We start from the raw sequence: 144,179 nt of genomic DNA, 5'->3' as shown, positions 1-144,179 counted from the left end.
AAAAGACATCTGCACTCGAATGTTTATAGGAGCACAATTCACAATCACAAAGTTGTAGAAACAACAGAAGTGCCCATCAATACATGAGTGGATTTATAAAATGTGGTATATGTATACCATGGAGTACTAATTCAGCTATAAGAAACAATGGTGATATAGCACCTCTTTTATTTTCCTGGATAGAGCTGGAACCCATACTACTAAGTGAAGTATCCTGAGAATGGAAAAACAAGCATCACATATACTTACCAGCAAATTGGTATTAAGTGATCAACACCTAAGTGGACATATAAGAATATCATTTATTGGGTATTGGGCAGGTGGCAGGGGGGAGGAGGGGATGGGTATATACCTACATAATGAGTGTGATGTGCACTGTCTGGGGGATGGTCACGATTCAAGCTCTGACTTAAGGGGGGGGGCAACGGCAATATACGTAAGCTGAACATTTATACCCCCATAATATGCTGAAATAAAAACAAGTTAAAAAAGTTAAAGTTAAATAACGTGTACACATGAACATTGAGTGTGCAGTGATGGACAATGGAGACTTAAAAGGGCAGGTGAGTTGGATGGGGTAGATGATAAGAAATTACTTAATGGGTAAAATGTACATTATTTGGGTAATGGGTATCCTAAAAGACCTGACTTCTTCACTACACAATCTGTGTATATAACAAAGTTACACTTGTGCTCTATAAATTTAAGCAAATAAAAATCCTTTTACTTAGTATTTATCCCTTACCAAACACTTCGTACATGCATTAATTCAACACCTAAATGTTGATCAGTTAGTATCAATTTGATGGAGAGTACATGTGGTGCTTGTTTTTTCATTCTTATGAGACTTCACTTTGAAGGATGGGCTCCAGCTCTATCCAGGATAATATAAGAGGTTCTAGACCACCATTGTTTTTGTAGTTGAGTAGTATTCCATGGTATACTTATACCACATTTTATTAATCCACTCATGTATTGATGGGCACTTGCATTGTTTCCACATCTTTGCAATTGTGAATTGTGCTGCCATAAACATTCAAATGCAGAGGTCTTTATTAAAGAATGCATTTTTTTTTCCTTTGGGTACATGCCTAGTAGTGGATCCATATTGCTGGATCAAGTGGTGTTTCTATTTTTAGTTCTTTGAGATATCGCCAAATTACTTTCCACAAAGGTTGTATTTGCAGTCCCACCAGCAGTGTACGAGTGTTCCTATATCTCCATATCCACACCTATCTCCACAACTGTTTGCAGGGAAAATGCTTCCACAGCCAGCAGGGTGCAGAATTTTCTTTCCAAGAGTTTGTTCAATCATGAGGCAGGGATTTTTGTGGCACAGGAATGAATAAACAAACTTATTTCTAATTGGCAAAAATGTGTTGATTGTAATGGTTTCTATTTTGACTAATAAAGATATGCTTGAACCTACTTATAATGATTTAAATTCATGGTCTGAAACTGCAATTACTTTTGTGCCAACTTAAATAATTATTTAATGTAAAATATACACTTTGGCTATTTCACCTATACCAGTCAACTGGTCAATGAAAGTCGTTGAATTCACTCTGCAATACCAAATATGGAATTAAACTCTGGGAAGAGACACAAAAAAAGCCAAGGACACTTGAGTGCTTATAAGGATAACTTGAGGAGCTTACTTAAAATAAAAACCCCTGGGTCCTACTCCCGGATATCGTTTTCTCCTTTCTTTTTGATTTTCATTTCAGAATATTATGGAGATACGAACGTTTAGGTTACATATATTGCCTTTGCACTACCTAAGTCAAAGCTACAAGTGTGCCCATCCCCCATACAATGTGTACCAGACCCATTTGGTGTGAATATACCCATACCCTCCTCCCCACTCCCAGATGCCTGACACACGATGAATGTTATTTCCATATGTGCACATAAGTGCTGACCAAGTAGTACTAATTTGAGGGTGAGTACATGTGGTGCTTGTTTTTACATTCTTGTGATACTTCTCTTAGTAGACAGGGCTCTAGCTCGATTCAGGATAATACAAGAGGTATTAGTTCAGCATTGTTTTTTGTGGCTGAGTAGAACTCCACGGTGTACATGTACCACATTTTAATTCACTCATGTATTGATGGGCACTTGGATTGTTTCCACATATTTTCAATTGTGAATTGTGCTGCTATAAACATTCAAGTACAGATGTCTCTTTTTAATAGAATGTCATTTTTCCTTTGGGTAGATGCCCAGTAGTGGGATTGCTTGATAAAATACTACTTCTACTTTTAGTTCTTTGAGTTATCTTCATATCACTTTCCACAGAGGTTGTACTAGTTTACAGTGCCACCAGCAGTGTAGGAGTGTTCCTATCTCTCTGCATCCATGGCAGCATTTATTGTTTGGGGACTTTTTGATAAAAGCCATTCTCACTGGAGTTAAGTAATATCTCATCATGGTTTTGATTTACATTTCCTTGATGATTAGAGATGTTGAGCATTTTTTCATGTTTCTTAGCATTAGTCTATCTTCTTTTGAAAAGTTTCTGTTCATGTCTTTGTCCACTTTTTAATAGGGTTGTTTTGTTTTTTTCTTACTGATTTTCCTGAGTTCTATATGGATTCTAGTCATCAGCCCTTTATCAGATGTGTAGCATGCAAATATTTTTTCCCATTCTGTAGGTTATTTATTCACTCTAGTGATAGTTCCTAAATTTATTAGATTCTGGATAAAGCCTGGCAATCTGCATTTCCAATCATCTTCCCAAGAGTATTCTGATGCAGGTGATCCTTGGATCAACTACTTTTAACTTTAGAGATAGACACTTTTATGCATAGTGGTTTTCACACTTTCAGTGCATTGGAATGCTCTGGGGAAATTGAAAAACTACAAATGCTCAGCTACCACTTCTATACTGGCAATGCCAACTTATATGAAAGAAGCTCTACCTAAGATGTGCTAAGACTGCTCTTATCTCCCCATCCAATCTCTTGTTTACCACTTATTGAATTCATTCCCACTGCTAGATTAGATAAGATCTCTGCATGAGAATTTAAACTCAATTCCATTTCATGGAAAGCACACACACTTATGCTCTTTACCAGTTTTTCCTGAAGTGTTAACCATGGTCCAACTGTATCAGTATTGCTTGGGAAGCTTCTTAAAAATGCACATCCATATGCTTCATCCCCAGAGACTTTGATTCAATAGGTTTGGGGTAGAACTCGATCTGCTTTGGTAAGAGGTACCCTTAAGTGATTATGATCCAAGTGAATTATTATCTATACTAAGAAATGCAGATTTTCAACAGCCCAGAAACTACCTCTGTTACATCTACTTTAACATTTCCAGTACCCATAAACTCATAATCCCTCAGGTAACCGATTCCTCTTTTGTTAAGTTCTGGTTTTAAAATTCTTAGAATCTTCCTCATAGAGACCTTCAACCTATTCAGCTCTTTCTTTCTTTCAGAGCCATTTTTTCCAGTGCCTGCCCTCACCCCTCCTTTCAAGAAGTTTTCCCTTCTGAAAACTAAACATCTCTTGTCTTCATATGAGGTGAACTTGAGGTTTATATTACTTTTCAATGTGTGTTTCACCCACCATCTGCATCACAGTCGTATAGGGGGACTTATTAAAATGCAGACTCCAGGGCCCTTCTCTAAACCTATTAAATTAGAATATCTGGTGGAGAAGCCTAGGATTTTACTATTTTTAATACATTCCATAAGTTATTCTGATGACAGTGGGTCATGGACTATGCATTAAGAAATCATGGTAGAGAGTTTAAGTTCATGATATTCAGAATGAGTTAGAATTAGGATCAAATCCCAGCTCTGTATCTTATTATCTGTACTCAGATTCTAACAAAAATCTCATGTGTCAGAGCCTTCCAGTCTGTCTCCCCCTCCATTATGCCTGTTGAAAATACTCTCTTCTGTGCACATTCAATTGGGGCATTCTCCTCTGACCTTGGGCAGGGAAAGCCTGCTCAGTAGGTGATACTATTCCCTTTATGCTCTTAATGCACATGTCCATTTGTCCAGTTGTTTTATCTACTCTTTTTTCTAGTCTCCTGTCTTGAAATAGTTGCCAATTCTCCTACTGAGTCATGTTTGCTATACTGTTCAGATTCATTTTATTAACCAGCCTGAGACCCAGGTATTGATGGCTTTGTTTTAGGGTCACCCAGCTTGCAGTGCTTTTAGAACAACCATGATTGCAATGCTTAGAACTTACTGACAAAATATCCTTGCAAACATTGTATCCCTCCATGCCTGTATCCATTGCTCCTATGTATTCCAGAATTTCTCACTCTAGAAGACATCACAGCTCTCATGAATAGAGGACATGAGATTAGGGAAGGGTTTATAGAGAAGGTTATATTTGATCTGTGCCTTAAAGGATGATCAAGATCCACTGTCATTGATGGACCAAAGACAAGCAACAATATAAACAAAGTCGTTAATGCTCTAAATCAGTGGTTCTTAGAATGTGGTCTTCAAACCAGTAGCATCAACATCACCTGTAAACGTATTAGAAATTCAGAATCTCAGGCTCACCCCAGACTTAACTAATCACAAACCCTGGGGATGGGTCCAAGGGATCTGTATTTAGTAAGTCTTCCAAGTGATTCTGGTATATACTGAAGTTTGAGAACCACTACTGTAAGTGGAAAGAGTATCTGGGACTGGATATAGCTGGCTTTGAATCACAGCTGCCATCACTTGTTAGATCTTGTTATGACAACTACTTCTGTTGCTTGTCATAACCAGCTCCATCTTTTTACCTCTTTCGCACATCTCCTTCCCTTACTATCCATGGATAATGGTCTAGAGGGCAGCCAATTATTGTTTTTTTTTTTTTTTTCTATCAGCCTTCTGTCTTTAAATGATTGACAACCTACCTTCACAAACATAGTTTCTTTGTGATTGGAATTCACTGCTTTGACTAATCACAGGGCAGGTGCTGGTTTTATTTTTATAGATCTACTTATAATCGTTGAATGCATGTATTCAAATTTCTATTTTGAGCTAGAAGTTTGGCTTTTCTTTTTTTGTTGTTTTTTTGTTTTGTTTCGTTTTTGTTTTTTGCTATGACTTACCACTCTTTTATGCCTATGTAGCTAGACAATGTGATAAACTCTGGAGATATATATATTTGAACACAACATACAGGGACCAAGCCTTCATGGAGAACAGTCCAACATGTTTCTTTAAGTCAAAAATAGTTACATAAATAACTAAGTACAAATATGCATGCTATAAAACTATATATTAAAATATTTGTCATAGTCAAGAAAGTCAAGGAAATATTTTCATGAAAATTATTTTTGAAGTTGAGAATTGATATATGACTAAGGTAAGGATTTACATGTTTTTAAGGGCTCTGAGGCAAGAAAGAATGCTATTGCAGTAGTTCTCAAACGTGGTCCCCAGACCAGTGGTATCAACATCACCGAGGTACTTGTTAGAGATGCAGATTTTCAAGCCTCCAGACCTCCAGACCTCCAGACCTACTGAATCTGAAACTCAGGGGGTGGGACCTAGTTATCTGTGTTTTAAAAAGTCCTTTAGAGAACTATGAAACAGAGAGAAAAGAAATTGTAGAAGTTGTAAACACATGGAAAACCCCACCATGCTCATAGATTGGCAGAATCAATATTGTTAAAATATCCATACTATCTAAAGTGATCTATGGAATTAATACAATCCCTTTTAAAATACCATCATAATTCTTTACAGATCTAGAAAAAATAATTCTACACTTTGTATAAAACCAGAGAAGACCCTGTATAGCCAAAGCAATCTTAAGCAAAAAGAACACATTGGGGGGCATCAGTCTACCAGACTTCAAGCTTTACTACAAGGGTATAGTAACCCAAACAGCATGGCATTGGCACAAGAACAGAGATCCGGACCTATGGAACAGGACTGAGAACCCAGATATAAAACCATTCTTATATAGCCATCTGATCTTTGACAAAGCAGACAAAAACATACACAGGTTAATAAAATCCTTATTCAATAAATGATGCTGGGAAAACTGGATAACTACATACTGAAGATTGAAACTAGATCCCCATCTCTCACGTCTCACAAAAATCAACTCAAGCTGAATAACAGACATAAACCTAAAGCATGAAACCTTAAGAATTCTAGAAGAAAATGTTGGGAAAACTTGTATGGACATCAGCTTACACAAAGAATTTATGAAGAAGACCCCCAGAGCAATCACAGCAGCAACAAAAATAAACGGAACCTGAACAAATTTAAAAGTTTCTGTACAGCTAAGGACACTATCAATAAGGTGAATAGACAACCTACAGAATGGGAGAAAATATTTGCATGCTACACATCTGATAAAGGGCTGATAACAAGAATCTCTATAGAACTTAAGAAAATTAGAAAGAAAAAAATCAAACAAGCCCATCAAAAAGTGAGCAAAGAACATGAACCAAAACATTTCAAAAGAAGACAGACTAATGGCCAGCAAACATAAAAAAAAGTGCTCAACATCTCTAATTATTAGGGAAATGCAAACCAAAACCACAATGAGATATCACCTAACTCCATTGAGAATGGCCTTTATGAAAAAGTCCCCAAACAACAAATGCTGGCATGGATGTGGAGAGGTATAGTGATGGTGGGACTACAAATTAGTACAACCTCTGTGGAAAGTAATTTGGAGATATCTCAAGAAACTAAAAATAGAAATACCATTTGATCTAGCAATCCCACTAAAAGGCATCTACCCAAAGGAAAAAAAAACATTCTATAATAAAGACAACTGCAATTGAATGTTTATGGCAGCACAATTCACAGTTGCAAAGATGTGGAAACAGTGCACGTGTCCATCAATGCATGAGTGGATTAATAAAATCTGGTATATGTACATCATGGAATACTACTGAACTGCTAAAAACAATGGTGATATAGCACCTCTTGTATTATCCTGGATAGAGCTGGAGCCCATCCTTCGAAATGAAGTATCACAAGAATGGAAAAACAAGCACCACATGTACTCACCATCAAATTGGTACTCAACTTAGCAACACTAAGTTGCTCACATGAAAGTAATAATATTCATTGGGTGTCAGTCAGGTGGGAGGAGGTGGTGGGGATGGATAAATCACAACCAATGGGTGCAGAGTGCACTGTATGGGGTAAGGCATGCTTGTAGTTCTGGCTTCGGTGAGGCAAAGGCATTATATGTAACCAAAATATTTGTACCCCCATAATATTCTGAAAATTTTTTAAAAAGCCCTTCAGAGGATACTGATCCAAATTAAAGTGTTAGAACCACTGGCTTACTGTGAGAGCCTAAAAGATGTCTAGGATGGTAGAGTATGGTGAGCAAAGGAGGAAATGGCAAAAGAAGAATATAGAAAGGTAAGAATAGAAATGACATTTTTCATGGCTTTGTAAGCCATATTTAAAAATTTTGAATTTTTTAACAATAATAAGTAATACTAACTAAATTTGCATTGTGTACAATCTTCACAGTAGCCTTATGAAACTTTTAATGTATTCTTTTATAGGTGAGTAAACCTATAGATGAATCTCAGAGAGGTTATTTTTCCAAGGTACTACATCTAGTAAGCAGTATAGCTAGGATTCAAATCCAGCCAACTTTTCTCCAGATCCTTCTTTGTTAGCCATTCTACTGTACTGATTATTTTGTCAATGAGATGATATTGGAGTATCTTACATAGGGAAGAGAGATTATCAGAGACAATTTTTGAAAATATCACCCTGGATGTTATGTGGAGAATGATTTGGAGGGGGAAAGGCAAGCAGTGGAAAGACCTCTTAAGAATCTATTAATATGGAAAGCCTATGAGAGATGATGGCTCAGACTGGCTTGCAAATGGAAAGAAGTGGGTAAATTCAAAATATATTTTAGAAGTAGAATTGGTAGGTATAGAAATATCTTTCCTCTTTATCCTTTTATTTATTTTAAGATTACTCTGGCTATTGTGTGAAGAATGGAATGAAGGTAGGTAAGAATGGAAACAAGGAGATAATTTACAATACAGGAATGGGGAATTGGTGGTGGAGATTAAAAGTAGTGGTATGAGGCCAGAGAGGTAGTCTGGGGCCAAATTTCTAGGACCTTGAAGGCCATGATATAAGATGTTGTTTGTATCCTGAATTCAAATAGAAGCTTTTGAATGTTTTAAGCAGGTAATGGATACAATCTGATTAAGCTTTTAATAAAGATTAATTTGAAAGCTGTGAGGAGAATGGGGTATATAGAGAATAAAAGTGGGAAAGACAAGTTAAGAGGTTAATGTGGTAGTCCAGACAAGATATGAATGGTAATAATGTGAATGGAGGGATTGGAGTATATATGAGATGATGATAGGTCATAGAGTTGATAGGACTTTGTGATGGAGGTTTCTAGAATGAGCTACAAATGCTATTGACTGAAATAAGGATGGTGAGGACAATGGAAAGCAAAGCCAGTTTGGGTGGCAAACTGTGTGTGTGTGTGTGTGGGGGGATCATGTGATAAACTGAATTCTTATAATTCTCACAACAACCCAATGATATACCGGCCCTATTTTAGAAGTGAGGCTCTGAGGATCTTAGAAATGAATGAAGTAACTTGATCAGTCTCCCATATCTATTAAGTAGTAGAGATGGATTCAAACCCAGGTCTGTTTGATTGCACAGGTCATATTTTTTTAAATTTATGCCACCTAGCATAAAGGGGTATTTTCATGGTAGTGAGTCTTTAGTAGAGTGTACAAGTCAAGAACTGATACAGTATGGCAGAGAGAACGTGAAGATATCTCTTTAATTGGGCTTCTTCTGGCCTGAGTATGTATAAGTGCCAGGAAAGAACTTGTGTCTAGAGAAGGGAAATAGCAGTGAAGAACTGAGTAAGATGAGATATGGTAAGTAATAGAGTGTAGGCATTTTATGTAGAGCCTAAAGTTCGGTCACAATCAAGAGTATTGGCTTTAACATGCTATAGGGATGATATACTATAGGTTTGAGAACAAGGGAGTTGCATAATCTGAATATAACATAGGAAACATTTTCTCATTTTAATGTCTTCAATATACATACTGTATAGAGTCTTGGGGGTTTAAAATCATAAATTATATCATAATATAGATACAGATATAGATGTAGGCTTCTTTTTCTGTTTGCAAAATTTTCTGAAAATTATTTTTCATCAGGATATATGAATCTACCTTATTCTTTTAATATTAGCTTAGTTTTTCATTATATAGATGTACCACAATTTCCTGGGGCTCTTACTTTGCCACAGTTCCCCCCAATTAGATATCCCTTTTCTGCTAAGGGGAAAAGCAGTGGACAGCCTATTGAGAAAGCAGTGGGCTGTGGGATGACGGGGAAAATAATGAGAACTCTTTAGCTGAGGCTTACATCCAGAACATCTGCACCTGAAACCTTCTCTCTAAACCATCATCCACTGCCAAAAGCATTTTCCTTTCTTATTTCTAAAAAAGCCCTTTAGGCAGAAAGTTTTTGTCTGCTCTGCCCCTCAATAATACTTTTTGATGTTCACCAGAAGGTGATTTCATTTGGATAAATGTATCAGAGGGGGGAGAAAGGAAGGGATACATCCAGTGAGACTTTCACCAGAACCTGCCCACTCCCCTTTTCTATCTATACTTTGATGAAACACAGTCAGTTGCTTTTAGATGTAATTTAAATGCTAATAAGGCTTTTAGAAATGTAAAGTAAGGAAAGAAACTTCAGAAATTCACAAAATAGGTGGAATACAGTTAACAGGAAGCAGAGAGTGGAGGCACCTGGCTGTGCAAGCCTACAGTAAAATAACATGTTTGAAGGGCTCCAGGCTCACAGGGATTTATCTGAATTGTTAAGTATATTGTTTTTTATTCCTGTCTTTGCAAGTTTTATTGGTATGTGTTTAAAGAAAACAGGCAGTCTAAATTGCTGTTTTAAAAAGTATCTGAACATCATCTTTTACTTTACAGTTTTTATAAAAGATGGAATCATCTTCATCCCTCCAGAGGATCAAAAAGCAGAATTGAATATTAGGGATTTTTGTTTGTTTTAAACCCCCAAAATAATGTGGAGTAGGGCAGATCGTTGGAGAGGCAGATTGTTCAGGGTGCACTGAAAAGGCTGGAGTTAATAGCCAAAGACAAGAACATAAAGACCTGGGTTAAGGCCATTGCTGAGAGAGCCAAGGACAAGGAAAAAGGGAGGCAGACTGAGGAGGGCAGGAGCCAGAGCAGAAAATAGGGAAGAAACTGAGAGAGGGCCAATCAAGCTGGTCAGGGACAGGAAAAATGAAGCCTAAGGACCATTGAAATAGACTTTCAGTGGACCAGGTTGAGTGCCCAGGGAACAGAATTGGCAAAAAAGTGCCACTGTTGAGAAGTTACATTACTGAAATGAGTTGCACCAAAATTGCCTGATCTTGGGTCTAAAGAACTCTGTGGATCCTACCAGTGATAAGGTGGGAAGAGCTTGGTTTTAGCTGGCAGATTAAAGGATACTGGGGGAAGCATAATGTAAACTAAAAATGAAATCCTAAGACCCCTCACCAACTGAATGGATCCTCTCTTGGCCACCTAAACACTGAGTTCTTGGCCAAAAAAGGTAAGGGAGGTCAGACATTCCTCCTTATACCATTTCTCTTTTGCAGTTTACGCACACCAGCATTAATGTTAAAATAGAGATCATAAGACCAACAAAACAGAGTGTTTGTGGCAATAAGATACTTAGTTGCAAACAGGACCTAAGGGCATATAAAGCAAAGGTTATGTCAGGCCATACAAACCACAAAATCTTGTTATTTATTTATTTTTTATTAACCACTGTAATGTGGCTTACTTTCCAAATGGACTCTGGTATAGCATCATATGACAGATAAAGAGACCCCCTTATCTTAACTCAAGCCTACCTTTCTACTGACTCCAAGTCTTTAAACAAAGTTTTATTTCTTTAACCAATTACAAATCAAAGAATCTCAAACCTACCTATGAATTTTGTAAGCTCCCGCTTCAAAATATTCCACTTTTTTTGGGCAAAACCAGCGTGTACCTTCCATGTGTTAATTTATAATTTTACTTAGAATTCTTGTCTTACAAAAGCGTATAAAACCAAACTGTAACCTGACTGCCTTGGGCACATTTTCTTAGGCCCTCTCAAGACTATGTTCCCTGGGCCATGGTCATTCACACTGGTTCAGAATAAACTGCTTTAAATTATTTTACAGAATTTGTTTTTGTTTCTGTTAACAATAGCAATGGGTGGTAAATTCTCAGATACAAAGCACTTTGGCCAGTATTCTTCCCAGTCTACTAGGCATTTAGCCACCCTTGTGTATAATTTAAATTCCAGGGCAATCTGTACTTTATATTATTTGATCTATTTACTGCTTCAAAGGGGAGTAGGTATAGACATGGTCAGAAGAAAACAGTCAATTTAAGTTGCAAAGGGCAGGGAGAGGATTGTCATGATTCCTGAATATGAACAATACCTACAAAAAGGGTGCTTAAATGAGTCTTATGAGTCTTAACAATGATACAGAGCTCTATGAACAGGACCTTTGGTTTATTGAAGAGATGGATTGATATATAAATGTAGGTGCACACCCTTTCCAGTTATGTCTTTTGAACAGGCTCTTCATTGGGATTCTACATGTTTGCTTATTCTTTGTAATTTTCTTTGTCCCACTATAATGTGTGGGTAGCTCAGAATGTACTTAGAACAGTGATTTATAAATTTTATTTATTTATTTTTTTTTGGAGACAGAGTCTCGCTTTGTTGCCCAGGCTAGTGTGAGTGCCGTGGCGTCAGCCTAGCTCACAGCAACCTCAAACTCCTGGGCTCGAGCGATCCTTCTGTCTCAGCCTCCCGAGTAGCTGGGACTACAGGATTGTGCCACCATGCCCAGCTAATTTTTTATATATATATCAGTTGGCCAATTAGTTTCTTTCTATTTATAGTAGAGACGGGGTCTTGCTCTTGCTCAGGCTGGTTTTGAACTCCTGACCTTGAGCAATCCGCCCGCCTCGGCCTCCCAGAGAGCTAGGATTACAGGCGTGAGCCACCGCGCCCGGCCAATATAAATTTTATTTTTAATAGTAGTGTTTTGCAGTTTTTAAATTTGTTTTTGAGACAGGGTCTCACTCTATAACCCAGGCTGGAGTGCTGTGGCAGCCTTATAGCTCACCACAGCCTTGAATTCCTGGGCTCGAGTGATCTTCCCACCTCAACCTCCCAAGTAGCTGGGACTATAGGTACATACCACATGCATGGCTAATTTTTTAATTTTTATGTGTGGAAATGGGGTCTTGCTTTGTTGCCCAGACTGTTCTCAAATTCAAGTTTTTTTAATCAAATAGAATCTCACAGAGAGCTGCAATATGTAAACATGTTAGAATATTTTCAGTTCAAATTTGTACTATCTACTGAGGGTATAATCAGTACATGAATGAAGTTTTGATGAATACAAACTTGAAATAGGAGGTTCTGGATGACAGTTGTATTCTTATATTCACCTTCAGTATCTAATTTATTCTTCTATAATATTTTTGCTGTGCAGTATAGAGATGTTCCTAATTCACAGTTAAATTGCAAATAGAAACAGTGTTTTGGATATATCAACTTGCAATCTCAGAGACTCTTGAATTAAATAGAGATGGTTATTTAGAGATGGTTAGATGGTTAACCAGAGATGGTTATTATATATATATATAATATATCTCATATATATTATATATATGTGATATATATGTATATATATACATATATATATGTATATATATACATATATATATATAATAATACATTTGCTGCTCACAGTTTTGCAGGTTAAGAAGTCCAAGATCAAGGCACCAGCAGATTCAGTATCTGGTGAGGGTTTGCTCTCTGCTTTAAAGATGGCACCTTCTAACTGTGTCCTCATATGGAAGAAGGAGAAAATGAGTTTCCCTGGGCCATTTTTATAAGGGAACTCATCTCATTTGTGAGGGCAGAGCCCTTATGACCTAATAACTTTCCATGAAGCACCTCCTTTTAATGCTATTGCGTTGGGGATTATATTTTAATATATGAAATTTGGGGGGGGGGTCATTCATATTATAGCACTGGTTCTCCCTATTTTGGGAATGGTCACTATGGGTCCACTGAGAAGGCAAGAGGCTGTCCCAGAGTCACATATCAAAGGTGTGGCAGAGGCAGGAACAGGACCTGTGTTTTGTCGGTCATAACGCACCTACCCTCCCAGGGTAGATAAGGGGCATGGAGAATTTCTAAATGTGCTTGAGAATGTCACATTACTCTGAAAAAAATATCTTCAGTGAAATCTCTTCCTTTTCTTTGATGGAACCCCCACCCCAATTTTTTCTCAGCAAAAATTGTTTGTGAAACCACAGCTGTACTTTTCATGTAATTTTGTGGTGACTTCCATCCTCTTCTCCAGGCTGATTTTCCTTTGTCTGCTTCTATCTCTTCTTCCCTACTCTGTTTTGTGCTAAAATTTCTAACACTTAACTAAGTGCTTTGAGGTGCTCCTCCTTTCCCCAGACATAGGGATAAGAATCATTAGGTTGTGGGCTATGCATTTAGAATATAATATTGCTATATGAACATGGTTCCTGCTCAGGACCCTTAGAGATGGTGGAATTATGTCTTCTAAGGCAGCCTGCAGAAGCTCAGTGTCAGCACTACTACAGTTAGTAGTAACCAAATATTGATACAGGCTGGAAGCTATGACTGAGAATATAATATACAAACAAACAATACAATATACAAACAAAAAGCAAACAATATACAAAAGTCTAGGACAGCAACTGAATGGGTAAATGATAATTTTTGTGTGTGTGGTAGTTTTATCCAAACCACCCTAGTAGGTGGAATTTAAAGTATAATTGCTTTCTTCCTGAGTTGTCTGATATTATGTTCCTGAAATCTATTAAGAACCACTATTATTAACTGGAGTGTGACATGTGCCTTCTGTACAAGAGGAAAAATAATAATTAGCATCAACTGAATAAACCTTAACACTATACACCTGATACAGTATGTGCCAGGGATTTAATTTTAATGTATATTAATTCATATAATCCACCTGTAGACTGAAAGTAGATGTTATCTTCTTCATTTTTCATTTAGGGAAACTGAGGCACAAAGATAGTAGCTTTCCCAAAGTCAAATAGATTCCACGTAGTAGAGGTGGAGCTTGAATTAAGGCAGTTTGACTCCAGAGCCCACCTTTTTCCTTTTTTTTTCTATTATATTTTTTTTTATTTCAGCATATGATGGGAGTACAGATTTTAAGGTTTCAATAAATGCACTTTCCCCCTTCCCCAACAAGTCTGAGTCTCCAGCATGACCATCCCCCAGACAGTACACATCTCACTCATTATGTATGTGTATGCCCACCCCCCGCTCCCCTGCCCAATACCCTATTACTGTAGTACCTATGTGTCCACTTAGGTGCTACTCAGTTAATACCAGTTTTCTGGTGAGTATATGTGGTTCTTGTTTTTCCATTCTGGGGATACTTCACTTAGTAGTATGGGTTCCAGCTCTAACCAGGAAAATATAAGATGTGCTATATCACTGTTGTTTCTTAGAGCTGAATAGTACTCCATGGTATACATATACCACATTTTATTAATCCATTCTTGGATTGATGGGCACTTGGGCTGCTTCCACAGTCTTGCAATTATGAATTGTGCTGCTATAAACATTCGAGTGCAGGTGTCTTTTTTGTAGAGTGTCATTGGATCATTTGGGTAGATGCCCAGTAATGGGATTGCTGGATAACATGGTAGATTTACTTGTATCGCTTTAAGGTATCTCCAAATTGTTTTCCACAGAGGTTGAACTAGTTTGCAGTCCCACCAGCAGTGTAGGAGTGTTCCTCTCTCTCCACATCCATGCCAGCATTTGTTGTTCAGGGTCTTTTTGATAAAGGCCATTCTCACTGGAGTTAAGTGATACTTCATTGTGGTATTGATGTGCATTTCTCTGATGATTAGAGATGTTGAGCATTTTTTCATATGTTTGTTGGCCATTCTTCTGTCTTCTTTAGAAAAGTTTCTGTTCAAGTCCTTTGCCCATTTTTAATAAGGTTATTTGATTTTTCCTTGCTGATTTTTGTGAGTTCTAAGTATATTATAGTTATCAACCCCTTATCGGATGCGTAGGATGAAAAAATTTTCTCCCACTCTGTAGGTTGTCTGTTTACTCTCATGACTGTTTCTTTGGCTGTGCAGAAGCTTTTTAGTTTGATTATGTCTCATTTATTAATTTTTGTTGCTGCTGTGATTGCCTTTGGGGACTCCTTCATAAACTCTTTGCCTATGCCGATGTCTAGGAGAGTGTTTCCAACATTTTCCTCTAGAATTCTAATAGTTTCATACCTTAGGTTTAAGTCTGTTATCCAGCGTGAGTTGATTTTTGTGAGAGGTGAAAGTTGTGGGTCCTGCTTTAGCCTTCCTCAAGTGGCTATACAGTTTTCCCAGCACCATTTATTGAAAAGGGATTCTTTTCCCCAGCATATGTTTTTGTCTGCTTTGTCAAATATTAGATGGCTATATGACGATGGTTTTATATCAGGATTCTCATATCTGTTCCACTGGTCAATATTCCTATTTTTATGCCAATACCAGATTGTTTTAATTACTACAGCTTTGTAGTATAGTTTGATATCTGGCATATTAATGCCTCCCATTTTGTTTTTGTTGCCTAGAATTGCTTTTGATATTAGGGGTCTTCTTTGGTTCCATACGAAGCGTGAAATTATATTTTCTATATTTGTGAAGAATGCTAATGGGATTTTAATAGGTATTGCATTTAATCTGTAGATCAGTTTGGGTAGTATAGACATTTTAATGATTTTGAGTCTGCCAATCCACAAGCATGGAATGGATTTCCATCTGTTTACATCCTCTGCTATTTACTTCCTTAGTATTTCATAGTTCTCCCTGTAGAGGTCTTTTACCTCCTTGGTTAAGTATATTCCTAGGTACTTTAATTCCTTTGTTGCTATTGTGAAGGGAATTGAGTCTTTGATTTGGTTCTCAATTAGATTGTTGTTGGCGTATATGAATGCCTCTGATTTCTGTGTGTTGATTTTGTATCCTGAGACTTTACTAAATTCATTTATCAGTTCCAGGAGTTTCTCAGTTGAATCTTTAGGATTTTCTAAATATAATATCATATCATCAGCAAAGAGTGAGAGTTTGATCTCTTCTGCCCCTATTTGGATACCTTTAATTCCACTTTCCTGTCTGATTGCTGTAGCCAGGACTTCCAGCACTATGTTGAATAGAAGTGGGGATAGTGGACAGCCTTGTCTGGTTCCAGTTCTAAGTTGGAATGCTTTCAGTTTTTCCCCATTCAGTATGATGTTGGCTATGGGTCTGTCATATAGGGCTTGTATCAGTTTTAAGTATGTTCCTTCTATGCCTATTTTATTAAGTGTTCGTATCGTGATATGGTGTTGAATTTTGTCAAAAGCTTTTTCTGCATCTATTGAAAGAATCATGTGGTCTTTGTTTTTGTTTCTGTTTATGTGGTGAATTGCATTTATAGATTTACGTATGTTGAACCATCCCTGCATCCCTGGGATGAAGCCCACTTGGTCGTGATGGATTAATTTTTTGATAAGCATCTGCATTCGTCTAGCTATGATTTTGTAGAAAATTTTTGCATCTATATTCATTAGGGATATTGGTCTGTAGTTTTCTTTTTTTGTTGCATCCTTTCCTGGTTTTGGTATCAGAGTAATATTCGCTTCATAAAAGGTGTCAGGGAGGTTTCCGTTCTCCTCGATGTTGTGGAATACTTTCTGCAAGATAGGTACTAGTTGTTCTTTGTAAGTGTGGTAAAATTCGGGTGTGAAACCATCTGGACCGGGACTTTTCTTTTTAGGGAGATTTTTAATTGCTTTTTCTATTTCAGCTGTTGAGATTGGTCTGTTCAGGGAATCTATTTCTTCCTGGTTGAGCCTAGGGAGGCTGTGTGTTTCTAGAAATTTGTCGATTTCCTCCACATTTTCCAGTTTGTGTGCATAAAGATTTTTGTAGTACTCTTAAATTATATCTTGTATGTCTTTGGTATCAGTTGTGATATCTCCTTTTTTGTTCCTGGTGGAGCTTATTAGAGATTTCTCTTTTCTGCTTTTCGTTAGCTTAGCCAATGGCGTGTTTATTTTTTTATTTTTTCAAAGAACCAACCTTTTGTTTTATTAATCTCCTGAATAGCTTCACTGTTTTCAATATCATTTAGTTCTGATTTGATCTTATTGATTTCCCTTCTTCTGCCTGGTTTGGGGCTGGTCTGTTCTTCTTTTTCCAGCTCTTTGAGTCGTTTCATTAGATTGTCTATTTGTGATCTTCTTGTCTTTTGGTTATAGGCATTTATGGAGATAAACTTTCCTCTCAGAACTGCTTTAGCTGTGTCCCAGAGGATTTGATAACTTGTCTCTCCATTGTCATTTTCTTCATAGAATTTTTTTATTTCCATCTTGATTTCTTCATTTATGAAGTAATCATTTAGTAGGAGGTTGTTTAATTTCCACGTTTTTGTGTAGAAATGTGGGTTTCTGTTAGGGTTGATTTCTACTTTTATTCCACTGGGATCTGAGACTTTGTGTCCTACGTTATGGTCAATCTTAGAGAATGTCCCGTGAGCTGATGAGAAGAACGTATGTATATTCAGTGGATTTTGGGTAGAATGTTCTGTAAATGTCAGTCAGTCCCAATTGTTCTAGAGTTTTGTTTAAGTCTATTATTTCTTTGTTAATTTTCTGATAGGAGGATCTGTCTCGTGCCCTCAGTGGGGTGTTGAAATCTCAGGTGATTATGGTATTGCTATCAATCAATTTGTTTAGCTCCAGTAAGGTTTGCTTTATGAATCTAGGTGCACCTAAGTTGGGTGCATATATATTTAAAATTGTTATCTTTTCTTGTTGAACTGTGCCCTTCACCATTATATAATGACCCTCTTTGTTTTTCACTACTTTTGTTGGTTTAAAATCTAAATCATCTGAAATTAGAACTGCCACGCCAGCCTTCTTTTGGCTTCCACTTGCTTGGAATACTGATCTCCACCCTTTTACTTTTAGTCTATACACATCCTTGCATGTTAGATGTGTTTCCTGAAGACAGCATATACTTGGCCTGTATTTTCTTATCCAGTCAGCCAGTCTATGTCTCTTGCATGGAGATTTTAAGCCATTCACGTTTATTGAGAGAACTGATAGGTAAGGTAGATTGCTGTTCATTTTGTTGGGTTGGATGTTTTTGCCTTGATTTCTCTCTTGAGCCATAGTAATATCTGGCCTTTAATCTTTGGATTTTGGTTGTTTTTATATTCGTGAGATTTTATTATGGTGTTCCGTGTGTAACACTGTTTTGAGTACTCGTTGTAGGGCTGGTCTTGTCTTGGTAAATTCTCTGAGACTTTGCTTGTCTTGTAATGTCTTTATTTCTCCTTCATATACGAAGCTTAGTTTTGCAGGGAATAAGATTCTAGGCTGGGCATTGTTTTTTTCAGAAGAATGAGAATGGGGCCCCAGTCTCTCCTTGCTTGTAAAGTCTCATTATAGAAATCTGGTGTTATTCTAATTGGCTTTCCCTTGTATGTTACTTGCTTCTTTCATCTTACAGCTCTTAGAAGGGCCTCTTTAGTTGATATTTTGGTCAGTCTGATGACTGCATGTTGTGACGTCTTTCTGTTTGCATTGAATCTCCCAGGGGTCCTCGGAGCTTCTTGAACTTGTATATAGAGATTTTGAGCAAGGCCTTGGAAATTTTCCTCTATTATATCTTCAAAAAGCTTGTCCAACCCTTGAGTTATGTCTTCTTCTGCTTCTGGTAACCCTATGACCCTCACGTTAGGTTTTTTTCACATAATCCCACGTCTCTTGTAGGCTTTGCTCTTTTCTGTTGTTTCTCTGCTCTTTCTCTGTGACTGATTTATTTAATTGGAAGGCGTTATCTTCTATCTCTGAGATTCTTTCTTCTGTTTGATCTACCCTGTTCTTGAGACTTTTCACTGTATTTTGTAGTTCCCTGAGTTGATTCTTCATCTCAAGGAATTCGGTTAAAGTTTTCTTCACTGTGTCGATCTCTTTAGTGATCTTTTTTTCCATAACCTGGAGGCTTTTTGTGGTTTCTTTGTGTTGGTTATTGGGTTGTTCTTGCAGGTGGGTGAGTGTTCTTATGATCCACATATGAAATTCCTCTTCTGTCATTTTGGTTGCCAGGTTTTGCTTGTTGTCTGTTTCTAAGGGCTGGTTCTCCTCTTTAGGGGTGTGTTTTTCATTTGTTTCTTCATATTTCCGGAGTTCCTTCACTGATTTCTTTTCATGTCACTCAGTTGTTGTTTCTTTCCTTTAGGTTTTCGTTTGGGTATTCACACGTCTTGTTTAGTTTCTGAGCTGGTAGGTGGTGTTGCTCACTGGTGGCGGCCATCGCTGGGCTGGTGTCTGCAGGTCTCTCTACCTGCTGGGGAGCCCACCAGCAATCCAAGATGCAGTGGAGGGGAAATGGCCAATTCACCTACCCTTCCCGATGGTCTCCCGGCTGCTCCGGCGGCCTCCTGTCTTCTGCCTCCTTACTTACACAGGTGGAGATATATGGCAGGAAGGGGGACTGTTCCTATCTCAGCTCCCCCCCAAGGCGGGGCTAGAAACTTTGGAGCCAAAGGCCCAGCCCCAAGTTACCATAGTGTGTGGGTCATAAAACCTCTCTGCCTTATATCCACCAAAGTCAGCCTCCTTGTAGGCTAGGCCCTGCCCAGGAAAACTCCAGGGCTTGGACACCAATCGCAGGAGACATGTGCAGGGAGAGACTGTCCTGAAGCCGGCAGGCCGGTAGCCAGACCCACCCATCTCCGTCTTCTTTCTCTTTAATTACACAGGTGGAAATAAGCGGTAGGAATGGGAACAGTTCCTATCTCAGTTCCTATCTCAGCTCCGCCCCCAAGGCAGGGACAGAGATTTTGGAGCCAAATGCTCAGCCAGAAGACACCGGAGCATGGTGGATGTAAAGTCTCTCTGCCTTATAACCACCAAGGGCAGCCTCCTATGAATCTCGGCCCTGCCCCGGCGGGCTCCAGAGCCTGGACACAGAGCGCAGGAGACCTGTGCAGGGATAGACTGTCCTGAAGCCTGCAGGAAGGTAGCCAGACCCACCTATCTCGTCTTCTGTCTAATTACACAGGTGGAAATAAGCAGCAGGAATGGGAACTGTTCTTATCTCAGCTCCACCCCCAAGGCGGGGACAGAGACTTTGGAGCCAAAGGCTCAGTCACAAGACACGGGAGCGTGGTGGACATAAAGTCTCTCTGCCTTATAACCATCAAGGGCAGCCTCCTGCGAGGCTAGGCCCTGCCCCGGCGGGCTCCAGAGCCTCGACACAAAGCGCAGGAGATCTGTGCAGGGAGAGGCTTTCCTGAAGCCGGCAGGCCAGTAGCCAGGCCCACCGATCCTCGTCTTCAGTCTCTTTAATTTCACAGGTGGAGATAAACGGCAGGAACGGGAACAGTTTCTATCTCGGCTCTACCCCAAAGGCGGGGATACAAACTTTGGGGCCAAAGGCCTAGCCCCAAATCCCCGGATGTAGGGGTTGTAGAATATCTCTGCCTTATAACCACTAAAGGCAAAGGGAGCTAGGCAAAATCTCTCTTTTCCTATAACTGCTGTTGTCAAGTACACCCTCATGAATTTCTGAGTGTATATAGCGTAGGACATAAGGTAAACTCTGACTCCATAATTTTGCTGAAGATAATGAAAAGGATGAGTGGTTCCTTTCTGTTTCTAGTAGCAACAGTTGCATGATGGGAATGGAAGCTCTGCTGCCTGTAAAATATAGGACAGGGAAAAAGAGGTCAAATAATATAATCTTTTATCAATGAGTAGTTGACTTTCCTATACTGAGGAGCTCTTTCTGGATTTTAAGATGTGATTATTTAATCCTTTCACAGTTTCACAGTGTTTATAATTTACCCCAGATAAGAAGAACATTTTCTTGGTTATACTTAAAATGCAAAGATATTCAACCCTGAACAAATTAAAGGCAACGTATAGTAAATAACCTTTATTCATGGTAATGCTCTCAGCTCTAGCTGAATAAAGAACATCTTGTTTTACCTAAATTTTAAATGACAGAGTACCCTGGATCAAAATCATAATGACATTTATCCTGCTATCTGATGCTTCTAAGAGGTTGAAGGGATTCATAAATATAGTTGTCTCCATGTTTCAGACACATTTTTCACTTTTTCAACAGTTATTAAATATATTAATTTTCTGATGATAACTTCAGTGTAACAACCATATGAAAAATGTAAGTCTTGTTTTCCCATCAAAGAAGATTAAACTGGGAAGTATCTTGAGAGCCATAAATCAGAGTATTAAAGACTCTTCAGATGCCATTCAGGGAGTGAGGTGGAATTCTGTGTGTCAAAATTAAATTGGATAAGAACTATAATATGGTTTTAGTTAAAGGGACTTTTCTATTCAGTATTTACCTAACCCAGTTAGGGAGAGATGGTAACCTTATCAGAATAATTAGCAAGCAACAAATACATAGATATAAGATAAGGTCTTAAAATCTTGGATGATTCTGACACAATAAACCCATAAATAATGTAGGTGAAAAGGCTTATTGAAGAAGTTTGAAAATCCAATAACTTGAGAGTAAATGTTGGCTCTCTTTGTAGAATGTTTTGTGAAGGCCCTGAATTTATTAGTATTTCTCTGAAGTGAGGCCAATTGGCTTAGCTCTGTTCCATGGTACTATACTCCCTTCACCTTAGCTAGGTTTCTTGCAAATGTATGTAGTTGGCCCCATGGGAACTGGACCAAAGATTGGAAAATGGCCTAAATCCACACATACTATGGAAAACAATGCAAAGTGTATTCCTACTTCATACATGAAGGGTAGCGTATTATTAGTAATGAAAATACCACTTTTCTTCAGAAGAATGTATTTTAGGATATGTGTGGTTTTTCACATCATTGTTAAAACTCCCAAATGAGCCCCAGAGAATACTGGGAATCATGCACAACAATGCATATGTTGAGCTTGATTGGTAGTAGTATCCCTATCTGTTGTTCTGAGGTAAAACAGGCTGATTTTTTTTCATTATAAGATTTTTCTTACAGACACACTCAGATTGTTACATTCACATCCTGGTCCTTTGGCAATTCATTTTATTTTACTTCATTACTTTTCTTTTTTAAATTAGTGTTACCAAAGTAATATATAGTTACATATTTAAAAATATAATTTATGTTGAAAAACAGTCCCTTTATTCATATCTATCCACTCTCTAGTCCCATTTGAAACTTTGTTATTTCTTATATTTACCTTCATATTTCTAAATGATGTGCTTATGTTGCAATTTTTTATTTTTAACATTAGACATTGTCTATTAACTTCTTACAATGGAATATAAGGAACTAAAATCTCTAAATTCTCTCACACACACATTCACTTTTCCTATTATATAAAATACCATGCCTATGTAAGTAATTTTCACTGTTGAACTAAGTGGTCTACCATAATTCTATTTCATTTCTTTTACAGTTTTTCATCATTAATTTCTCTTTTATATTTTTCATTTTTCTTGTTTTTTATTTAAACTTAACTTTAAATAACTTAAACTTATTAAAACTTAACTTTCCCCTGAAATGTCTTTCTAGAGTTGTCAATGCTGATCATCATTTTTAAGAAGTGCTCAAGTTCTTAGAAAAAAGTTACGAAGAGTCTACCAGTTCCATTTTCTCCTATAAGCTTCTTTCCCATAGCCCTGTATTTTCCTGTCTAAACCTAAAATGGTTGCTGTCAGTTCTATAGGGCTGGGGTCCTATTGTCCTATAATTTCCTTTCATCATTCTGTGTTGGATTACTTACTTCATTGATACTATTATCTTTCTAAGTTTACTCTCTCACTTTGATAAAGCATATGCTATTCAAGAAAAGATACATGGAAAATAAAGTTTTGAGTTCTTATGATCAGTCCTTAGCAAATCCTCTTTAAAAAGGAATTTCTCTCAATTTGGAGAATTGCTTGGAAATCCTTGGCTGTATAAGAGTGATACATTATAAAGTTGATTAAAAGTTTAATGTGTATGTAAATTAGAGGTTAAAGGTTGCTGATTGGTGGGTGTGCTTGAATGGTGATCAGGTAGGAGCTGCCCTCTTCATAAGGACACAACAAGTATCAGAGGTATTTTTCTTTAGTGACCTTGGTTTTTACAAGCAGAGTGGTAGTGATATATACCTAGCAGTGTCTAGGAATAGGGCAGGGGAAAGGAGTGAGTGTCCCACTGTTCAATAAGATATTTTTACTTAATCTCCTTCTTGTCATCCCTGTGCTTTATCCTTGTTCTACACTACAATCCTGGGGTCTGGAACCTCCCCAGCTCAATTTTTCTAGAGAATAAATTTCTCTTCTTTTATGGAGGAAGGAGGTATAGTCACCACCCACATAGATCAGAAGAGTGGACCTGATTAATCCAGCCACTCTGTATGTCATCTTTCAACCTGAAAACATCCTTTTATCATCTTGTTTTCAGTTTCATGCTACTTCCTTACCTTTTATAATACCTGGTGCCTGCAAGCATTGAGCCTCAGATTCTACAGGTATACTGGGGTAAATTCTCATTGTTCTTTTTTCTCTGTAGGCATGTAAGTTGTAAATTTCTTTACTCTGATAAATAAGTTTATGCCTTTCTTTCCACTTCTCATTTTCTAAAATTCTGTTGAAACCTTTTGTCTGCTATTATGTCCTCTTCTATTGTCTTAGTCCCTGCCAGTTAATAACATTTATTATTCTTATCCTTGGTGTTTTAATAAAGGGTTGTGAAGGAAACAAGATAAACTCATGGTCAATTTGCCATATTTAACGAGAAGTGTGTTTATCCATTACTTTTCTATATGAATGATGGTTTGTACCTTCTTCTCTGCTTATCTGTGATTACAGTTGATTTAGTGTGCCTTTTACAGAAAGGACAAGAAAGCTAAACTAAAGTAGCCTGTATATGAGGATTAGCTCTTGACTCCAACCCAGGAATAATCCCTAGGGTCCTGTAGTGATTTGTTTCCTTTTTCTCTACTCTAAGGGACATTATCAATACCATCTTGGGCCTATTACTAATTAGCAAAAATAATATTAGTCTACCCTTAACAGATTGTCTTTCAAACACTTTGTGTCCTAAACATTCTGGTGAGAGAATTATAAGGACATATTAGGTTGAAATTCAACAAAGTCAAATTCAAGCATTTGTGTGAGAATTTTTTTCAGCTAACTAGCCTTTATTATATCAATATAAACATAATATAATCACGTATAGCTTTAAGTTCTACTGAAAAGTTTCCTGCAATTCTGTGTGTACTAATTCCTCATTTATTTATTTGGAACTATCCCTGCCAGTGAGAAGTGATGTAGTTTGTATTGTTTCCTATTTTTAAAATTTCTAATTATTATGGGTAAATAATAATATATCTTTATAGGGTACATGTGAAGTATTAATATAGGCATACAATGTGAATTAATCAAGTCAGGATAATTGGGATATCCATCACCTCAGGCATTTATCATTTTTTTGTATTATGACCATTCCAATTCCACTCTTTTGGTTATTTTAAAGTATAACCTTATTGTTGATTATAGTTAGTTTGTTGTGCTATTAAATATTGTTCATTCTATCTAACTATACTTTTGTACCCATTAACCATTCCAATTTTATCCCCCCAACTCCCTGCAAGACTTCCCAGACTCTGGTAACCATCATTCTACTCTATGTCTCCACAAGATCAATCGTTTTTAAAATTTAGCTCTCACATATAAACAAGAACATGCAATATTTGTTTCCTATGCTTGGATAATTTCACTTAACATGTTCTCCAGTTCCATTCATGTTGTTGCAAATGGCAGGATTTCATTCTTTTTTTTGATTATATAAAGTTCCCTTGTGTACCACAATTTCCTTATACATTCATCCACTAATAGGCACTTAAGTTGATTCTAAATCTTGGCTATTGTCAACAATGTAGCAATAAATATGGGAATGTAGATATCTTCTCAATATATAGAATTTCCCTCCTTTGGATATATACCCATCAGTGGGATTTCTGGGTCATATTATAGTTCTATTTTTATGTTTTTGAGCAACATTCATACTGTGGTCCATAGTGATTGCACTAATTTACATTCCCACCAACAATGTACAGGAGTTCCTCTTTCTCAATTTCCAGCATTTTTTATTGCCTGTCATTTTGATAAAAATCATTTTAACTGGGGTGAGATGTTAACTCACTATAGTTTATATTTGCATTTCTCTAATGACTAAAGATATTGAGCATTTCTTCATATACTTGTTGGCCATTTGTATATATTCTTTTGAGAAATGTCTGTTCTGATCCTTTGCTAATTTTTTCATCAGATTATTTGATTTTTTTTCATATTGAGCTGTTGTAGGTCCTTATATATTGCAGTTATTAATTTTTTGTCAGATGTGTAGTTTCCAAATATTTTCTCATATTCTGTGGGTAGTCTCTCTCTTTGTTGATGGTTTCCTTTGCTGTGCAAAAGCTTTTTAGCTTGATGTTATTCCACTCATACAATTTTGCTTTGGTTGGCTATGCTTTGGAAGTATTTCTCACGAAATCCTTTTCCAGACCAATGTCTTGAAGCACTTCCCCAATATTTTCTTTTTTAGTAATTTCACAGTTTCAAGTTTTAGATTGAAGTCTTTAATCCATTTTTATTTGATTTTTGTATATGGCAAGAGAAAAGGGTCTAGTTTCATGCTTCCACATGTGGCTATCCAGTTTTCCCAGAACCATTTATTGAAGAGACTGTCCTTTCCCCACTGTATGTTCTTGGGACCTTTGTTGAATATACATTCACTATAGATGTGTGGATTTATTTCTGTGTTCTCTATTCTGTTCCATTGGTCTAAGTTTCTGTTCTTATGGCAGTATTATGCTGCTTTGATTACTACATCTCTGTACTGTCATTTGTTATGTACTTTGATTCCTCCAGTTTTGTTCTTTTTGCTGAGGATGATTTTGGCTATTCTGGCTCTTTTGTGGTTCCACATAGGTTTTGGCATTATGTTTCTATTTTTATGAAGAATGTCATTGATATTTTGATGGGGATTGCATTGAATCTCCAGATTGCTCTGGGTAGGTAGTATGGACATTTAAGCAATATTGATTTTTCCAATTCACGAGAATAGAATACCTTTCCATTTTTCTGTGTCCTTTCCAATTTCTTTTATCAATGTTTTATGATTTTCATTATAGAGATATTTGACTTTTTTGGTTAAGTTTATTCCTAGGTATTATATTTTATTTGCAGCTATTGTTAATAGAATTACTTTCTTGGTTTCTTTTTCATATTGTTTGCTATTGGCATGTAGAAATGCTACTGATTTTGTATGTTGATTTTGTGTCCTACCAAATTACTGAGTTTATATATCAGTTCAAATAGATTTTTTGTGTGTGGAATCTTTAGGTTTCTCTAGATATATGATCATATTATAAGCAAACAAGGATAATTTGACTTTTTCCTTTCCAATTTGGATACCATTTATTTTTTTATCTTATATGATTACGCTAGCTAGACCTTCCAGTACTATGTTGAATAACAGTGGTGAAAGTGGGCATCCTTGTCTTGTTCCAGATTTTAGGGACAAGGTTTTCAGTTTTTTCCCACTCAAGATGACACCAACTGTGGGTTTGTCATATATGGCTTTTATCATGTTGAGGTAAGGTCATTTTAATTCAGATTTTTGAGAGTGTTTATCATGAAGGATATTGAATTTTATGAAATGCTTTTTCATCATCAGTTGAAATGATCAATTTCCTAGGATTTCATTGATGATTTTTGCATTTATAGTTATAAGGGATATTGGCCTATAGTTTTCTTTTGTTTTCGAAGCCTTTCCTGGTTTTGGTATCAGGGTGATATTTGCTTCATAAAACATGTTGGGGAGGATTCCTTCCTTCTCAAATGTTGTGGAAGAATTTCTGCAGGATAGGCACCAGTTATTTGTATGACTGGTAGAATTTGGGTGTGAAACCATCTAGTCCAGAATTTTTTTTATAGAAAGATTTTTTATTGCTGCTTCAATTAGGTACTTGATATTGGTCTGTTCAGGAATTCTATTTCTTCCTGATATAGAATAGGGAAGCTGTGTGCTTTTAAGAATTTGTCCAATTTCTCCACGTTTTCAAATTTATGTGCATAGAGATTGTTATAGTATTCAGAGATGATATTTTATATTTCTGTGGTATCAGTTGTAATTTCTCCTTTTTCATTCCTAATTGAGTTTTTATTTTTTCATTTTTTTTTATTTATTTATTTATTTTTGTTTCAGCATATTACAGGAGTACAAGTGTTTATTAGAGTCCCTTTTTCTGCTTCTGGTTAATTAAGGAATAGGTGTGTTAATTTGTTTACCTTTTCAAAGAATCAACTTTTTGTTCCATTAATATCTTATACAGTTCTTATTGATTTAATTTAGTTCTGCTTTTATCTCGGTTATTTCTTTTCTTCTGCTGGATTTGGAACTGATTTGCTCTTCTTTTACTAGCTCTTTGAGTCAATTCATTAGCTTGTTGAATTATTATCTTTCTATTTTTTGAATGTAGGCATTTAAGGCTATGAATTTTCTTCTCAGGGCCGCTATAGCTGTGTCCCACAGATTTTGCAACTTGTGTCCCCTTTATCATTTTGTTCAAAGGATTTTTGTTGCCATCTTAATTTCTTCTTTGATGGCTAATTGTTCAGCAGTAGGTTGTTTACTTTCCATGACTTTGTGTAGAGATGAGTGTTTCTGTTGGAATTATCTCTAATTTTATTCCACTATAGTCTTAGAAGATGCATGATATAATTTATATTTTATTAAAATTTGTTGAGACATGTTTTGTGGCCTAGGATGTGGTCAATATTAGAGAATGTCCTATGGGCTGATGAAAAGAATGTATATTCAGTGGTTTGGGGGTAGAAAGTTCTGTAAATGTCTGTTAGGCACATATGATATAGAGTTCTATTTAAGGCCATTGTTTCTTTGTTTATTTTCTGTTTGTAAGATCAGTCCAGTTCTGTCAGTGGGGTGTTGACATTCCCACCTATTACACTGCTATTGTTTATCAGTTTGTTTAGATAGAATAAGATTTGCCTTATGAATTTGGGTGTACCTGTGTTGGGTGCATAAATACTTAGAATTGTTATGTCTTCCTCTTGAATTTTTTCCTTTACCATCATATAATGAACATCTTTGTCTTTCATTACTTTTATTGATTTGAAGGCTGTTATCTGAAACCAGAACTACTATACCAGCTTTCCTTTGGTTTTTGTTTGCATGGAATATTGTTTTCCCTCCCTTTACCTTGAGTCTGAATGCATCCTTGTGAGTGAGGTGTGTTTCCTGAAGACAGAAGATACTTGACTTGTATATATTTATCCATTCTGCCAGCCTATGTCTCTTTAGTGGGAAGTTTAAGCCATTCACATTTATTGAAATAATTGATAAGTGGGGTGGATTTCTGTTCAACCTGTTGAGTAGAACTTTGTTGCTTTGTTTTATGTCTTGAGCCATTGTGGTGTCTGGCCTTTGACTTTAGCCTCTGACCTTTAGCTTTTGGGTGATTTTACATTGGTGAATGTCTATTATGACAATCAATGTGCAACATAGTTCATAATGTTTCTTGCAGGGCTGGTCTTGATTTGACCAACCCTCAGTATTTGCTTGACTGAGAATGTTTTTATTTCTACTTGATATAAGAAACTTTGTTTTGCAGGATACAAAAATCTAGGTTGTGTATTATTCTGTTTGAGAAGACTGAGAAGGGGGCATCAGTCCCTTCTAGCTTCTAAGGTCCCAGTTGAGAGTCTGCAGTTAGTCTGACATGTTTTCCTTTTAAGGGACCTGCTAATTTCACATTACAGCTCATAATAGTGCCTCTTTCTTATTTATATGGGCCAGTGTGATAACTATGTGTTCTGGTATTTTCTTCTTTGCAATGAATCTCCCAGGAGTCCTTTGTGCTTCTTGTACCTGGATATCTAGATCTGTATCAAGGCCAGGGAAATTTTCCTGTACTATTCCTTCAAGTAGTTTATCCAATCCTAAGTATTCTCTTCTTTACCCTCAGGAATGTCTATGATTATTATGTTAGGCCTCTTTATATAATCCCATATTTCTTGTAGTCTTTGCTTTTTTCTATTCTTTCTCTGAAAAAAATCCTCAATAAAATACTAGCAAATTGAATTCACATGCTCATCAAAAAAAAAAAAAAAAATCCATCAAGACCAAGTGGGCTTCATCCCAGAGATGCAAGGATGGTTCAACATTTGCAAATCTAGAAATGTAATTGACTATATAAATAGAAGCAAAACAAAAACCATATAATGTTCTCAATTGACACAGAGAAAGAATTGAAGAAAATTGAGTACCCTTTTATGATAAGAACTCTTAAAAAAATAGACATAGGTGTTAAAGTTGGAAAAGCCATATATGACAAACCCAAAGCCAATATCATACTGAACGGTAGAAAATTGAAAGCATTCCCTCTTAGAAGTGGATACAGACAAGGTTGTCCCCTATCACCATTTCTATTCAACATGGTGCCAGAAGTTCTTTCCACAGCAATCAGACAAGAGAAGAAAATTAAGGGCATCCAAATGGCGTAGAAGAGATCAAACTATTGCTGATTGCTGATGATATAATCTATTTTTTTGAGACAGAATATCACTTTGTTGCCTGGCTAGAGTGCCGTGGTATCAGCCTAGCTCACAGCAACCTCAAACTCCTGGGCTCAAGTGATCCTCCTGCCTCAGCCTCCTGAGTAGCTGGGACTACAGGCATGTGCCACCATGGTTGGAATATATATATATATATATATATATATATACATATATATATATATATATATATATATATATATATATATATATATATTTTAGTTGTCCAGCTAATTTCTTTCTATTTTTTAGTAGAGCCAGGGTCTCACTATTGCTCAGGTTGGTCTCAAACTCCTGAGCTCAAACGATCTTCCTGCCTCAGCCTCCCAGATTGCTAGGATTGCAGGCATGAGCCACCATGCCCAGCCTTGCTGATGATATAATCTTAAATCTAGAAAGCCCAAAAGATTCTGCATAGAGACTCCTGGAATTAATAAATACATACAGCAAAGTCTCAGGATACAAAATCAATGTATGCAAATCTGTGGCATTTCTATACGCCAAAAACAGTGAAACTGAGAACCAAATCAAAGATTCAATACCTTTCACACAAAAGAAAATAAAATACCTAGGGATATATTTAACTAAGGAGGTGAAAGTCTTCTACAGGGAGAACTGTGAAACACAAAGGTAAGAAATAGCAGAGCATGTAAACAGATGGAAAATCATACCATTCTTATGGATTGGCTGAACCAACATTGTTAAAATGTCTATACTACCTAAAGTGATCTACAGATTCAATGGAATCCCATTAAAGTACCAAAATCATTTATTGCATATCTAGAAAAAATAATTCTACAATTCGTATGAAACCAGAGAAGACCCCATATAGCAAAAGCAAGCTTACACAAAGAGAACAAATTGGGAGGCATCAATTTTCTAGACTTCAAGCTATACTATAAGGCTATGGCAATGAAAATAGCATTAGATAACAGACTTAAACCTAAGGCATGAAACTATAAGAATTCCAGACGAAAACTTTGGAAAAACTCTTATAGACATTGCCCTAGGGAAAGTATTTATGAAGATCTCAAAAGCATTCACAGCATCAACAAAAATAAATAAATGGGACCTGATCAAATTTAAAAGCTTCTACACAGTCAAGGAAACTATCATGAGAGTGATAGAATGGGAGAAAATATTTGCCTGCTATCTATCTGATAAAGGGCTGAAAATCAGAATCTATACAGAACTCAGGGAAATCAGCAAGGAAAAAATCGAACAACCCCATTAAAATGTGGACAAAGGATATGAACAAAAACTTTTAAAAATAAGACAGAATAATGGCCAAGAAACATGAGAAAATGTTCTACATCTCTAATCATCAGGGAAATGCAAATCAAAACCATAGTGAGATATCAGTTAACTCCAGTGAGAATGGCTTTTATCAAAAAATCCCAAAACAATGAATGTCAGTGTTTGCTAGATAGGAACACTCATACACTGGTGGTGGGACTGCAAACTAGTACAACCTCTATGAAAGTAATATGGAGATATTGCAAAGAACTAAAAGTAGAACTACCATTTGATCCAGAAATCCCACTACTGGGCATCTATCATAAAGTAAAAGCACATTATACTAAAAGTACATTATATAAAAAAGACATCTACACTGGTATGTTTCTAGCAGCACAATTCAAAGATTTGTAAACAATTGCAAAGATTTGGAAACAACCCAAGTGCTCATCAATACCTGAGTGGATTAATAAAATATGGTGTGTGTATATATATATATATATATATATATATATATATATATACACACACACCATGGATTACTACTCAGGCAAAAGAAACAATAGTGAACTAGCACATCTTGTATGATCCTGGATAGAGCTGGAGCCCATTCTCCAAAGTGAAGTATCATAAGAATGGAAAAACAAGCACCGCATATACTCACCATCAAGTTGGTACTAATTGATTAATACTTATGTGCACATGTGTAAGTACAGACATCGGGTGTCAGGCAGGTGGGAGCAGGTAGGAGGGGCTATGCATATTCACACCTAATGCGTGAGGTGCACACTGTCTGGGGGATGTGCACAGATGTAGCTGTGACTTGAGTGTTGCACAGGCAATATATGTAACAAGTCTTCTAGATGACTAGGCTTGTATACCCATGTAATATTCATATATTAAAAAGAGAAAAAGAAAGCAAAAAATAAAATCAACAAAAAAGCTTTATTTGGATTTCAAATTTTCTAATCAGAAATTCCCAATAAGGACAGTATTTGATCAAAATATATATGTTCCATCAATCAGAGCTTTTGATTTATGATTCTGAGGTGATGCCCTAAAATCTTTGCTTATTTTATAATCACACTAGCACCATGCATTTGTGTTTGTTTCAGTACACTCTTATCGACATTGTATATTCCAATGTTTAGAAATAATTGTTTTTCTTTTATTTTTTTTAAGGATTCTAAATCCTGTAGTCTAAATTTATTTTATTTATTTATTTTTTTAAACGGTGATATAGCCCATCTTGTATTTTCCTGGATAAAGCTGGAACCCATACTACTAAGTGTTTTTCTTTTCTTTAAAAAAACAATTGAAATGATCATATGGTTTTGTCCTTCATTCAGTTGATATGTTGTATTAGATATGTTGAACCATCCTTGCCTTGAATCTCTGGGATGAATCCCACTTGATCATAGTGAATAATCTTTGGAATGTATTGTTAAATTTGGTCAGCTAGTATTGTGTTGAGGATTCTTGCATCTTTGTTCATCAGAGATATAGTTTTCTTTTTTCATTTTATCTTTGCCTGGTTTTGGCATCAGGGTGGTACAGGCCTCATAGAATGAGTTTGAGTGTATTATCCCCTTCCTAAGTTTTTGGAATAGTGTAAGTAGAATTGATATTACTTCTTTGAATGCTTCGTGGAATTCAGCAGTGAAGCCATTGGGTTGTGGGATTTTTTTTTTTTTTTGATGGGAGATGTTTGATTACTGCTTCTATCTCATTATTTGTTATTGGTTTATTCAACTTTGGGATTTTTTCCTGCTTCAGTCTTAGTAGGTTGTATGTATCTAGGAATTTATCCATTTCTTCTAGATTTTCCAATTTACTGGCATATACGTTCATAGTAATCTTTGATGATCCTTTAGATTTCTACAGTATTAGTCATAATGTCTCCTTTTTCATCTCTGAATTTACTTTTTTGGGTCTGTATTTTTCTCTTAGTCTGGCTTAAGATGTGTCTATTTTGTTTATCTTTTTAACAAATCAGCTTTTTGTTTCATTGATTTTTTTATATTGTTTCTTGAGTTTCTATTTCATTTATTTTGCTGTAATCTTATTTATTTTTTTCTACTAATTTAAGGTTTGGCTTGCTCTTATTTTTTTAGTTTTTTGAGATGCATCTTTAGGTTGTTTATTTGAAGCTTTTCTACATTTTTTGATGTAGGCACTTATTCCTAAAATGTTATTGTTATTACTGCTTTTGCTTTATCTCTTAAGTTTTAATATGCTGTATTTTCATTTTTATTTTTTCTAGAATTTTTAGAAGTTCCTTGTTAATCTCTTCATTGGCCTAATGGCCATTAAGGTACGTGTTCTTTAATTTCCATGTTTCCATGCTCCTCTTGTTATTGATTTCTAGTTTTATTCCATTGTGATCAGAAAAAAATACTTGTTATGATTTCAATTCTTGAATTTTTTTGAGACTTAATTTCTGTTGTAACATATGGTCTAACCATGAGAATGATCCATGAGCTGAGGAGAACATGTATTCTGTAGCTGTTGGATTAAACTTCTGTAAATCTCTATTAGGTCCCTTTGATTTATAGTCTAGATTAAGTTTAATGTTTCATTGTTGATTTATTGTCTTAATGATCTGTCCATTGCTGAAAATTGAGTGTTTAGGTTTCTAACAGTTATGGTATTGGTCTATCTCTCTCTTTAGCTCTGATAACATTTGTTTTATATATCTAGGTGCTCCAGTGTTGGAGGCATGTATCTTTAGAATTCTTTATACCCTCTTGCTGAATTGATACCTTTATCATTATATAATGACTATCTTTGTCTCTCTCTATAGTTTTTGTCTTGAAATATATTTTGTCTGGTAGATGTATAGCCACTCCTGCTCTTTTTCTATCCTTTTATTTTCAGTCTATAGGTGAAGTGGGTTTCTTACAGACAACATATAGTTGGCTCTTGACATCCATTGAGCTACTCTGTGTCATTTGATTGGAGAGTTTCATCCATTCACATTCAATGTAGTTATTGATAGGTAAGGACTTCTGCCATGTTATTTAATTTCTGGTTGTTTTGTGGTTCTTCCTTCCTTCCTGTCTTCCTTTTTAAAGGTGATTTTCTCTGGTAGTGTGTTTTAATTTTGTTGTCTTCAGTCACTAAATTTGTGCTCACTTGTTACAGTAGCCATGGGAAACTAATATGGAAATGATATGCTGAAACTTCACTTCATCCATTCAGTATATTTATTTAACACTATTACAAGTCACTATGAAGATAACATGGGATTTACAAGATGAAACCTATGAGATCCATGACCTTTAAGAACTTACAGTCTGGTAGATGAGATTTTACTTCACTGAAACCTTTCTATTACAAAGACATCAGTATTGCATCTCTAATGGATCTCCTGCTTTCTGGGTGACTGTGGGAAATGCTCATTTATACAACAAAGAAATTCTGTACACCATGACAAGTGCTTTGAGAACACTACAGTGAAATAAGCCTGAGTCTCTGCCCTTAGAGTCTTTTGGAGACTATGATAATGTTCCATAGTGAGTGCAGTTTACTTTTGGAGCCTCACTTTCCTCATCTCTGAAAAATGGAGCTTTAAATGACTTTCCTACATGGGATTGTGGTGAAACTTAAATTACTGAATGTGAAAGAACAGCTAAAAAGTATGAAGAGTGATACGTGTTCAGTTGTATAATCATGTGAATCTGGATATTATCCTTCCCTCTTATTTTTATTTATGCATGGCTTCAAGAAGTCTCCCAGGTCAGAATGAACTATGGTAAGTGCCTATTCTGCCATCTGCTGCAATGATGAGTCAAATGAATCTCCTGACCCTAACACATTGGCCTGACTCTTTGACTCTTGGCTATAGGCACTATTTCTAGAGTAAATGTATTTCTACCCTATTGACCCATTGGGAAAATGGATTCTTAGCTGGGAGTATTCAGGCATCTGAATGCCCCGTCTGAGCTCTTTTTGCTGGGGGCCTCTCTGAGTAGTCTGTGTTTCAACAGACAGCAGCTGTTCTCCAAAGTGAAGCTTGTTAGACTCTTTAACTAATGTCTTTTCTTCCAAGTGCAATATTGCAGCAGCAAACTGAAAGCTTTCAGAAATCTATATAGGGACAACTTTTACTGAAAATATTGCTATTAATGCAAATGTATTCACCTAAAAATAGTGGAACAAAGGCCATTTTACAGCTTACTGCTTTTAGAAGAATGAAGAGTGGGCTTTTGAAATTGATTGCTTGGGTGAACACAATTGGTACTAAGTTTGCCTCTCAATTGGACCTGTGACAGCTTTCAGCTATGTTTGAAACACCAGAGAAATTTCTCTTTTGTCTCTTGAAGGGGAGGTGGCTAAATTGATTTGGGTTATTTGTGTGGAAAACTGTCTTACTATCTGGAAAACTGTCTCTTTGGATGCATAAAACAGCCTTTTTATAAGGATAGGGCCAGGGCCATGGCTACCTTCTATAATTATGACATGCACAATATTTATCAGCAATAAAACTGTATAGTTGCTCTTGGCAGTGTTGTGGCTGAATGGTGGCTATTTATCATTATTTCTAAATAAAAAGCTCTGAATGGGTTTTCACAACTGTCAGACAGGTGTTACATGAATAAACAAACAAACAAAACATTGGAAGAATTCCGATTGAATTTTTCATCGAGGTTTCAGCTGAGATAGCTAGAATAAGAATCTCAGGCTCTGGTCTTCTCCAATAGCCTGCACTGGGGAAGTTGAGTAACAGCTCTCTAGAGGAGGGAATAGACCTATTTAAGTATCCCTGCTCCATTATTACATGGGAGGTAATAAAAAAACAAAAAAAACACAAAGGTTAGATGCACCCCTCCCATCCATTGTTTGCCTGTTTCCATCTGATAAATAATGAGTTAATTGGAGGATACTTGCTATATTTTTTATGTGACTAGAGAGTAATAAATCATGAGAAATGATACCTAATCCAAATTTAGGGAGAGCTTTTATGCTTGTCTTGGGTGCTTTGATTTCTTAACTGGATTCTGGATTTCTCATAAAGCTATTTTGGTCTGAATATCATTGTTATATCTGTGTTTTTTGTGGAGGAACAAGGACTAGAAATTCTGCCATCTTGCTCCTCCGTTTGTTCTTCATGTGGGTTAAGTTAAACAAGAAGTGTGTGCAAGGAGTTAGTAAAATGCCTACCTGGTACAGAGTAGCGCTATTATAAAGATATTATTCAAAAAGTAATTGAATACACAGAGGAAATTGGAGGCTCTAATTGAGTGTGTCCCTTTGGGAGGAAACACACACAGGGTATGCTACTGAATGAGCCTCTGAGTGTTTTAAATGGAAATAAGTGAAGAGTCTATGAGGGGAAGAAAGTTCTATACAAGACTTACACAGACGGCCAAATGAGTCATGAGCACTGGTTCTGTCAGGGAAGTACTACAAAGATTCTTCTTTAGAGGATGATTCCTCCACCAACTAAATCCCTCAAATTTCTTTAGTATTTAAGTACATATAGTGTTCTCTCCTCTGATTATTTTACTATTTTAAAAAATTTTAAACTTACGATAAACATAAATTTACCTTAAAGGTGAATAATACAGGTAAAAATGAGGAATTTTAATATTCAAGTTTGCCAGATTATTTCATTTTTACCATTCTGCTAATCCCAGTAAAGCTCTAAATCATGTATAAGAAATTATCCATTGTATTTCAGCATAGATTGGCATGCTATTAGAGTGCCATTTTCAGTATGAGGTACCAATTTTTATTAATAGTAATAATAGTTAAAATTTATTGAATGCTTATTATATGCTAGGCACTTAGAGAAGCACCTTTACATACCTTAACCTCATTTAATATTTATTACCCTTTAGGGTGTAGGTATTATGCCCATTTTAAAGATTAAGAAACTGAGGTCAATAAGGTTAAATAATTTTTATAAGATTATATGACCAGAATAATGTGAACATATATCAGAAGAATATTCAGAATTATTAAATATTTTAAAGTAGCATATTAGAGGAAATGAAACATTCAAATGGAATTACTTTTCTAGGTGAAGTCTCAGGAGTAAATTACTAATCATCTTCAGGTTTATGAAGAAAGATTGTAAGAGAGCGACAGACTTGTTGGTCCTAGATTTCCTTAAGGATACTAGCAAGAATAAATGGGCTAATGTTGGCAGAAAAGATATAAAGAAGATACCATATCCTGTGGTTAAATTTCTGGAATAAATGACACATGGTCAATGGGCAACTGTACAGTCATCCATAGGACTTGGTTGATTTGCTTAAATGCTTGCTCAGTTACAAGAATCAAATGACCTAACCTTTGAAATACAAGGTGGAGGCTCAAGATACAGTAACATGTTTCTGGTTCCAGATTTATTTTTCTTTCCATTCACTGTTTTACAGAGATACATTTCATTATATTATTTTCATGTTTTGAATGCATTAACTTATATTTTGATAATGTGAAAAACATTCTTTTTGACTTTTCAATAAGGTATTCTAATCTAAACTCTTTTTTTATACCTCATATTATGGGGGTACAAATATTGTTAGGGTTACATATCTTGCCCCTGTCCCCCTCCCCCACCCCGCTATGCCAGAGCTTCTAGCATGTCCAGCCTCCATGTGTTGTGCACTGCACCCACCATGTAAGTACATATCCTTCCCCTCCTCCCCCCTTCCACCTGCCCACTTCCCAATTACAGATTTCTTTTTCAGACATTTTGGTTACAATGTATATCTTTGCCTCTCCCTAAAAAGGGATAGAGGTAATCCCTTCCCTCCACAATGCTCACCACTTCCTTAAGATGTGGGTCTCCCCCCGCCAAATCCCTGTTGAACACTACCGTTTTTTAGCACCATAGTTTTAGTCAGTCAGTACCAATTTGATGGCAAGTAGATGTGTAGCCCATTTTCCAGATCTTGTGTCATCTCGCTTTGTATTACAGGCTTAAACTTAATCTAGGATAGCATAAACGGTGCTAGCTCACTCTTATTTCTTAGGATTGAGTAATATTCCATTATGAGCATATACCACATTTTAGTTACCCACTCATGAATTTACAGGCACTTCGGTAGTTTCCATGACCATGCAATAGTGAATTGTGCTGCCATAAACATTCAGGTGCAGATGTCTTTATAATAGAGAGACTTATGTTCTTTGGGGTAGATGCCCAACAATGCTATTGCTGGGTCGAATGGTATTTCTATTTCTAGCTGTTTGAGATATCTCCAAATTCTTTTCCACAAAGGCTGCGCTAATTTGCAGTCCCACCAGCAGTGTAAGAGTGTTCCTGTCTCTCCACATCCTCGCCAGCATTTGTTGTTTTGGGATTTCTTGATACAGGCCATTCTCACTGGGGTTAGGCGGTATCTCATTGTGGTTTTGATTTGCATTTCTCTAATGATTAGAGATGTTGAACATTTTTTTTATATGTTTGCAGGCCATTATTCTGTCTTCTTTGGAGAAGTTTCTGTTCATTTCCATTGCCCATTTCTTGATGGGGTTGTTTGATTTTTTTCTTGTTTATTCTCTTAAGTTCTAGATAGATTCTTGTTATTAGACCTTTATCAGAAGTGTAAAGAGCGAATATTTTCTCCCACTCTGTATTGACTCTGAAATAACATTTAATATCATTCCTGAGAAGAATTTTTAAATTTCAATGTTAGGGGTATGAGATATATATTCTTTGGGTATTAGCCTAAGATGATCTTTAGCCTTTGGTAAAAATGAAGCAGAAAATTGCTAAAAATATGGCTAGAAAAGATAAAGGAGTTTGATTTGTAATCTCAGAATAGGTTATGTGTATATAGCAGGATATATATTAAGTATCTATATCTAAAATCCTCTTAAGATATATGAGTTGAGAATTGCATAGTGAAGTAAAATGCATAGCACCTTCCTCAGGTACAGTGATGCTACATATCAAACAAGCTCCAGAAATGAAATGTTTTCTTTAGTTCAAATATCATAAGCATAATTTACAAGGTTATTAATCAATCTTTTATGAATTTCTCTAGTGCTTACCACTGTAGTACCTAGGTACTTAATGAGTCAATTAAACAATGAAATCAATCTACCATCCTCCTTCCTATTAGCAACCAGAGATTACTTGCAAGGCCATGTGTAAATTAGTTCTTTGGAGTATGTAGAACAATGTGGGAATTTAATGAATAATTAATATCAATATAGATAAGTATGTATTAAAGAAGACTATATTATAACTTTGGATCAGTTTTTTGAAATGCTTTCAATTAAACAGATCTGAAATTGATCTAAGGGAATAGCTATGAACTGCAAACGTGAATAATACATTTTTCTTTCAAGAGAAATATGAAAAAATGTATATTTAATCATTACTATTACCTTTCTATGCTTATGGTATCTAGGCCTGTCCAGTTTTTTATCTAGATACTTTCCTGAAGTCCCTGCATTTGGACTTGTAGCAGGTGAAGTCATAGCAGTTTTTCTACCCAGAGAGAGGGCAAGCTTAAATACTAAAACTCAAGTCTTTCCTACCTAAACTGGTTGTTGACTCCTGTCTTTTGACTCCTTAGGGTAAGCATTGGAGTTCCTGGTACATGAATGTGACCTGAACAGATTTTGTTTGACCACTGATTACTTTGAATAGGGTACTATAGACCAGGATTTCTTATCTTATTAGGGTCATAGATTCCTTAAACAATCTTATAAAATCTATGAGCTACTGAACCAGAAATTTTTTTTATAACAATTTTATCTTATTTACAGATCCCTAGAACCTCATCTATGACCCCCAGGTTAAGAGTTATTGCTTTAAATTGTCATAGGAGCTTGATGATACTTTGGAGATAGAAACAAAGATTACAGGAAAGTAGTATATTTCAAGTTTTATTGGAAAAGGTAATTTCCACTAAAGGCAAATTTGTGTAATTTATCACCTTGTTTGATATTGTCCAGAGACTCAAATAGCATTTCAAATGGCATGACATAAAAATTTAATATAAAACTACCAGCGGAAAATAACATAACAGTTTTATTTATGTTACCAGGATTAAGGTCTGAGTATTTTCTTTTGGAATAGTTGTTCTTCTGGATTGGCAAGAATATGAAAGTTCATCTTGTCCAACAACTCATCTGATGTTTGAATCCTCTCTATGTTTATCAGTTTTCTTGGTTGCTTCAGAGTTAGCCATCACATTTTTAACATGTGAGGAGGGAGTGATTATTTTTTAGTCTGAGAATTTAAACATGCTTTTTTCTTTACATAAGGAAAATCTAGCCTATTTTGACCTCCGGTGTTTTTCTCAAAATTGTGAAGAATAAAGCAAATGGATTCCTGCTATAAAAGAATATAACACACTTTCTTTATTTATTTACTTTTACCTTTTTCACTCTAGAGTCTAAGGTCTAGCTTCTACAGTTATTGACATGGCATTATTACTTTTTATGATGAGAGATACTATCAGTTTTTGAATCAGAAATAGATCATTGTTGAAGCAGATATAGAAAAATTGAGTCACTTATGTACAAAATGCTTTTCTCTCTGACAACCAGCATTCACTACCTAAATTAATTTCATATTTTATAAATCAGCCTTTTCGTATTGTGGGTATTCTAATTTAACAGATCGGATAGAAATGTAGTAAAGAGAACGGTTATTTCTGAAAATCAATTCCAAGAATTCTTGTTACACTTTCCATTTGTTTTCATCAAACCCTGTATTCCAAATATCTTTATCCTTTCACAAGTTCTTCCTTCCTCTTTTACTTCCACATTGAAGTGGTTAGAAACACTTTATGCATGAGAAAGTATTAAAATACTAAGACCAGTTTCATAAACAATGTATATGCTAACAAACATTGATATTCAAAGTTAGTTGACTTAGGAGCCCAGACAATTATTCCAGTGTTGTCCTTGCTAAAAATAACACAAAAATGTGTTTCAGAACTAGTTTATGAGCCACATATGCTGTTCTACTGGTAAATGGAGCTAGATATATGGTTCTCAACCTCATTTCACATTAGGATCACTTAGGGAGCTTTAAAATTTTAACATCCAGGCCCACTCCTTGAGATTTTGATTAGCAGATTTGGGGTATGGTCTAGGCACAGGGCTTTAAAAATTTCCCCAGTTGGTCCTAATGTGTGCCAAGATTGAGAACCATTGGATTAAAGGTTTAACAAGATTCTGAAGACACATAATAGCTTACCTGCCATCTAAGAATGCTTTAATATCAAATTGTACAGCTTAAAGATATTCAAAGTAAAGAAATAGAATAGCCTGTCAGGCAATTTGCCATGGCTCTATAATTCACCATGATTTCTCCAGTATAATGGCTAATTCAGCACTGTGCCCTATAAACACATTACCCAGAAAGCTATTGAACTGTCTTTAATAAAAGAAATCTGAAAAGAAAGCATATTCACCAGCAGGGCAGTCTTATTAATTTGACTTTGAATTGACTAGGTTTAGGTTTGTATTATATACAGTGTGTTGAAGAAGATTGTTTTGTTTGCATTGTTTTGAATAAGCGGGTACTGAATTAATGTGTTTTTACCATATAACAGCAATGAATGATTTTTTTGTTTGCTTTTTTGACAGAGAGCAGCAGCTAAAAATAATATTTTTACCCCATGGTCTTAGCTTACATGGATTTGATGTTTTATTCCAGCTTCATGGTATATGCTCTTCCTAGAAATGATTTCTACATAATGCCAATTTACTATCTAACATTCCCAAAGTTCCAAATGACTTTACAGAAATGCTTGATATGGCAGGAACATTTTTAGCTCTGCCATAAATTAATAGGCTTTACTTCTATTACATGGATCAACATATTTATTTGATCAATATATTTGATAAAATTAGATTGAGCAGCAGAACTCATTTACTCAGTGATGACAAAATGAAAAACATAAATAATTTACAGATAAGGTGGCTGCTAAAATTATAATTATAGAAAGAATTAGGGGAAAGTTGGCATTATGGCCTATGCATTTTCCATGGGAAGATAAACTTTTAAGTAAAAAAGAAACAAAACTTATAAGTGTGGAAAACCTTCACACTTGTTAATAGTGAACCAGAAATATTCCTCAGGTTCACTCTAGAGACTGGTGCATTTATGCCCTTGAGGGTACTGCTGATCTTGTCCTCTATTAATGCAAATTAGAGTATTACAGGGAGTGTTAATAAATTTCATTATAGCTATTAAAGACTACTTATGGGCTCACTTCTTAATGAGGTTGTTTAGTGATTTCTTGCTGATTTGCTTAAGTTCTTTGTAGATTCTGGCTATTGGCCTTTTATTGGATGTATAGCCTGCAAATATTTTCTCCCATTCTATTGGTTGTCTATTCAGTCTATTGATTGTTTCCTTGACTATACAGAAGCTTTTAATTTAATCAGGTACCATTTATATATTTTTACTGTTGTTGTGATTGCCTTTGTGGTATTCTTCATAAATAACTTGCCTAGGTCGATATCTATATGAGTATTTCCAACCTCTTCTTATAGAATTCTTATAGTTTCATGCCTTAGGATCCATGCCTTAGGTTTAAGTCTGTTATCCATTGTGAGCTGATTTTTGTGAGAGGTGTGGATCCTGTTTAAGTCTTCTATATGTGGCTATCCAAGTTTCCCCGCACCATTTATTGACTAGTCATTTATTGACTAACCACAGTGTCTGTTTTCATCTACTTTGCCAAAGATCAGTTGGTAATATGAGGATGGTTTTATATCTGGTTTCTCTGTTCTGATCTATTGGTCTGTGTCTCCGTTCTTGTGCTGATGCGATGATGTTTTGGTTACTATAGCCTTGTAGTGTAGCTTGAAGTCTGCTAAAGTGATGCCTCACAATTTATTCTTTTTATTTAAGGTTTTTTTGGCTATTCAGGGTCTTTTCAGGTGCCATGCAAAAGGTAGAATTAATTTTTCTAATCTGTGAAAAATGATACTGGTATTTTTATGGGGATTGCATTGAATCTGTAAATCACTTTGGGTATTATAGACATTTTAACAATGTTGATTCTGCCAATCCATGATCACGATATGTTTTTCCATTTGTTTACATCCTCTGTGATTTCCTCTTTCCGTGTTTCATAGTTCTCCCTATATAGGTCTTTCATCTCCTTGGTTAAATATATCCCTAGATATTTTGTTTTCTTTGTAGCTATTGTGAAAGATATTGAGTCTTTATTCTCAGCTTGACTGTTGCTGGTGTTTAGGAATGCTACTGATTTGTGTCCATTGATTTTGTAACATGATGCTTTGCTGAATTTATTTATCAATTCGATGAGTCTCTTGGAAGAATCTTTGGGGTTTTCTAGATATAAGATCATATCATCAGCAAAGAGTGATAATTTGATCTCTTCTTTCTCCAATTGGATATTGATTTCCTTCTATCACTTGATTGATTGATTTCCTTCTATCACTTGATATTTATGGTTAGGACTTCTAGTACTATGTTGAACAGAAGTGGTGACAGTGGGCAACCTTGTCTGGTTCCAGTTCTAAATGGGAATGCTTTCAATTTTTCCCCATTCAGTATGATGTTGGCTGTGGGTTTGTCATATAAGGCTTTTACAACTTTGAGATATGCTCCATTTATGCCTATTTTGTTAAGAGTTCTTATCATGAATGAGTGCTCAATTTTGTCAAATGCTTTTTCTGTGTCTATTGAGAGGACCATATGGTCTTTATTTTTGCTTCTATTTATGTGGTGAATTATATTTCTAGATTTACACATGTCGAACCATCCTTACATCTCTGGGATGAAGCCCACGTGATTGTGGTGGGTTATTGTTATTTTTTTTATGTGCAGCTGAATTCAGTTTGCTACACATGAACATAAGCTTATCAAAGGAAGATAGACTAATGGCCAATAAACATATGAAAAAATGTTCAACATCTCTAATCATAAAGGAAATGCAAATCAAAATCACAATGTGATATCTCCTAACTCCAGTGAGAATGACTTATATCCAAAAGTCCCAAAACAACAGTTGCTGGCATGGATGCAGAGGGAAATGAACACTTATATACAGTTTCTAGGACTGCAAAGTAGTACAACTTCTCTGGAAAGTAGTATGGAGATACCTCAAAGAACTAAATGTAGACCTACCATTTGATCCAGCAATCCACTATTGGGTATTTACCCAAAGGGAAAAAAGACATTTTATAAAAGAGACACTTGCACTCAAATGTTTATAGCAGTACACTTCCCAATCACAAAGATATGGAAACAACCCCAGTGCCCATCAATACACGAGTGGATTAATAAAAATGGGGTATATGTATACCATGGAGTACTATTCAGCCATCAAAAAAATGGTCAGCTAATACCTTTTGTAATAACCTGGATGGAACTGGAAACCATCTTTCTAAGTGAGGTATCACAAGATTGGAAAAGCAAACACCATATATGCTCACTTTTAAATTGGAACTAATTGATCAATACCCACATGCAAATTTGGTAGTAAAATTCAACGGATATCAAGCAGGTGGGGGGTAGGAGGAGAAGGGTAAATTCACACCTAACAGGTATAATGCACATTGTCTGGGTGAAGAGCATATTTATAACTTTGACTCAAACTGAAAAAAAATCAATTCACATAACCAAAACATTTGTACACCCATAATATTCTGAAATAAAGAAAAAAACTACCTATGAGAGACTGTATAATCCCACTTGATAAGAAGGTTGGGGAAATCCCCCCAAAACTTCAGAAATATAGTCATCTCTCAATTCCCAGAAAACATTATCATTCAAATATTTCATACAATTCTATGCACATACCAAATTTTGGAAATAACTCTCGTAGGAGATGAAGAACATGTCTTATATTCTAGGGTGGTAAGGAACTCTTTACATATTAGGTGTGTTTCATGCGTGTGATTCTCAGACCAATAATCTTTTATACTTCCTGTCATTCTTTTGAAATATCATAATAACCACTCTTTATTGAGCTTATGCTAGATGCCAGACATTGTACTCTACATGTTAGATTGAAAATATGAATTTGCCATATTTGACCATTGTTAATTTATATAAACAGTATATGGTTTAATTTAACACATTATCTAAATTTATCTTTAGAACTACACTATGAAGTAGTTACTATTATCCTCATTTTACAAATGATGAAGCTGAAGCTCAAAAAATTACTTTATCTTCAGTCTAGAACAAGATAATGGCAGAAGGATGATTTTTTACCTCTTCCATTCTTTTTTTTATTTCAGAATATTATGGGGGTACAAACATTTTGGTTACATATCATGCTTTTGCCTCACCCAAGCCAGGGCTACAAACATGCCCTTCCCCCATACAGTGTGCTTCACATCCATTAGTAGTGAGTTCACCACCCCCAACCACCTGCCACCTGACCAGCACCCAATGAATATCACTACCATATGAGCACCTTAGTATTGATCAGTTAGTACCAATTTGATGACAAGTACATATGGTGCTTGTTTTTCCATTCTTGTGATACCTCACTTTGTAGTATGGGCTCAAGCTCTATCCAGGATAATATAAGAGGTGCTATATTACCATTGTTTTTTGTAGTTGAATAGTATTCCATGGCATACATATACCACATTTTATTAATCCACTCACATTTTGATGGGCCCTTGGGTTATTTCCACATGTTTGCAATTGTGAATTATGCTGCCATAAACATTCAAGTGTGAATGTCCTTATTAAAGAATGTCTTTTTTTCCTTTGGGTAGATGCCTAGTAGTAGGATTGCTACATCAAACAGTATTTCTATTTTTAGCTCTTTGAGATATCTCCAAATTACTTTCCACAGAGGTTGCACTAATTTGCAGTCCTACAAGCAGTGTAATAGTGTTCCAATCTCTCACATCCATACCAGCATTTGTTGTTTGGGGACTTTTTGATAGAGGCCAATCTTACTGGAGTTAGGTGATATATCATTGTAGTTTCAATTTGCATTTCCCTAATGATTAGAGATGTTGAACACTTTTTTATATATTTGCTGGCCATTCTGTTGTCTTTTGAAAAGTTTATGTTAATATCCTTTTCCCAATTATTGATGAGGTGGTTTGATTTTTTCTTGTTAGTTTTGTTAAGTTCTATATAGATTCTTGTTATCAGCCCTTTATCGGATATGTAGCATGCAAATATTTTCTCCATTATGTGGGTTGTCTATTCACTCTAATGATAGTTTCTTTGGCTGTGCAGAAGCTTTTTAATTTGATCAGGTCCCATTTATTTATTTTTGTCACTGCTGTGATTGCTTTGGGGGTCTTCTTCATAAATTCTTTGCTTAGGCTAATGTATATAAGAGTGTTCCCAACATTTTTTTTTCTAGAATTCTTAAGGTTTCACACCTTAGGTTTAAGTCTGTTATCTGTTGTGAGCTGATTTTTGTGAGAGATGAGAGGTGAGGATCCAGTTTCAATCTTCAGCGACTATGATTAATAATAGTAATGTATTTTGAAATAGATTAGACTTTAATTCCTGTAAACAATTTGTTACCCCTGACAGTTACCTGAAAAGCTAAGGAAACTGCTTGAAATATCATCTAGAGGCCTGAAAAGGAGATTTAACAGAGTAGATTTGATGGCAGCAGTTAGAGAAAAATAAGATTACTTCCTGGGTATAATATACTGAAGTCAAGTCACGCAATAAACTAGTCTCTTCCATTTGTAAAATAAAGGTATGTTAATAGATGTTTTCTTGTTTCTTGTAGATCAACTCTTCTCAGTATGGTGGAAATAGTCACCATTCTGGGCTGTCAGAGACAGAAGAAAATCCAAATACACTAGGATAGTTAGAGAAGGAAGGCTCTGTGGAGATCATAGGATCTAAATAAGGGAAGGAATTTAGATTAGTAGGGGAGGAAGAAATAGTAAAGTAGAAATAATTATGATAAATACTGGGACTATGGTGAGAAAAAAAATCATTGTTACCCATGTTTTTCATGTGTGAAGTTTTTAATATAATTTACATATATGCTCTAGGATTTCAATGGTATGAAATAGACAATAGTTAAGATTGCTTAGCTTTTTCTCCACCCCAAATCAGGATATAACTCCACTACAGTGGAGGGGGAGTAGGATAAATGCCTCTTAAGGCTTGAAGTCTTAAGGACTTTGAATACCTCTGAACCTCAATCTTATAACCAAAAGCATAACTTCTTGAAAAGAAGCCTGTTAACTTAGCTTTTCTAGCAGATGTCCATGCTATTAGAAGATTTATCTACTATCTAGATCAACAGTTTCGATTGATTTCTGGAATAGAAATTCCTGATTCCTAGAACAACTGCATTAGTTGGTCAAGATGTATTACAGAGAAATGAAGGAGGAAGGGAGATGTAGGCCAAGCTTCAGATCTTCAAAAATAATTCAAAAGGCATTAAGCCAGGAAACGTGTACCCCTTGATTGCCAGTGACCCCACAAAGAGGATATCATCTCACAAGCTTTGTGAGAACTTGGGGAATATACTATGGACTAAGCTGTAATGACCCACATTAGCTGAAGGATTACTTTGTAAGTTCAGGATCTGTTATGGACTGAATTATGTTCCCTCAAAACTCACATGTTGAAGTCCTAGCCCCTGTTACCTCTGAATGTGACTGTATTTGAAGATAGAATCTTTAAAGAGGTAAGTAGGGTTATATATGATTATTAGGGTGGACCCTAATCCAAAATGAGTGATGTCCTCATAAGAAGAAATCAAGACACAGACAAACACAGAAAAAAGATCACGTGAAGAAACAAGGAAAAGACAGTCCTTTATAAGCCAAGGAGGAGAGAGGCCTTAAAAGAAATTAAACCTGCCAGCATTTTTTTTTTTATTTTGGCATATTATGGGGGTACAGATTTTAAGGTTTCAATAAATGCCCATTTCCCCCCCTCCCCCCAAAAGTCTGAGTCTCCATCATGACCATCCCCCAGATGGTGCACATCTCACTCATTATGTATGTATATACCCGCCCCCCTCCCCCCTCCCACCTCCCCAATACCCTATTACTGTAGCACCTGTGTGTCCACTTAGATGCTACTCAGTTAATACCAGTTTGCTGGAGAATATATCTGGTGCTTGTTTTTCCATTCTTGGGATACTTCACTTAGTAGTATGGGTTCCAGCTCTAACCATGAAAATATAAGATGTGATATATCACCGTTGTTTCTTAGAGCTGAATAGTACTCCATGGTATACATATACCACATTTTATTAATCCATTCTTGGATTGATGGGCACTTGGGCTGTTTCCATAGCCTTGCGATTATGAATTGTGCTGCTATAAACATTCGAGTGCAGGTGTCTTTTTTGAAGAGTGTCACTGGATCACTTGGGTAGATGCCCAGCAATGAGATTGCTGGATCAAATGGTAGATTCACTTGTATCGCTTTAAGGTATCTCCATATTGCTTTCCACAGAGGTTGAACTAGTTTGCAGTTCCACCAGCAGTGTAGGAGTGTTCCTCTCTCTCCACAACCACGCCAGCATTTGTTATTTGGAGACTTTTTGATAAAGGCCATTCTCACTGGAGTTAAGTGATATCTCATTGTAGTTTTGATTTGCATTTCCCTGATGATTAGGGATGGTGAGCATTTTTTCATATGTTTGTTGGCCATTCTTCTGTCTTCTTTAGAAAAGTTTCTGTTCATGTCCTTTGCCCACTTTTTAATAGGGTTATTTGATTTTTTCTTGCTGATTTTCGTGAGTTCTAAGTATATTCTAGTTATCAGTCCTTTATCGGATACATAGGATGCAAAAATTTTCTCCTTACGCTTTGTATGGAACCAAAGAAGACCCCGAATATCAAGAGCAATTCTAGGCAACAAAAACAAATTGGGAGGCATTAATATGCCAGATATCAAACTATACTACAAAGCTGTAGTAATTAAAACAATCTGGTATTGGCACAAAAATAGGATTATTGACCAGTGGAACAGATGTGAGAATCCTGATATAAAACCATCCTCATATAGCCATCTCATCTTTGACAAAGCAGACAAAAACATACGCTGGGGAAAAGAATCCCTCTTCAATAAATGGTGCTGGGAAAACTGGATAGCCACTTGTAGAAGGTTAAAACAGGACCCACACCTTTCACCTCTCACAAAAATCAACTCACGCTGGATAACAGACTTAAATCTCAGGTATGAAACCATTAGAATTCTAGAGGAAAATGTTGGAAACACTCTCCTAGACATCGGCCTAGGCAAAGAGTTTATGAAGAAATCCCCAAAGGCAATCAAAGCAGCAACAAAAATAAATAAATGGGACATGATGAAACTACAAAGCTTCTGCACAGCCAAAGAAACAGTCATGAAAGTAAACAGACAACCTGCCAGCATTTTGATCTCAAGCTTCTGGCCTCCAGAATTGTGAGAAAATAAATTTCTATTGTTTAAGCCACCCCATATGTGATAGTTTGTTATGTCCACCTTAGAAAATTAATATGGGTCCACAAAACAAATGTATTTTGATTATCAATGCTTATATCAAATGATAGAACCATTTTTTGTTTTGAATGTTTCTTTTCCAGTCATAACACTTTTGTCACTTACTTATTCATGTCATAAACCTTTACCTAGCATGTATTTTATACACACTGAGGTAGGTCCCTGGGAATATGAAGACCAGATACATGTCTTATACTCAGGCAGCTCACAGTCTATTGGAGAAGACATAAAATTATGGAACCATAATATAGTGTGAAAAATGTTGTAATATGTATCCATAGAGTATTGTGGGAACATAAAGGAGATACACTCAACTTAGCCTCAGTGACTGGGTGAACCAAGCTTCTAAGAGGAAATAATATTTTTCCCTCAGAAATTTTCTTAAAGGAATAAGGAGCAATTAGGGGAAGAAAGGGCTGAAGGACATTGCAGGCAGAGGAAATAACGTGGAGAGAAAAGCAAAGAGAATACATTCAAAGAACTAGAAATGGTAGAAAAATGAGGCTTGAATTGTCACCGAAGGCCAAACCACTGAGTTTCTATATCATCCTGAGAAACTTTGGATTTTATTATAGAGTCAATGGAAGAGACAATGAAGAGATTTCATCAGAGGAGTAAAAAGATCAAGTATGCATACTATAACATAAAGATGGGAGGATGGCATGGTCATGCCCTGAGTCAGGGAACACTGAAGGAAAGATCAATTTGAGAAGAAGATGCAGAGTTTACTTTTGGATATGGTGGATTTATCTTACTTCTTGTCTTAGTGCATTTGGCTGCTATTGCTATGCTATAACTAAATACCTTACACTGGGTAATTTATAAACAACAGAAATTTATTGCCCACAGTTGTAGAGACTGGGAAGTCCAAGATCAAGGCACCAGCAGATTCATTGTTTGGTGAGGGCCCGCCTGTTCTTTATAGACAGCACCTTATAGCTGTGTCCTCATGTGGCAAAAGGGACAAACAATACCCCCTTGGGCTTTTTTTGTAAAAGCAATAATGTCATTAATGAGAATGAGATCCTCATGACCTAATCAGCTCCCACAAGGTCCTGTGGGAGCTTAATACCATTGCATTGGGGATTAGTTTTCAACATATGAATTTTGGAGGGACACAAAAATTTAGACCATAGCACTGCTTGTGAGACATTTAAGATAGATATGTCCTATTGGACTTTTGGGACTAGAGCTCAGGAGGGATAAATTGGCTAGAGATCCATACTTTAAAGTATTTTCATTATAAATAAATATTTTTTTCATTCTTTATTATGTGTGAGGTTTGGGTACAGATTAGGAGCCATTTGCGGAAGACAGATAGAATGCATATTTTGAGAAGCAATGTCAAGAGGGGAGGATTTGAAGAGAAAATGCTGAGAACCTAGTTAGGACATTCCAAGGTCACAATGTGTAAAGAAAGCTGAGATTGAAAGTTGAGGTACATAGTAAATGAGTCATAGGAATATGAATTGAGTTTCAGAGAAGTTCTGCAAGTCTTCCAAATCCCTTCTTCCTCAGTGATGTGGTTTCTGTTTGACTGCCTGAAAATGCATATATAGTAGCCTTTACCACTTAAAGACACTGCTTTTCCTCAGACATCAACTATAGCAGCTGACATGAAAGGTACTTGGGGATTGGGATTTTTTTTTTTTAATAATGACAGACTAACCTTCAGAAAAAAAAAAGCAGTAATGAGGGATGCTGAAGTGGTCATTGAGAGGAGAGGAATATATTGTCATTGCTAATTACAACTAAACCTTTAATGCTTTCTTCTATATAATAGAATCAGAAGCAAGAATAGAGGAGAACAAAAATCAATAAGCCATTTTTTTTCTTTTTTACTTCTAATTCTGTGGCTACATTCAAGTATCTGTTTGGGCCATTCTTTATAAAAAGTTTATTGTTTCCTAACTCCATTAAACAGTGCGCAGTGAGCTATAGATTGAACAATCAAGCTAGAGAAGTCACCACAGTAGAAAGGCCATAAATGGTAAGCATGGAGAGAATGCCCAATATTTGCTTTAATTTGTGTTCAACATTAAGGTGATGGTAGAGAATTTTTGTCATGTCACTTATCATGGACAGACACTAAAGAACTAGAAGTATATTAACCAAACTGTTCATTTCCCTCAAAGTGTTTTATTTTGTTGTCTATGGTATTGCTTTGGAGCATTTGTTTAGAGAGTTCTTTCTCCATCAAGTCTTCTAAAAAGTGATAAAGACATATGTATAGATTTAGACATAATTAAGAAGTTCTAACTTTTCTTTTGGATATAATCTTAACTACTATCCCTGGAAATGCATCAAATGCATGAGGTAAATTAATCCCAGGCAGTAAATGTTATCTCTAATTCACAGAACAGGGACAAAAATAATGCAAGACAAGGCGATACTTTGTAGAAGATTTAATTTTCAGGGACAGTGTCAGAATAGCCTTAGCCATGTATGAGCTTTAATAAGGGCACAGAGCAGAGAGCTAAGTAAGTACCTTGTCTCTGTCAATATTCTGAGAAAAACCAGGCCAAGGATTTTACACTCTGGCAGGACAAAACTATGTGGTGTCTGTCCTGTAGTAGGCAAGGCTTTTCTTAGGTCTTCCTTGGGAGGAAATGGAAATGTTGATGCAAAGAGGTGGGAAAGACACTAAGAAAAACCCAGAGGCAAAAGCAGCTCATTGAGTTGTTAAAGAAGAGACACTTAAGTGAAAAGATTTTATTTCCCTTGATTAACTATTATAAGTATCATACGGAGAATAAAAACAAATAGTTGATTGTATTTGAAAATAGTGTGTCCTTTTAACTTCCATCCCCACTATTACAATTATATTTTACCTGTTATTCATATCTTACAGGAACAACTTGTCAATTCCTTTTACTTACATATTTGGTCATGCAAAACCAATTACCTTGAAGTATTTATGTGCTTCAATAGTCACCATGATTATGTGTTTTTTAATGATTGATTGTCTTTCCAAGATAATGAATAAAAATGAAAATTATTTTGGGTACATATAAATGGGTTTACCTAAAACAACATTCTGGTATTCAGATTATAATTAGCTCTATATGCTTACAACGTTATATGTACCTATTCATAAACAATCATTTATTAGGTCCCTTCTATTTTCTAGGTTCTCTTTGGGTACCAAGACCTCAACACAATACAAATCCTGCCAGCCAAGTGCTAGCCATCTGTCCAGAATAATTTTCCTTGATTCCATAATTACCCCTAAACCAATCTCAGCCTCTCATATTTTTCCTTTTTTCATTGAAGTTGACTTTCTTTTTTAAAAATGAAAGTGCACAATGTGAGGCCCTTCAAGAGAGTTCATCTTGAAATTGCAAGTGATAAATATCAAATAAACTCTAAAAACTAATAGAAGACAATATCAATGTTCAAGGATTGGTTTTGGGTTCTGACTTACTCTATCCTATTTTAAAATAATAGTGAGATTACATCATATAAAAAAACTTTCTTGGATGTGGAAACCCTCAGAGTCATATACTCTACCTAACCCAATTATCAAGGTAGTTCAACTGTTACAAAATTAGGCATGAAAGCCACAAAATATTTACAAGAAGATTTCTTTATGAAAAAATATCCTAATTATAGTCTGAACTACAGACTATAGTCACCAGAGTTATTCTGAGGTTAATTCAAATTTATAAAATATTGCATCAATCATCATTGAGAGGCTGGAGTCCTTTGACTAGGAATTGTGTTAAGGGAAGCTCAGTGTTTGTGACTGTTTGCTGCACCTGAGTATTGCAGTGGTTTGTGCCCAAGCCACTTTTATCAGCGGTCTCCTATTGTAACCCCAAATGTAGGCATCTGATTAGAGAAACCTGAGGTCATATAAGCTGTTTTTGGATGGATGGTAGTAGACAGAAGAGGTATGTCTTTTCCTGCCCCTTCATGTTGATATAATAATTGTAACTACCCCCTCCGTCAGCATGTTCTCTTCACTACAAAACACTAACTTTTTGTGTTTTTACTTGTGTTATTTTTTTTTTTCCTTTTTCTAGAAGATCCTGAACTTCATCACCCATAAATTTGTTTGGGAACAGACATCATTAGCTGTCATTTTGATTCTAAGCCAGGATATGGGTACACAGTGGGAAGAGTCTAGGATCAGAAAATGTTCTCTCTGTAGAAATCCATTTATATTTTTGTTGAGTTGTTCCCTGTTGCAGACTAACTACACATTGATATTTCATTGAGGTTGTTTGAGTTAAGTCCTCCATCTCACTTTCACCTTATCCCCTGAGGCTATTTCGATGCTGCATTAAGGAACTCAATAAATCAATCTATCAATATACTACTCATGCAAAGAACTGGAGCCAGGACTCTGAAACAAAATCAGTATTTTTTTCCTTTCTGTGAAAATAAGAGGTACAAAAAACTCTTCATTGGCTAAAGGGTTTTCATACCATGGTCCTTGCCAAAGGATGTAAGCCAGCAGGATTTTACAAATCTCATCCATGTCATGCCTTCTCTAGTTATGTTGCTTAACATGAAGGAGGCTTACTGGACAGCTTAATATTTAGTGATATACATTGGTTTCATTTTACTTTCTCAGCTTGAGAGACAAGTTGCCCATTTCAATTAGCAAACATCTTTCCCTCAATAAACCTTGCAGTGACCTTAGCATGACTCATCTCTATTTGGAAGTAATGATACCCTGGTCCCATTAATCTTTCCAGTGATGTGGTCTGGCCTCATGTAACAGTTATCAACCCTTGAGTTGCTCTAAGGAAATGAAGCATTATGCAAATCTGCACCCATTCCACTGAGGTCAACCATTTCAGAACTTCCCCAGAAAGAATAATGCTGCATTCATGCTTACCCCTGCTTTATGAATGGAGCCTCTCAGGAGCTCTGTTGCCCTTACTCATTTTGCTCTGTAACCTTTCTGACCTTCCCTAAGAGAAGGGCTCCTTTGCAGTGTAATTATAATGACAAACCCAGTGTTGTAAGTTAATGTCTCACATCAGCCATAGGCATTTAGGGTACTGACAGAATTAAGGCAAAAAAAAAAAAATTAGAAGTACCTTTTATTCCCTGAAATATTTAGGGTATTTATCAGGCTTCTAGCTCTCTGAAAGGCAATCCCTCCATCAGCCACATTAGGCTAAGCCCTTTAAAAGAGAGAAGCACTTTTCCTCATACTTCTTACTTTCAGAATGGTTAAATGCTTGTAAACTGCTAAAGGATAAGTGGAAGCTTCATTTCTGAGAGGCTTTTATGTAGTTCTGTTATGCCGGGATGAGCAAAATTAACCTGTTCTAGAATATTGTTTTTCAACCCATTATAATTAGTCAAAAAGTATTATAAAGCAATGCTCAGCTTTAAGAACAACAGATATTTGACAATAGGTCATTATTTGCATTTCAAAAGTCTTCTTCACTTGGCTAAGGAATTATAGAAAGTTTTTTGAACCCCATAGAGCATCTCTGCATTTATTTATAGATTATTAAATGTTTGACAGAAAGTGTGATGGGCAGAAAAAATGAAAGCATGTTAGGAACTACTATTAACTGAAGAATAGAAAAATATAACAAATAGAGAGTTATAATGAAGTCAGTGGAAGATTATACTCAATTTAAAAATACAAATTAGCAAGAATAAAACAACCCCATCAAAAAGTGGACAGAAGACAGGAACAGAAGATTTTCAAAACAAGACTAATAGCCAACAGACATATGAAAAATGCTCAACATTGCTAATCATCAGGGAAATGAAAATTAAAACCACAGTGAGATGCCACTTTACTCCTGTCAGAATGGCCATTATTAAGAAGTCCAAAAACAATAGATAGTATACAGATGTGGAGGGAAAGGAACACTTATATGTTGTTGGACTGCAAGTTAGTACAACCTCTATGGAGAACAATATGACAGTTCCTCAAAGAAATGACTGTTATACTTACCATTTGATCCAGCAATCCCACTACTGGACCCAAAGGAAAATAAGTCATTTTATCAAAAAGACACCTGCACTTGAATGTTTATTGCAGCACAACTCAAAATATCAAAAATGTGGAATGAACCCAAATGCCCATCAATTCACAAATGGATAAAGAAAATGTGTACACACACACACACACACACACACACACCATGTAGTTCTACTCAGCCATAAAAAGGAATGAAATAATGTCTTTTGCAGCAACTTTGATGAAACCAGGGGCCATTATCCTAAGCGAAGTGTATCAGAAATGGAAAAATAAATACCACATGTACTATCTAATAACTGGGAGCTAAGTGATAGGCACACATGGGCACAAAGAGATGTACCAGACATTGGAAACCAAGAAGGGGGGAAGATGGGAGGAGCTGAGGGATAAAAACTTACCTATTGGGCACAATGAGCACTGTTCTGTTGGTGGACACACTAAAAGGCCTAACTTAAGTATTATACAAGCTATCTGTGTAACAAAAACATTTTACCCCCCTAAATATTTTTAAATAAAAAATAAAAATACTGATTTATATACAGTTCCTGAGAAACTCAACTCCTATGTTGAGACCCCATCACCAGGTTAACTGCTTTGGCACTGTCAAACCCTGATAACAGATACCAATTTGGGATTAGGATTAAAAATTTTTAGTAATTTCATAGAACAACCACACGGTACATATTATATTGGTTAGAAGATGGACTTTAGAGGCATACTTGGTTTGGAGCTCTGATTTCCACTTGTTATCTGAACTTGGACAAATTACTTCACCTCTAAGTTTCCTCATCTGTAATGTAGGACAGTAATAATAATAATATTTCTTATTATTGCTGATGTGATGATTAAATGACCTAATCCATTTAAATTGGTTAAAATGGTGCCTGGACTATAGTAACTATTTAATGAGGATTTGATATTATTATTATCACCATCATCACTTTTAAGTATACTGTTTTATCTTCACAGTATAGTACTTTCTAAGGTGATCTTCAAACTTAAGACTGATTAAGTTTGGCACTTCTTGCTGTCCTTCCCCCACCCCAGGCTTCTGATTCAGAAAGTCTGAGGTGAGGCTTAAGAACTTGCTTTTTTATAAGTTCCTAGGTGTAGCTGCTGTTGCTGGTCCAGAGACCAAACTTTGAGAATTAATGTTGTTAGATACTCAGAGCAAGTTTTTTTTTTATTTCAGCATATTACAGGGGTACAAATGTTTAGGTTACATGTGTTGCCTTTCCCCGCTTCCTCCCCCCTCCCTGGAGTCAGAGCTTCAAGCCTGTCCATCCCTCAGATGGTGCGCATCACACTCATTATGTATGTATATACCCATCCCCTCCTTCTCCCTCCAATCTGCCCAATGCCTGATAAATGTTATTCCTATAAGTGCACTTAAGTGTTGATCAGTGAGACCAATTTGCTGGTGAGTACATGTGGTGCTTATTTTTCCATTCTTGGGCATGGGTTCCAGCTGTATCCAGGAAAATATAAGAGGTACTATATCACCGTTGTTTTTTATAGCTGAATATTACTCCATGGTAACATATACCACATTGTATTAATCCACTCATGTATTGATGGGCTCTTGGGTTGTTTCCACATCTTTGCAATTGCGAATTGTTCAGAGCAAGTTTTAATGCATCTCTTTTATGAATGGAAAAAAATCAGTAACTAGTGCATTGAACAATTGGAACTGATGACATATAATCTGAAATTATCTTTATTATTTTACCTTCTACTTTTGCTTCCATATTTATTCAATGGTAGAAGATCTCCTTTTCAGAGATGAAATCCTGTGCAAGCAGATGTAGACTTTCAAAACACTCTCACTGGGGCAGTTTGTCAAATATTAAGGCTTCAGAGCTGATGCTTTGACATTGCTAAGAGAATTGCCTATACAGGAAAATTTTAAGTGTGCCCAGTCATCCATTCCAGGTAAAAAGACAAAAAATGAAAGCTTTGACGGTTCTATGGGGGGAAAAAAAGAATATAGCGGCTGAGGAAACTTTCAGTTTTGAGGTGCTGTAGACTTGGTGACTCTCTTTCTCTTCCTTCTGCCTTATTATAGAAAGAAGGGAAACATTTTGCTAATTGACTCAGGAATTTATGGATTGATTCCACATCTTTGAAATTGTGCTGCAATAAACATTTAAGTGTAGGTGTCTTTTTGATAAAATGACTTCTTTTCCTTTGGGTAGATATCTAGTACTGGGATTGCTGAATTGAATGGTAGGTCTTAGTTCTTTGAGGAATCTCCATAATATTTTCCATAGGGATTGTACTAATTTGTAGTACCACCAGCAGTATATAAGTGTTCCTTTCTCTAATGTGGTATGTGTATACCATGGAGTACTACTAAGCCATAAAAAGGAAGAATTAATACCTTTTGGAGTAATTTGGAATGAACCAGAGACTATTATCATAAGTGAAGTATCTCAAGAATGGAAAAAGAAGCTGGGTGTGGTGGCTCACGCCTGTATTCCTAGCACTCTGGGAGGCCAAGGCGGGTGGATCGTTTGAGCTCAGGAGTTCGAGATCAGCCTGAGCAAGAGCAAAACCCCATCTCTACCAAAAATAGAAAAAATTAGCCGGGCATGGTGGTGCATGTCTGTAGTCCTAGCTACTCAGGAGGCTGAGGCAGTAGGATTGCTTGAGCCCAGGAATTTGAGGTTGCTGTGAGCTAGGCTGACGCCACGGCACTCTAGCCAGGGAAACAGAGTGAGACTCTGTCTCAAAAAAAAAAAAAAAAAAAGGAAAAACAAACACCTCATGTACTCTCTAATAAAGTGGAACTAACCAACAGGCACAAAAATACAGAGGAGAGTAAAAGTCATTGGAAATCAAGTGGGGAGGAGGAGAAGGGCAAAATCTTATCTAATAGGTACAATGAACACTATTCGAGTGATGGTCAGAATTATAGCCCTGACTCAAGCCATGCATCAAAAAAAAAAAAAAAATCCGTACCCCCCCTTAATATTTTGAAATAAAAATAAATAAATAAAAGAATAAAAAGAAAGAAGGGAAACATATCTTTGAGAGAACTGAAATCTGTGAAGGATGGCTTCATAACCACTCTATCAACAAAGGCAGTTATACAAATGATTTCTGAAGCTGAAGTACTTATACGTGATAGCTGAGAGAAACTTGAAGGCCTTTTGCAGTCAAACTAGTATGAAATGTTAGAGTGATATATTCACTCTAGTCAGTGTTTCACCATATGATAATAATCTAAGGCAATTAGAAAAGAAATTTCTACCCAAAGGCTGGAGATGAAGCTAGCATTAGATAAAGCTGTGACTGATAATGCTTAAAAGGGATAACAAAAAGAACCTGATATGACCTATTTGGTTAAAATTCCTCTGGAGTCCAAGCCGAAAAATAAACAAAACAAATAAACAAAAAAACAGGTCTCTGTCTTCCAAAGAATTCCTCAAATTTTAGGGAATAAAATAATTACCAAATAAGAAAAATGATAATTCAGGCACTGGAAATCTAAATGCATGAAGGTAAAACAAAATAATTTATACATAAAAATCTCTAGATATTTCCATGTGCAATGGTAAAAAAAAAAAAAAAGCAGGAGAAAGAACTAGGGAATATTATTTCATTCTCCATGCTCAACAAACAAACACATTTTGGATTAACTTTGTTTCCCTGTGGGTCTATATTTTGTATCAGATTACACTTACACTGCTGCAACAGATGTTAAGCCCTTACTATATATCAGGTAATATGCTAGGTGCTTTACCTTTAATATCCTATTAAATAATAGAAACAAATATGTATTAATCAGGGTAGGTAATATCAGTTACTGTAATAATCCCACAATATTTTTAGCATAATACAATATTTTTTCACTCATTTCTCAGTCTATAAGATATTGGCCAGTGCCTTTTCACAGAGTTCTTCTCAATGCAGTGACTCAGGAACAGTGGCTCTATTTATTTAGTGATCCCTCATTATATAGGGCTTTCTCAGAATTCTGTGCTAGATCCTCTGCCTTCCACTAGCCAACAAGGCAAGAAAGGGAGCATAGAATATCACATGGATTATTTTATGACCAGGTTTCAATGTGGTATACATCATTTCTACCCACATTGCCTTGGCCAGAACCCAGTCAAATGCCACAACTAAATTTCAAGGGATACTGGGAAATATAGTCTTCCTCTATAATCATGTAGAAGATAAGGGATTGGTTAGCATCAAGCGAGCATCTGCTACAAATGAGAAAGATGTTTTACAGATAAGGAAACTGAGGCTTAATGAATTTCAGGGAGCTGGAAGTAGATATTGGATCTAAGATTTGAATTCAAATGTATATGCCTCAAAAAAGTACATATTTTCCAATACTGCCTTAATGTCAATAACTGAAAAATGTTCTTGCAATGTTCTAGGTGTTCCTGAAAGTATATAAAGGAAGTGGGATGAGATATGACATACAATGATGAGAATAGGAAATAACTATTGATTTGAGTTTTATTGAAGTTTCTGCTACCTTCAATTGTGTAAAGAAAAGTCTAAGTTGGTGAAGGGATAGGAAGGTTAGATTCATGGGAGCCTGTCCTTAATATTTATTGCTGCCTTAATCCACCCAGAAAACTGGTTACTGTCTGGAATAACAATTAGGGGAATGTGTCTCTGGCGAGTTGTACTTGCTATCTTCCTTCCAACAGTTGTTTGACAGTATCTTTTTATTGCTTTTCATTCTTTCTCTTTGTTATTGCTCTGCCACTGGATGAATCTACAGCAATACTTTAGCAAATGCCAAGTCATATCTGTTGGATGCAAATCAAAATTGCCAAAGGCAAGCCAAAGTACCATAGGCAGATATACAGCTTAATTTCTACTACTCAGTACCATGCCATATGTTTTTCCAGAAGCCAGGTATTTGTCGTCAGCTCTCTTTTACTGGGCTAGTATCTCAGAGATGGAGAATTTAGTAATTGCCATGCTATGAGAGCCAGATGATCAAAGCAGGAAGGAGGCATCAATTGTTTTTTTCCTTTCTGTGCCCTTTCCTTAATTCTTTCCCAGCCCTCTCTTGTTCAACCAAAATAGTCACTTTAGTTTCTACTGCAATCTGTTATTCCTGCCAAAATGTCCTCTAATTAGTCACCAATACCTCAGTATAAATTCATTTAGTGTTTCTATACCTCTTAGAAGCATTTCTGCTTTAAAAGTTGGTCAATCTTGTTTCATATAGGTCTATAGGTTAGCAATTCTGAAACTACTTTATGTATAAACTAGGTGTGAATAAATAAATATATTGTAGATAATAAAAGCTAGAAGTTACAAATAAGGAAAGAGGAAATGCTAGAACGAGTCCTGTTATTCTGGACTGGAGTCAGAGGATTCAGTATGAATTCATCTTTAAATATATATGTATGTATAGATAGATATAGATATATAGATCTATGTTATACATTGGTTAGTAAACATATAATATACATATGCAAACACTACTGTGCATAAATATACACTGTATGAATATAAAAATTATTAAACAAACAAGGGGAGGAGGGACAAATCTCCCTTATAGAACAACTCCAAGTAATAAGTATGGTAAGAAATGAGGGAAGTAGAAAATAACCATTATAATATTCTAGTAATAATTGTTTCAGTCAAAATCTACTGTTTGGAGATTTTTTGATAAAGGCCATTCTCACTGGGGTTAAGTGATATCTCATTGTGGTTTTGATTTGCATTTCCCCGATGATTAGAGATGTTGAGCATTTTTTCATATGTTTGTTGGCCATTCTTCTGTCTTCTTTAGAAAAGTTTCTGTTCAAGTCCTTTGCCCACTTTTTAATGGGGTTATTTGATTTTTTCTTCCTGATTTTCGTGAGTTCTAAGTATATTCTAGTTATCAGTCCCTTATCGGAGGCATAGGATGCAAAAATTTTCTCCCATTCTGTAGGTTGTCTATTTACTTTCATGACTGTTTCTTTGGCTGTGCAGAAGCTTTGTAGTTTGATCATGTCCCATTTATTTATTTTTGTTGCTGCTGTGATTGCCTTTGGGTACTTCTTCATAAACTTTTTGCCCAGACCGATGTCTAGGAGAGTGTTTCCAACTTTTTCCTCTAGAGTTCTAATAGTTTCATACCTTAGGTTTAAGTCTGTTATCCAGCGTGAGTAGGTTTTTGTGAGAGGTGAAAGGTATGGGTCCTGTTCTAGCCTTCTACAGGTGGCTATCCAGTTTTCCCAGCACCATTTATTGAAAAGGGATTCTTTTACCCAGCATATGTTTTTGTCTGCTTTGTCAAAGATGAGATGGCTATATGAGGATGGTTTTATATCAGGATTCTCACATCTGTTCCACTGGTCCATATTCCTATTTTTGTGCCAATACCATATTGATTTAATTACTACAGCTTTGTAGTATAGTTTGATATCTGGCATTTTAATGCCTCACATTTTGCTTTTGTTGCCTAGAATTGCTCTTGATATTCGGGGTCTTCTTTGGTTCCATACGAAGCGTAAAATTATTTTTTCTATATCTGTGAGGAATGCTGATGGGATTTTAATAGGTATTGCATTGAATCTGTAGATCAGTTTGGGTAGTATAGACATTTTGATGATATTGAGTCTGCCGATCCACGAGCATGGTATGGATTTCCATCTGTTTACATCCTCTGCTATTTCCTTCTTCAGTGTTTCATACTATCCCTGTAGAGGTCTTTTAGGTCCTTGGTTAAGTATATTCCTAGGTACTTTAATTTCTTTGTTGCTATTGTGAAGGGAATTGAGTCTTTGATTTGGTTCTCAATTAGACTGTTGTTGGCATATATGAATGCCTCTGATTTCTGTGTATTGATTTTGTATCCTGAGACTTACTAAATTCATTTATCAGTTCCAGGAGTTTCTTAGTTGAATCTTTGGGGTTTTCTAGATACAATATCATATCATCAGCAAACAGTGAAAGTTTGATCTCTTCTGCCTCTATTTGGATACCTTTGATTGCATTTTCCTGTCTGATTGCTGTAGCCAAGACTTCCAGCACTATGTTGAACAGAAGTGGAGATAGTGGGCAGCCTTGTCTGGTTCCAGTTCTAAGTGGGAATGATTTCAATTTTTTCCCATTCAGTATGATGTTGGCTATGGGTCTCTCATATATGGCTTGTATCATTTTTAAGTATGTCCCTTCTATGCCTATTTTCTTAAGTGTTCGTATCATGAAAGGGTTTTGAATTTTGTCAAAAGCTTTTTCTGCATGTATTGAAAGAATCATGTGGTCTTTGTTTTTGCTTCTGTTTATGTGGTGAATTGCATTTATAGATTTACGTATGTTGAACCATCCCTGGGATGAAGCCCACTTGGTCGTGGTGGATTATTTTTTTGATAAGTGTCTTGATTCGGTTAGCTAAGATTTTGTTGAAAATTTTTGCATCTATATTCATTAGGGATATTGGTCTGTAGTTTTCCTTTTTTGTTGCATCCTTTCCTGGTTTTGGTATCAGAGTAATATTCGCTTCATAAAAGGTGTCGGGGAGGTTTCCATTCTTCTCGATGTTGTGGAATAGTTTCTGCAAGATAGGTACTAGTTCTTCTTTGTAAGTGTGGTAAAATTCAAGTGTGAAGCCATCTGGACTGGGACTTTTCTTTTTAGGGAGATTTTTAATTGCTGTTTCTATTTCAGCTCTTGAGATTGATCTGTTCAGGGAATCTATTTCTTCCTGGTTGAGTCTAGGGAGGCTGTGTGTTTCTAGAAATTTGTCCATTTCCTCCACATTTTCCAGTTTGTGTGCATAAAGATTTTTGTAGTATTCATAAATTGTATCTTGTATCTCTTTGGGATCAGTTGTGGTATCTCCGTTTTTGTTCCTGATGGAGCTTATTAGAGATTTCTCTTTTCTGCTTTTCGTTAGCTTAGCCAATGGTGTGTCAATTTTGTTTATTTTTTCAAAGAACCAACATTTTGTTTTATTGATCTCCTGAATAGCTACCCTGTTTTCAATTTCATTTAGTTCTGATTTGATCTTGTTGATTTCAATTCTTCTGCTGGGTTTGGGGTTGGTCTGTTCTTCTTTTTCCAGCTCTTTGAGTCGTTTCATTAGATTGTCTATTTGTGATCTTCTTGTCTTTTGGTTATAGGCATTTATGGAGATAAACTTTCCTCTCAGAACTGCTTTAGCTGTGTCCCAGAGGAGTTGATAACTTGTCTCTCCATTGTCGTTTTCTTCATAGAACTTACTTATTTCTGTCTTGATTTCTTCATTTATGAAGTAATCATTTAGTAGGAGGTTGTTTAATTTCCACACTTTTGTGTAGAAATGTGAGTTTCTCTTAGGGTTGATTTCTAGTTTTATTCCACTGTAATCTGAGAAGGTACATGGTATGATTTCTATTTTTTTAAATTTCTTGAGATTTCCTTTGTGTCCTAGGATATGGTCAATCTAAGAGAATGTCCCGTGAGCTGATGAGAAGAACGTATATTCAGTGGATTTGGGGTAGAATGTTCTGTAAATGTCAGTCAGACCCAATTGTTCTAGAGTTTTGTTTAAGTCCATTATTTCTTTATTAATTTTCTGTTTGGAGGATCTGTCTCGTGCCGTCAGTGGGGTGTTGAAATCTCCGGCGATTATGGAGTTGCTATTAATCCATTTGCTTAGCTCCAGTAAGGTTTGCTTTATGAATCTGGGTGCACCTAAGTTGGGTGCATATATATTTAAAATTGTTATCTCTTCTTGTTGGACTGTGCCCTTCACCATTATATAACGACCCTCTTTGTCTTTCACTACTTTTGTTGGTTTAAAAACTAAATCATTTGAAATTAGAACTGCCACACCAGCGTTCTTTTGGCTTCTATTTGCTTGGAATATTGATCTCCACCCTTTGATTTTTAGTCTATATGCATCCTTGCAGGTTAGATGTGTTTCCTGAAGACAGCATATACTTGGCCTGTATTTTCTTATCCATTCAGCCAGCCTATGTCTCTTGAGTGGAGAGTTTAAGCCATTCACATTTATTGAGAGAACTGATAGGTAAGGTAGATTACTGATCATTCTGTTGGGTTGGATGTTGTGGCTATGATTTCTCTCTTGAGCCATTGTAATATCTGGCCTTTAATATCTTTGGGTTTTGGTTGTTTTTATATTCGTGGGTTATTATTATGATGTTCCGTGCATAACGCTGTTTTAAGTACTTCTTGTAGGGCTGGTCTTGGCTTGGTGAATTCTCTGAGCCTTTGCTTGTCTGAGAATGTTTTTATTTCTTCTTCATATATGAAGCTTAGTTTTGTAGGGAATAGTATTCTAAGCTGGGCATTGTTTTGTTTCAAAAGAGTGAGAATGGGGCCCCAGTCTCTCCTTGCTTGTAAAGTCTCATTAGAGAAGTCTGATGTTATTCGAATTGGCTTTCCCTTGTATGTTACTTGCTTCTTTTGTCTTACAGCTCTTAGAAGGGCCTCTTTAGTTGATACTTTGGTCAGTCTGATGACTGCATGTCGTGACGTCTTCCTGTTTGCATTGAATCTCCCAGGGGTCCTCTGAGCTTCTTGAACTTGTATATCAAGATTTTGAGCAAGGCCTGGGAAATTTTCCTCTGTTATATCTTCAAACAGCTTGTCCAACCCTTGAATGTTGTTTTCTTCCCCTTCTGGTAAACCTATGACCCTCACTTTAGGTTTCTTCACATAATCCCACAGCTCTTGTAGGCTTTGCTCTTTTCTCTTCTTTCTCTGCTCTATTTCTGTGACTGATTTATTTAATTGGAGGGTGTTATCTTCAAGCTCTGAGATTCTTTCTTCTGTTTGATCTACCCTGTTCTTGAGACTTTCCACTGTATTTTGTAGTTCCTTGAATTGATTCTTCATTTCCAGGAGTTCGGTTACACTTTTCTTCAATGTGTCTATATCTTTTTCCATATCCTGGAGGCTTTTTGTGGTTTCTTTGTGTTGGTTATTGAGTTGTTGTTGCAGCTGGGTGAGTGTTCCTATGATCCACATATGAAATTCCTCTTCTGTCATATTGGTTGCCTGATTTTGGTTGGTGTCCGTTTTAGGGGGCTGGTGCTCCTCTTTGGGGGTGTGTTTTCCGTTTGGTTCTTCATATTTCCTGAGTTCTTTCACTGATTTCTTCCCATGTCAATCAGTTGTTGTTTCTTTCCTTAAGTTATTGTTTGAGTATTCACACACCTTGTTTAGTTTCTGAGGCGTTAGGTGGTGTCTGTGGGTGAGCTTGGACCACTCCCTGTATATTGAGTCTGTAGGTGCCGTGGAAAGGCTGTGCAAGATGCCGTCCCTGTCAGTAGGTGGCGTTTGCTTGGAGGAATAAGCTATGCTGTTGATTTTGTGTCCTGTTATCAACTCTTGTTCTAGGCGGAGCTGGGTTGGGTAAGCCTGTCCTCAGGCAGTTAGCAGGGGTCAGAGATCCGTTCTTTGCTTCCAGGGAAAGCTGTCAGGGAGGGGCTGGAATGCTCCCGCTCAGCCAGAAGTCTGGGTGTGGGGGTGGGGCTGTCTGAGAGCTGCAGTCTGGAGCGGGCCTCGCTTCTTTCCACCCTCCCCAAGTTCGCAGCTACTCCTGGGCCTCTGCTAGCAGGCCACCAGGCCTCCCTGGACTGTGATGCCGGCGGGGAGGTTCCCTGCACAGGAACGCCACCTGGGTTGGGCACATGGCCTCCTCCTGGGAGGAGGGTTGCTCTCTAGGATGCCGATCCACCCCTGGAGGCACACACACCTCAGTAGGCTGTTCACGTATAACCCTTCTGTGTCCCGGGCAATGTTAGCCCTCGGTGCAGGGGATCTGGTCTGCAGGTCCGACCTCTGGGTCCCAGAGTTCAAACTGTATCCCCACCAGGGAGAAGATTTCCGGTCCCAATTCACCCACAGGGAGCCCAAGCTGGGTCTATGTCTCTCAGCCTCTGAGTCGGCACTGTTCTACTGGGAACACCATGCCAGCAGCACCTGGGAGGGTGGGCGGGTAGGGAGCTCACAGTCTGAGTTCCCCTGAGTCAGCTGTAGGGTCCCAAAAGGGAAGGTCCCGTTCCTTGGAGGTGCCTCTGGCTGGTGGCTGTATTGTCTCTCTGGGCAGCCTCGGGTAGGTTCGGCGGAGGGGAGGAGGAGGCAATAGGGCGCCTGCCGCGCGGCTCGGGTCTGTGCACACGGAGGTGCCCGTAGGAAGTTGGGAACCTGGTGCCACGTCTGCTACAGGCTCACCGCTGGCTGGCGGCGGCGGTGGTCTCTGGGCTGGTGTCCGCAGGTCTCTCTACTCGCTGGGGAGCCCACCAGCAGTCCCAAATGCAGGGGAGGGGAAACAACAAATCCACCTACCCTTGCAGCTGGTCTCCAGGCTGCTCCGGTGGTCTCAGCCTCCAGTTTTCCTCAGCAGCCTCCTCCCGTGGAGTCTCCCGGGGTCTCAGGTACCTCTCCTTCCGGCCCTCGTCTGCTGTATGCTCGTCTTCTTGCTTCTTTCCTCTAATTTCTGCTAGAATCTGTCTTTTCTGCAGAGACACTTTGTCTGGCAGTGTTATTCGTCCGCCATCTTGCTCCACCCCTCCCATAATTGGGATTTAAGCCTAATTTTGCTAGACTTAAAAACCTATGAGCCACTATATCACACTGCTTTGTTGTTGAAAGCATTTCAGACTTACCTCCTTTGTGCTTCTATATTTGAAAGACTCTCACTAATTTTAGACCAGGATCACCCACTTTTAATAGCTCTCTTATTGGAATGCATTCTTGAATAAACTGGGGAAATCCTAAGGGAAAGTTGACTCTCTAGGGAGTTGGACAATAAGGTCTAGTCCTAAACATTGTACTTTCGAGGGAAGAAGTATTTTGTTCATAGGTGTAGATGCCCTTATACTTTTATCATATGGTCTTATGTTGTGCCAGAGTAGATCATCATGTATCATTCTCAGACAAGAATGTCTTCCCAATTATCTTGATTTTCTTAAATGTCTCATTAGCCAAAACCCATTCTCAACCTATGTGCATGTCTATTTTAAGCCTATAGTACTTTTATAAGCCATTATTTCAAAAAGTTTACCCCTATTGTGTAGTAATAGTAATAACTCATTGATCTGGCAACATTGGAGGAAAGTCTGTCCTTGATCTGCTGAAACAAGATTTTTTCTATCTTTACTCATTTTAGCAAGGTTGGGATTTATTTTTGGTTTTTAAACTCCAAATTTTATAAAACTCTAATATCTGATTGCAAAGAAGTCAAGTAGAGGTCCACTGGTATTTTAAAATGCAGACAACCTTTGTATAGGGCCATTATTCTTCATCCTGATCTGACTATAATCAGGCTCTTAATCAAAAGGTTTGGAGTTGTTAAACATCTATGCTCCATCTGCTCATAATATGAGCAGTAAAATAGACTTTTGATGCTTGTTACTCTAGATTGCCCTGTGCTCCAGTAAATATGAGCCTAATGAAATATATAACCAAATTTTTGAATTAAATCCAAACTGTTAATAATTTACCAGGCTAGCATTATGCTCATTAAGTAAATTAAAAGATTCAATCTACACTTTAACTCAGAAATAAACATCAAATAGCCATTCTACAATTTCCTGTTATTTTCTTTTAACCATTCTGCAGTTCGAGTATGGGGCCAGATGGCCTTCTACTTACTAAGGTGAAAGAATAGGTCAAATAATAGATATTTGATGGACAAATCCATTATCATCCCTTATTCCCTACCCTTCAGTGAGAGTTAGGGACCTTATACTCTTGGATTTGTGCATTATTTTCACAGGACAATGAATAAATACAATGTCCTTCCTCTAACTGATAATAATTAGATGTTTCTATAATCTGTTAAAACTTTTCCGAGCATAGACAATAAAGGTAAATGCAGTGATGTGAGCAGAGAAGGGGATGATTCTCTCCTTTTCCTCCCCTCATTGTGCACTGATGCTAAGACAGAACCTGGGCACATATCACTGGGAGGCAAAACTGGTGAAGAATATGGACTGTAGCATTCAATGATGGAATTTGATTCACAGCTCTACCACCTCTTAGCTTTGCTATATGTGGCAATTTAAATTACCACTTTCAAAGCCTTAGTTTCAAAATCTGTAAAATAGAAAAATCATATCTGTATCATAGGATTTGTTTTAAGGAGTAAGAGAACCCATTTAGAATACTGACTACAGTGTTTGACATATAGAATGTGATCAATAAATATTAATTCCTCTTATGAATTTTAAAATTATTATCATTGAAGGAGGAGAAAAAGGGGAAGGGAAATATTAGACCAAGTTCACTATCTCCCTGCCCTTTCAATTCCACATTTTCCCCCACGATAGAGAGGGGCAAAGGTACCCAATCTCGCATAGCAGCACATCAGAAGCATATCCGAAAGTTGGAAGTGGGCATTCTTGACTATGTGTGATCATGTACCAAGGTCCTCCAGGACTATGTGTAAAATAAGAGTATGCAGGCACAGGCACAGACACACTCATCCACTGCTGTTAGAGTCTTCTTTCTAAAGAGTAAATCTGATCCTTATGTAAAATCATATAATGCCTTCCCATTACCCTTAGCATAGAATTCAAACCCTTTCATAAGGCTCATAAGATGATCTGTCTACTGCCTGCCTATTCAGCCTCATCATTCTGGTCTTCCCTCTCTCTGCTCCAGATGCTTTGAAATTATTTTGTTTCTTTGTGCCATATTTTACAACCTTTGCATATGTTGTTGCTGGTTCTTCACTCTTTCCATATTCTTGTCCAAGCTAACTATTAATATTTACACATGCTTAAAGCTAAGTTTAAATGACTTTTCCAGGGAAGGCTTCTTTGAGTCATTAGATTAGTATATCATATTCATAGATATGCTGTGATAGCTTAATGTACATCTCTTTTTTATATTGATAGAATGTATCAAAACTTGTTATGGATTGAATCGGGTCTCCCTAAATTCATATGTTGAAGTTCTAATCATTAATGTAACTATATATTTGCAGATAGGGCTTTTGGAGGTAATTACGGTTAAATAAGGAAATAAGGGTGGGCCCCACTCCAATAGGACTAGTGTTCTTATACAAAAAGGAAGAGATGTCAGAGATCTCTCTCCCTCTGTGAAGACACAGAGGAAAGGCCATTTGAGGATGCAATGAGAAGGCACCTATCTGCAAGATAAGGAGAGGGGCCTCATCAGAAACCAACCCTGCTGACACTTTGATCTTGGACTTCTAGTTTTCAGAAAGTAAAAAAATATTTTTATTGTTTAATCTATCCTGTGATTCTGTGGTTCTGTTATGTCAGCCTAAACAGACTATTACAAACCTATAGTAGTATAATTGTTTAATTATTTAATGTCTGCTCTTCTTGATTGCTTTTAAGTTCCTTATGAGCCAGAGGCAGTGTCTGCCTAATTTATTTTTTATATCTCCAAGGCCTATCAGAATACTTGGCACATAGTATATTTTCAATAAAAATTTATTCAGTGAATGACATGCTAGTTATATTTTTCCTCTAAAAACTATGGGGTCATTGGAGAACATGTCTCTCTTGTTCATTACTGTATGTTAAGCATATCTAACAAAGGACAATCCATTCATTCATTTGCACATTTATCAAATACATAATAAGAACAAAGTGCAAAACTGTGATAACCAGAAAAGAAAAACAGAGGTTCAGTTTTGGCTCAAAACCTTTTGCTATGCTTCTTTTCTGACAAAACCTAAACAAAGGAGAAAAACAAAGACTAACATTTTAATTGTTCCTTTACACGATGATCACACAGGTTCTTAAAGGTTAAATACTGTGGAAATATATTTTGAATAGCCAGCATTAATGTTAGTCTTGAATAGTCTTGCAAAACACATCTTTAACAGGCCAGGATTTAGATTTAAATTTAGATAGTTTAATTTAAATTTAGCAAGAGAATAAGCTATTATTTGATGCCTTCTCAATAATAACAAATTAAATAAATAACAATAACAAATAACAAATAAAAACAAATAATAGAATGTTTTCCTTAGAAATACTGTATGGGTACTTCATAATGATGCCCTTCCTGTCCTACCCCTCTCATACTACCTCTTGTCACCATCAAGAATAAAAATATATATAACCTTATTAAGACTAATAATATCTTCAACATCTTCCTGACTCTGTGTTAGTAATGAGGAGATGGTTCTTGTAGCAGAGAACAAAATGCAACTCATGAATTTGTGACTACCTGCTGCATTTTATATGGTTTAGTGATACATTTAATGACCATTTTTACTATGGTGTTTTCTAGAACTCCCTGCATAATGTTACTTAGGCTTAAAAACAAATCTACTTTTAGATGATTTCAATTTCATCATGTTCAAATATTTCTATACCGTTTATTAGGAAAGATAAGTTGTTTGCAACATCACTTTTGCTAGATGATTTAGTGTCCTTTTTGTCTCTTTTATGTAAGTAAGACTTGGAAGACAAGGAGCATCCAAAAGCCAAGTATCTATTCAAAGTAGCTAGACCTGTATTAATGAAGATGATGCATTTTAGTGATAGATTTTGTTGTCCGAAACTTCATTATCAGGGTAACAATATTTAAGAGATCTCTATGATATGGCCATGTTTACATGGTGGTACTACTTCACATCTATTGGAGCTCACTAATCCACCCCCACAGACCCCTGACTCTCTCCTTCAATAACTTTCCAATCCTTATTAACACATGAACCCTATTATTTTCACTCTGGGGCCCAGATCCATAATCTTCCATGTTTCTGGGTTCAGGTCATGTACTTCATAAAGAGTTTAGTGATTCCTCTTACATTACTATCACCTTCAACTCTTTGTTGGAGAGACTGGGATGTATCCCAGTCCTTCTGATCCTAGGATGAATTTTTCTTACAAAAAATCTGGCCCTTAAAGATTTTTTAATTGAAGTATCATGTTATATATTTATAATCTGTAAACTTACAAGATATTATGAGACATTATTTCTCCATAGAAACATATTCCCTTAGAATGAATGTATTGCTGTTTCATTATTTGCATGGTCTATGATAGGAAGTTCCAGGTTTAAAAATGGCATGAGATTTCAGGTTATTTCATATTCCTGTCAATTTTTTAATCTATATAAAAAGGGGAACACAAAACCAGAAAAATTACAATATTTCTGACACAGGGAAGGACAATTCCTATCAGTCAGTTTGAAAATCAAGCCAATCTGTCTTGGAGTATAATCCCATACTATTACCTCTCTGATAGTTTGTGTATGGTGATAGTAGTGGAAAGGGAGCCATAATCTAAGACCCTTGCATAGCAGGATATTTTTCCATTGAAAAAATAATTGTTGAGTATGTTTTCATCTAGCAGTAAAAGATAGCTAAGTTGGATACTGTTGGCTAACAATGTAGGGAAAGAAATGGGAATATAAGTATGTGGCCTGCAGTTGGACAAAACTGGAATTGGATCCTAACTCTCACTCTTGCTAGTTGTGTGATCTTTACCAAGATACTTAGTTTCTCTGAATCTCACTTTCCTTAAAGTTTACTCATTCCCCCCACTTTCAATATCTTTTTATATTTAGATAGAGCTCCATTATTGTTCCTGGCTTCATGCCTTGGCCCTTAATACTTTTTATGGAAGGCCAGTAAGCTTCCTAATTGGTGTGTGTGTGTGTGTGTGTGTGTGTGTGTGTGTGTGTGTGTGTGTGAGAGAGAGAGAGAGAGAGAGAGAGAGAGAGAGAGAGAGAGAGAGAGACAGACAGACAGACAGACAGACAGACAGACAGACAGACAGAGACAGACAGAGAGAGAGACAGAGACAGAGACAGAGAGAGAAGGAAGGTATTTTATAGCCTAACATCCTCTTTTTTCTCTCTTGGGAGACAGTCTGGCTGCAAGGAACAAGCATTCCGTTCTGCTCCTTCATGTCATAGGGGGCCCAAATGGTGGGGAAAGCCTGCAGTGATTCAGTGCTGTCTGGTACTAGTTGCAATTCTCATCTGTACAGTTCTGAGTGTTGAGTCTGTCCAATTCTGTTGTTCAGTATTATGAAGCCTACATGTCCACAGATATAAGCCACATTTACCAATTTATTTTAATTGTTTTATTAGTAAAGTAAAATTTTGTTCTCCCTATGGTAATCTTGATGTTCTTAGTTCTCAATTACATAAAAACTAAGGGAGAGAAAAAAGATGCTATTTGGGGTACCTTCAATTACCCCAACATATTGTAATAAGAATTAAATCAGACAAAATAAAACGCTATTAAAGTACCCTGTGTGTAGTAGGTGATCAGTACATGCTCTCTAAACCATGTAGGTAATCATAGGTATGCAGGATTCTTTCACTGAACTTAATGTGAATGTTGCAAATTTATTTGGGCTCAAGTACCATTGAAATAGAATGTATCATTCCATTAATCTCAGCTCTGTTTGAATCTATACATGTTTTGAGAAAACCAAAGAACAGGGGCTTGAGGAAAAACTAGAATGTGTTAAGAGGACTTAATCTTTAAATCCGAATGCCTCAAAATCGTAACTTTTTTCATCTACAAAAGGTGGAATCATTTGGTTCAATACCTCACTTTACAGATACAGAAACTGAAGCCAAGCAGATTTAAGGGATTTTCTCATAGTCATACAGTTACTAGGAGATAGGAGTTATAATACAGATCTTTTCATTGCACTATGCAGATAAGAAAGGGACCATAAATCTCCTTCTATTAAAACTTCAGTTACTAGAAAACTTCAGTTTTAAACTTTCTGGTATGGATTGCCTTAGAATAAGTTTGAAAGTATTTATCTAAATAGCATGTATTTCTTCTTTTTTTGGTTTAAGTTTTATTTTTTATTGACACATAATCATTGTACATATTTATGGTGTGCAATGTGATGTTTCAATATATGTATACATTGTATAATGATCAAATCAGGATAATTTGAATATCTATCACCTTAAATTTATCATTTCTTTGTGGTGAGAACATTCAAAGTCCTTTCTGTTAGCTATTTTGAAATACACATTATTGTTAACTACAGTTACCCTACTGTGCATACCAATTAGATACTCTCCTATCTAACTATAACTTTGGATCCCATCATCCAACTTCTTCCCATCCCATCTCCTCCTTTCTCTCCCCTCCCCAGCTTCTAGTAACCACTAGTCTACTCTCTACTTCTATGAGATCAACTTTTTTTAGTAAATTATCACTTATTTATGAGATGAAGTCTACCACTATTCTGAATCAAGGTATCTATGGTGATAAATATCATGTGAACTCATTTTGATGATGGTCAACATCCATTTTTATAGTTTGGGAATCTGAATAACATAAATGTTGATCTATCATCTCTCTTAACACATAAGACATTCATAATTATCAAAAAGTCATAGTGTGATAATTGTACCGTTCAGTTTTCCAGTGGGATCCTGGCCCAACTTTCCTGCTGGCTTAGCTGACCCAAGCCTCATGACCTTTAATTGTGTATGTAAAAAACGCAGAGAATCCTCACTCTGATCAACTAAACTAATTACCAGCCAGGAAAAAAAAAACTCTCTGCCCTCTATGGCTATCAGTGTCACTGAGCAAAATGAACCCAACATCAGTGAGATGATGCTGAAGATTTCATAGGCAAAACAAAATGACAAAGAAAGATGGTAAACTTAACATTTAATAACTCTTTGATATTTCTGAAAACTGCTTTCCTGTCATTTACTTCTCAGCAGATAGAAGCACAGTTATATATATGCGCCTTTAAATATATATTTGAGGAAACATAGCTGGTTACTTATATTTAGTTTGTTTTTATTTGAATTGGAGACCAGAAGTGTTTTTCTTTCCAAATTGATTATTTGTGGTACAAATGGATCTAAATCTGTAGACATTAATACCCATCATTCATTATAAATCACATCGTCTCATCGAACGAGAGAAGACTGTGTTAACACTGTATTCTTTGTTCATTATGGCTTAGTACCAGAAATGGTGAACTGTTGAGCTACAAAACTTAGCAAAATTTGCTGTATGACAGAAACAAAATACCTAAATATTTAAACATTTCTCGATTGATGAAACTTTAGACATGGAGAAAAATTTATTCCCTATGAAGCCAAGTCAAGTCACAAGGTAGGTTAGCTATATTTCTAGAGGAAAGAAGTAAGAAAAAAATCAAAATATTAAATGTCATGCTTATTATTTGTGTGTAATTGTTACATCGTATCTTTTGCAGAGAGAAAGGGATAGGATCATATCTTAATGACTCTCATGCTAACATCCAGTTTCATATTATAAGCCTATTTTTATATCCAGGCAGATAATCCAGATCAATATTGCTTTGCTGAATTAGAAACAAAGAATTCTATTTGAACAAGAAATTCTGTATAAAGGATGCATTCACAAGGCTCTGCTGTTAGGAAGAAATTTATATTTACAGATTCATAGAACCTTGAAACTGAAAGGGGTCTGAGAAAATATCTAGTTTACCCTGCTTGTTTTCCTAGAGTAGTTAATTTAGGCTCAAGTAGGGGAAAGGTTTCGCCCAAGGTCACATGACTAACCAGTGCCAGGACTGGGATTAAAATCCAGGTCTTTTCATTCATAGTACTGCAGTCTTTTTCTCTAAATATATGTTGCCTCTCTTCCCCTCAGAAAGGAAATGTACTATGTTTGTCAGGAACATAGGCTCGAGGGCTAAAGTGCATGAGTTGGACTCCTTATTCTATTCCCTTGCTGATGTGTGATTTAGGGGAAATCACTTAAACTCTGATTCTCATTTTTTCATTGTAAAATGGGGATGATAATAACAGTGCTTATGTCATATGATTGTTGAGAGGATTAAATGCCTCAAATAATGTAAAACACTTAATGCCTGACAATAGTAAGCTGCCAAAAGTGTTTAGTAGTATTTTCTTATCATTATACTATTAAGGTGGTTGGTTTAATGAAAACAGCATCTTTTTTTTTTTAATTTTTTTTTATTTTGGCATATTATGGGGGTATAGATTTTAAGGTTTCAATAAATGCCCATTTCCCTCCCTCCCCCCAAAAGTCTGAGTCTCCATCATGACCATCCCCCAGATGGTGCACATCTCACTCATTATGTATGTATATACCCGCCCCCCTCCCACCTCCACAATACCCTATTACTGTAGCACCTATGTGTCCACTTAGGTGCTACTCAGTTAATACCAGTTTGCTGGAGAATATATCTGGTGCTTGCTTTTCCATTCTTGGGATACTTCACTTAGTAGTATGGGTTCCAGCTCTAACCAGGAAAATATAAGATGTGCTATATCACCATTGTTTCTTAGACTGAATACTACTCCATGGTATACATAAACGACATTTTATTAATCCATTCTTGGATTGATGGGCACTTGGGCTGTTTCCACAGCCTTGCAATTATGAATTGTGCTGCTATAAACATTCGAGTGCAGGTGTCTTTTTTGTAGAGTGTCACTGGATCAATTGGGTAGATGCCCAGCAATGAGATTGCTGGATCAAATGGTAGATTCACTTGTATCGCTTTAAGGTATCTCCATATTGCTTTCCACAGAGGTTGAACTAGTTTGCAGTCCCACCAGCAGTGTAGGAGTATTCCTCTCTCTCCGCAACCACGCCAGCATTTATTGTTTGGAGATTTTTTGATAAAGGCCATTCTCACTGGGGTTAAGTGATATCTCATTGTGCTTTTGATTTGCATTTCCCTGATGATTAGAGATGTTGAGCATTTCTTCTTATGTTTGTTGGCCATTCTTCTGTCTTCTTTAGAAAAATTTCTGTTCAAGTCCTTTGCCCACTTTTTAATGGGGTTATTTGATTTTTTCTTCCTAATTTTCGTGAGTTCTAAGTATATTCTAGTTATCAGTCCCTTATTGGATGCATAGGCTGCAAAAATTTTCTCCCATTCTGTAGGTTGTCTGTTTACTTTCATGACTATTTCTTTGGCTGTGCAGAAGCTTTGTAGTTTGATCATGTCCCATTTATTTATTTTTGTTGCTGCTGTGATTGCCTTTGGGGACTTCTTCATAAACTCTTTGCCAAGGCCGATGTCTAGGAGAGTGTTTCCAACTTTTTCCTCTAGAGTTCTAATAGTTTCATACCTTAGGTTTAAGTCTGTTATCCAGCGTGAGTTGGTTTTTGTGAGAGGTGAAAGGTGTGGGTCCTGTTTTAGCCTTCTACAGGTGGCTATCCAGTTTTCCCAGCACCATTTATTGAAGAGAGATTCTTTTCCCCAGCGTATGATTTTGTCTGCTTTGTCAAAGATGAGATGGCTATATGAGGATGGTTTTATATCAGGATTCTCACATCTGTTCCACTGGTCAATATTCCTGTTTTTGTGCCAATACCATATTGTTTTAATTACTACAGCTTTGTAGTATAGTTTGATATCTGGCATATTAATGCCTCCCATTTTGTTTTTGTTGCCTAGAATTGCTCTTGATATTCGGGGTCTTCTTTCGTTCCATACGAAGCGTAAAATTATCTTTTCTATATCTGTGAAGAATGCTGATGGGATTTTAATAGGTATTGCATTGAATCTGTAGATCAGTTTGGGTAGTATAGACATTTTGATGATATTGAGTCTGCCGATCCACGAGCATGGTATGGATTTCCATCTGTTTACATCCTCTGCTATTTCCTTCCTCAGTGTTTCATAGTTCTCCCTGTAGAGGTCTTTTACCTCTTTGGTTAAATATATTCCTAGGTACTTTAATTTCTTTGTTGCTATTGTGAAGGGAATTGAGTCTTTGATTTGGTTCTCAATTAGATTGTTGTTGGCGTATATGAATGCCTCTGATTTCTATGTATTGATTTTGTATCCTGAGACTTTACTAAATTCATTGATCAGTTCCAGGAGTTTCTTGGTTGAATCCTTGGGATTTTCTAGATACAATATCATATCATCAGCAAACAGTGAAAGTTTGATCTCTTCTGCCCCTATTTGGATACCTTTGATTACATTTTCCTGTCTGATTGCTGTAGCCAAGACTTCCAGCACTATGTTGAACAGAAGTGGAGATAGTGGGCAGCCTTGTCTGGTTCCAGTTCTAAGTGGGAATGATTTCAATCTTTCCCCATTCAGTATGATGTTGGCTATGGGTCTGTCATATATGGCTTGTATCATTTTTAGGTATGTCCCTTCTATGCCTATTTTCTTAAGTGTTCGTATCATGAAAGGGTGTTGAATTTTGTCAAAAGCTTTTTCTGCATCTATTGAAAGAATCATGTGGTCTTTGTTTTTGCTTCTGTTTATGTGGTGAATTGCATTTATAGATTTTCGTATGTCGAACCATCCCTGCATCCCTGGGATGAAGCCCACTTGGTCGTGGTGGATTATTTTTTGGATAAGTGTCTGGATTCGGTTAGCTAAGATTTTGTTGAAAATTTTTGCATCTATATTCATTAGGGATATTGGTCTGCAGTTTTCTTTTTTTGTTGCATCCTTTCCTGGTTTTGGTATCAGAGTAATATTCGCTTCATAAAAGGTGTCGGGGAGGTTTCCGTTCTTCTCGATGTTGTGGAATAGTTTCTGCAAGATAGGTACTAGTTCTTCTTTGTAAGTATGGTAAAATTCAGGTGTGAAGCCATCTGGACCGGGACTTTTCTTTTTAGGGAGATTTTTAATTGCTGTTTCTATTTCAGCTGTTGAGATTGGTCTGTTCAGGGAATCTCTTTCTTCCTGGTTGAGTCTAGGGAGGCTGTGTGTTTCTAGAAATTTGTCCATTTCCTCCACATTTTCCAGTTTGTGTGCATAAAGATTTTTGTAGTATTCATAAATTGTATCTTGTATCTCTTTGGGATCAGTTGTGATATCTCCTTTTTTATTCCTGATGGAGCTTATTAGAGATTTCTCTTTTCTGCTTTTCGTTAGCTTAGCCAATGGTGTGTCAATTTTGTTTATTTTTTCAAAGAACCAACATTTTGTTTTATTAATCTCCTGAATAGCTTTCCTGTTTTCAATTTCGTTTAGTTCTGATTTGATCTTGTTGATTTCACTTCTTCTGCTGGGTTTGGGGTTGGTCTGTTCTTCTTTTTCCAGCTCTTTGAGTCGTTTCATTAGATTGTCTATTTGTGATCTTCTTGTCTTTTGGTTATAGGCATTTATGGAGATAAACTTTCCTCTCAAAACTGCTTTAGCTGTGTCCCAGAGGAGTTGATAACTTGTCTCTCCATTGTCGTTTTCTTCATAGAAGTTTTTTATTTCCGTCTTGATTTCTTCATTTACGAAGTAATCATTTAGTAGGAGGTTGTTTAATTTCCACGTTTTTGTGTAGAAATGTGAGTTTCTGTTAGGGTTGATTTCTAGTTTTATTCCACTGTGATCTGAGAAGGTACATGGTATGATTTCTATTTTTTTCAATTTCTTGAGATTTTCTTTGTGTCCTAAGATATGGTCAATCTTAGAGAATGTCCCGTGAGCTGATGAGAAGAACGTATATTCAGTGGATTTGGGGTAGAATGTTCTGTAGATGTCTGTCAGACCCAATTGTTCTAGAGTTTTGTTTAAGTCCATTATTTCTTTATTAATTTTCTGTTTGGAGGATCTGTCTCGTGCCGTCAGTGGGGTGTTGAAATCTCCGGCGATTATGGAGTTGCTATTAATCCATTTGCTTAGCTCCAGTAAGGTTTGCTTTATGAATCTGGGTGCACCTAAGTTGGGTGCATATATATTTAAAATTGTTATCTCTTCTTTTTGGACTGTGCCCTTCACCATTATATAATAACCCTCTTTGTCTTTCACTACTTTTGTTGGTTTAAAAACTAAATCGTCTGAAATTAGAACTGCCACACCAGCCTTCTTTTGGCTTCTATTTGCTTGGAATATTGATCTCCACCCTTTGATTTTTAGTCTATATGCATCCTTGCAGGTTAGATGTGTTTCCTGAAGACAGCATATACTTGGCCTGTATTTTCTTATCCATTCAGCCAGCCTATGTCTCTTGAGTGGAGAGTTTAAGCCATTCACATTTATTGAGAGAACTGATAGGTAAGGTAGATTACTGATCATTCTGTTGGGTTGGATGTTGTGGCTATGTTTTCTGTCTTGAGCCATTGTAATATCTGGCCTTTAATATCTTTGGGTTTTGGTTGTTTTTATATTCGTAGGTTATTATTATGATGTTCCGTTCATAACGCTGTTTTAAGTACTTCTTGTAGGGCTGGTCTTGTCTTGGTGAATTCTCTGTGCCTTTGCTTGTCTGAGAATGTTTTTATTTCTTCTTCATATACGAAGCTTAGTTTTGCAGGGAATAATATTCTAGGCTGGGCATTGTTTTGTTTCAAAAGAGTGAGAATGGGGCCCCAGTCTCTCCTTGCTTGTAAAGTCTCATTAGAGAAGTCTGATGTTATTCGAATTGGCTTTCCCTTGTATGTTACTTGCTTCTTTTGTCTTACAGCTCTTAGAAGGGCCTCTTTAGTTGATACTTTGGTCAGTCTGATGACTGCATGTCGTGACGTCTTCCTGTTTGCGTTGAATCTCCCAGGGGTCCTCTGAGCTTCTTGAACTTGTATATCAAGATTTTGAGCAAGGCTTGGGAAATTTTCCTCTATTATATCTTCAAACAGCTTGTCCAACCCTTGAGTGTTGTCTTCTTCCCCTTCTTGTAACCCTATGCCCCTCACATTAGGTTTCTTCACATAATCCCACAGCTCTTTTAGGCTTTGCTCTTTTCTCTTGTTTCTCTGCTCTATTTCTGTGACTGATTTATTTAATTGGAGGGTGTTATCTTCAAGCTCTGAGAGTCTTTCTTCTGCTTTATCTACCCTGTTCTTGAGACTTTCCACTGTATTTTGTAGTTCCTTGAATTGATTCTTCATTTCCAGGAGTTCGGTTACACTTTTCTTCAATGTGTCTATTTCTTTTCTCATATCCTGGAGAGTTTTTGTGGTTTCTTGGTGTTGGTTATTGAGTTGTTGTTGCAGCTGGGTGAGTGTTTTTATTTTCCACATACGAAATTCCTCTTCTGTCATATTGGTTGCCTGTTTTTGGTCAGTGTCTGTTTCTAGGGGGCTGGTGCTCCTCTTTGGGGGTGTGTTTTCCGTTTGGTTCTTCATATTTCCTGAGTTCTTTCGCTGATTTCTTCCCATGTCGATCAGTTGTTGTTTCTTTCCTTAAGTTATTGTTTGAGTATTCACACACCTTGTTTAGTTTCTGAGGAGTTAGGTGATGCCCTTGCCGCTGGTCTCCGGGCTGCTCCGGTGGTCTCAGCCTCCAGTTCTCCTCTGCAGCTTCCTCCCGTGGAGTCTCCCGGGGTCTCAGGTACCCCTCCTTCCGGCCCTTGTCCGCTGTATGCTCGTCTTCTTGCTTCTTTCCTCTAGTTTCTGCTAGAATCTGTCTTTTCTGCAGAGACCCTCTGTCTGGCGGTGTTATTCATCCGCCATCTTCGAAAACAGCATCTTTTGACACAGTATTTAAGAACAATCTTTGGTATTTGGGAATAACAGAGAAAGAAACAGTCAATGGAAATGACAACAGAATAGCTAAAAATAACAGCTCCAGTATATTGACAGAACTCCATTATCTAAATGCTCTATGTAGTCTTTCAAGACATACCTGATGTGAAAAAGGGGACATTACTGCTTTTGCACATCTCTCAAACTGATAATGCCTGTTTAATATTTTTCATACACTATTAAATAATGCATTTTTATCACCACAAAGCTATTCACATTTGTGGATGTGTCAATATCAATTGTAAGTAGAAGACGTAGACCAGTGCTACTGGGCTGCAGTTTGTTACCTGTATACAGTGGGATATGGAGCTTAGACCAATGTGTGAATGAACTGTGTCACTAAACACACTGTTTAGCTATATAGATACAGATATAGATATAGACATAGACATAGATACTATATATTAGGTATATATAGGTTAGATATATAATATATAATTATAGATCTATATAAAAGTATATATACTATATATATAAAACACATGAAACATATATATATATATTAATATATGTTTTATATATACATTAGTAACAAGACTTTCTTGATGATAGAAGTAGTGCATTGATTCATATTCTGGCACATACTCCCAATTTCTAAATGGATTTGTAAAAATGTCATTAATTGGCACTGATATGTGGACTAGCATTGGCCCTTAGACCACACTTTCATCAATACTGAGATAGGCTATGACTTTTAGGGTACTGTAGTAACAGACTCCTTTAATTTATTGGCTCTTTTTAAAAGACCTGGCACCCACTTAGGCTTCCAGAATTGAACTCGTGGGTAAAAAGTATATTCTATTATAAAAAGTTAGTGACCTGCCTGACAGATCCATTCCTATCTGATTTGTGGGATACCACCCATATAAATCAGTCTTTCTGGAAAATTCCATTGGTTGGCCTTCTCATCTAATAATGGCAGCATAGCTCTTCCAGCACACAAATCTATAAAATTTTACTTATGGCTATACTAAAATGGCAAGCATTAATCACTAACACCTGCATTTCAATATCTTCCTGATATTAAATGCCATTTTTAGATGAAATAGCAAGGAATGCAAGTGAAGTGGAGAGTATATGACAAGTGAAAAGAAGTGGTTTTGTTTCTAAATTTTCACAGGCTTGTGTGTAACCTAGTTTATCTCTTGTCTTTTTCTCAAGGAAGTGTGGTAGATGCTTCCTGTAATACTGAGTTTCTTAGTCACTACTTCATAAGGATGTTTTCAACACCTGGAAGAATACCTCCAGTTTTACCAGCATCTAATTAATGGAAATTATCAACCTTTCTTCTTCATTTCCTGCTTTCTCTGAGAATAACATACACCTAGTCTTAAAATCCTGATTTCACAGTCTAACTCAAATAGGACCAAGATCCTATGCATCCTACAGCTACTTATGTAGTCTGGTAACAATGGCCTTTCCTTTCTTTGAGAGATTCTCCTTGTTTTATTTCAAATATTTGCCTCCAAATTTCTTTAACGTTGGATGCAACTGACTTTTCCTACTATTAAACTAATAAAATCTACTCCTGGGTTTTATTTTTTTACACTGAAACAGTTTTGAGGGCAGAAATCCATTCTGGCCCAGAAGGTTACCAGGTCCAGTGGAAGGAAACATTATTACCAACCTTCAACACTCAGCCCTGTTCTTCCCAACAACTAATAGTACTCTCTCAAACCATCGATTTATCACTGCCTTATAAATAATTTTCCTTTTGTCAGGAATATTTATTGTTACTATTAAACCCAATGAGAACAAAAGGACCAAGCAGCATTAACCCTTCAGGAGCTAAGACTTTGTAACCTGCAGAAAAATCCCATGTGATAGTTGTTAACGATGTTTGCTAAATATTACAATTATTCAATTATTACCTCCTTCTGGCTCATGGTAGGGTTGTATTTCTGGACCCTTGTTGGGTATGGATATGTCACAAGTTCCAGACAATAGACTGCAATTAGTAGTGGCACGTGTCACTTCTGGCTGAGCACCTAATTAATGTATCAATTAGAACTCTCCTTCCCTCTGCCATGATGACAAATAATGTTATAGTAAGTGACTGTTCCCTCATCCTGGGTCCTAAGAAAAGACAACATGGAGCTGGGGCTCAGCTCACCCCTGATGACTATGCAGCATGAACAAGAATTAATTTCTTAGTTTTTTTTTTTTTTTTTTAAGCCATCGCAATCTGGAGGTGTGCTAGTGAAGTATTACTTATCCTCACTGAAACAGCTTCCTTTATGTAGCCTTTCTAGAGGCATCCCCACTACTTATCTCTGCTCGCATATTTAATTTGAAGGAAACATCTATTTTCTATAAGCAATATAGCATGGCCTAAGGGTAAAAGGTAGCCCAGGGATTTTGATTTTTTTGGAAGTTTAGATTTGATGTAGAAGTTTTGTTATGCTCTGTAGCTTGTTAAATGGCATTCTACATATGTAGGTTTCTCTTAAAATGTTTTTGATAGGTTAGGCTATACATTGTAAGCTCTGGAGGAACTGACACAAAAAAATAATAAAACCATGGTAGACTTAAAGCCAGTCATAGCAATAATTAATTTAAATATAAATGCCAGAATGGATAAAAAACAAAAAAAGAACCATCTAGATGCTATCTACAAGAGATATACTTTAAATTTAAAGATACTGATAAGCTTAAAGTAAAAGGATAGAAAGAGATTCACCACGTAAATGCTAAAGTTTTACAAATGTGTCTGAAAAGGGCTCAGAAATTTACCCTGGCAAATATTCCAATAGGTTAAATGAGAGAGAGAGAAAAAAAATATTCAAATAAAACTTAGGCTTTAATGATTTTCAAATATTATACACTCTCTTATATATTCTTTAAGTGCAGGTGTTTTGCATCTTAAAAGAAGAAAACATTTGGAGACTTTGAGGTAAAATAATAATACAAAAGAGCCTTATAAAATAATAATATTTGGTGCTCAAAAAAGACTTGAAAACCATCTCACCCAGTGTTTCCAAATGAAATAGAAATACCACCTATGGTATATGGAAAGTTTTTGGATGACAAAAATATTTTAGTAGTTATAAATTTAATAAGATTTACCAGAAAAAAGTATAGTATATCACACTCATAATTTCACCAATATTATTTACTACTAAAGACAAAGCTTACACAAAAAGTCATGTTTCAATTTGACAAAAATTATTAACATCAGGTAAATGATAACAGATTGGTATTCAAATGTGGTAAAAATAATAAAAAGAATAAAAAATAAATAAATGACTAAATTTTCTGATTAAATCCAATTCTTTCATGGAAAGAACTGAGGCTGAGAGAGCAGAAATAACTTGCCTAAGGTCACATAGTTAAGTCAATGGCAAACCTGAGTCTAAAAACCAATTCTTTTTTTTTTATTTCAACATATTATGGGGGTACAAATTTTAAGGTTACATATAATGCCCTTGCCTCCGGCCCCCCTCAAGTCTGAGTTTCTACAATGACTATCCTACAGATGGTACATATCTCACTCATTATGTATGTATATACTCGTCCCTTCTTATCCCCTCCCACCTGCCCAATACCCAATAAATGATGAATGTAATTCCTATGTGTCCACTTATGTGCTGATCAGTTAATACTAGTTTGCTGGTGAGTATATGTGGTGGTTGTTTTTCCATTCCTGGGATATTTCACTTAGTAGTACGGGTTCTAGCTCTATCCAGGAAAATACAAGATGTGCCATATCACCATTGTTTGTTAGAGCTGAATAGTACTCCATGGTATACATGTACCACATTTTATTAATCCACTCATGTGTTGATGGGCACTTGGACTGTTTCCACAACATTGCAATTGTGAATTGTGCCACTATAAACATTCCAATTCAGGTGTCTTTATTATAGATTGTCCTTTGTTCTTTTGGGTAGATGCCCAGTAGTGGGATTGCTGGATCAAATGGTACATCTACTTGTATTGCTTTCAGGTATCTCCATATTGCTTCACACAGAAGTTGAACTAGTTTGCAGTCCCACCAACAGTGTAGGAGTGTTCCTATCTCTACGCATCCATGCCAACATTTATTGTTTTGGGACTTTTTGATAAAGACCATTCTTACTGGAAATAAGTGATATCTCATTGTGGTTTTGATTGGCATTTCCCTGATGATTAGAGATGTTGAGCATTTTTTCATATGTTTGTTAGCCATTATTCTGTCTTCTTTAGAAAAGTTTCTCTTCATGTCCTTTGCCCACTTTTTGATAGGGTTGTTTGATTTTTCCTTGATGATTTTCCTCAGTTCTAAATAGATGCTAATTATCAGCCCCTTATCAGATGTGTAGGATGCAAAAATTTTCTCCCATTCTGTAACTTGTCTGCTTGCTCTCATGACTGTTTCTTTGGCTGGGCAAAAGCTTTTTAGTTTGATCAGGTCCCATTTATTTATTTTTGTTGCTGCTGTGATTGCCTTTGAGGTCTTCTTCATAAATTATTTGCCTAGGCCAATGTCTAGAAGAGTATTTCCAACATTTTCCTCTAGAATTCTGATAGTTTCATACCTTAGGTTTAAGTCTGTTACCCAGCATGAGTTGATTTTTGTGAGAGGTGAAAGGTATGGATCCTGCTTCAGCCTTTTACATGTGGCTATCCAGTTTTCACAGCACCATTTATTGAATAAGGATTATTTTCTTTAGTGAATGTTTTTGTCTGCTTTGTTGAAGATTCGATGGCTATATGAGGATGCTTTTATATCAGGGTTCCAATATGCAGTGCTTTTTTTTTTTTTTTTTTTTTTTTTTTTTTTTTTTTTTTTACAACCTTACTATTTAAAAAGAAGCATCAATTACCTGGATAGTTTAGAACATTTTCTATTAAATCACAAAAAATAAGGTGACATTATGGATCAGCTGAACAATGTAGCATGCCAGGGCAGAATGAGCTCAATACAAATTCAGCCCCATTTATTTCACTGTCCCCACCATCTTTCTTACTTATAGGTGGTTGATGTTAATTCTGAAGCTGTAAATCCCGAATCATTAAAGAACAATTCTTTTATTGATAATCAAGGTTTTCCACTTATAAACATTCATATATGTTTATTATTTCCCACTCTCATTAGAATGTAAACTACATGAAGAGGGGACTCTGTCCATTTTTTTCACTGCTGTATTCTCAGAACCTAGAATGGTGCTTTGCCCATAGTGAGTGATCATTTATTATTTATTGGTTAAATGAATTTGAAATATCAAGAGGACACTGTGACCCCAGAGCAGAGGTTATATATCTTGGCATATGCTTATCTGTCATTAATTCAGTAGAAGTATCTATTCATTCACTTATTCATTTAACAAACATTTGGGTAGTATCTACCATGTGGAAGGCACTGTCTTAGCATGATACAAACATAACATCTTTCATAGAACTGATTTTCTATAAGTGCAATGACAAAAGAGACCAGCAAATAAGATCGAGTATGTTAAGTGCTACATTATGTATAAAGGTGCTATGGGAGGCCTATAGGGAGAGAACATTTCACCCAGACTTGAAGGCAAGGGAAATCTAAGCTTGAAGGCAAATAATAAGTGGAAAACACCTTATGATTAATTACCACTGCAGAGCCAGTCCTAGGCAAAAAGACCATATAAAATGCTTTCCTGCCCCCACTTATTCCTATGAGTGTCTCTGACAGATTTATGTCTTGTGTTCTATTTCCAAAGGGCCTTGCTCTCAACTAAGTACCTCTGTAGTAGTACCTGATAAAAGTTCAAGGCATTTTGCCTTTCAGAGATATTCTAAGAAATAATAGAATTATTCAATCTTTGTATCCTTCTCTCAACTATAAAAATGAACTTAACATGCTTTAATAATATCTGGTATTATTGTTTAAAGAAGAAGTTGGCAAACTACAGTCCACTGGACAGCCACCTCTTTTTATGAATTTTTTTTGTTTTTTTCTTCGTTATTTTTATTTATTGATTTATTTTTATTTCTGCATATTATGGGGGTACAAATGTTTAGGTTACATATGTTGCCTTGCCCCCTGTACCCCCCAGTCAGAGCTTCAAGTGTGTCCACCCCCCAGATGGTGTGCATCGCACTCATTATGTATGCATATACACATTCCCTCTTCCCCCCTTCCATCTGCCTGATACCCAATAAATGTTATTCCTATGTGTGCACTTAGGTGTTTATCAGTGAAAGCAATTTGCTGGTGAGTACATATGGTGCCTATTTTTCCATTCTTGGGATACTTCACTTAGTAGAATGGGTTCTAGCTCTACCCAGGAAAACACAAGAGGTGGTATACATATACCACATTTTATTAATCCACTCATATATTGATGGACACTTGGGTTGTTTCCACATCTTTGCAATTGTGAATTGTACTGCTATAAACATTTGAGTGCAGATGCTTTTTTTATAGAATGTTTTTTGTTATTTTTGGAAGATTCCCAGTAATGGGATTGCTGTATCAAATGGTAGATTTACTTGTATCTCTTTGAGGTATCTCCATATTGCTTTACACAGAGGTTGCATTAGTTTGCAGTCCTACCAGCAGTGTATGAGTGTTCCTATCTCTCTGCATCCATGCCAACATTTATTGTTTTGGGACTTTTTGATAAAGGCCATTCTCACTGGAGATAAGTGATATCTCATTGTGGTTTTGATTCTATATATCGGCATATGCAAAGAGTTTATGAAGAAGACCCCAATGGCAATAAGAGCAACAACAAAAATAAATAAATGTGAAGGTGTTATTTATGAAAGCAATGGTGAGTATAAGAATTGACCAAATATGTCAGTAAATTTAATTTTTCATTGTAAAAAGGATTGAGTGTTTTTAAGGGTAAAATCACAATTCTTAAGTAGGCATTTTTTCTATATCTGTGAAAAATGATTATGGTATTTTGATAGGGATTGGGTTGACTCTATAGGTGACTTTGGGTAGTATAGACATTTTAACAATGTTGATCCTGCCGACCCCTGTTTTATAGTTCTCCCTGTAGAGGTCTTTTACCTTCTTAGTTAAATATATTCGAAGATACTTTATTTTCTTTGTTGCTATTTTGAAGAGAATTGAGTCTTTGATTTGGTTCTCACTTGTACTGTTGTTGTCATATATGAATGCCTCTGATTTCTGTGTATTGATTTTGTATCCTAAAATAATTTTATGTTTCGTATGGAACCAGAGAAGACCCCGTATAGAAAAATCAATCCTAGGCAATAAAAACAAAATAGGAGGTATCAATTTACCAGACTTCAAACTGTACTACAAGGCTATAGTCATTAAAACAGCTTTTTACTGGTGCAAGAACAGGGACATTGACCAGTAGAACAGAACAGAGAACCCAGATATAAAGCCATCTGCATATAGCCATCTAATCTTCGACAAAGCAGACAAAAACATACACTGGGGAAAAGAATCCTTATTCAATAAATGGTGCTGGGTAAACTGGATAGCCACATGTAGAAGATGGAAACAAGACCCACCCCTTTCACCTCTCACAAAAATCAACTCATGCTGGGTAACAGACTTGAACCTTAGTTGTGAAACTATTAGAAATCTAGAGGAAAACGTTGGAAATACTCTTCTAGACATTGGCCTAGGCAAATAATTTATGAAGAAGACCCCAAAGGCAATCACAACAGCAACAAAAATAAACAAATGGGACCTAATGAAATTAAATAGCTTCTGCACAGCCAAAGAAATTGTCAAGAGAGCAACAGAATGGTTACCCACAGAATGGGAGAAAATTTTGGCAAGCTAAGCATCTGATAAAGGGCTGATAACTAGAATCTATTTAGAACTCAGGAAAATCAGCAAGAAAAAATCAAACAACCCTATCAAAAAATGGGCAAAGGACATGAACAGAAACTTCTCAAAAGAAGACAGAATAATGGCCAACAAACATATGAAAAAATGTTCAACATCTCTAATCATCAGGGATATGCAAATCAAAACCACAATGAGATATCACTTAAGTCCAGTGAGAATGGCCTTTATCAAAAAGTCCCCAAACAACAAATGCCGGCATGGATGCGTAGAGATGGGAACACTCCTACACTGCTGGTGGGACTGCAAACTAGTTCAACCTCTGTGTAAAGCAATATGGAGATACCTCAAAGAGATACAAGTTGATCTACCATTTGATCCAGCAATTCCACTACTGGGTATCTACCCAAAAGATCAAAAGTCACTTTATGAAAAAGACACCTGCACTCAAATGTTTATAGCAGCACAATTCACAATTGCAAAGCTATGGAAAAAACCCAAGTGCCCATCAACTCATGAGTGGATTATTAAAATGTGGTATATGTATATCATGGAGTACTATTCAGCTCTAAGAAACAATGGTGATATAGCACCTCTTGTATATTCCTGGATACAGCTGGAACTCATTCTACTAAGTGAAGTATCTCAAGAATAGAGAAGCCAGCACCACATGTACTCACCAGCAAATTGGTATTAATGGATCAACACCTAAGTGGACATATAGGAGTAACATTTATCGGGTGTTGGGAGGGTGGGGGGGATGAGCATATATAACCACAATGAGTAAGATGTGCAACGTTTGGGGAATGGACATGCTTGAATCTCTTACTCGAGGGGGGAGGGGAGCATGGGCAATATAAGTAACCTTAACACTTGTACCCCCATAATACGCTAAAATTAAAAAAAAAAAAACTAGGCATTAGCAAACTTTTCATTAAAAGGCCAGATAGAAAATAGACATACCATTTGTTCCAGCAATCCCACTACTATATAATCACCTATAGGAAAAGAAGCTGTTTTATCAAAAAGACACTTGTACTCAAATGTTTATTGCAGCACGATTCACAATTGCAGAGACGTGGAATCAAATCAAGTGCCCATCAATTCATAAGTGGATTATCAAAATGTCGTATATGTATACTATGGAATACTTCTCAGCCACGAAGAAGGATGACTTCATGCCTTTTGCAACAATTTGGATAGAACTGAAGACCACTATCCTAATTTAAATATCTAAAGAATGGGAAAGCAAACACCACATGTACTCACTGTTAAATTGGGAGTAACAGATGAGCACTCATGTGCATAGACAAGTGAAACTCAATGGAAATCCAAAAGGGGTAGCAATCTCTCCCTTGGAGGAGATTGGTAAAAACCTACCTAACAGGTACATTGAACACTATCTGGGTGATGGGCACAGCATGACTCAAGCATTATAAAAGTGATCCACGTAGTGAAAAATATTTGTACCCCCATAATATTTTGAAATAAAAAAATTCTTATAAAAAAAGAAATAACATTTTCCTTCTGTGTTTACTTTTTCTTCTTTTTTAGATGTACCTTTCATGGCTATTGGGGCAAATGTTCTGTAAATGTTGGTTAGGCCCATTCATTCTAGAATTCTGTTTAAGTCCATTGTTTGTTTATTTTCTGTTTGGAGAATCTATTCTGTTCTGTCAGAGGGGTGTCAAAGTTCCCAACTATTGCAGTGATGCTATTAAAGTTATAATTTTGTTTTGTTCAAATAGGATTTGATTTATTAGAGCAAATGACAACCTACAGAATAGGAAAAAATATTTGCGTGCTATACATCCAATAAAGGACTGATAAATAGAATCTATAAAGAACTCAGGAAATTCAGCAAGAGCAAATCAAACAACCTCATTAAAAAGTGGGCCAAAGTCATGAATAAAAACTTTCCAAAAGAAGACAGACTAATGGCCATAAAACATATGAAAAAATGTTCAATATCCCTAATCATCAGGGAAATGCAATCAAAGCCAAAAGGAGATATCAGTTGATTCCAGTGAGAATGGCTTTTATCAAGAAGTCTGAAAACAACAAATGCTGGCATGGATGCGGAGAGATAGAAACACTCATATCCTGCTAGTGTGACTGCAAACTAGTTAAACATCTATGGAAAGTAATATGGAGATACTAAAAGTTCTTTGATCCAGCAATCTCATTACTGGATATTTACTGAAAGAGAGAGAGAAAAAAAGAAGACTTTCTATAAAAAAGAAACCTGTACTAGAATGTTTATAGCAGCACAATTTCTAATTGCAAAGACGTGGAAACAACCCAGTGCCCATTCAATACATGAGTAGATTAATAAAATGTGTTATATTTATACCATGGAGTTCTATTCAGTTATAAAAAATGGTGAACTAGCACCCCTTGTATTATCCTGGATGGAACTGGAGCCCATTCTTCTAAGTGAAGTATCACAGGAATGGAAAACAAGCACCACACGTACTCACCATTAAATTAGTACTAATCTATCAACACTTATGTGCACACATGGAAGAAACATTCATTGGGGATTGGGCAGGTAGGAGGGGCGAGGAGGGGATGGGTAAATTCACAGCTAGTAGGTATGGTGCACAATGTCTGTGGGATGAGCATGCTTCTGGATTTGATGTGGCTGGCGTAAAGGCAATCTATGTAATCAGAGCATTTGTACCATGTAATATTATATATATTAAAAAATGCACTCTTCAATAATTATGTTAGTCAAAATCTGTGATAACCTTTCTTAGTCTTTGCATGTCTGAAAATACCCTTATTTTGGCCTTGCTTAAAAATGATAATTTAGCTAAGTATAAAGTTTAAGGTTCACAATCATCCCCTACCCCTGGTACTTTGGAGGTATCATTTTATTATCTACTGATTCCTCTTTTTTTCAGTTGATAATCAGCTCAGTCTTCTGTATATCATCTGTCTTTTCTTTCTGATATCTCTAAAAATTCTCTCTTTAACCTTTTTGCTCTGCTGTGCTTAGGTATAGATTTATTTTTATTTAGCCTGTTTGGCACTTGGAATGCACTTTCAATCTGAGGAGTTGTTTTTAGTTCTGAAAAATTTTCAGCTATTATATCCTCTAAGAGTTCTTTTATTTTTTAAGTTTTATTTTATTTTTAATTGACAGGTAATAATTTTTATGTTTATGACATACAATGTGATATTTCAAAACATGTATACATTGTGGAATTATCAAATCAGGCTAATTAACTATCACTTCAAATATTTACCATTTTTTGTGATGAGAACACTTAAAATCCTCTTATTTAGCTATTTTGACATATGCATTGCTATTAACTATAGTCAGCATACTGTGCAATAGGTAATTAGAAGTTATTTCTCCTGTCTAACTGAAACTTTGTGTCCTTTGACTCTCTCCCCTTTCTCTGTCCACCCATTCCCCCAGCTTCAGGTAGTCACCATTCTATTCTCCACTTCTATGAGTTTGACCTTTTTATATTTCACATATAAATGAGGCCATACAGTATTTGACTCTCTGTGTCTGGCGTATTTCACTTTGCATAGTATCTTCTAGGTTCCTCCATGTTGTTGCAAATGACATAATTTTCACTTTATGAAAGACTGAATGGTATTACATTGTGTGTGTGTGTGTGTGTGTGTGTGTGTGTGTGTGTGTGTGTGTGTGTGTGTGTATAAGATTTTTCGAATCCATTTATCCCTTGATGGGCACTTCAATTGTTTCCATATCTTGGATATGGCGAATAATGCTGCAATGAATGTGGGAGTGCAGACAACTCTTCAATATACTGATTTCAATTCTTTTAGGTATATACCCAGAAGTGGGATTGCTGGATCATATCATACCTCTATTTTTAGCTTTTTGAGGAAACTCCATACTGTTTTGCACAATGGCTATACTAATTTATGTTCCCACCAACAGTATGCGAGGGTTACCTTTCCTCTACATCCTCACCAACACTTATTATCTTTCATCATTTTTTTATAATAGTAAATCTAACAGGTATGAGGTAACATCTCATTGTGTTTTTCCAAGTTTTATTTTACTTTTAATGGACAAATAATTATATATTTATGGAATACAATGTAGTTTTTTGATATATGCATACATTATGGAATAATCAAATCAGGTTAACTAACATATCCATTACCTCAAATATTTATTATTTCTTTGTGGTAAAAACATTTAAAATTTCAGAGTTCATTTCTGCCATTCCATTTATTTGCTTCTGCTGGAAGTTTTATGAGATAAATATGGGAAATTTTTGGTCTATCATTCATATACCTTAATTTATCCTTCATATATTTTAAAAATTATTGTTATTTAGTGCCATGTCCTAGGTTACATTTCTCAGATATTTCTTCCAATTCATTAATTCTTTATTCAATGCTCTGAAGTCCAGAACATCTTTTATTTCAATGATTGATGAAAGGGGTGAGATCTGTCCAAGCCTCTCAGCTTAAGCCTGGATCAGGCCATACATCTTGTATAAAGAACTTTCGATTTCTTTACCCCACAGAAACTGGACTTTTAGATGCCTCTGCCTGCTTCTAAACAGAGAACCTACAAATGGCTTTGGCCTCACTTACCGTTTTATGCATTTCTTTTGTCTGAATTCTGGTCCTCAGAGATAGCCATATTATTTTTTTAATTGCAGGGATTTTTTTTTGTTTTTCTTTTTTTTTATATTTATACATCATAACTTTTTTTGGAACAGAGAGGTAATTGATGAATGAATTCACCATACCATCTAAACAAGAGGTCTTTTTCTAGAAGCATTTGTATTTAATAGCAATTATTTAATAATAAATGCCTCCAAAGATATACATTAATGAATTCATAACAGTGTATCTTTAGGCAGCATGGCTTGCTGTTAGAGATTTAGGGGAAAGGGCCTTATGGGCTTCCTCAAACTGTATCACATGAACAACTGCATCCTTCAAGGGTGAACACAGTAATGACATATGCAACTCCCTATCAACTGGGTTGTTCTATCTATATAAAATTCACTTGAACTCAATTCCATACCATTTGGAAGTTTAAATACTTACTGAAGATTTCTATGAATTTCAGGGTCTTATATTCCCATGATTCCCTTTAGTTATGGACCCTTACTTTTATGTGCACTGTCTTGTATAATGTTATAATCCAGGACTCTGCCACCCCCCACACACACAAAAAAAAAACCAAAAACCTTTTTGCCTTATTTCTACAAACAGTCAAACAAAACAAAAGCCCTTTGACATAAAACATCTGTGAAACTTGGAAAGAAGATTTACATTGAAGAAATGATACTATTTTCAAATTGAATGTTAGAGACCTCTGTTTTAAAAAGTTTCTCACATGCACACAAATGAATACAAGTAAAACTGGGGAAATCTGAATGAAATCAATGTTGATATATTGGTTGTGATATTATAAACTGTAGTTGTACTTGCAAAATTTACCATTGGGGGAAATGGAGCAAAGTGTACAAGAGATCTCTTCTTATTATTTTTTATAACTGCATGTGAACCTAAAATTATTTAAAAAGGTTAAGAAAAGTCAGTCAATTTTGCCCCTGAGCAATTTTCTATCTGGTCCTTCGACCTACATAGTACCCAATCTTCCACCATTATGGTGTCACCTCACTCCTTCCTTCTCTTCCTCTCCTTTTTGAGATTACAAAAAGAAAAGAAAAACAAAGAAAATGTATTTCTTTGTGTTATATGGAACAAACTGGCTATTATCTTTTATTGTCTTGGATCTAGCCAAAACCTATGCCTTCAGTGTCTTATCCTCCATTCCTAAGGTCTTGCAAATTGTTTTTACTAAGAAGTCTTATCCCCAGGAATTCTGATGCCAGCTGCTGAGATAATATTTGTTTTATTTTACCTCCCCAAATGAAAACATTTACTGCTACCCTAGAAGGACTTGATAAATAACTTAAATTCTGAGTAAGATATTAACTAGGTTGCAATTAATCAATTCTGTGGTTCTGACTTGCTGCTGAGTGGTAGTATTAGGGTTTCTGCCTTCATGGTGCTTGCAGGGATAGGAAGCAGGTGGTAGTATGTGAGAAAGTTCAAATCATTCTTTGGGGTCTTATGATAAAGCTAGAGTTTGCTAGAAAGAATAAAACAAGGGCTGGGAAATAAAGGGGGTGAATTTCTCTTTGGACTCAGAGGCAAGAGTGATATGCAGTTTATGTGATGATAGTAAGTGAAGATTCCTTTGACTGTAGTAGATAGTATAAACAGTATAAGAATGGAGGATGAGAATAGCTAATGCTCTGGGATATTTCTTTGGGATGCATAGAGTCTGGATAATAATACTTAACATTTCCATGATTCTTACTATGTTCCAGACACATAATCTAAGCCTTTTGCATATGTTAACAAATTTAATTCCTATGACAATCCTATGAAGTGAGTACTATCATAATCCTAATATTTGTACTAAGAAACAGAAACATAGAGTTGTTAGGCTACTTTACTAAAGTCACACAGCTAGTAAATCTTAGGTAATCTTCCTCTAAAGTATATATTTATTAACATTCTTATCTTCTTTTACTGGATTTGAGTCCTGGATCTGCTACATAATAGATATGTGACTTCAGGTAAGTTGGTTAACTTCTTTGAATCAAAGTTACCTCAATAACAAAATATATTGTTAGAAGGATTATATAGGATACCACATGTAAAGAACTTAGAGTAATGCCAGAATCAAAACAAGTACTCAATATCTGCTAGCTGATATTATTATTAGTAGTGGTGTTTTGGTTTTTTAATATTATTATTCTTTTTGTTTTTCCCATTGCTGTCCTTTCCATCACTGACGGCTGAAAGGAGAGTATTAGATGTGATCCAATACTCACATCTGAGAGAAAAGTAGCCAGAGGCCCTTTAAAATGAAGCCTGACTGAAGATTGAGAGCAAGAACTCCAACCCCAAACAAGGACATGCCAAGGTGAATCACAAAAATGATCTCATCAGACTAATCAGTGGCTGCATATTAGATTAGGCTTAGAATAAACTTATGAAAATTAAGAAATTTATGTTAGAATACTAAAACATGCTTTACAAGATCCCTTAAAGTCTTTTAAAATATATATTTTCAGAACCAACAGAAATATGAAAAAGATAAATTTCACTCATTAGTACAGAATGCAAAATAAATCAACAACCAGCTACCACTTTTCCCTATCAGACTGAAGCAGATTAAAACACTGACAGTTCCCCAAGGTGAGCACACTCATACACTGTGCAGCCTCTTTGGTGAACAATTTAGTGGTATCTAGCAACGGTTTAAATGCATATCCCCTGTAACCTAGCTATTCCATTCCTAGAAATGTATCTTACAGCAATGCTTACCCAATTGAGTAAAGAGGCACGTACAAGGCTGTTTGCAGCATTGTTTGTATTATATTTGCAAAAACCTGTAAACAGCTTAAATGCCCATCAAGCCCTCAATACTGCTATTAATCTGTGCAGTGCTTTCCTAACATGTATCCCTATAGCTAAATTTCTCTGCTTCAGTAACTAAAAAAAAAATGCTTTCTATTCAATGGACTTATCTATTGCTTTATGAATAAATCGCTGAGAAATTTCAGTGGTTTTATTGTTGTTTTCATAAACCTGAGAAGAGTTACCAGAGGTGTTGTGATACCATATAAATGTCAAGAGGTGATTGAAAGGAACTACTTTTAGTGTTTAATCATTGCTTGGTTTCATTTCTAGGCTATTTTTCCTGCCCTAAGGGTTCTGCAAAATCATGTCTTCTTTTCCAAACATATTTTCTCTCTACAGTTTCTTGTGTTTCTCTCAAACTCTGATTGTCCTTTATCTTATGTCTGAAGGACTTAGTTATTATCAAATTCCTCTAGTATTAAAAAAAAAGGAAAAAAAGGAACCCTTATGGGGGCTTCAGAGTGGTATTACACATCTCTGTGAAAATGGTAACACCTTACCAGGCAATCAACACTTAAGAAGAAGGAGATGATCAATGAAAGATTGGATAATATTTTGAAATAAAAACCCAGCATGATCGTCTAAGGAAAAAATAAAAAGGAATGTTTTATATAGCGCTCTAAATGCTCAATTAAGTTTATTTAGCAACTTTTTCCTAATTATAGCATAACCATTCAAAGTAGACATATCACTGCTTTATCCTGTATACTCACAATTGTGTCTGAAAGCCCATTTGTCCTTGGGAGACTAGTAATCAGCAAAGCAGATGATGAAGCCATAAATCTATGGAATCGCTTTGCCAAATATCAGTGTCTCATCGTTATGGTGGTGAAATGAGTTCTTTTACAGAACACTATTGAATATGTCTCACAATCGCCATTTTTCAGTGGTTTAATCTACACTGTGAGTTGACTTGAAATTTTTTTTCTTGAAACTTTAGCTATAAATATCACATCACAAAAGGACAAAGCTGAAGAATGAAAAAAGGTTAGAACAGATTTTATTTCGAATCTTTCAGTTTATGTATTTCTAAGGCAAGCTCATGTATTTGCGAGCTATTCTAGCCACTATTTGTGCAACTGTGCTCAAGAGAGGGAGAAAAAAAAGACTATGACCACATTTAATGCAGAAAAGCAATAAATTATAGTCACCTCTTCTACCATTATCTCGTTTTCTTTTAGGTATTAGAACATAACTAAATATATCCTATATTACTACCTTGCCTGAGAATAGGATCTCAACAATTTATTGAAGAGCTTCAATGGATAGTTTAACTTTTTGCACCTAAGAACATATTGGAGACATCAGGATCCAAATTTAAAATACTTTTATAGTTAAGTCCTTTCTGTCTAATAAAATAAAGTCATCCTCTTCTCCATCACCAAATTCACACACATTTTAATTTAAACTTTAACATTCTCCATATTTTTTTTTATTAAAACAAACCCATGCTTAGGTAGCTAAATATCCCAACTTGAAACTATACCACCATTCATCGTTTTACTCAAGGAGACGGCTGTCCTGCATCTTTTTGGAAGCCACATAAGTTTGAAGTAGCAAATTTCAAATTGGTAGACAATTTGGAATTTAGTGAGTTATTTGACATTGCACTTCATGTGCTTGCTAAATAGACATGGAGGAAGCAAAGAATTTTGTCTAAACATCAGGTGTTCCATGTGCATTTTATTATGTATATTTTACTATTAGCTTATCCAGAGTGAGACATTGGCACACAATATACTTAATAAGAAGAGGTTGAAGTCCTGAAAATTCGAGTTTGGCTACTTTTCTGGCTGCCATGTAAATCCTATAAAATTATTCCTTTTGAGCTTGGAAAGGGAAATTTCATTTTTTTACTGCTACCAAGTGAAATATTTCTTAATTCTATTAACAATCATTATGCTGAAATTGAATTTCCTCTTTGTCTATCATTACTCATTATAAATTACAGTCTATTAATTTAAAGAAAGGCACTCAATACTTGTAGTCATTGGTCCACACAATTTTTTAACAAGATTGCTGAATAAACAATTGAAGGAAATATAGGGTCATAATGAGGATAAGTAAATGCAATTTTATCTGAATACTGTAATCATTTTTTTAAAACGCTGCTTTGTTTTAATCAGTGGCATATTGGGAAAGATTGTTAAGGTATTCTTTCCTTTATTATCATCTTAGTGAATGTGTAAATCAGTGATTTGCAGTATGTGAATGCCAGTAAGGTTCAGTTTCAAACAGTAATTTTCAAAGACCTAAAAATCACAGATAAAAATGAAATGGTTTCTCTAAGATCAGGAACAAGATAAGGATGCCCACTCTCACGACTTCTATTCAGCATAGTACTGGAAGTTCTAGCCAGAGCAATCAGGCAAGAGAAAAAAATAAAAGGCATTCAAAATGGAAAGGAAAAAAGTAAATTGTGCCTGTTTGTAGATGACATGTTCTTGTATATTAAAAATACCCTAACGTCTCCATCACAAAACTATTAAAATTAATAAATTCAGTACAGTTTCAGGATACAAAATCAACATAAAAAATCAGTAGCTTTTCTATACATTAATAATGAACTATCTTAAAAAGAAACTAAGAACACAATCCTATTACAATAGCTATAAAAATATAAAATAGTTATAAATTTAACCAAGGAAATAAAAGTAAAAGCCCTATACACTGAGAACTATAAAACATTGATAAAAGAAATTAAAGAAGACACTAATAAATAGAAAGGTATATTGTGTTCATGGATTTGAAGAATTAATAGTTGTTAAAATATCCATACTACCCAAAGCAATCTACAAGTACAATGTAATCCCTATCGAAATTCCAATGATATTTTCCACAAAAATTAAAAATGTCATAAGATTCATCTGGAACCACAAAAGACCCTAAATAGCCAAAGCAATCTTGAGCAGAAATAACAAAGCTAGAGGTATCACACCACCAGACTTCAAAATATAATACAATGCTGTAGTAATCAAAACAACATGGTACTGGCATAAAAACAGACACAGACCAATGGAACAGAATAGACAGCCAAGAAATAAATCCATGCATTTATGGTCCACTTATTTTTGACTAAGGTGCCCAAAACATACAATGGGGAAAGGACAGTATCTTCAATAACTGCAGTTAATAAACTGGATATCCACATGCAGAAGAATGAATTAGACCCTATTCTCATACCATATATAAAAATCAACTCAAAATGACTTAAAGACTTTAACATGAGACCTGAAACTACAAGGGGAAAGACTTCATGGCATTAGTTTAGGCAGTGAATTTTTAGATATGACCCCAAAAGTACAGGTAACAAAACCAAAAATAAACAAATTACATTATAACAAGCTAAAAATCTTTTTTATAATAAAGGAAACAATCAACAGAGTAAAGATACAACCTACCAAATGAGAGAAAATATTGTCAAACCATACATCTGATAAGAGGTTAATATCTAAAATATGTAAGGGACACAGACAACTCAATATTAAGAAAATAATCTGATTAAAAAATGGGCAAGGACCTGAATAGACATTCCTCAAAGAAGACATACAGATGGCAAACAGGTATTTGAAAATATGCCCAGCGTAGCTAATAACCACAGAAATGCAAATTAAAATTGCAACCTCACTGGTTGCAATGGCTATTATCAAAAAGACAAAAGCCAAAAAAAAAAAAAAAAAAAAAAAGACAAAAGAAAAGTTTGGGCAAGGATATGGAGAAAGAACCCTTGCCTACTGGTGGTGGAAATGTAAAGGTACAGCCATTATGGAAAACAATATCTAGGTTACTCAAAATATTAAAAATAAAACTACAATATGATCCAGCAATCTCACTATTGGGTATATATCCAAATAAAATCTAATAAGTATGTCAAAGAGATATCTGTATTCCAATGTGTATTGAAGCATTATTCATAACAGCCAAGATATGGAATCAAATCACATGTACATTGATAGATGAATAGATAAAGAAAATGTGATGTATATATACAATATAATGCTATTCCGCCTTCAAAAAGAAGGAAATTCTATCGTTTGCTACAACATGAATGAACCTGGAGAACATTATTAAGTGAAATAAGCTATGCACCCAAGAGGCAAATGCTGAAAGATATAACTTATATGTGGAACCTAAAAATATTCAATTCATAAAAGACAGTAGAATGGTGATTAGCAGGGCATTGGAGGTGGGGGAAGAATTGTAGAGATGTTGATCAAAGGATACAAAATTTCATTTAGATAGGAAGAATAAGTTTAAGGGAACTTTTGTACACATGGTGACTATAGTCAATAACAGTGTATTGTATTCTTGAAAATTACTAGGAGAGTAGATTTTAAGGGTTCTTACAAAAAATAACTATATGAGGTAATACATATATTAATTTGATTTAGACATTCCATAATATATACATATTTCAAAACATCATGTTATACATGATAAATATATATAATTTTTATTTTTCAATTTAAAAAATGAAATAAGTTAGAAAAAAACAAAAACTACAATAATACCCCCCCCCCTGAAAAAAAAGGAAGAAAGAAAGCTTCAAGGAAATATACTCAGCTGGTTCAATAATACAATATTTGTGTTCTGGAAAATGTTATGTGTGTATGTTTCCTTTAACATGTCATTTTTTCAGACCATGTTTGTACAAGTAGTCCTTTCTTACCCTGGTTTCACTTTTCATGGTTTCAGTTCCTGCAGTTAACCATGGTCTGAAAATATTACAGTATTGAGAGAGAGGGAGAGTGAGCACAGTCATGTAACTTTTATTACAGTATATTATTATAATTGTTATATTTTGTTATCTCTTAGTGTTGTTAATCTATTACTGTCCCTGATTTATAAGTTAAACTTCACTATACATATGTATGTATAGGAAAAACATACTATATGTAGGGTTCAGTAAAGATTTCAAGCATTCATTGAGGGTCTTGGAATGTATCCTCTGCAGAGGGGGGAGTTCTGTATATATCAAATAATCAAATAAATCTTGTTTTCATAGCAGTAAAATTGGTTATTTTTTAATCCACCTAAAAACTTGAATGCCTAGTAATATTACTTTTTTAAATATGTCTTTTTCAGTAAGAACTGATAACAGTTTAGGTATGTTTTAGATTAACAGTCTTTGTTTATATTTGTGTGTGCATGGAGACAGGGTGATTTTAAGGACAGGTAGATAGTTTGCAAATACTTTGCCATTAGTACGGCAATATCAGATCAGCATGCAACAGAAGTGTAGATAAGAATTGGGGCAGTAGAACTAAATTAATGAAATAAGGAGATGAATCTAGAATAATGTAAAGATTCAAGACTATTCTAATCAGAGTAACTAAATACTTCATCAATGCTCTATTAAGGAGGGGTTATAAACTCTAGTTACTCCTTACTCATTGATGAGGAAACAAATCAAAACACCCCTCCAGCAAAACACCTCTCCATGCCAACAGAGAACAGAGAGCTAACGTAATTTAATATTGAGTGAATATTTTCATATGCATGTAAGGCAACATGATAGTCTGAACAGGCTTACAATGTCTGTGCAGAATTTCACATAAATTTATACCAAAAAGTACAGGAAAGAACAATTAAAACTTATTTTCTTGAGAGACAAATAGATACACCTTGTGTTTATTTTCTGTATATCTCCTGAGAGAGTTCCTTTTAGAGGTATGTGTTTATAGTGCCAAGGTTCAGAAGAATTATGAAATCAAAAGAGCTGGCTTCTTCTTGTGCTAATTATACTTTCAAGAAACATTCTAAGAAGGGGAGTGTCCTCAAATAAAATTTCATCATTTTAACCCTACAATCTATATTCTTAATTTATAATTTTGGTTATTGTTTGAGTGTGTATATTCATATGTGCTTATGATATATATATAATTTATTAAAATACATGTAATTCTGGTGAGGATTTAGTTTTTCTCAACTAATATTTATTTACTTTTCTCAGAAGATCTGATTCCTGTGTTCCCCTTTCAGGCATTCATTCACAAGCATATATCAAGAGTATGAGACTGGAGACAGGACAACCTATGCAAATGTTTGTTTGGTTTAAAGGAAACAAATGTTTTTACAACATTAACACAATCCACCATGGTTTAGGCTTATGGACTTCAAGCCATATTTGCTCAGTAAAAGAATATAATACAGGTTAATGGAAGCCTATTCATGTTAGATCTCTTAAGACAAATCCCAGAATTTAGCAAATCCCTAGACAAATGCACAGCATTGATTGTGAAAATAACATTCCAGTCATTAGAATGAGTCAGCCCTGTACCCCAAGAGAATAAAAGGCTAAGTTATCAGATTTTCCTGAATGGCAAAGAAATATTCCGAGTAGTTTGTGAATTGGCCCATAACCATAAGTTTGTTTTGTCCTATATAACTTCAAATCTCATCTCCTTTTTCCTTGAAAGAGAGAAAGAGAAAGACAAAGAGAAAAAGAGAGAGATAAAGAGAGGGGGAAGGAAGGAAGGGAGGGGAGGGGGGAGAGAGAGGGAGAGGGAGAGAGAGAGAGAGGGTAAGGAGGAGAGAGAGAGAGAGAGAGAGAGAGAGAGAGAGAGAGAGAGAGAGGAGAAAACCTGTCCAACATGGAAAATTCTGAATCCCTATAAAGGATAGTTATTAAAATTGTTATATCAAGGGATACATAGGCATAATATAATATATTGGGCTTATAAACAAGATATTTGGCAGTGTGCCTCATGGCCTTTTTTGAAAAAAATTATTGTGAGCTAAGTAACAGCATTGTTGGGTGTATCTGTAAATGGTTAGGTCACTATATCCTAAGAGGTTGTATCAGTTGAGTTCAATGTCAAACTGAAGTGACATATTCTACTGAAGGACTCTGATAATTATATTTAACGCTTTTATCGGCAATTTGAAGGAAGATATAGACTGAACACATTAAATTTGCAGGTGACATAAAATTTAAGAGTCTGGATAACAGAATTAGATTCAAAAGGTTCTAGACAGGGCTTAGTAATAGACTAAAATTAATGTTGGGGCTCAGAGACTGACACCCTGAAATGAATGCCTCAGAAACAGCCTCAGAAGCAAAGTTTCTCTCTGACCTTCTCCTGCCCTTCTGTCTCTTGCCCCTTACTCTCCCCTGAGACAAGCAATAGAAATTAGAATTCATTTTCCCCAAGGTGGGTCATAGAAAGCAGAACACCTTTTCCCCAAAGACAGCCATAAAGCCTAAAAATATTACTCTAATTTACCCTTCCCCCACTCCTCCTACTTTTCTGTTTAACAGCTAGCCATAAAGAAATTAAGATCCTTATTCTAGAAGGTTCCTAGCCTATACCCTGAAGTAAGAAATGTTACAACAGAGAGGCCAAGAAGAATCTGAACAGGCAACAGACAAGTTTTGCTAGGTTTCCCCACTCAGTCTATTTCCATTAGCTCATATTCCTTTTGTCCAATTATATTTTTATAGGACTGTCCTTGTTTTATCAAATGTAAGCATAAAATCATATAATTTCTTTGTATCTTTGGGCCTTCGTTCTGAAGGGTCCCATGTCACATAAAAATATAATTAAATAAATTTGTTATCCATTTCTCTTGTTAATATGTATTTTGTTATAGGAGTGTCAGCATGATCCTTACAATGGAGAGGAAATGAATCACCCCCATCCCACCTCTACGCTAACTAAGAAGATGAAATTCAGTAAGGATATATATAATGTCAAATGAAAGCAAATCTGGACTTAGTAAGGAGAGATCTTATTGTAAAGGATTATTTTGTAAGGGGGGGCAGGACTATTATGATAGGGAGAATGCTATGACCATAAGATCTGCAAAGTATCTCAAGAGTTTGGTAAAAAGGGGTTTTATTTTATAGAGAAGAGTGTGCAATACTAGAAAGAACCAGGTATAGGAAGTGAGTTGAAATTGTGGCATGATCGAATAGTAGATTAGAGAATGCTGTACGCTACAGTTAACTTAGTTTCCATGAGGTTCCTTAAGGACGGCTTTTATGCTTGCTTAGGCTGCTTGCTTTGGCTGCTTGTTAACCAAAGTTTGGTTAACACGCATTTTGTTCCAAATGATAAGTGGGGACAAACAGTTCAGTTAAGCATTTCTGAGGCAAAGAATGGAAATTTGAAGGGTCTGTGCCTGGCCTTGTCTTCGGTAAACAAGGGGGCATCGGTGAGTATTATCTAAGTCATATGTGGAAGGGTGGTTTTTTTTTTATAGTAAACGGTATTCCACAACATAAGAATAGGAAGTTCCTTTAACCTCCTCTATTTTCTAGGAGCATGGCTCAGGTAACATTCAATGCTGTCTGTAATGTATTTTATTAAAGGTCAAGAAATTAAGGTATCAAGTATAGGATAGGAGTCTCTTGGTGTAATATCTAGGTTATGTGGAAAACAGGAGATTTTAGTGGGTATGCACTATTAATGTGAAGTGATAAGGGAACAAAGGGCTATTTTATGCTACATTAATAGAAGTCCATCAAGGAGAGGGCTTAATAATCTATTGTGGGTTGTGCTGGTCAGAATATATCTGGAGCAACATGTTCAGTTCTGTATCTGCATATTGCAGTGTTTTACATTGATTTTGAACTTGTAATTATTATATTCTCTCTCTACGAGGTAAGTAGGCCTATCTTTAAATATTTGAAGAAGTGCCAGATGAAAGTGGGGTTACATGTGTATCTTTTGTAGCTTCTGTTGGTAGAAGTAAAGTCAATGAATAGAAGTTATAAAAGGCAGATTCCCTTTCAACCAAAGGAAGAATATTTTACATTCTCCTTCTCCAGAGGAGCTCCAGTCACTGGAAATATTCAAGCAGAAACTGAATACTCACCAGGTAGAGGTTTTGTAGAGGGGGTTCTGCAAAGGATGGGAAGTTTGGTCTAATTTCTTAGGTCCCTTCCCACCTCAGTGATTCCGTGATTTTCCCAATTGACCATTTCGATCTGCTTCAGATTCATCTTTCTTAGAAAGACTTTGTCTCTTCAAATTTGCAGAGGATGCAGAGAGTCATCCTCAGCAGTACCAAGAACTTATGACAGAAAAGTGTTAGCTTTGGAAAAATGAATTTTACTTTAGGTAATAAATGATCAAAGGGCAAAGATATTAGAGACTATACCTCTTAGCCAGCAGTCCCTGTCTTTCTACATGCTGAGTCCTCTGCTCTTTCCCTACTTTTAAAAACTATGCTGTTCCATTGTTTCCCTTGCTTTCCTGTTTCTCAGGCTGACTGAAACATCTGTGTTTATTTCCATAGCTAAAGTCCCTATTGTTGTTCATGAAGAGAATATGCCACCCCAAAATATGCCACTCTGGCATAAGGATTATTTTGAGTTGAAAGTAATTCAAAAGAAGCAGATACAAGAATAGTTCTCTGCCCTCCCCCTATTTTCCCCAAAGCAGGACATAAATTTGTAAAGGTGCCCCTCCCCTCTTTACAAGAAAGGACAGAAATTAATTGCCTGAGACAACTCTAGACCCTTATCAGCCCAGAAAAGAGCACCAGAGGAAGCTACATAACAAACCTTACTATCTAGCCCTTATTTTCCTTTAGTTCTCCCAAATATTTACCTTCCCACAATTTGCTGCCCCCAGAATCTTAAAGCCCTTTTTCTTTGTCTTGTCATTTCTCTACAAAATGTAATATTCTTTTAAGATACTATTAATATATACTCCCAATTTCTAACCATCCTTTTGAATTACTCATCACCGTATGCTCCCATGTATATACACGATACACATGTTGATAAACTTCTGTTTGTTTTTATCCTGTTACTCTATCTTTGTCAGTCTAATTTATAGGGCCCCAGCCAATTAACCTAAGATGAATAAGGAAAAATAAAATTTTTCCTCCTGTACAGTAATAAGCATATGCATATTCCAGTATAGGCGAAAACTGAGCTTTAAATAGTTTTTCCTGATAAAAATGTTTTATCTTCTATGCAGGGTGGAGGATTCTTACCTGAGCCTCATAACCAAAGGCAATAATCTTTGTGGGTGGGGGTCAAAGTTTCTCCTGGGAGTCTTGGAGAAGCATAGACAATTAATCCCTGTAGTACTTCTGTGTATGTAAATACTCATAGCCATCCATAAGTGATTTTTTATACACATGAGGGAATTAGACTCAGTAATAGTTTAAAAATGTCGGAGAAAGGTACTTAGGAAAGTGGTGAAATCACCTTCATTGCTAGATTTAATTACTAGGAGACATTCCAAAAACTAATCTCTACTGCTTAGAATTTTGGGTTTGGGTTAATTGACCCCTGAAGCTGTTCCAGTGCTAATTCTTTGGTATTATATTACATATACCAAGGGAATAAATCACTTTTATATGGATGTTAATGGATCATAAAGCAATAAAAATGCTAATTCTCTAGATACAAATCCAGAGCTTTCTAGTGGTCAGGTCACTTTTGGACCTCAAGTGGGAGTTGCTCACCTGTGGTACCTGAATCAACCTTTTCCAACTGCCAGATGTCTGATTCCACAATGAAGCTGGTTTCTGGAGAATATTTAATTTGCTTATTTTCAGTTATAATCTGTTATATTCTTGGTCAGGAAGGACCACCTAATTAGACTCTTGTAAATTTACCCACAGCCATTTCATACATAGGGAGTTTTCCTGTTTAAAAATGTATCCAAGGAAAATTGCCAATGCTTCTCTCATTATAACTGCAATACTTAGGACATTTTTTTCTCACACTAAGCTCTAATACTTATGCTGAAGTTTAAACTATTTTTATCTTGTTCCTTTCTCAGTAGTAGTTAGAGGATGAATCATGGAATCTAATACCCTTGTTATACAAGTGAAGAAACTGAGGCCAAGAGCGGTTAACTAAGGGCATTACCCCAGGTAACTCAGCTAAAAGTATTGAAAAGGCCCACATTGGAACATTTAGCCATGTGCTTTTTCATCTTGCTTCAAGCTGTCACTGTAGAATCCTGTTAGGCCTTGTGAACTTTGCCTTTCAATTCACCATGTCCACATCAGTGTACAATTCTACACAAATCTGGGACTTTCCTCTAAGATTTTACCTTTAATATATTGAATCAATTATTTTAAATAGATGAAAATACCAATATTTGATGGAGTACTTAAACAGAGTCATTCAAGAGACCTTGGATGTGGGGCACCTGACATTTGATGAAAACCTGGAATGGGAAGAGAAATAGAAAACAAATCTCTCTGAGTTTCATTTAACTTATTTTTTCCTTTGTGTTTTTCAGGGATAATGCAGTTTAATCTCTCACATTTATAAAACAAAAAATCTTATTAATAGATAAAACAAAAACATTTGTCAAAGTGACTTGATTTGACAAACCCATAGAATTCTCCATTGTCAGTTACAGGGCCCAGGATAGCTTTGAAATGAAAGGACTCTGATAATGACTGCATCATATTTTTATGATTTGAATATGAGCAAATTAAATTGTTAGCATTGTTAGAATTATCCTCATTTGAGGGTGATGATTAGAGAAATACTACTATTAATTGAATCGTCCTGAAACGGGCTGCCACTAGGCTGTGACTGTTGAAAGTGGGCTCCATCCCTATAGATGATGCTTATGGAGGAAAACTGTAGATTCCGTAAGAGGAAGACAAGTAATTTCCCTTCATAAAATAATATCTCTGCATCTTTACTCTTTTATTTCAGAGAAAGAAGTTTCTCTCCTCCTGCCCCAAACTTATTACTTCACTTAGATTTTTTTATTTCAGCATATTATGGGGGTACAAATGTTTAGGTTATGTGTGTTACCTTTCCCCCTCACCACCCCCCCACCGGGAGTCGGAGCTTCAAGCATGTCCATCCCCCAGACGGTGCACATCACACTCATTATGTATGTATATACCCATCCCCTCCTCCCCCCTCCCATCTGCCCGTCGCCCGATAAATGTTATTCCTATATGTCCACTTAGGTATTGATCAGTTAATACCAATTTGCTGGTGAGTACATGTGGTGCTTGTTTTTCCATTCTTGGGATACTTCACTTAGTGAAGATTTTTAAAGTCACTACTTCTCTCCAGCTCTGGAACCTTGTTCCATGAATACCTCTGTTCTCTTGCATATTCAATGACCTCTTCTTCCATTGATTTTTATCCTCAACTTACAAACCTTTTCACATTTTTCCATGTAAAAATGGGAAAGAAAATCTCCTTAATCCAGATAGTTTCTAAAAGGGAAGATACACATTCAAAATAAGAGGTTTAATTCTCCCTGTTGAAAATCAAAAAAAAGAAAAAAGACACTCTCCATTGCTTCAGAATTTCTTTCCTTGTTCTTTTCAAATGTATGTGCATCTTTAAAATGACCTAATAAAACTCTCACTAGTCGCACAACTCAGGAATGTTTTCTCAAGGACGGTGAAGCAATCTTTTTGAAATACAAACATCAAGAGAGAGAGTTCCTTCACCTTCTATGGGAGCATAAGAGCCTAACTTCAGTGGGAGCTTCCCTCCACCATTTGTAAAACTATTTCCTGTCCTTAAGATATAGGAAGTTTATTTGCATTTTACATAAATACATTTAACTGTTAACAGAAAAAGTCCCAAACTCTGTAAAATAAAAGAGGTTTATTCTGAGCCCAATGTGTGTGACTGGCCTGGAGCACATAGTCTCAAGAGGTCCTGAGAAAATGTGCCCATGTAAACTGGGTTATGGTTTGGTTTCATACATTCATGGAAACAGAAATTACACGTAAGACCCTAAGTCAATACGTGAAGGGTGTACATTGGTTTGGCCTGAAAAGGCAGGACATCTCAAAGCAAGGACTTATAGGTTATAGGTGGGTTGAAAGTTTCTTTGATTTGTAATTGGTTAAATAAATAGAGCTTAGTCTGGAGGCTTGGAAAATTTTAACTTAATGTAAGGATGTCTGTTAATCACAGACAAGCCACTGGATATTTACCCAAACTCAAATGATCTGTTAATTATATTGAGGGCCTGAAGGTATAGTTTAAGCTTTGTATTATATAGCTTTAGGTCTGTTAATAAGTTACAAAGGATATCTCCAATAAGGAAGAGAAGAATGAATAGGCATATCTGACCTCCTTTTTCCTGGCAAGCAACTTAGTTTTAGGGTATTTCCTGGATCCCTTAACCAAGAGGGATCCATTCAGTCAGCTGGGAACTTAAGATTGTATTTTATTTTTAATTTTTTTTAAAATTTCAGAATATTATGGGGGTACAAATGATTTGGCTACATTAATTGCTTTTGTACAGTTCAAGTCAAAGTTATAAGTGTGCCCATCGACAGATAGTATGCATTGTATCCATTAGATATGATTTTACCCACTCTTTCTTCCCCCCTCCCACCTGCTTGATTTCTGTTGAGTTTTACCTCCATATGTGGACATGAGTGTTGAAAATTTACTTCCACCTTAATAGTGAGTACATGTGGAGTTTGTTTTTCCATTCTTGCAATACTTCCTTGGGAGAATGGTCTCCAGTTCCATCCAGGTTATTACAAAAGGTATTAGTTCACCATTTGTTTTATAGCTCAGTAGTACTCCATGGTGTGTGTGTGTGTGTGTGTGTGTGTGTGTGTGTGTACATGTATATATACATACCACAGTTTATTAATCCATTCATGAATTGATGGGGATTTGGGTTGGGTGGATTCCAAATCTTTGAAATTGTGAATTGTGCAACGATTAAAAATTCGAGGACAAATGTCTTTTTGATAAAATGGCTTTTTTTCCTTTGGATAAATACTCAATAGTGGAAATGATGGATCAAATGGTAGGTCTATTTTTAGTTTCTGAGGTGTCTCCATACTATTTTCTGGAGAAGTTGTACTAGTTTGCAGTCTCACCAACAGTGTGTAAACATGTCTTTGTCTCTGCATCCATGCCAGCATCTTTTGTTTTGGGACTTTTTGATAAAAGCCATTCTCACTGGAGTTAGGTGATATCTCATTGTGGTATTGATTTGCATTCCCCTGATGATAAGAGACTTGAGCATTTTTTCACATGTTCATTGGCCATTAGTCTAACCTCTTATGAAAAGCTTCTGTTCACATTTTATGCCCACTTTTTTTTTTTGAGACAGAGTCTGTCTCTATTGCTCAGGCTAGAGTGCCATAGCGTCAGCCTAGCTCACAGCAACCTCAAACTCCTGGACTCAAGCAATTCTCTGCCTCAGCCTCTTGTGTAGCTGGGACTATAGGCATGTGCCACCAAGTCTGACTAATCTTTTCTCTATATATTTTTTAGTTGTCCAGATAATTTCTTTCTGTTTTTAGTAGAGACAGGTCTCACTCTCGCTCAGGTTGGTCTCGAACTCCTGACCTTGAGTGATCCACCTGCCTCAGCCTGCCAGAGTGCTAGGATTACAGGCGTGGGCCACCATGCCCGGCCCTTATACCTACATTTTTATGGGCTTGTTTGATTTTCTTTTGCTAATTTGCTTGAGTTCTTTGTAGATTTTTGTTGTTAATCCTTTATTGGATGTATAGCATGCAAATATTTTCTCCAATTCTGTATGTTGTCTATTCACTCTATTGATTACTTCCTTGGCTGTGCAGAAACTTTCCAATTTAATCAGGTCCCATTTCTTAATTTTTATTGTTGCTGTGATTGCTTTTGGTATCTTCTTAAAAAATTATTTGCCTAGGCTGATATCTAGAAGAGTTTTTCCCAACATTTACTTCTGGAATTCTTATAGTTTCATGCCTTAGTATTAAGTCTATTATCTATCTTGAATAAATTTTTATGATGTTGATAGGCAAGGATTCTGTCTCAAGCTTCTACATATGGCCATCCAATTTTCCAAGCATCATTTATTAAATAGGGATTCATTTCCCCGGGGTATGTCATTGTCGTCTTTGTCAAAGAACAGATGTCAATATGAGGATGATTTTACATCTGGGTTCTCTGTTATGATCCATTGGTTTATGTCTCTGTTTTTGTGCCAATATCATGCTCTGTTGGTTACTATGGCCTTGTAGTATAGCTTGAAATCTGGTAAAGTGATGCCTCCTGATTTGTTCTTTTTGTTTAAGATTGCTTTAGCTAAATGGGGTCTTTTCTGGTTCCATACAAAGTGTAGAATTATTTTTTCTAGATCTGCAAAAAATGACATTAGTATTTTAATGGGTGTTGCATTGAATCAGTAAGTCACTTTGAGTGGTATAGACATTTTAACAATGTTGATTCTGCCAATCCATGAGCATGATATGTTTTTTTAGTTGTTTACATCCTCTGCAATGTCCTTCCTCAGTGTTTCATAGTTCTCCCCATAGAGGTCTTTGACCTTCTGTTTTAAATATATTTCTAGATATTTTATTTTATTTGTTGCTATTTTGAAAGTAACTGAGTCTTTGATTTGATTCTCAGCTTGACTATTATTGGTGTATAGAAATCCTACTAATTGGGGACATTGATTTTGTAACCTGAGACTTTGCTGAATTTATTTATCAATTCCAGGAGTCTCTTGGCAGAATCTTTGGGGTTTTCTAGATATAAGATCATATCATCAACAAAGAACAATAACTTGACTTCTTCTTTGCTCACTTGGATACCCCTTATTTCCTTCTCATGACTGATTACTCTGGCTAGGACTTCCAGCACTATGTTGAACAGAAGGGGAGACAGTGGGCAACTTTGTCATGTTCCAGTTCTAAGTGGGAATGATTTCTATTTTCCCCATTTGGTATGATGTTGGCTGTTGGATTGTTATATGTGGCCTTTATAATTTTGAGGTATATTTCATCTATGCTTAATTTTCTAAGAGTTCTTATCCTAGAAGGATGCTGAATTTTGTCAAATGCTTTTTCTGTGTCTATTGAGATCGTCATATGGCCTTTGTTTTTGCTTCTGTTTATGTAGTGAATTACATTTATGATTTTATGTATGTTGAACCATCCTTGCATCCTTGACATGAAGCCAACTTGGTCGTGGTGTATTGTTTTTTGAATGTGCAGCTGAATTTGGTTTGCTAGTATTTTATTGAGGATATTTGAATCTATATTCATGAAGGATATTGGTCTGTGGTTTTCTTTTCTTGATGCTTCCTTTCCTGACTTTAGTATCAAGGTGATATTAGCTTTGTAAAATGAGTTGGGGAGGATTCCTTCCTTCTCAATGTTATGACCTAATTTCTTCAGTGTGAGTACCAATTCTTCTTCATAGGTCTGGTAATATTTGGCTCTGAAACCGTCTGGTCTGGGACTTTTCTTGTTGTAAGAATTTTTATTGCTGCTTCAATTTCCTTTCTTTATATTGGTCTGTTCAGGGGTTCTATTCTTTCCTGGTTGAACATAGGCAGGTTGTGTGTTGCTACAAATTTATCCATTTCCTCAAAGTTTTTAAGTTTTTATGCACAGAAGTTTTTATAGTATTTAGGTATGATATTTTGTATTCCTGTGGAATCATTTGTAACATCTCCCTTTTCATTTCTTATTAAGCTGCTTATTACGCTTATTATCCTTTCATTTCTGCTTCTGGTTAATCTAGCAATAAGTTAATCAATTTTCTTTATCTTTTCAAAGAACCAACATTTTGTTTCGTTAATCTTCTGCATAATTGTTTTGGCATCAATTTCGTTTAGTTCTGCTATGACATTAATTATTGTTTTCTTTGGTGAGTTTGAGATTGGTTTGCTCTTTTTTTATATTTTCTTGAGATGATGCATTCGATTTTTGATTTGTGATTTTTCTCTCTTTTTGATGTAGGCATTTAAGACTAGGACTTTTCCTCTTAGAACTGCTTTTGATGAATACCACAGATTTTGATAACTTGTGTGTCCTTTGTCATTTAGTTTGAGGAATGTCTTGATTTCAATGTCAATTTCCTCCTTGACTCAATAATCATTCAGCAATAGATTGTTTACTTTCCATAACTTTATGTAGAGTTGAGTGTTTCTGTTGGAATTGATTTCCAATTATATTCCACTGTGGTCTGAGAATATACATTGTATAATTTCTATTTTTTAAAATTTGTTGAGGCATGTTTTGTGGCCTAAGATATGATGAATCTTAGAGAATGTTCCATATGCTTATGAGAAGAATGTATATTCCATAGTTTTTAGGTAGAATGTTTTATAAATGCCTGTTAGTCCCATTTGTTACAGATTTTCATTTAAGTCCAGTGTTTCCTTATTTATTTTCTGCTTGAAAGATCTGTCCAGTTGTGTTAGTGGGGTGTTGAAGTCCTTGGCTATTATGATGCTTCTGTTTATACTTTGTTTAGATCCAGGGTTTGCTTTATGAATGTGAGTGTAACCTGTGTTAGGTACATAAATATTTAAGATTGTTATGTCTTCTTGTGGAATTGCTCCCTGTACCATTATATAATGACCATATTTGTCTTTCTTTATTTTTATTGTTTTGAAGTCTATGTTATCTGATATGGGGATGGCTACACTAGCTTTCTCCTGATTTCCATTTGCATGAAATATTGTTTATTTTTAATCTCTTCACCTTGAGGCTGAATGAATTATTGTGTGTTAGAAGTGTTTTCTGGAGACAGCAGATAATACTCTTGTATTTTTTTTTTTGGTCCATTCAGCTGGCCTATGTCTATTGAGTAGGGCATTAAAGCCAATCACATTTATTAAAAGAATTGTTAAGTAGGGTGGGTTTCTGGGTTTTGTGTGTGTGTGTGTGTGTGTGTGTGTGTTGAGTAGAACTTTATTGCTCTGTTTTACCTCTTGAGCCATGGTAATATTTGGGATCTAAGCTTTAGCTTTTGGCTATTTTTACATTGCTAGGTGTCTATTGTGCTGACTGATGTATAACGAAAATCTGAGTACTTCCTGCCAGGCAGGTCTGCTTGTGACAAATTCCCTTAGTGTCTGCTTATGTGAGAAAGTATTTATTTCTCCCTAATATAAGAAATTTAATTTTGCAGGGTACAGAATTCTGGACCAGCCATTTTCCTGTTTGAGAATACTAAGAATGGGGCCCCAATCCTTTCTGGCTTACAAGGTCACAGTTGAGAAGTCTACTGTTAGTCTGATGGGTTTTCCTATGTAAGGTACCTGTTATTTTCACCTTATTACTCATAGGAGTTCCTACTTCATGTTAAATTGGCCAGTCTAATGACAGTGTGTTGTGGTGATTGCCTCTTTGGGATGAATCTCCCAGGAGTCATTGAGTTTCTCTTATACCTGGATATCTAAATTTCCTAGGGAAGTTTCCCTCAATTATTCCCTCATATAGGTTTTTCTACTCTTGTGTATTTTCTTCTTTACCCTCAGGGGTGTCTATAATTCTTATGTTAGAATAAGAATCCCATATTTCTTGCAGGCTTTGTTCAATCCTCTTAATTCTCTGTTCTTTGTCTTTGACTGACTTGTTTAATTTGAAGGTGTTGTCTTCAAGCTCTGAGAATCTTTCTTCTGCCTTATGTAGCCTATTTTTAAGGTTTTCCACTGTGTTTTTTATCTCCTTGAGTGAATTTTTCATTTCCAGAAGTTCTGTTTGATTTTTTAAACAATTCAGTTTCTTTCATGAATTTCATTCATTTCCTGTATTGTTTTTGTGGTTTGTTTATGTTGGAGTTCTATTTTCTCTTGTATTTCATTGAGCTTCCTTATGATCCATATTCAAAATTTTTTATCAGTCATTTCAGTTTTTTTAGTTGGTATTCATTGGTAATGAGTTATTTTCTTTCATGGTGTACTTTGGATCTGATTATTCATATTTCTGTACTTCTTTCACTGATTCCTTCTCAACTGGCCTCTCAATTGAGACCTGGGTGTGCCAGGCCTGGTTTGCAGGCCTGTCTCTGTGTTCCTGAAGATCAATCCCTGTCTGTGCCAGGGTGAGGAGTGCTGGTCCTGAGTTGCCTATGGGGTATTCTAGCAGGTTTGATGAATCACTCAGGTTACCTTTGACCTGCTCTCTTTACCTCTTCACAACAGTGTGAAATGAGTTATTTCCCCCAGCTTAATCTCTGAGATGGTGGGTGGTATTTGTGAGTAGGAATCAGCTGCTCCCTCTTTGCTTGAGTTAGAAGGCACTATGCTTAGCTATAGAGTTGTTCCCCCATCACTGATTGGTGTTTGTGTGGAAGAGTTAGCTGCCAGAATCTTCTTTTTTTTTTGCCTGTAGTAAGCTCTGGTCTCTCAGGTGGGGCACACAAATGCCCCAAGCTTTTGGAGGGACTCTGTAGCTCACAGGAGGTTACTTGGTGTCTACTCCCACTGAAGTGGGGGGAGGTACAAGACAGATCATGGCTAGATTGCAAAAGTCTGAAAGGCTTTGCAAAGCCTCGGCAGGGCTCAGAAGTTGCTTTTCTGGCCACTAGTGGGGGTTGCTGGTATGAGGTTTAGGGCAAGCGTTCCAATACAGGAAGGCCCATTCCTGAGGGGAGGGGTCTAATTGCTTTAGTGCTAAGGCCCAGGCTGTGCTCTTTCTATCCTTATCCTCTAGTGAAGTTTCTCTGTGAGGAGGGATAAGCAGCCTCCTTAATTGCTGCTCCCTGGAATCCCACACCACACCTCCATCAGGTCAGTCCACCTGAGTTTCCTTACCACCCAAGACCAGTTCTTGAACTTCCCCCAAGTCCGTGTGCCTGACCCATTAATGTGCATCTCCACAAAATGCTGGCAGGTAGAAGGTTCCCCAATTGTCCACCCATGTTCCACCCAATACCCCATGGGGAAAGTAGAGGCCTCTTTATCCACAGCAGTCTTAGCAAGGGGCACACTCCCACTGGAGAGAAGCAGCCACTCCTGAATTTCTCGGCTCAAGCTGTACTCCCTATTGTAATGAGTGGGGGGGAAGGGCCACTGCTCCTATTCAGCCTGTGTGCCTGAGGCATTCGGTTGCCATAGGAACCAGGGGCTAGGCTATTTCTGAGTGCTGCACCCCTATCCAATATAGCAGATCTTCAGTGGGGGTGAGGGGTGGGGGTGCTCACAGATCCTTTTTCCTCAGCACCCCTTCACACTCTCCCTCCAGATATGTCCACGAGAGCTTCCTTGCTACCCAAGTCCAGGATTATGACCTCTCCCATGCATCTCCCTTCACTGCACTTGTGTCCAGGGGGCACTGGGACCACCCCACATGTCTAAACCAACATCATGTGATCCTGTGAAATGCCAGTGGGCAGGAAGCTCTCCTATTGTGGTGGTCCTGCTCTCTGTTGCAAGTTCAGCTGGGAACACACATGTGCTATAGAGAAGCAGCCATTCATGAGCTTCTGGATTTAGACTTCTCTCACATTTGCAGTGGGTGAGAGAGGGGCCATGGCTGCCAGTCTGCCTGAGCTCAAATTACTTTCTCTGATGCCTTGAGTAGGGGGATGCAGAGGAGGAAGTATCTAGATGTAGAAATCTGACACTCCAGTCTCCTGTGACACTCTGCCTTGGGGTATTCCTTATGGACACCCAAATACCTGGGGTTCTCTGGTTCACCCCATTCTTCTTAATTAGCCACTGTACCTGGGCTTGTGGAGGGTGGAAGCACCTTCAGTATACTGTGTGCTCCACTGTTCACTGAGGGAACCTAGTTAGGGGAGGGGAACCCCCTTAACCTTTTGCTGGGCTCCAAGCCTCTCTGTGCTTGATCTGCTCCACTATCTTCTCCTCTCTATTTTCTTTCTCAGCTTCACAATTTTTATTGGTGGGGGTCTTCAGACATCTGTTGTCTCTCTCTGTGATCCAGCTGAGTTGCAACTCTTCTCCATTCTCCTCAGTCCAAGATTCTACCTTTCAGCCAGGCCATTACAAGTGATATCTCTAGTCAGCCCTCTTGATTCCAGACTCCCAAGATTTTATTTTAGTTCATATAACTAATATAAATGGTCTCCCTAATTTTGATAAAGTTATGATTAATTATATATGACAAAAGGTGTTATGCAGTCTTCTTCCTTGAAGACTAGTTATTTTTTATCTTAAAAACATATATATAATGGGATGTACCTGCTTAGCTATATAAGAGGGTGAAATATTTTCTGTCTTTGTAATCTCTTAACAAAATGCCTGTGATTTTCATCACATTCTGGTTTAATACTTAGTCAATAATAAAAAAATTTAATTTGTTTCTATTACTTTTGTTGAAAGACTTTCTGGGTTGGGAAAAGATTTTGTTTCTTTTAATTATATTTCCTCCACACTCCTAATTTGACTAATTTAATTCTATTTTTTTAGTAGCAAATTGCTTGAAGGCATGTTCTTCACTGCTCTTAGCTTCCTCTAAGTCTGCTTACTCATTATCCCAGTGGTTCTCAAACTTTGCTGCACATTGAGATCACCTGATAATCTTTTAAAAAGCTTGATATCAAACATCCTGATTTAATTGGCATGCAGATTAGGCCTTAAGCATCAAGATTTTTTTTTTTATTTCGGCATATTATGGGGGTACAGATTTTAAGGTTTCAATAAATGTCCATTTCCCCCCTCCCCCCAAAAGTCTGAGTCTCCATCATGACCATCCCCCAGATGGTGCACATCTCACTCATTATGTATGTATATACCCGCCCCCTCCCCCCTCCCACCTGCCCAATACCCTATTACTGTAGCACCTATGTGTCCACTTAGGTGCTACTCAGTTAATACCAGTTTGCTGGAGAATATATCTGGTGCTTGTTTTTCCATTCTTGGGATACTTCACTTAGTAGTATGGGTTCCAGCTCTAACCAGGAAAATATAAGATGTGCTATATCACCATTGTTTCTTAGAGCTGAATAGTACTCCATGGTATATACATATACCACATTTTATTAATCCATTCTTGGATTGATGGGCACTTGGGCTGTTTCCACAGCCTTGCAATTATGAATTGTGCTGCTATAAACATTCGAGTGCAGGTGTCTTTTTTGTAGAGTGTCATTGGATCATTTGGGTAGATGCCCAGCAATGGGATTGCTGGATCAAATGGTAGATTCACTTGTATCGCTTTAAGGTATCTCCATATTGCTTTCCACAGAGGTTGAACTAGTTTGCAGTCCCACCAGCAGTGTAGGAGTGTTCCTCTCTCTCCGCAACCACGCCAGCATTTATTGTTTGGAGATTTTTTGATAAAGGCCATTCTCACTGGGGTTAAGTGATATCTCATTGTGGTTTTGATTTGCATTTCCCTGATAATTAGAGATGTTGAGCATTTTTTCATGTTTGTTGGCCAAGGCATCAAGATTTTTAAAGGACCACCAAGTGTTTTGTATAATGTGCAGCAAAATCTTGGAACCATTGTGTTGACTTCCTTCTAGTATGGCTTCTGCACACAGTGATTGAAACACTTTTTTTTTCTGAGATTAAGAAGCAGATGATTTTGTATCCTGGGACTTTACTAAATTCATTTATCAATTACAGGAGTCTCTTGGTTGAATCATTGAGATTTCCTGAATATAATATCATATCATGAGCAAACAGTGACAGTTTGATCTCTTCTGATCCAATTTGGATACCTTTAATTCCACTTTCATATCTGATTGCTATAGGAGGACTTCCAGCAGTATGTTGAATAGAAGTGGAGATAGTGGGCAACCTTGCCTGGTTCCAGTTCTAAGCGGGAATGCTTTCAATTTTTTTCCCATTCAGTATGATGTTGGCTGTGGGTCTGTTGTATATGGCTTGTATCATTTTTAGGTATGTCCCTTCTATGCCTATTTTATTAAGTGTTCCTATCATGAAAGGGTATTGAATTTTGACAAATGCTTTTGTGCATCTATTGACAGAATCATATGGTCTTTGTTTTTGCTTCTGTTTATGTGGTGAATTACATTTATAGATTTGTGTATGTTGAACAATTCCTGCATTCCTGGGATGAAGCCCACTTGGTCGTGATGGATTATTTTTTTGATAGGCATCTGGATTCGGTTAGCTAGGATTTTGTTGAAAAGTTTTGCAACTATATTGATAAGGGATATTGGTCTGTAGTTTTCTTTTTTTGTTGCATCCTTTCCTGGTTTTGGTATCAGGGTTATGTTCACTTCATAAAAGGTGTTGGGGAGGGTTTTATTATTCTTGATGTTGTGGAATAATTTCTGCAAAATAGGCACCAGTTCTTCCTTGTAAGTGTGGTAAAATTCTGGACTGGGACTTTTCTTTTTAGGAATATTTCTAATTGTTGTTTCCATTTTGGCTCTTGATATTAATTTTAGAGGAAAATGTTGGAAACACTCTCCTAGAGTGTTTGACCTAGGCAAAGAATTTATGAAGAAGACCCCAAAGGCAATCACAGCAGCAATAAAAATAAGTAAATGGAACCTGGTCCAACTAAAAAGCTTCTTCACAGCCAAAGAAACAGTCATGAAAGCAAACAGACAACCTACAGAATGGGAGAAAATTTCTGCATCCTACACATCTGATAAGGGGCTGATAACTAGCATCTATTTAGAACTGAGGAAAATCATGAAGGAAAAATCAAACAACCCTATGAAAAAGTGGACAAAGGACATGAAGAGAAACTTTTCTAAAGAAGACAGAATAATGGCTAACAAATATATGAAAAAATGCTCAACATCTCTAATCATCAGGGAAATGCAAATAAAAACCGCAATGAGATATCACTTATCTCCAGTAAAAATGGTCTTTATCAAAAAGTCCCAAAACAATAGATGTTGGCATGGATGTGGAGAGATAGGAACACTCCTAGACTGCTGCTAGGACTGCAAACTAGTTCAACCTCTATGGAAAGCAATATGGAGATACCTTAAAGCAATACAAGTAGATCTACCATTTGATCCAGTAATCCCACTACTGGGCATCTACCCAAAAGAACAAAGGACAATCTATAATAAAGACACCTGAATTTGAATGTTTATAGTGGCACAATTCACAATTGCAATGTTGTGGAAACAGTCCAAGTGCCCATCAACACATGAGTGGATTAATAAAATGTGGTACATGTATACCATGGAGTACTATTCAGCTCTAACAAACAATGGTGATATGGCACATCTTGTATTTTCCTGGATAGAGCTGGAACCCATACTACTAAATGAAGTATCCCAAGAATGGAAAAACAAGCACCACATGTACTCACCAGAAAATTGGTATTAACTGATCAGCAACCTAAGTGGACACATAGAAATTACATTTATCGGGTATTGGGAAGGTGGAAGGGGAGAGGAAGGTATGGGTATATACATACATAATGAGTGAGATATGTACCATCTGGGGGATAGTCATGCTAGAAGCTCAGAGTTGAGGGGGAACGGGGGCAAGAGCATTATACATAACCTTAAAATGTGTACCCCCATAATATGCTGAAGTAAAAAAAAAGAAGCAGATGAATCTTGGAGCAGCCAAAGTGAGATCAAGCTCCTGCTTTACTATTTCCTTTCAGCAAAGTTAACCACTGAGTTTGACAAAGACTTTCTCCTTAACCAAACTTTAGAGAAAATCCTATTTTTTACTATGCCTCATGTTTGGGCCTTGTCTTAAGCCTGCCTAATTCAGTTGATTCAAGAATCCTGTCACATCAATGTAAGGGAGGAAACATAATTTTCTTTATGGTCTTCGTAATTTTTAGTTGAAACAGACCCCTGTACCAAAAGACAGATTAACAAGAAAAATCAAGTGGAAGTTTAATAACATGTATACCTCATATATACATAGGAGACATTGAGAGAAATGAATAAATCTCAAAAAGTTGACTTTGAATTCAGGCTTAAATACCATTGACTGCCAAAACAAAGAAAGAAAGGTGTTCGGGAGGCCAGTATCAGGGAGCTGAGCAAAAAAAGCACAATAAACAAAGGTAAGATCTGTTATGAAGATTTAATTTGGTGTCTTCTCCACAGATAAGGATATCTAGTGATTGAGACTCAGCCTTCTCATCTTGGTACAAAGAGAGAGAGAGAGAGACACTCTTATAAATATAGATTTCCTTCACAAATGTAAATTTCACTTACAAAAGGGTAACTTCTATTTTGTTTTCAGAGTTTTTCTGCGTCTGCAGTTTCTCAAAATAAATAGCTCAAAATAATCCTTATGCCAAAAGAATCATATTTGGGATGGCATATTCTGGTCTTCCACAGTCATATTTTTGGGTTGCATATTTTAGTCTTCTACATCAGTTTGGAGAAATCCCCACCCAGGGTATTTAATCACCTTTGATATTTAATCACCCTTGATATATAATCAAATTCCTCATCTCCTACACTTGATATTGGATTACCCTGACCTGCCTCAGCAAGAATCCTAAGTCAGTATAGCTAGAATTTCCCTACCACTGATGTTTCTTTTTAGTAATTTTCTATTCACTGATACTACCCCTGCTCCTGACTCTATTTCTGGGCTACAAATCCTCACTTGTCCTGCTGTATTCAGAATCCAATTCTATCCTGAGGTATCTTTTCCCCTATTGTAATAGTTCTTGAATAAAATATGTTTATACCACTTTAACTGCTATCTGGTTCTGATTTTATTTAACAAATCTCAGTTTTCTCAATATTTAAAATGATAAAAATAATGCCCTCTCTTATAAAATTACAGTGAGGGTTAAATTACATCATGCACATGAAGCATTTAGTGTTCAATAGATATTAACTATTATTGTTATATGTTATCTCCAAGATAAACAATCTAGTGCTCTTTTTTTTCCTGTTTCTTCAAATGCTCTAAACCTTATCTTGCTGTTTGAAAATATTGAAATTCTTTCCCTTGTTTGAAATTCTTTCCTCCCTTAGCTTATGTTGCATTGCATTCTCCTGGTTCTTCTGCTACCTCTTTGACTTTTCCTTCTCCCCATTCCCTTCTCCCATATCCTAACTATGAAATAAGCATGTGGTTTTGTTCTTCTTTTCCCCTAATACTCATCATAAATAGTCTCATTCAGTGTCAAGGACTGCCAGTCTACCTTTTTGTGTAAATGTATTCCAAAGAAGATCTTAGCACCTGGCACCTATTTAATAGCCAGTCAGTAGAGTTTTGTTGAAGGTATAAATTCTGTATTTTCACTATCACTTCTTCCTAATACTGCAAAGACCTACAGAGTTTGACATCTCTACCTGGATGCTGTATCCTGTCTCTAATCATTTAGCTTTTTTTCTGTGTTTCCTATTTCTTTTAAAAGCACAAACTCCTCTCAGTCACAGAGATTTAAAAAACTAGAATCATCTTTGACTTCTCCTATGTCCTTGCCTACACATCCAAGCATTTGCCAAGTTGGGTCAATTGTGACTCTTCTTAATTTGTAGGAAATAACCAATTAACTAGTTTTGCAGCTTTTAGTTTCCTGAAAACCAACTATTCAAGCAATTATCCCTCCCACCCCCTCTTTTAAACCAATACTTGTAAGGGTTTTTTAAAATACCAGTAAAATAGTTTTTAATTACCCACAATTGTTAATTTTCACTCGAAGAACAAATGCAGGCAAGAGAAGGGTTTAGCAAACCTAATTTAGATATATGAATTACATTTTCTATTATGAAACACTGGAAGTTTCATAAAGTCTGTACAAGAAATGTTAAAGGGAATAATTTAGTTTACTTAGCAATTGAACAAAAATTTGACCAGCAGATATAGCAATATCTGCCAAAACCAAAAAGATGTACTATTTTTCAGTGAAATATTTTTAAATACACCATGGTAACCCCTCAACATGAAGAGTTTTATTCAATTTAATTTATTTATCAGTTCAGGGAGTTTCTTGGTTGAATCTTTGGGGTTTTCTACGTATAATATCATGTCATCAGCAAAAAGTGAGAGTTGATCTCTTCTGCTCCCATTTGGAGGCCCTTAATTCCGCTCTCTTGTCTGATTGCTGTAGCAAGGACTTGCAGCACTATGTGGAATAGAAGTGGAGTTAGTGGACAACCTTCCCTGATTCCAGTTCTAAATGGGAATGCTTTCAATTTTTCCCCATTCAGTATGATGTTGGCTGTGGGTTTGTCGTATATGGCTTGTATCATTTTTAGGTAAACCCCGTCTATGCCTATTTTGTTGAGTGCTCTTATCATAAAAGGGTGTTGACTTTATCAAATGCTTTTTCTGCATTTTCTTCTGTTTATATGGTGAGTTACATTTATAGATTTGCATATGTTGAACCATCCCTGCATCACTGGGATGAAGCCCACCTGGTTGTGATGGATTATTTTCTTGGCAAGCACCTGGGTTCGATTGGCTAGGATTTTGTTGAGAATTTTTGCATCTATATTCATAATGTCTATTGGTCTGTGGTTTTCTTTTTTTTGTTGCATCCTTTCCTGGTTTTGGCATCAGGGTTATGCTCACTTCATAAAATGTGTTGGGGAGGATTCCATCCTTCTTGATTGTGGAATAATTTCTGCAGGATAGGCACCTGTTCTTCCTTGTATGTGTGGTAAAATTCGGGTGTGAAACCATCTGGCCCAGGACTTTTCTTTTTAGGAAGGTTTTTATTGGTTTTTCAATTTCAGTACTTGATATTGGTCTGTTCAAGAATTCTGTTTCTTCCTGGTTCAACCTAGTGAGGCTGTGTGTTTCTAAGAAATTGTCCATTTCATCTACATTTTCCAGTTTGTGTGCATAGAGGTTTTTGTAGTATTCATGAATTATATCTTGTGTCTTCGCGGCATCCGTTGTAACTTCTTCTTTATTGTTCCGGATGGCGCTTATTAGAGATTTTTCTTTTCTGCTTTTCGTTAGTCTAGCCAAAGGTGTGTCAATTTTGTTTATTTTTTCAAAGAACCAACTTTTTGTTTTATTAATCTTCTGTATGGTTTCCTTGTTGTCAATTCCATTTAGCTCTGATTTGATCTTAATGATTTCACTTCTTTTGCTGGGTTTGGGGTCGGTCTGTTCTTCTTTTCCAGCTCTTTGAGGTTATTCATAAGGTTGTCTATTGTGTTCTTTTTGACTTTTGTATATAGGCATTTATGGAAATATACTTCCTTCTCAGGACTGCTTTAGTTATGTCCCACAGGTTTTGGTAAATTGTGTCGTCTTTGTCATTTAGCTCAAAGAATCTTTTAATTTCCATCTTGATTTCCTCATTTATGAAGTGATCATTCAGCAGAAGGTGGAGAATATGGACATATCTGGAAGTCCCAGGGCCCCACCCACCACCTGAGGCACCAGAGTGCCTCTCCAGAGGAACAAGAACTGGACACAAGACCCCAAAACAACAGTGTAGCCTGTTCCTCTGAGCAAGCACCACCTACTAACAGAGAGGACATTCTGCACACCCTTTTCACTGCACCTGCTGACTCATCACACAGGGTGTGGTCAAATCTCACCCACAAACACCACCTATTGGCTCAGAACTAAACAGGACATGTCATTATCCAAACAAAACCTAAAGGCAAAAAGCAACAACCTATCCAGATGGGAAGAAATCAGTGAAGGAACTCCAGAAATATGAAGAACCAAATGGAAAGCACACCCCGAGAGAGGAGCACCAGCCCCTTAGAAATGGACACCAACCAAAATCAGACCACCAAAATGACAGAAGAGGAATTTTGATAGTAGATCATAAGAAACTTCAATGACTTGCAAGAACAACTGGATAACCAACACAAAGAAAATGCAAAAAGATTCCAGGACCTGGAACAAAAATTCACTAAAGAAATTTAAACAATGAAGAAAAGTCTAACTGAACTCCTGGAAATGAAGAATCAATTCAGGGAACTATAAAACATAGTGGAAATCCTCAAGAACAGGGTAGATCAAACAGAAGAAAGAATCTCTGAGATTGAAGATAACACCTTCCAATTAAATAAATCAATCACGTATAGAGCAGAGAAACAAGAGAAAAGAGCAAAGCCTACAAGAGATGTGGGATTATGTGAAGAAACCTAATGTGAGGGTCATTGGGTTACCAGAAAGGGAAGAAGAAAACACTCAAGGGGTGGGCAAGCTATTTGAAGATATAATAGAGGAAATATCCCAGGCCTTGCTAAAAATCTCCAGATACAAGTTCAAGAAGCTCAAAGGACCCCTGGGAGATCCAACGCAAACAGGAAGAAATCACAACATGCAGTCATCAGACTGACCAAAATATCAACTAAAGAGACCCTTCTAAGAGCTGTAAGGTGAAAGAAGCAAGTAACATACAAACGAAAGCCAATCCAAATAATGCCAGACTTCTCTCCTGAAACTTTCCAAGCAAGGAGAGATGGGGACCCATTCTCACTCTTCTGAAACAGAATAATGCCCAGCCTAGAATCTTATTCCCTGCAAAGCTACGTTTTGTATATGAAGGAGAAATCAAGACATTCTCAGATAAGCAAAGAATGGGGGAATTCACCAAGACAAGACCAGCCCTTCAAGAAGTACTCAAAATAGTGTTACCCACAGATCAGCACAATAAACACTCATGAATGTAAATCTACTCAAAGCTAAAGATTAAAGTCTAGATACCACATGGCTCAATAGAGAAAACAAAGCAACAAAGTTCAACCCAACATAATGAACAGAAATCTGCCCCACTTATCAGTTATCTCAATAAATGTGAATGGCATGAACTCCCCCACTCAAGACACATAGGCTAGCCAAATGGATAAAAAAATACAAGCCAAGTATCTGCTGCCTTCAGGAAACACATCTAACCTGGCAAGGACGCAGTTAGACTAAAGGTAAAACGGTGGAGAACAATATTTCAAGCAAATGGAAGGCAAAAGAAAGCTGGCATTGTGGTGCTGATTACAGATAATTTAGCTTTTAAATCAACAAAAGTAATAAAAGACAAAGAAGGTCACTATACAATGGTTAAGGGTACATTTCAATAAGAAGACATAACAATTCTAAATATATATGCACCAAACCTTGGTGCACTCAGATTCATAAAGCAAACTCTACTTGATCTAAATAAATGGATAAATAACCATAATAGTCGGAGATTTTAACACCCCACTGACAGCACAGGACAGATCCTCCAAACAGAAAATCAACAAAGAAATAATGGACTTAAACAGAACTCTAGAACAAATGGGCCTGACTGACATTTACAGGACATTCTACTGCAAAACCACTGAATATACATTCTTCTCATCAGATTGACCATATTTTAGGACACAAAGTGTGTCTCAACAAATTAAAAAAATATATAAATTATACCATATATCTTTTTAGACCACAATGGAATAAATGTAGAAATCAACCCTAACAGGAGTTCTCATTTCTACACAAAGTCATGTAAACTGAACACTTTTTCATGTGTTTGTTGGCCATTTGTCTGTCTTGTTTTGAAAAGTTCTGTTAATTTCCTTTGCCCACTTTTTCTTTGGTACATCTCTAATGTACCACATCTTTCTCTCCACCAGGGATTTTTCCTACCACCTCTTTCTCTCCCCCAGGGATTTCCAGCCTTTCAGTTTTCAAATCACCTATTCCCACACAGACAATTCCCAACTCCTGTCCAGATTGTGGTGGGCAATGGAGAACTTCTGTGATCCTAGAGCTTGGACATTCTGTGCATTCTTCCTTCCATGGAGAGAGACCAGAAGAAATGGATGGCTGCCTCTCTTCCATTCAGAGTCTTTTTTCCCCCTACTCCTCCCTCACCCACTACAGCCAAGAGTGTCCATTGAACTGAGACTTTCAAAAGTGGATTCCTTCTCTCTTTTGGTGTGCCCTCTAGTCTGAGGTTTCCACAGGCCCACATCTTTCCTCTTGAGGACCTATAGTGGACCCAGGGGTGCTTAATCTGGGTGTTCCCTGCCTGCTAACACTCGCTGGAGATGTCCACCAGTGAGACAAGCACACAAGCCAGATTCCATGCGCCCAGGACTTGATCAGATTGCTTAGAGGCACAGAGGGGAGACTTGAGAGATAATTTAAAAAGGTGGAGGGGCCCATGTGGACAGAACAGATAGAAGAGTGTGCTGTGAGTCTGAGCTGCAGCAAACTGGTGGAGCGATCACCTCTCCACAGGAAAACCACACCTTTGGACTGGAACACGTCCACATGTGGGGTAGTTCCTGGCCTGTGGTGCCATTGCTGGCAACCTCAACAAATTCAGGTGCCCATTTACAACCAGACACTAGAAAGAATCTCTCAGGGAAGGGAAAGAGTTGGGACAGGGATAGTCATTCCCAATAGCCACTCAGTGAATTGTAGACAGACCCTTCCCCATGATCAGACTTTCCAGTTTGGTGGGGCCACTTCAGCCCTGTTCCCAGCATCCTTCCCCAGTGGCATTGGAGCTAACCTTTGATACTTTCCAGGTTCACCTGGTGTAGTCCTGCCCAGCCTCCATCCTCCACCCACCTCTGCTGAGATGTAGAACAAACAATCGTCAGTGAGCTCCAGGCCCCTGCTGACTTCCTGGAGCATTTAAGTGCTTCTTCTGAGGGCTATAGACAATTACATGTGCCAAATAACAACTGTAAAGGTGGATATTTCCTGCAAGCACTGACTTCTGACAGGAAGAACAACTGTACGCCCTATTAGAGCTTCTACTGACTCAATCAGGGCATCACCCACTCTTACATGTACCAGCCACCATCTCAGAGCCTAAGATGGGAGTCCCAATACAATTGAAACAGCTGGGGGGAGGAGAAACAGCAGAACAGAGGCCTGAGGGGGCACCACTTTGTAGAAGAGAAATAAAAGTTCCAGACAGCTCTAGCTGTGAGAGGTTTCCCTTGTCCATTGCAGACCTTGAGGGTGGTAGGGAAGCTTCTCACAGACTGTGCAGTGACACTGTGCCAGAGAGTAGGTGCAGCAGAAATTTGGCGGCTGCAAATCCCTGTTATCTGAAGCTGACATCATCCTGATCATTCTGGTACATGACACCAGCAGTATTCAGGACTCAGCTTTTCAGCAGTAGCATTTACATCACCCCTACCAGGCTGGGGAGGGAGCAGACAGAACAGATGGCTCCCCTGTACTGTGCTCTGAGTCTGGGATGTCAAAAGAGCAGGAGTCTCAAACATGACAGGCAACTCTGGGAAGACTTGGGTGACTGACTTAGTGTCACCAAGGTAAGGGGTGGAGAACCTTAGCCAACCAGCAGCTCTGGCCCACCTTCATGGTCCCTGGGCTACTGAGACAAACCCTTGCCTGCACAGCTGGCCACCAGTAGTCTCAACATTGGTAGAACAGCCCTCCATTGATGCACCTCTTCCCCCATAATCCTCAGATTCAGCTCTGAAGCTCTTGTTCTACCCAAGCCTAAGGCTCTGCAACACCACCCTGAGATTCCAGACTTGAGCCTAGGCAAAAAGACACTATCCATGAGTCTCCACTACTACTGTTGGGTGGGAAGAACTTTCTTGAGGTCAAATGCTTCACCTCAGATCCACCAGCCCTAAACAGACCTTACATCAGCACCTGGTTCATGTAAATGTGAACAGCCTGGTCATCAATGACCACTGCCTAAAAAGACTCACCCAGCTGCCACTGTCACCTCCACTGAGTGAACCCAGCCAGAGAAATCCCTCGAAATGCCAGCCTCTGTGGAGATGGTCACACCCAGCCCCTAACTCAAATTTCTGACAATAAGCTAGGGAACAGCCCACCACCCTGCAGGAAGATCATCCAGTGCTGGCTTGAACTAAGGAATTCAAACAGGAAAAGATCAAAACAGAACAGCTGTTATACATGCTCCCAGTGTGCCCATTCCTCCCCTGTCAGGTCAAAATTCCAGCATAAGACAGAAAAACACCATTTAGGATCCTTCCCTTTGTCTAACTAATCAGGAGTGTGCCCAGAAAAGCAAAAAAGGTGCCATGTGCACCTATTAGCCCAGATCTGAGATAAGAATAGCCAGATCAGAAGAAACTGGCAAAAGAACTGTGTCATCATGAAAAACAAAATAGTTTGACACTCCCAAGAGCTCACAATGAAGCCACAGTAGTGGACTCCATCCCAAAGGAAATTGCTGAAATGACAGAAATAATATTCACAATATGGATGAATGGAATTGAAAAGAAAGTTGAAAAACAACAATAAAAAATCCAAAAATTAATATTTCAGGAAATCAATAAAAAAGTTGCTAAAGAGCCAGATAACATAAGAAAGGATATAACAGAATACTTAAAGAAATAAAAAAAGTCACTTAGAGAATTTCAAAACACAGAAGAAAGCATCTGCAACAGATTCAACCAAAGAAAGGAAAGAATCTCAGAACTTGAGGACAAGGCTCTTGAGCTAACCTAGTCATTAAGAGAGGCATAGAAGATAACAACAAAAAAAAAGATAGACCCATCACTTAGAGAGATATGAGACAGTGCAGAGAGAACTAACATATCAATTATAGGTATCCCTGAGGGAGAAAAATAAAAAGCTAAAAGCATGGAAAGTCTATTTGAGGAAATTATTGAGAAAACTTCCATGATGTCTCCCTGATATAGCCAGAGATCCAGACATCCAGACACAAGATGGTCATCGAACTCCATGAAGATTCATAGCAAATAGAACATCTCCAAGACATACAGTAATCAAGCTGGCCAGAGTCAAAATGAAGGAGAAAATTCTGCAAGCAACTAGATGTAAGCAGCTACATATAGACCTACATCTGACCTACAAAGGAAAACCTATCAGGCTAACAGACCTATCAGCAGAAACCTTATAAGCCAGAAGGAAATGGGGCCCCATCTTCAATCTCCATGAACAGAACAACTACCGGCCAATAACTTTGTATCCTGAAATAGTAAGTTCCACAATTGTTGGAGAAATTAAGCCTTTTCCAGACAAGCAAACATTGAGCGAATTGTCATGACCAGACCTTTCAGGCAGGAAATATTCTGAACTGCATTATACACAAATCAGGACAACAGATAACAACCAGTATAAAATCACCCAAAGAAGCCAAAGCTTACAATCTTATGAAACAATAACACAAGAGGGAAAACAAACCAACAAGGTACTACCCAATGTGATGAATGGCACAGCATTCCACATATCAAGTCTATCTTTTAACATTATCAGATTAAATGTACCACTCAAAAGACATAGGCTGCCTGAATTAATGAAAAAACACAACCCAACTATTTGCTATCTCTAAACAACAAAGACACACACAGACTCAACATGAAAAGATGGAGAAAGATATTCCACACAAATGGAAACCAGAAGAGATCAGGCATAGCCATTCTTATATCAGACAAAATTGACTTTAAATCAAAAATGGTAAAGAAAGATAAAGAGGAGCATAGAATGGTAAAGGAATAATTCAACAAGAAGACATAACAATCCTAAATATATATTCACCTATCACAGGAGCATACAGATACATAAAGCAAATTTTACTAGAGCTAAGGAAAGAAATAAATGCTAGCACTGTAACTGCTGGGGCCTTCAACATCCCACTCTCAGAGCTGGACAAATCATCAATACCAAAGGTCAGAGCAGAAATATATGAAAGGAAAATAAAAAAATACAGTAGATCAATGAAACAAAAGATTGGTTCTTTGAAAAGATAAACAAAATCTGCAGACCTCCTGCTAGACTAATCAGGAATAGGAAAGACCCAAATAAACTCAATCAGAAATGAAAAGGGAGATAGTACAACTGATACTACAGAAATACAAAACATCATTGATGAATACTAAGAACATCTCTATGTACACAAACTAGAAAATGTAGAGGAAATAGGCAAATTCCTGGAAACATACAACCTCCAAAGTCTTAATCAGGAAGAAACAGAAATTCTGAATAGACTAATAATGAACAACGGGATCAAAGCAATAATAAAAAATCTTCCAACAACAACAATAAAAATACTCTGACCATATAGATGCACAGCCACATTCTATGAGACCTACCAAGTATAACTGAGACCCATACTGCAGAAATTATTCCAAAACATAGAGGAGGGAATTATCTCCAACTCAATCTACAAAGCCAGTATCAACTTGATACTAAAAAGAGAAAATGACACAACAAGAAAAGAAAATAAAACCACAGACCAATATCCTTCATGAATATAGATGAAAAAATCTTCAACAAAATACTAGCAAACCGAATTCATCAGCACATCATAAAAATAATCCACCATGATCAAGTTGTCTTCATCCCAGGGACATAAGGATGGTTCAACATAGATAAATCAATTAATCTGATTCACCACATAAACAAAAGCAAAAACAATGACCATATGATTATCTCAATAGATTCAGAAAAAACATTCAACAATCCAGCATATTTTCTTAATAAAAACCCTCAACAAACATGGCATAGAAGGAACATATCTCAAAATTATAAAAGCCGTATGGCAAACCCATAGCCAACAACATGCTGAATGAGGAAAAGTGGAAAATATTTCCCTTAAGAGCTATAACAAGAAAAGGATGCCCAACATCCTCACTTGTATTCAACATAGTTCTGGAAGTCCTAATAAGAGCATGTGGGCAAGAGAAAGAAATTAACGATATCCAAATCAGAAAAGAGGAGGCCAAAGTATCACTTTTCACTGGCAATATTATCTTGTATTTAGAAAACCCCAAAGGCACCCCCAAGAGACTCCTAGAATTTGATATATAAATTCATTCATGTCTCAGGTTACAAAATCAGTGTACATAAATCAGTAGCATTTCTATATACTCATAACAGGCAAGCTGAGAGTAAAATAAAGAACTCAATATCTTTCACAATAGTTACAAAGAAAATAAAATACCTAGGGATATATCTAACAAAAGAGGTGAAAGGTCTCTACACGGAGAACTGCAAAACACTAAGGAAAGAAATCACAGAAGATACAAACAAATGGGCAAACATATTTTGCTCATGGATTGGTAGAATCAACATTGTTAAAAATTCCCATACTAACCAACATGTTTTACAGATTCAATGCAAACTCCATCAAAATATGAACATTACATTTCACGGATCTAGAAAAATTAATTCTATTTCATTTGTAACCAGAAAAGAGCCTCAACAGCCAAAGCAATCTTAAGCAAAAAGAACAAATCTGGAGGCATCATATTACCAGACTTCGAACTATACTACAAGGGTATAGTAACCTAAAAAGCATGGTATTGGTACAAAACTGGACATATAGAGTGATGGAACAGAATAGAGAACCCAGATATAAAAACAACTAACAGGCTAGGCATGGTGGCTCATGCCTGTAATCCTAGTTCTCTGGGAGGCTGAGGTGGGTGGATCATTTGAGCTCAGGAATTCAAAACCAGCCTGAGCAAGAGCGAGACCCCGTCTCTACTATAAATAGAAATAAATTAATTGGCCAACTAATATATAGAGAAAAAATTAGCCGGGCATGGTGGTGCATGCCTGAAGTCCCAGCTACTTGGGAAGCTGAGGCAGGAGGATTGCTTGAGCCCAGGAGTTTGAGGTTTCTGTGAGCTATGCTGATGCCACGGCACTCACTCTAGCCTGGGCAACAAAGTGAGACTCTGTCTCAAAACAAAACAAGCAAACAAAAAAACAAAACAAAACAACAACAAAAAAAACCCAACTAACAATAGGGAAATGATCTTTCAAAGCAGACAACAATGCATGCTGGGAAATGAAGCCCTATTCAATAAATGATTGTGGGAAAACTGGATAGCCACATGCAGAAGAATGAAATATGACCTTTATCTCTCACTCACAAAAATTAATAAGATGGATAAAAGACTTAAATATAAGGCATGAAACCATAAGAATTCTTGAGAAAAAGTGAGAAAAACTCTTCTAGGTCTTAGCCTAGGCAAAACATTTATGACTAAGTCCCTAGTGGCAATCATAGCAACAAGAAAGATAAATAAATGAGATTTCATTAAACTAAAAACTTCTGCATAGCAAAAGAAATAATCAACAGAGCAAATAGACAACCTACAGAGTGGTGAAAAATATTCGCAAAAATACATTCAATAAAGGACTAATTTCAAGAATCTATAAAGAACTCAAGCAAATCGGCAAGAAAAAAAATCCCATTAAAAAGTGGGCAAAAGACATGAACAGAAGCTTTTCAAAAGAAAATAGACAAATGGTCAATAAACATATAAAAATGCTCACTGGCACTAATCATCAGGGAAATGCAAATTAAAACCATGATGTGATATGACCTTACCACTGATAGCATAGCTTTTATTAAAAAATCCAACAACAACAGATATTGGCTTGGATGAAGAGAGATAGGAATGCTTTCTAAACAGTTGTTGAGACTGCAAATTAGTACCACCTCTATGGAAAATAGTATGGAGTTTCCTGAAAGAACTGGAAGCCAACCTACGATTTGATCCAGCAATCCCACTATTGGGTATTTACCCAAAGGAAAGGAAGTAATTTTATCAAAAAGACACCTGCATACCCAAAAGAATATAAGTCATTTTATCAAAAAGACACCTGTACTCAAATATTTATTGCAGCGGCACAATTCACAATTGCAAAGATACAGAATAAACCCAGTTGGCCATCAATTCATGAGTGGATGAACAAATGTAGTATATGTATATGATGGAGTACTATTCAGCCATAAAAAAGAAATAAAATAATGTCATTTGCAGCAATGTAGAGTGAACTAGAGACCATTATGTTAAGTGAAGTATCCCAAGAATTGAAAAACAAACACTACATGTACTTGCTATTAAACTCTAACTAACCAATGAGCACACATGTGCACAGAGGAATAAAAACTGTGGAATTCAAGCAGGGGTAGCAAAAACCTACCTAACAGTTACAATGACAGTATTTGGGTGATCAGCACACTTAATAGCTGTGACTCAAACATTATAATAGTGACCCAGTGTAACCGGAAACATTTGTACCCTTTTAATACTTTAAAATAAAAAAAAAACAAATAAAAATAATTTTACAAATACCATATAATTACAAATTTGGGAAGATTTTTGCATGTGGAAGAATTCTTTATAATACTTTCATGGCTATAATATTGTGTTCTAAACATAAATGAAATACTCAAAACTTTATTATAAAATAGGGTTTGTTTTAGATGACTTTGCCCACCTGTAGGCTAATGTATCTATTCTGAGCATATTTAAGTTTAGGCTAACTAGGCCTAACCTTGTTCAGTAGGTTAGGTATATTAAATGCATTTTCTATTTATGCTATTTTTTTATGCTATTTTTAACTTACAATGTATTTATCAGGACATAACCCCATTGTAAGTCAAGGTGCATTGGTATATGATTCAGCAATTTCACTTTTTGAGTATATGCCCCAAAGAATTGAAATCAGGGACTCAAAGAGATATTTCTACACCTATGGTCATAGCAGCATTGTCCATAATAGCCAATAGGTGGAAATAACCCAAATGTGCATTGATGGATGAATGGATAAAGAAAATGTGGTATATACATAAATGGAATATTATTCAGTCTTAAACAGGAAGGGAATTCTGACACATGCTGCAACATGGATGAACCTTGAGGACATTCTACTAAGTGAAGTAAGTCAGTCACAAAAGGACAAACATTGCATGATTCCATTTATATGAGGTACCTAGAGTAGTAAAATTCATAGAGACAGGAAGTAGAGTAGTAGTTGCCAAGGGCTAAGGGAGGAGAGAATGAGTAGTTATTGTTAAGTGGGTACAGAGTTTCAGTTATGCAAGATGAATAGAGTTCTGGAGATGGATGGTGGTGATGGTTGTACAACAGTGTGAATGTACTTAGAGCCACTGAATTGCACAACTTAAAAATGGCTAAGATGGTAAATTTTATGTTATGTGTATTTTACAACAATTTTTTAAAGTGTAAAAAAAAATCCATCCTTATTCTCATATGCCCTCTATTCTACTAAAATAGGCATACATACTAAAATGTCAAAATAATGTAGTAAAATTATGAATATACAAAAAACATAAATGATAAAATGTTCTTACATATGAGATGGGTTAAGTTAGATAACTTTTTGTTTGTTTCCTTGTTATTTTCTCCATGAGCCATTTCTTACCTTGCAATTGGCTTCATAGAAGTCACTTAAGAATATATTAATAATTGTCTCTATAACAAATGAGTAGTGTTCATATAGCAACTAAATAGCAAAGAAAGAAAGAAAGAAAAATAGGACTTTCTCACTATTATATTTTGTTAAAAGTTGAGTGGAAGTTATTTTATTTTAATCAGGGATCGAACTTGTTATGTAAGGCTCTTTTAGACTACTATAATACAGGCATACCTCAGAGATACTGTGGGTTTGGTTCCAGACCATTATAATAAGGCAAATATTACAAATCCCAACTACTCAGGAGGCTGAGATGTGAGGATTACTTGAGCCCAGGATTTAGAGGCTGCAGTGAGCTACTGGGCAACAGAGTGAGACTCTGTCTTTAAAGAAAAAATAATAAATAAATAAAGCAGATATTTCCCTCCCCCACAAAATAAAGACAGTGCAGTATTGGCAGGGGAAACACACATAAATCAAGTGCATGAAATAGAAAACCCAGTAGTAGGTCTACACAAATATGCCCAATTGTATTTTTACACAGATGCAAAAATAATGTATGGAGGAAAGATAAATTTTTCAGCAGATCATGCTGGAGGAATTAGACATCTATAGGCAAAAATATGAACCTCTACCTAAAGCTCACACCTCACACAAAAAGTAACTCAAAATTGATCTACAATTTAAAAGTACAATTAAAAACATAGAATTTTTAGACCAAAAAAAAAAAAAAAAGAAAAACCACAAAAGAATCTCAGAATTTAGAGCTTGGCAAACAGTTCTTAACCTTGACATGATCCAGAAAAAATCTATCAATTGGATTTCATCAAAAGTAAAAAAGTTTTGCTCTACAAAAGATCCTATTAAGAGGATGAAAAAACAAGCTACATCCTCTGGGAAAATAATTGCAAACCACATACTCAACAAAGGGTTAGTATCTAGAATATGTAAAGAATTTTCAAAACTCAATAGTAAGAAAACTATCCAATTAGAAAATGGGTAAATGACATGAACAGAAATTTCACTGAAGAGAATATACAGCTGGCAAATAGGCACAAGAAAAGATGTTCAACATCACTAGCCATCAAGAAAATGCACATTAAAAATGATGAAATAAAAAAGAGTGACAAGACCAAATGCTGGTGAGTATGCAAATAAATTTTATCACTTATACATTGCTGATGGTAATGTAAAATGGTACAGCTATTCTGGAGCTGTTTGACAATTTCTTTAAAACTTACATGCATCACTACCACAAGCACTGGTAATTGTACTCCTAATCATGTATTCAAGAAAAATAAAAATGTATGTTCCCATAAGGAACTTTTACATTATTGCCTATAGAAGTTTTTTTTTTTTTATAATAACCAGAAAATAAAAACAACTCAAATGTTCTTTAACAGGTGAATGGTTAAAGAAACTGAAATTGTGGTTATACATTTTTATCATGACATATTTTAAAAAGTTTATTTTCTAAGTTTGTTTAGGTTTGAGATGTATAACCATAATCTCAATATTAAATTTACAAATCATAAGTAAACCTACATTAATGAAAAAGAAACTATGGTACATGCATACCATGGAATACTATTTAGCAATAAAAAGTAACACATTATTGATACGTGCAACAATAGGGATGAAACTTCAGAGATTTATGCTAAATAAAGTTAGCCCATCCTAAAAGGTTTCATACTGTATGATTCCATTTATATATTAATAATATTCTCAAAATAATAAAAGTATTGTAATGGAGAGGATATTAGTGGTTTCTCCAAGTTCATGAGGATGCAGGAGAGAAGTGGGTGTCATTATAAATAGTAACATGAGGAATTCTTTCAGCGATGGATATATTCTGTATATTGACTGTATCAATGTCAGTATGTAGTCCTGATACCATACTATAATTTTGTAGGATATTACCATTGAGAAAAAATTGTGTAAAGGGCACATGAGATCTCTGTATTATTTATTACAATTGCAAAATTGTAAAAATTTAATTGGAAGAAGAAAAAAAGAATAAGCTATCAAGCCATGTAAAAACATGGGTGGATCTTAAATCCATATTGCTAATTGAAAGGAGCCAGGTCTGAAGACAATACATACTGGTTGAATTTATGCAATGATTTATATGACATTCTGGACAAAGCAAACCTAAGAGAAGATAACCCAATAAGTAGTTGCTAGGGATTTATGGGGAGAAGAAGAGGGTTGACTAGGTAAAGAACAGGTGATAGTTTATGGCAGTGTAATTATTCTGTATGTCACTGTAATGGTGGATATGTGACACTATACATTTGTCAAAATAAATAGAACATTACAGCACAAATACTGAATGGTAATATGTGCAAATTAAAAAATCATTTAGGGGGTTGGAGCATCTCAGGATGTAATGCAGACTGTGACAAAACAATCTTACTGCATTACAAATGTATTAAAAAACCTCACTGAAAGGAGCAATGTAAAATAAGTGCTGACTTAAGAAATTTTGAGGCTGGGCACAGTGGCTCACACCTGTAATCCTAGCACTGTGGGGGGCCAAGGTAGGAGGATCCTTTGAGCTCAGAAGGTTCGAGACCAGGCTAAGCAAGAGCAAGACCCCGTCTCTACTAAAAATAGAAACAAATTAATTGGCTAACTAAAATATATATTAAAATATTAGCTGGGCATGGTGGTGCATGCCTGTAGGCTCAGCTCTTCAGGAAGCTGAGGCAGAAGGATTGCTTGAGCCCAGGAGTTTGAGGTTGCTGTGAGCTAGGCTGATGCCAGGGCACTGTAGCCCAGCCAACAGAGTGAGACTCTGTCTCAAAAAGAAAAAAAAAGACATTTTGAAATTAATGGAGATGGTAAGTCTAAGGGCATAAGGAAATATACAAAAAACAAAAACTAAAAATTGAGTGATTATGGAAATTGATGGCAAATGGTAGGAATTAGGTTTCACATGGTTGGAGTAGGAGTTTACAGACAAGTAAGCAGTAAGAGGAGGTTATAATAATCCATGTGGTACCAGATTAGAGTTCATACTTATATAATGAAAGGATGTAATTAATAAATAAATGGTGGAAAAGGAACAAACCTCCCATGAAGAAGAATTCCACGTAGTTTATGTTGATATTCTGCCTGCAAAAGTATAGAGCATAACTCTCCACTCCTTAATTGAGGCCTATGCATAGTGACTTCCTAGCAGCATTTAAAGTGGATGAGGAGAGAGTAGCTTTATGGTGGAGAAACCCAACTAACACTATTTTAAGCACAGTGATTAAAATTAACATAAATGGTAATAAGTCACGTTGATAGTATGTACTCTTGATATGGTAGAATGAAAATGGCACTTTATCTCTGTAATCTTCCTCCCCAAAACCCATAACCTCAGTCCAATCATGAGAAAAATATCAGGCAAATCGCAATTAAGAGGTAGTCTGTAAAATATATGACCAGTACTTCTCAAAACTGTCAAGGTCATAAACAAGAAAATCTGAGAAACTGTAACAGACAGCTAAGGAGAAGTGACAACTAAATATAATGTGGTATCCCACATGAGATTCAGAACAGAAAAAGAACATTAGGTAAAAATAAAGGAAATCTAAAGTATGGACTTTAGTTAATAATAATCTATCAGCATTGGTTCATTAATACCTATATGTTTATATAAATATAACAAATTGATATAAGATATTAATAATAAGGGAAACTAAGTGTAGGGTATATCAGAACTCACCATACTATCTTCACAACTTTCCTGTAAAGCTAAAGCTATTCTAAAAGTAAAAGTTCATTTTCTTAAGATGGATGCTGTTTATTTGTATTCATTCTTTTATTGGGCAGCTAATACAGATGGGAGAGAGAAGGAGGGGATGGGTATATTCACACCTAATGGGTGTGGTTGCAAAGGCAATATATGTAACCTAAACATTTGTACCCCCATAATATTTTGAAATAAATAAAAAAGTAACTGAAAACAAACCAACCCCCTCAACAAACAACAGAAAATGTCAGTAAGTTTAAATTCTGAGCCTTGTCATTATCTTTAGAGCCTCATTGCATGTTTTCTTAGAGAATGGACGATTTCTAAATAAGAGTTTTTTTGTTTAGAAATGTACTCACTAATGTTTCAATTAAAAAATAGCAGTTTCTTCCCCAAGTTTGATTGCTCAGAGCCACAGAGACTAAAATGTACAAAGGGAATTGTGCATATTATGATGGCAGGGGAGCCAAAAGACTGCTTTGATACAGTTTAGGCATTTAGAATGCCCAAGAAGCAGTATAGAATGTTCTTTCCCCTGTTTATTTTAGAAAATGTAGAGATAAATTATTCCCTTGAGAGGCACTATGGATATTGTATCAAAAATATAATTCTGGATATTGTTTCAATACATGTAGTCAACAGTTCTTAGGACTCTAAATTATGAGGTAGGAGGCAATATTATGCCTCAGGTGGGAGTATGTTAGGAAGAAATTAACCTGGAACTCAAGAAATAGAAGTAATGGGAATTCATTTTGGATTTTCTTCTTTTTTTATTTCAAAGTCTTACAGAGGTACAAATATTTTTGGTTACATGGATCACTTTTATAATGCTTGAGTCATGGTTGTAAGTGTGCCCATCACTCAGATGGTGTTAATTGTACCCATTAAGTAGGTTATTGCCAATTCCCTCCTGCCCCTTTCACCTGCTTGATTTCCCTTGAAATTTACTTCCTTCTATGCACATGTATGCTTATCAGTTCCAATTTAGTAGTGAGTACATGTGGTGTTTGTTTTTCTATTCTTTAGATATTTCATTTTGGCTTTTCAAGGTGTGTGGCAACTATTTGAAAAAGGTACTGATTCTATTTAGAAAGATATCTCCCTCAAATTTCACGAATGGACATTTCAGGCATGATATACTGCTTTTTGGCAACTGTGATGACTTCTTAAGGAAAGTTTTCCAAGTGCTCTGAGCCACTGGAAGAATGGCCAACAAACATATGAAGAAATGCTCAACATCTCTAATCATCAGGGAAATGCAAATCAAAACCACAATGAGATGTCTCTTAACCCCAGTGAGAATGGCCTTTATCAAAAAATCTCTAAACAATAAATGCTGGCGTGGTTGCAGAGAGAGAGGAACACTCCTACACTGCTGGTGGGACTGCAAACTAGTTCAACCTCTGTGGAAAGCAATATGGAGATACCTTAAAGCGATACAAGTGAATCTACCATTTGATCCAGCAATCCCATTGCTGGGCATCTACCCAAATGATCCAATGACACTCTACAAAAAAGACACCTGCACTCGAATGTTTATAGCAGCACAATTCATAATTGCAAGGCTGTGGAAACAGCCCAAGTGCCCATCAATCCAAGAATGGATTAATAAAATGTGGTATATGTATACCATGGAGTACTATTCAGCTCTAAGAAACAATGGTGATATAGCACATCTTATATTTTCCTGGTTAGAGCTGGAACCCATACTACTAAGTGAAGTATCCCAAGAATGGAAAAACAAGCACCAGATATATTCTCCAGCAAACTGGTATTAACTGAGTAGCACCTAAGTGGACACATAGGTACTACAGTAATAGGGTATTGGGGAGGTGGGAGGGGGGAGGGGGCGGGTATATACATACATAATGAGTGAGATGTGCACCATCTGGGGGATGGTCATGATGGAGACTCAGACTTTTGGGGGGAGGGGGGAAATGGACATTTATTGAAACCCTAAAATCTGTACCCCCATAATATGCTGAAATAAAAAAAAAAGTTAAAAAAAATATATACCAAATGGGTAAAAAAAAAAAAAAGAGCCATTTAAGTGCAACCTCATTCAATAAACAAAGCAGAATGAACTTCTCTCATCGGCTGCTAAAAGGTCCTTTAATGGGACTTCTCTGGCAAGGGCTTAATTTAAGTTTATAGTTAACAATGATTTAGCGAAATTTCAGGGGATGGAAGAGAGATAGGATGGAAGTTTGAGAAAAGAAAATAAAGTGCACCAAGATCTCCTAAACTTGTTCAGTGTTCAAATAGCATAGGAATAACCCCAGTTTGGCATAAAATTCTAGGCAATCTCATTGTAGATTTGCTTTTATGGAATCTACTTTGAGGCTTGGCTGCTTATTCAACATTCACCAGGGATTCCTTAAGCTGAACAGCAATGAAAAGGTGATATTTATTGGCTGCTTTCTTCTCATAGTAGTGGTGATAAGCATGTGTTTAGAGACAAGAGAGACTGTAAAGTGAAGTTTTCTAGAATGTTCATTTCAAGACCTCTTTGTCTTCCTGGATCAATCAAGTCTACTACTAAGAAACTAATATTCGCATCCAAGAGAGTTTTTTTTTTTATTTCATCATATTATAGAGGTACAAATATTGTTAGGGTTACAAATATTGCCCCTGCCCCCCCTTTATATGGTATATTTTATGCTGCTGTTTAATTTTACAGATCTGTAAAGACTCCAAGTTGTTTTAAATTTTCTTTATTTCTGTAAATTCTGTAGATGTGTTTGCAAATTCCTGTTTGTTTATTTCTATTAATAACAGGTGGGAGTAAGGGTGGGGAAAGGGAAGGGCCTTTATCTCTAACTGCTCCCATTAGTGTATACCAAGTAATTTAATTTTTTCCACTGTTCTGCTTGCAGTGTTTTCATTCCTACATTCGTTCTACATAATTAAAAATTATTCCTTCCAAATCTGTCTAATGAGTAATGACTTTACTATCAAATCCCTAGACTCCCACAGAGTTAAATTATAGAGAGTCAGTTAAATTTGCCCGAAAAGCAGTGGAAATAACTTTTGGAATCAGAGAAGCGAGACTGAGAAGTATGGTCTAGCATGATCATTTAGGCCCTTAGGAATTACATGTGTGCATGCACTAGCACACACATACCATGCAAGACAGGGCCTTGGCTATCTGAATTAAGTGACTGAGATATGTTAAGGGATTATTTTATTATTAAGAAATTATTATTTTTACCATGAAAGTCTCATTTCTCCTAATCAGATGATTATATAAGTATTTCATTTTTATGGTACATGTTTCTAAAAGCATTTATATGCACTTTTTAAAAAAGACAATACAGTTTGAAATATACTAAGAGAACTTTGTATACCATATGACTATTTTTCATTTCTGAAAATAATTAGAGAATACTTTATAGTAGAGCCACTTTTACTAAGTATTAATAATAGGTGCTTGAGCAAGGCAAATGCATTTCATGTAACCAAAATGTTTGTACTCCCATAATATCCTGAATTATAAAAAAACAATAGGAACACTCACAATATTTGGAACCTAACACATTTTATGTTAGATTAATAGATACTTTTTTAGTTTCTTAAGAGCAAAATTTATGTGTGTATGTGTATATGGTGTGTGTGTGTATATATATGTGAATAGTTTACATAAAATATAACAAACATAAATAAATGTAAAGTTCAATGAATTTTGAAAAATTTATAGCCACAAACCACATAACTTTTGAGTCAACAGTGGACCATACATATGAAAGCGTTCCTGTAAGATTATAATAGAACTGAAAAATTCCTTTCACTTAGTGACATTGTAGCTGTTGTAACAGCATAGCATAACATAATACTCACATGTTTGTGGTGATGCTGATGTAAATAAAGTTACTGCACTGTCAGTCATATGAAAGTTTATCACATACAATTAGGTATGGTACATAATACTTGATAATAACTATGTTACTGGTTTATGTATTCACTATACTTTTAATAATTATTTTAGTGTATACTTCTTCTACTTATAAAAAACAGTTAACTGTAAGACAGCCTCAGGTAGGTCTTTCAGGAAATATTCTAGAAGAAGGCATTTTTATCATAGGCTACATGTGTGTTATTGCCCTTGAAGACCATCTAGTGGGATAAGATGCAGAAATGGAAGACAGTGATATTGATGATCCTGACTCTGTGTAGGCCTAGGCTAATGTATGTGCTTGTGTCTTTGTTTTTAACAAAAAAATTTAAAAAGTAAAAAAAAAAATGAAAATAAAACTTATAGAATAGGGATATAAAGAAGGAAAATATTTATAAAGCCATACAATGTTTGTGTTTTAAGCTATGTGTTATTACAAAAGAGTCAAAAAGTTAAAAAATTACTAAGCGAAGTATCCCAAGAATGGAAAAACAAACACCACATGTACTCACCAGCAAATTGGTATTAACTGATCAACACTTAAGTGCACATAACTTTCATCAGGTGTTGGGCAGATGGGAGAGGGGAGGTGGGGATGGGTATAGTCACACCTAATGGGTGCAGTGTGCATCGTCTGGCTGATGGATGCACTTGAAGCTCTGACTCAGGTCGGGCAAGGACGATTTACAATATATGTAACCTAAAAATTTGTACCCCTATAATATGCTGAAATAAAAAAATTAAAAAAAATAAGTAACTTACACCTTCAAAAAAAGTTAAAAAATTAAAACAAAGTAAAAAAGTTACAGTAATCTATGGTTAATTATACAAAAAAAGAATATTTTAAAAATTATTGTAGTCCAAGTACACAGCATTTATAAAGTCTGCAGGTTTATAATGTCCTAGGCCTTCACATTCACTTACCACTCACACACTGACTCACCCAGGGCAACTTCCAGTCTTGCAAGCTCCATTCATGGTAAGTGTCCTATATAGCTGTGCCATTTTTTGAATCTTTTATGCCATATTTTTAATGTATTTTTTTGTGTTTAGATATGTTTTGATACACAAATACATACTATTGCCCACAGTATTCAATACAGTAGCATGCTGTACAGGTTTATAGCCAGGGAGCAATGGGCTATACCATACAGCCTAGGTGTGTAGGAGACTATACCATCTCGGTTTGTGTAAGTACACTGTATGATGTCTGCACAATGATGAAACTGCCTAATGGCACATTTCTCAAGGACATATGTCCACCATTAAATGGCACATGACTGTATACCCATGGGACCTCCACCCTAATTAAAGTATAGAACATTATCATCACCATAGGAAGTTCCACTCTACCTCTCTGCAGTACTTATTCTCACTCCAATCCCAAACTAACTATAAATTAATTCTTTATGTTGTAAAATTTTATATCAATGGAGTTGTACAGCATATACTCCTCATCAGTCTTTTGCTCAGCATATTTGAGGTCCATCCAGGTTTTTGCATATATCAGCATTTGCTTTGTTTTTGTTACAAAGTGTTCTATTGTATAAATATACTAGAATTTGTTTATTCACTTTTCTATCAATAGGCAGAGTCATTTACAGTTTTGCTATCATGAACAGAGTTACTAAGTGCAGGTCTTTTTGTGGAGTTGGAAGGAAATTTATACATCATCAGCTTCAGCTTTCCTTTGTTTTTATTTCTTTTGACTAAATATCTACAAGTGGAATTGTTGCCTCCTATGCTAAATATATGGTGAATTATCAGAAAATGATGAGTTATTTTCCATAGTGATCGTACACCACCAATGTATGTGACTTTCAGTTGTAGGATATCCTTGCTAACACTTGGTGCTGTCAGTCTTTTTCGTTTTAACCATTCTAGGGGGTGGGAAGTGATATCTCATTGGGGATTTTAACTTGCATTTCTCTAATTGAAACATTTATTCTAATTGCATTTCCAAGAAACCTGATCTAAGAATGTTGATGCCAGGAATAATCCTAGGAATCAGACTCTAAAAGTGTATTTCAGAACTGGATTATTTGGCAGCCCAGCTGGCAATG

The sequence above is a fragment of the Microcebus murinus genome, chromosome X, assembly GCF_040939455.1.
Source record: "Microcebus murinus isolate Inina chromosome X, M.murinus_Inina_mat1.0, whole genome shotgun sequence".
Taxonomy (NCBI): Eukaryota; Metazoa; Chordata; class Mammalia; order Primates; family Cheirogaleidae; genus Microcebus; species Microcebus murinus.
Note: the sequence above shows the minus strand (reverse complement) of the source record.